General features: G+C 39.4%; 3 protein-coding genes and 1 long non-coding RNA gene across 18 annotated transcripts in view; 2 read left to right on the top strand and 2 right to left on the bottom strand.

Moving 5' to 3' along the window:
- The window catches only part of LOC131136559 (protein tyrosine phosphatase type IVA 3), a 12762-nt gene extending 1808 nt beyond the window's left edge, over window positions 1–10954 (bottom strand). Inside the window, exons 1-6 of one of the 2 annotated variants that reach the window (XM_058083546.1) lie at window positions 10673–10951; window positions 4228–4631; window positions 2364–2511; window positions 2188–2280; window positions 1979–2109; window positions 224–298 (exon numbers count right to left, since the gene is read on the bottom strand). In XM_058083546.1, the coding sequence (XP_057939529.1) occupies window positions 224–298; window positions 1979–2109; window positions 2188–2280; window positions 2364–2459 (395 nt within the window). In that variant the 5' untranslated portion in view covers window positions 2460–2511; window positions 4228–4631; window positions 10673–10951. Of the gene's footprint in view, window positions 1–223; window positions 299–1978; window positions 2110–2187; window positions 2281–2363; window positions 2512–4227; window positions 4632–10672 lie in introns of both variants that reach the window. The other variant, XM_058083547.1, reaches the window with a different exon arrangement.
- A 17282-nt stretch (window positions 10955–28236) lies between these two features.
- Window positions 28237–36464, bottom strand: LOC131136560 (uncharacterized). 2 transcript variants are annotated; one of them, XR_009131755.1, is made up of 3 exons: window positions 36296–36464; window positions 28629–28732; window positions 28237–28460 (listed from the first exon to the last, which is right to left on the bottom strand). It is a non-coding gene; the product is annotated as an uncharacterized LOC131136560 (long non-coding RNA). The 2 variants fall into 2 exon arrangements; XR_009131756.1 differs by having other exon boundaries at window positions 28237–28478.
- Window positions 28577–34564, top strand: LOC131136558 (protein NDRG1-like). Its single transcript, XM_058083545.1, has 12 exons — window positions 28577–28725; window positions 29255–29360; window positions 29471–29591; window positions 29678–29740; window positions 29831–29891; window positions 31126–31212; window positions 31302–31358; window positions 31436–31602; window positions 33533–33632; window positions 33704–33739; window positions 33809–33860; window positions 33953–34564. The coding sequence occupies exons 1-12, from the start codon at window positions 28675–28677 to the stop codon at window positions 34183–34185; spliced, it is 1134 nt and encodes a 377-aa protein (XP_057939528.1). The 5' UTR covers window positions 28577–28674; the 3' UTR covers window positions 34186–34564.
- A 2632-nt stretch (window positions 36465–39096) lies between the features above and the next one.
- LOC131137737 (focal adhesion kinase 1-like) lies at window positions 39097–121440 on the top strand. Of its 13 annotated transcripts, none has more exons than XM_058086004.1 (34): window positions 50494–52344; window positions 64181–64467; window positions 64557–64723; window positions 68749–68836; window positions 70507–70586; window positions 70685–70747; window positions 70832–70886; window positions 71099–71239; window positions 73249–73326; window positions 74423–74530; window positions 75765–75882; window positions 77088–77118; window positions 77998–78068; window positions 79522–79539; window positions 79925–79981; window positions 82568–82588; window positions 83276–83373; window positions 85862–85943; window positions 86051–86151; window positions 86243–86358; window positions 87801–87901; window positions 87965–88054; window positions 88831–89035; window positions 100321–100432; window positions 106327–106404; window positions 107302–107490; window positions 107817–107942; window positions 110662–110724; window positions 116056–116095; window positions 116352–116455; window positions 119291–119446; window positions 119525–119605; window positions 119713–119798; window positions 121179–121440. In XM_058086004.1, the coding sequence occupies exons 1-34, from the start codon at window positions 52272–52274 to the stop codon at window positions 121303–121305; spliced, it is 3411 nt and encodes a 1136-aa protein (XP_057941987.1). In that variant the 5' UTR covers window positions 50494–52271; the 3' UTR covers window positions 121306–121440. The 13 variants fall into 13 exon arrangements, with proteins under 13 accessions (XP_057941994.1, XP_057941993.1, XP_057941997.1 ...); XM_058086003.1 differs by having other exon boundaries at window positions 50512–52344; window positions 85859–85943; XM_058086008.1 differs by lacking the exon at window positions 82568–82588.
- The last annotated feature ends 456 nt before the right edge of the window (window positions 121441–121896 follow it).

Below are 121896 nucleotides of genomic sequence, written 5' to 3' on the forward strand. Positions count from 1 at the left end.
CAAAAACATGCTAGGTTAATTGGCAACTCCAAATTGTCCATAGGTATGAATGTGAGCAAGTCCCCTTTAAGACAATAAATTAAAGACAATTCAGGCAAGTATAAATCTCTATAACTCTTTTTTTCAGATCAATACGGCCCTTTAAACACCAAATATGTTTCCTAATCCTAGTGTTCATGATTACACCTTGTTATTGGTGAAAATAAGGTTGGAGCATACTAACTGTCGGATCAGCTGAATGGCATCTTCATACTTCATTCCGCTCTCTATCAAGGCCAGAGCAACCAGGACAGGAGCCCTGAAGGCACATACAGTATATAGATGCAGGTTATGGGATGTGTGTCAGAGGACAAAACACCTTTCTTTGGTAGTTGTGAGGGTGCTTTCACATTGGTAATGGTAATGCCAATGCTAATGGTAATGGTTTTATTTCATTTAAACATGCATCAGATTACAATTGAGTGCATCCCATAATCAGTTCACAGTTCCACATGTCCAAAAGGAGTAGGAAGAAGCAAAGCTTATTAAATCCTACCCCTCCATCTGGTACTTTTACAATCAGTAACTGTTACATTTGTTCACTTCCTGCTTTCATAATATAGTTTAAGTTTTGTTTTGGGGTTTTTTGTCACGTACCAAAGTACGAGGTGATATGACCATCCAATGACATAATGGTTACCATAGTAAGTGTCAATATAGTGATATGTATAGCACATCATGACTGGTTCAAGACTCTTCATCCTTGTATTTAGCAAACATCAACTGCTTGTATTGTTTCTTGAATTGGCTCATCGTTGTGCATTGTTTGAGGGTCTTACTCAATCCATTCCATAGTTTGATTCCACATACTGAAATGCTATGGCTTTTTAACGTAGTCCTAGCATAGAAGTGTTTCAAATGTACTTCTTCCCTGAGATCATATTTCTCCTCTCTTGTAGAGAAGTATTGGATGACATTTTTAGCTAATTGGTTATTTTTAGCCTTATGCATTATTTTAGCTGTTTGAAGATGAACTATATCAGCAAGTTGAAGTATTAGTGATTTTAGAAATAAGGAGTTAGTATGTTCTCTGTAGGCGGCATTATGAATTATCCTTACTGACCTTTTTTGCAGTACATTTAGCGAGTGAATATTGCTTTTATAGTTATTAGCCCATATTTCCACACAATAAGTAAGATATGGTAGAACCAGAGAGCAATAAAGAGTGTGGAGTGATTTCTGATTGAGAACAAATTTAGCTTTGTTCAATATTGAAATATTTCTGGCCATCTTATGTTGTATATTTGTAATATGAGGTTTCCAGCTCATATTTTCATCTATTGTGATCCCCAGAAATGTATTTTCCTTCACCCTTTCAATGTCTACACCGTCTATTTGTATTTGCTGGTACGTGTCCTTTCTGCTGTTACCAAACAGCATGATTTTAGTTTTACTTAGGTTCAAGGAAAATCTACTATCATCATCCTTTCTAATGATTTAGTCTGTATTCCCTCCAGAACAAAAAGCAATGGTATCATCTGTAAATAATATATAATACCAGCTTCAAGTCTTTTGTGACTTGAGATATCATTGATGTACAAGTTGAACAGTTTTGGTCCCAGTATTGACCCCTGGGGAACTCTTGTGCAATCCACTTGTGCAAAAAGGTCATATAATGTAATTAATGATAACTGCCACCTTGCAGAAGAGAAATAAAGAGAATTACTCAAAATATGTGTCATGAAGTGTTGGCATTGAGCCTGATAAGGTTCAAGTTGTTTGTCAAATCAACAGTACGTATTGCTTCAGTTCTCAAGCTTCGTCATGGAATGAGTCATTGAGCGCTATAGTCAAGTTGTGACCTCTTGCAACACCCAAGACCTTGGTCTTTGTGCTTGGCCTGCAAGGTCCCCAGACTCCATTGTGTGTGTTTTTTTTTCCTAATGAGGATATGAAAAAAATCTCCTTTATGGAAACTGTGAGCATGTTTGTAGCTAACCTTCCGAGGCCCGCTACGCAGTGAACAGCCACACAGCATCCTGGATCTTCCTGAAACCTCCTCTTCAGAAGACTCAACCAATCATCAACTAACTTACTTGGAGGTGGGGCTCCATCATCAAAGGGCCAATCCTACATGGAAAATAGTTCAAAGCATAAAACGATGTTGCCGCCAGCGAAGGTTTAAGCGACGTCTGTGTTTGTCCTCACCACCACGGTAATGCCATCTTTCTCCAGTGGCGTTTTGTCATATGTGATGTCACAGACTCGAACCACTGTTGTGGCCCCGAATCGCTTCAGGTCCTAGAAAGGACAACGCAGTTCAGTTTCAATATCTCAAGGTTGTTTTGCAGAAAGCGTGTATGACTAGACTGGTGTTTTATTACCTCTATGAAGGAGCCGAGTGTGCTGTCTGTTGGGTTATGCGTAATGAGGAACCTCATGTTCTTGTGACAGAGTTCCACAGGAGCTGGACGGTTCATGGTTGACCAATGTAGTTTTTTTTTCCCCAGGAAGACTTCTGTGCTTATTAACCTGTTAGAAGTTAGATTTTCATTCATTCATTTTCTACCGCTTATCCTCACGAGGGTCACAGGGGTGCTGGAGCCTATCCCAGCTGTCTTTGGGCGAGGACTGGACTGGTCGCCAGCCAATCACGGGGCAAGTTAGATTTTCAGAATTGAAAATAAACATACATAAATATTAATTCATTGAGGAAAAATCCCAACATGATATTGCGCCAGGGCTGCACGGCGGTCTAGTGGTTAGCGTGCAAACCCGAGTTCAATCCCACGTGAGATTATTACTTTATTCAAATATTTATATTTTATTCTCATAAAATTGTTTTCATGTTTTAGATTTTTTTGTTTTTTTTAATTTTTATTTTTTTTTGCTGCTGTTATATTTTCCAACTCTTTCAACTTTCTTCTTGTCGATTTTCACGTCATCATTATAACTTTCTGCACTGATTTTCAGAGTTCAATTCCACCCTCAGCCATCTTTGTGTGGAGTTTGCATGTTCTCCCCGTGCATGCGTGGGTTTTCTCCGGGTACTCCGGTTTCCTCCCACATTCCAAAAACATGCTAGGTTAATTGGCGACTCCAAATTGTCCATAGGTATGAATGTGAGTGTGAATGGTTGTTTGTCTATATGTGCCCTGTGATTGGCTGGCCACCAGTCCAGGGTGTACCCCGCCTCTCGTCCGAAGACAGCTGGGATAGGCTCCAGCACCCCCTGCGACCCTCGTGAGGATAAGCGGTAGAAAATGAATGAATATTGCGCCATATATGTCAACCCTCCTGTTTTATGTGGTAAAGTCCCCTTTTTTCCCCAAACCCTCCTATTTCAATAGTTTTCCATATTTTAAAAATATTTAAAAAAAATTATCTCCTGTACTGCTGGAGCACCATAGCTGGTGGGCAACCCCGCAACAATTGTGCAACATCAGCATAAAAAATAAAAACATGGCAATAATATTTTCATTTGAAAATAAGGGACATTTTGGCCACAAGTTACAGTAAATGGCAATGATTGGTGTAACGGTCTATTATTGTTTTAAATTTCACACTGTATGACAATATACAATAGCAATATTGCAATATGCAAAGAAAATCCTTCATGTTTGAGGCAAATCCATCCACTGTGCTTCTCAAATAGTGGAACGGACACTTTAACCTTAACTAACACGTTAGTGCAGACCTGCCAACATGTACAAATTTATCATACCAAATATGCAATTTGATACTTGAATACGGTTTGCTTTATAGCTGTCCATGTTGTTGCATTATGCACAGGACGGATAAATACATCAGTTTCTCAAAAGCAAGCATTACAAAGTTATACTGTGAATTGTTTCCCATAGGGCCTTGACACCACTAGCACTCAGTGCTCGGACCCTGAATGATAAGAATACTAAGAGGTCCCAAGATCCCTGTGGTTAGCATGTCCATGGGTGTGTGAGTATTATAGTATAGTATATGTGAGTATTGACAGGTATGTATCCTGTGATTGACTGGTGACCAGTTCAGGGTGTACCCCAATGGTCACCCAAAGTTAACTGGGATGGGATCGAGTCCGCTAATGCAAAAATGAATGGATGGGTGAATAACAATGTTTTGGACATTTGGACACAAAACTAATATGTCAATAAATACTGATTTTTAGTCATCACAGGCCACAATTCTCTCCCAATACTGCTGAAAATGTGTATGTATGTATGATGCAGCTGCCATTAAATATGACTCTCTCACCTCAGTTTCAGCTGTGGAGTCTTCAAATGACGGCTGGATGGATATAAACGTTTGTAGCTGTGACAAATTCTGTTTTTGTTGTTGTCTTAAGCACAATTTTACCCCATCAGTTTGGTTTATCCCGTCATCCAGGAGCACGAGGCAACAATCTATCAGTATGAGTTCTTTACTTCAGTCCTTTACGTTCAGCAGGAGGAGGACTTCCGATCTTTCTTTGGTTAAGTTTTGAATCTTGAGGCTCCACTTGCTACCCCATCAGATGGCTGCTTTTGCCAGGCGGAATATGGATTTCGGGTTCAGGGTCCCAAGAATGCGTGGTAAAAATACATTATCGATTGGGCTTATTTGTGTTGGGCGTGGCAGTAGTCACCACTTTGTCGCACAAACGCCATCAACCAGTAGTTCTGTAAAGATAAAAATAAAACGACCATTAGTAGCAGAAATAAATTTTAGAGTATTTTAGAGATGAGTTGATGCAAAGCAAGGGATGTGAATCCTCTCAATAGCCACGTTTACATGAGTTTTTCTCTTTCCGAATGGAATCTTTCCGAAAGCAATGGTATACATGTAAAGGAATATTCCAATGGCGTGTCTACATGCGCCGCTTTAATCAACCAGAATAGTCAATGGGGCATGCGCAGTAAAGCGTAAACACCAACATCACGTGATACCGACTTCCTCCAGTTTTTCTTTCACTTGTTGGAATAACTCCGTATTGCCAGTTTTTCCTTCGTCCAGTCTTGAAATTTAGTTTGGATCAAAAACAAACTTTACGCAGCAGTCCAGTGCCGAAAAAAACAAACAAAAAAAACGCATTTATTAAAAACTGAAAAATATACAAACTTTTTCAGTGCTTTGGTTCCGATTTTCTACAAGAAAAGCTCTGATAAGACATTCCACTGTTCTCAAATATCTTAATTTTTATTTTTCTACACAAAATAAGATGAAAAATAAATAAACAAATCAAGAATAAAGAAAATTAATCAATCAGTAATGAATAAATATAATAATAATAAAACGGCAAATAATAAAAACTTAAGAAACCACATATAGTTGGTGGGTAGACAAATTATTTTTTCAGATTAAAATGAACAAAGCATTATTAGAGCCCTGTAGACATGACAAAACACGACTATAGTCACATTTAGACTCTTTTTATTTACAACATATTGCGCAACTGCAGGGTCTTGAGATACATGCTAACTCGCAAACTAGAGAGCTAGCGACCTAAACGGTAGCCTTCAAGTTATTTCCTTTAAACTTAAATAGCCAAAAACTTACCACTTCCACACAGACAGGGAGGATAACTATGAACAGTTACTTAACCTTTAACATGAACATTAATCAAACGTAAGTAACAACAGAAGAAGAAGAACGCAGTCTGACAACTTTCCGATTGAGCGGGTACAAGATACCTCAATCGGATTGGGGAAATGAATATTCCACCCCTGTGAATCCCATTATATATTCATTCGGATTGGCACTTTTCTTTCGGAATGAGGTGTATACAAAGGTTACATTCTTTCCGTTTGAGCAAATAACCCGAATGGAATTGGAATATTTGGGTCCATGTATACGTGGCTATTGATTCACATGACTAAAGCCTCAGACTAACAACCAGGGAGAACCGAACGTAATCTGGGTAATCTGTAGTCACCTCTTCACCCCTGACAACACGTACACACACATGGCCATGTACTCTTGTCACATGGCAAATTACTCACTCGCTGTTCCACAACAGCCTAGTCTATTCCAGGTTGATGATGTCTATATTTAGGAATTATCCCGCGATTATGCAAGTCAGGTTGCAGAGAGATTATTTAGTCTGGTAGCTTTGTTTGCACTCCCAGGATACTGCAGAAAGGAAAGTATAATGTAATGATATAATTGTACCTTTGTTTGTGCTATAGTGGAGATTTTCAAAGTGTGACACATTAACTTCATCCTCGAGAATATACATCAGGGGTGTCAAACTCAATTTACTTGGGGGCCAATGGAGCTAGGGTCTGGGCGAGACTGGGCCGCATCAGGTTTTCCAAAAAAAAAAAAAAAACGCATTTATTAAAAACAGAAAAATGAATAAACTTTGCTTTGGTTTCGATTTTCTACAAGAAAAGCTCTGATAAAACATTCCACTGTTCTCAAATATCTTACTTTTTATTTTTCCACACAAAATAAGATGAACAATAAAAAAACAAATCAAGAATAAAGAAAATCAATCAATCAGTAATAAATAAATAAATAATAATAACAATAAAACGGCAAATAATAAAAACATAAGAAACCACATATAGTTGGTGGGTAGACAAATTATTTTTTTCAGATTAAAATTAACAAAGTATTATTAGAGCCCTGTAGACATGACAAAACACGACTATAGTCACATTTATACTCTTTTTATTTACAACATATTGCGCAACTGCAGGGTCTTGAGACACATGCTAACTCGCAAACTAGAGAGCTAGCGACCTAAACGGTAGCCTTCAAGTTATTTCCTTTAAACTTAAATATCCAAAAACTTACCACTTCCACACGGATAGGGAGGATAACTATTAACAGTTATTTAACCTTTAACATGAACATTAATCAAACGTAATAATTTTTTCTGGGTACATGATACCATACAGCATCCATATCAAACTTGCGCGGGCCGCACTAACATTAAACTTTCATATCAAGGCGGGGGCCTCAAACTAGTGTCCTGCGGGCCACATTTGGCCCGCGGGCCGCGTGCTTGAGACCCCTGATATACATGATTTGCTGGTTTGCTCACTCTTTTTACTCTTTCACCACCTCTTTCAATGACAAACGTGCCTTTAAACATAGACCTGGGTCCATCCATTCATATATTTTCTATGCCGCTTATCCTCACGAGGGTTGCCTCATGTTGCCTATCCCAGCTGTCGTCAGGCGAGAGGCGGGGTACACCCTGGACTGGTAGCCAGCCAATCCCAGGGCACATATAGACAAACAACCATTCACACTCACATTCATACCTATGGACAATTTGGAGTGGAGGCCTGGCTCACACGTTGCAAACCTTGTGCTATGCAATGTTGTAGAACAGCATTGTTCAACCCCACAGATTGTTTGGCGGTCATGAAACAACAAACAACAACAATAAAAATATTCTTCATTTATTAGTGCCTCGCCTGACAGCTGTCAGTTAACATTTTTTTTTGTAATGACAACATATTATTAAATGTTTGATTGTATAATACAGCCCAAAGCAGCCCAGCCAGGATTTCGCAACATTTTCCAAAATGTTACAGCAAAAGTTGTGACATTTTTTCAGTAACATACATGTTTAGGATTTTTGAATTTGTTATAAATATTTGTGTTCTTTGTTCTTTTATTGGTGTTTGTTGCGATAAAATTGTGAGAGATAGTGAGTTAGATTTACTGTTTATTTGATGTGGACATGGGCTGCACGACGGTCGTGTGGTTAGCATGCAGAGCTCACAGCTAGGAGACCAGGGTTCAATTCCACCCTCGGCCATCTCTGTGTGGAGTTTGCATGTTCTCCCTGTGCATGCGTGGGTTTTCTCCGGGTACTCCGGTTTCCTCCCACATTCCAAAAACATGCTAGGTTAATTGGTGACTCCAAATTTTCCATAGGTATGAATGTGAGTGTGAATGGAACGCCTCTCGCCCGAAGACAGCTGGGATAGGCTCCAGCACTCCCCTTGACCCTCGTGAGGATTAGCGGTAAAAAATGAATGAATTTTATGAAAGTCAATTTTTTCCCTCATAGTATTAAATTATTATGCTCATACGTTTTTTGTCATAATGTTCCAATTTTATTCATGTCGAGATTATGACTTTATTCAAAAAAAAAAATTTTATTCTCATAAAATTGTTGCTGTTTTTTCATGTTTTAATTTTTTTTGGTTTTCTTTTTTTTTGCTGCTGTTTTATTTTCCAACTGTTTCAACTTTATTCTTGTTGATTTTCACGTCATCATTATAACTTTCTGCACCGATTTTCAGAGTTCAATTCCACCCTCGGCCATCTCTGGTTGGAGTTTGCATGTTCTCCCCGTGCATGTGTGGGTTTTCTCCGGGTACTCCGGTTTCCTCCCACATTCCAAATACATGCTAGGTTAATTGGCGACTCCAAATTGTCCATAGGTATGAATTTGAGTGTGAATGGTTGTTTGTCTATATGTGCCCTGTGATTGGCTGGCGACCAGTCAAGGGCGTACCCCGCCTCTCGCCTGAAGACAGCTGGGATAGGCTCCCGCCCCCCCCCCCACCCGTAACCCTCGTGAGGAAAAGCGGTAGAAAATGAATGAATGTATTCATAAAGTGTATATTAAGTGTATATTAAGTGTATATTTACCTCCATTTTTTAACCAACTGTTATCTACAGTGTATTCAACCCAGTCAATAGTAGCGATTTTCATTGTTAAAAGACACACAATGATGATTATGATCGCACGTCGACATCTCTGTCAATGTAAACAAGAAAGTGAGTACACGGGTGGCCGATGCAAGGTCGTATTTAATTGGTTTAGGTGTCAAACTCAATCGCACAAGTGGGCCAAACCCCCCCACCTGGCAAATTGTACAGTATATAAAAATCTTAAAAAGCTTCAAACCTTGAACCGATAATTAGAAGCACACCTTCATATGGATCATCGGCGCTCACATACACAGATGCTTGTTTGAAGTTGCCAACATGACAGGACATGCCGCAATCATCCAAGCTGAAAAAATAGTAGATGTTGACAAAATGTCAACTATGCACTGACAAGTAGATAAGTGAGCAGCCTACGCAGGAACATACAAAAAAATCCAGTTTTTACTCTTTTAAACTTATAATACCAGAAGAGTATACGTATATATTGGAGGAATCACGTCATTATGCAGTGATTTTTGATAAAGTCTACGAGGTGGGCCAAGGAAATTGCCTTAGTTTGACTTGCGCATTGGAGTAACAACGGTAACACGTGGGAGGTTGTGATGTTGTGTGTAGTTTGCAGGGATTGGTTGAATTTGTGTGAATTGGTGCGATTGTAAAATCCTGGATGGTCTGATATAAATAGCTACAGTAGAAGATAAGATAAGATAAGATATGTCTTTATTCGTCCCTCAGTGGGGAAATTTGCATTGCACAGCAGCAAGAGTACAGAATCAGTTAAGCAGTACAAAATACACAATATAAAAAAATGAACAATATAAACAACCCAAGTATTAACAAATCAATAATTCTACACAGACCTCACAGCTAGGAGACCAGGGTTTAATTCCACCCTCGGCCATCTCTGTGTGGAGTTTGCATGTTCTCCCCGTGCATGCGCGGGTTTTCTCCGGGTACTCCGGTTTCCTCCCACATTCCAAAAACATGCTAGGTTAATTGGCCACTCCAAATTGTCCATAGGTATGAATGTGAGTGTGAATGGTTGTTTGTCTATATGTGCCCTGTGATTGGCTGGCCACCAGTCAAGGGTGTAATTCGCTTCTCGCCTGAAGACAGCTGGGATAGGCTCCAGCAACCCCCTGCGACCCTCGTGAGGAAAAGCGGTAGAAAATGAGTGAATAATTCTACCCAGATTATATACAAATACAGTTTGCAGATAATATGAAATGAGATGAAATATATGACCAGTCTATACACTATGAGATCTTGCTAGTGAGTTAATATGAGGCATTATAGAAATACTTCAATTAGAACTTCGAGCCTTAATATTGCACGTGGAGCTTAATCAGATATTGCACAGTGAATGGAGTTTGGAGCAACTATACTGAATATAAAAAACAAAGTATTGCACAGATGTACATAGTGGAACACAGAACTGCTTGACAGCGGCAATACTTCTGTTACAACTGTGATCTTTATGTTCCTTTAGACGGCTTTTGTTAAACTAAAACAAGCAAACAAACATCCGCAGTTGTTCTGTCTTCTTTCCTGTCATAAGCTGGGTCAAGACCCATAGAAGTTAAAAATGGATCTGGGTATGGAGCCACGCTATGTTGCCTAACTTCCCGACACAATTTACAGCTGGTGGTATGATATGTTCTGCGGACAAGCCCAAAAAGGCTGGCTTGCTCGTAGCTTCAAATAGGATAAATCCGGTTACAGTACATGCTATACAAATGACACCCAGTTAACACCTGAAGGCAAACATTCCTTTTTCCAGCACCTGTCACAAGTCACTCTGGAAAAAGGTGATTCCAGATAAATACTTGAATTGTATCTGGGATTGTCTCTCTTACCTCAGAGGAATCGACAAACTACTTACAAGCCGCAGCTACGCCACTATCTATCTGTCTGGTAGTAACCTCTGTAGACACTGAATACCTGCAGTAGTATTTATATCCACTTCTACTAGACTACCAGCAACAGCAATTTAACCCTACAACACCCTATAAAGTTAGTTCATGGAAAGACTCCATAAGAAAATAATAAAAGGTGTTTATGCCCTTTTAGAGTTTCTCCTTACCGCTTAGATTTTCTGTGTCATCTCCAAATCGAGACTCACATCCAAAACACCTGCAGCCACCAGTAGATCTCTGCTGGATGACACCGAGGTCTCAGCCTCCACCCCCGCAAAAACCAGATGCACTGTACTACGGAGTCCCGTTTGCAGATCTACCCTTGTTGCAGCAGCAGTGCTGTTGCTGTGCTGAGCCGAGGATCTACCGTGAGCTGGTGTAATCAGGCTGAACGGCCATCTGACCCTGACAGCCCTGTCACCGCCAGAACACTCCACAGTTAATGCTCTTAGAAGAGAGAAGAGCCTCACTCCCCCCCCCCCCCCCCCCTTCTCCTCGCCGCCTCTTCTCCATCCACTTCACCTCTGTCTTCCCTCCCTTTCCAGCAGGTACTTGGTGAGCGACGACAATTAAGGTGATGATACCTCCTCCCTCTGCTGGTTATAAGCCAGAGACAAATAATTCGACTTAAGACATATACATGATCAAATGTAACCCGTCTGCTAAATCTACCCTGAGGTGTGCCGTCTCTTCGTTGTTTTTGTGCTCCACTCCCTGACTGACCTAAAAATAGAAGCCACCAAACAGGTTGGACGAGTCAAACTTAGCATGTACTTAATGGAATTAAACATCTCTTCTCACTGGAAAAGTTGGATCTATCGATAGAAAATGTTATTCATTCATTCATTCATTTTCTACCGCTACCCTGGAGTGGTCGCCAGCCAATCACAGGGCACATATAGACAAACAACCATTCACACTCACATTCATACCTATGGACAATTTGGAGTCACCAATTAATTAACCTAGCATGTTTTTGGAATGTGGGAGGAAACCGGAGTACCCGGAGAAAACCCACGCATGCACGGGGAGAACATGCAAACTCCACACAGAGATGGCCGAGGGTGGAATTGAACTCTGAAAATCGGTGCAGAAAGTTATAATGATGACGTGAAAATCGACAAGAAGAAAGTTGAAACAGTTGGAAAATAAAACAGCAGCAAAAACAATAATTAAGAAAACCAAAAAAATTTTAAACATGAAAACAATTTTATGAGAATAAAATATATTTGAATAAAGTAATAATCTCCACATGAATAAAATTGGAACATTATGACAAAAAACGTATGAGCATAATATTATAATACTCATTCATTCATTCATTTTCTACCGCTTTTCCTCACGAGGGTCGCGGGGGTTGCTGGAGCCTCTCCCAGCTGTCTTTTGGGCGAGACGCGGGGTACACCCTGGACTGGTCGCCAGCCAATCACAGGGCACATATAGACAAACAACCATTCACACTCACATTCATACCTATGGACAATTTGGAGTCGCCAATTAACCTAGCATGTTTTTGGAATGTGGGAGGGAAACGAAGTACCTGGAGAAAACCCATGCATGCACGGAATGCATGGAATCGAACCCTGGTCCTCCTAGCTGTGAGGTCTGCGCGCTAACCACTCGACCGCCGTACCTTCACCTTCATTTTTAAAAATCATACATTTTGGTTGGTAACGTGTCCATTAGAGTGGACAATGTGAAATATAGTTGTAAGTAATCAATAAAAACCAATAAAAACAAAAAAAATTGTAAACAGCATAAAACATGTTTTTGTTTGATCTTTAGCATTTTTAACATATTCCAAAACTGCTAAATGTACTGCAAAAACATTTAACCAAAGAAATTTTTTTTTGAATCAGTTATTACCCGGAGAAAACCCACACATCCACAGGGAGAACATGCAAACTCCACACAGAGATGGTGGAATCGAACTCGGGTGTCCTAGCTGTTTGGCCTGCGTGTAAACCACTCGGACGTGGTGTCAAAGTTGGGAAATAGTATCAGAGGAGTAACAGAGCGTTGGCTGTGTAGTGGAACGGTCCATGCAGGTTCAACTCAACTATTGGCCAGCCATTGGAGCTCTCCAGTGTGCATATAAATGGGAGGGTTGCGTCAGAATGGGTATCCAGTTTAAAAACTATGTCAAACAAATCATGCAAGTGGGACAACCATGAAGAGGCGGGACAGCGGCAGAGTTTTTCCACTACGTCAGGACTGGGGTGTGAAGGTTAATGCAAAATTAACCCCCATCTTGTGTTGGGGGCTGTCCACACGGAAACGTTTTCAGCTTTAAACGGAAATGTATTTTGTAGTTTATGCCTTTCAGTCAGAAGGAAACTGTGTTGTGAAGCCCCTGATGTCTTGGTTGGCTCAGTTTGACAAATGTTGACATAAGTTGTGGCGGCACGGCGTTAGCGTGCAGACCTCACAGGTAGGAGACCAGAGTTCAATTCCACCCTCGGCCATCTCTGTGTGGAGTTTGCATGTTCTCCCCGTGCATGCATGGGTTTTCTCCGGGTACTCCGGTTTCCTCCCACATTCCAAAAACATGCTAGGTTAATTGGCGACTCCAAATTGTCCATAGGTATGAATGTGAGTGTGAATGGTTGTTTGTCTATATGTGCTGGCGACCAGTCCAGGGTGTAATGAATGAATGACATAAGTTGTTGTTGACATAGCCATACCTGTCAACACTTGCATTGTCCACAGGAAAATCCCAATCCCATTTCAAGGTGATAAAGTCATTTCTAAAGCTTTGGGAACAACAATGAGAACCATTATCCAAAAATGGCAAAAACATGGAACAGTGGTGAACCTTCCCAGGAGTGGCCAGCAAACCAAAATCACAGCAAGAGCATAGCAATGACTCATCTAAGAGATCACAAAAGACCCCATAACAACATCCAAACAATTGCTGTCAATGTTCATGACTCCACCATAAGAAAAACACACAGCACAAATGGTCTGCATGGTTTCCAGTTTCAAGACGAAAACCGCTGCTGAACAAAAACAACATTAAGACTCAGGTTTGCTATAAAACATTTTGATGATCCCCAAGACCTTTGGGAAAATATGTCTGATGAGACAAAAGTTGAACTTTTTGGAAGGTGTGTGTCCCATTACATCTGGTGTAAAAGTAACAACACATTTCCAAAAGAAAAACATCATACCAACAGTAAAATATAGTGGTGGTAGTGCAATGGTCTGGGGCTGTTTTGCTGCTTCAGGACCTGGCCTGAACAAGATAAAGAGGATGAACTGATGAGGAACTAATGAGGAACTACAGTTATGACTAAGGCACATATACATGTAGAGCAGGGGTCTCAAACTCAATTTACCTGGGGGCCACTGGAGCTAGAGTCTGGGCAAGGCTGGGATGCATCAGGTTTTCCAAAAAAAAAAAAAACACGTTTATTAAAAACAGAAAAATATACAAACTTTTTCAGTGCTTTGGTTCCAATTTTCTACAATAAAAGCTCTGATAAAACATTCCACTGTTCTCAAATATCTTAATTTTTATTTTTCTGCACAAAATAAGATTAAAAATAAATAAACAAATCAAGAATAAAGAAAATCAATCAATCAGTAATAAATAAATATAATAATAATAATAAAACGGCAAATAATAAAAACTTAAGAAACCACATATTGCGCAACTGCAGTGTCTTGAGACACATGCTAACTCGCAAACTAGAGAGCTATCGACCTAAACGGTAGCCTTCAAGTTATTTCCTTTAAACTTAAATAGCCAAAAACTTACCACTTCCACACGGATAGGGAGGATAACTATTAACAGTTATTTAACCTTTAACATGAACATTAATCAAACGTAATAATTTTTTCTGGGTACATGATACCATACAGCATCCATATCAAACTTGCGCGGGCCGCACTAACATTAAACTTTCATATCAAGCCGGGTGCCTCAAACTAGTGTGGCCCGCGGGCCGCGTGTTTGGGACCCCTGATGTAGAGGATGTAATGACGAACTCATGAGGAACTAATGAGTAGAGTAGTTACAGAGGCACTCAGGCAAATTTCATGTAGTTAGTGAATAATTAATGAAGAACTAATGAGGAACTAATGATTAGTTAGGTAGGTTTGTTGTACCTTATTATATAAAGTGTTATCCTTAACTCATATGTCACCAATAGGGTAAGCCCTTAGCAAACACCACACTTCAAAAGTTTGTGACATTAACCCACGGAATCTGACCTGCAGGTGAACAAAGACACACAGATACGCAAAAGAAACAAACCCATGTCAGCAAAGCTAATAAGCTATTCAACGCAAACCATTCACACTCCTTGGCAGAGGTGGTAAACCAACAGGCTTGAGCGGTTTATGTTGAAAAGAAAGTGTGTAACCTTTCTAAAAGTTTGAGCGAGACCGCACCCTGACACTCAAAGTGTCCTTTGCGCCATTCAAAAATCACAAGACTGCCAGCTGAGGTTTGACCTACAAGGTCTCAGCTCATATTTCCTGTGAACATTGCGACAACGACGTTTAAGCCAACTGTGCTGCTGTTTGTTCCATCAAAACAGATGGGGACACTGTGAACTTTTCTACTACTACTACTACTACTACTACTACTACTACTACGACTACTACTACAAGATGTCACAATTCTATTTATCTAACTATCCATTTATGCCCTTGTTGTCTAACAAGTACTGTATACGTCACACACATTCCTTTTCCTTTCCTGGCTGCTTTGTTTAAATGACACTGAAGTCAAAGTCCACCTAACCCTTTCAATAGGTGCCTTTCACACAGACAGTCAAAGCTGACATAGTCATGGCTGGACAATAACGATGTACCGATGGCCCGGGGCAAGTTAAAACAAAATTGGGGCAAGTAAATCCAATCAGTGATATTCCCGTCGGGCAAGTGTACTTTGGCATGCCATACTGCCAAGAGTTTCTTGTTGGGAAACACGGACTGCGTAATTCCGGTGGTAATTTGCAAACCAATCCTTGCAAATCTTGAAATGGACCAATCAGAATCGTTTATTTAGACCGCGGTCCGTGTTTTACCCACACCCGATCTTGTTCGCGATCAACCAATCAGCGATGGTTTGACTATGAAAACATCTATCATGGCGTCCCTGCCAACATGGTCTAATTCTTCAACAACTTGTGAAGGAAAACAGCAAAAAAGTGATGAAACAGTGCCTCCTAAACAAGTATTTTATTAGCGGCAGCAAATCAAATGATATATCTCATCTCGTTTCATATTATCTACATACTGTATTGTATATAACTCTGGGAAAAACTGTTGATTTTGTTAATACAGTAAACCTCGGATATATCGGACTCGGATGTATCGGAAATTCGCTCACAACGGACAGATAAAAACAGAACCAAATTTTCTGTAATGCATTTCCAATAAAAATTCATTGCATATATCGGATTTTTTATAGCGGATTTCGCCTATTTCGGACAAAATGTCCAGTCCCGTTCCAATGCATTTCCATTAAATTTCCCTCGCATATATTGGATGGCCGCATCGTGGCGCTCCGATTCGCCGAATCGTGACAGGCCGCTATACAACGTCATTTGCAGCGTTTGCAGCGTTGCCTGCGCGTCCAGGTACATTGGAAACATAGTCAAGGAAGTGCCTTTTTATAACGGATAAAATCCGATTTACGCATATACCGGATATAAATCCGATATATGCGTAAAACGGACATTTTCCAGTATACGCATATAACGGATTTCGCTTATATTGGACAAAACCAGTGGGAACAATTGAATCCGATATATCCGAGGTTTACTGTACTTGGGTTGTTTATATTGTTTATTTTTCTATATTGTGTATTTTGTACTGCTTAACTGACTCTGTACTCTTGCTGCTGTGCAATACAAATTTCCCCACTGAGGGACGAATAAAGGCATACCTTAATCTTAATCTTAATCTCTTAAAAACAAAAATGACTTGCCGATGGGGAATCCTTAAGGTGAGAACATCACTTTTTGCTGTTTTCCTTCACAAGTTGTTGAAGAATTAGACCATGTTGGCAGGGACGCCATGATAGATGTTTTCCTAGTCAAAACGATAGCTGATTGGTTGATCGCGAACAAGAACGGGTGTGGGTAAAACGCGGACCGCGGTCTAAATAAACGATTCTGATTGGTCCATTTCAAGATTTGCAAGGATTGGTTTGCAAATTACCACCGGAATTACGCAGTCCGTGTTTTACCAACTCTTGGCAGTATGGCATGCCAAAGTGCACTTGCCCGACGGGAATATCACTGATTGGATTTACTTGCCCCGATTTTGTTTTAACTTGCCCCGGGCCATCGGTATTGTCCAGCCCTGTACCCACACCCGTTCTTGTTCGCAATCAACCAATCAGTGATCGTTTGACTAGGAAAACATCTATCATGGCGTCCCTGCCAACATGGTCTAATTCTTCAACAACTTGTGAAGGAAAACAGCAAAAAGTGATGAACCAGTGCCTCCTAAACAAGTATTTTATTAGCGGCAGCAAATCAAATGATGGCAAAGGTGAGTGAATCACGTTGCTGTGACAATTTGAAGTGGTCACAATGAAACACCACCCATTAGATCCAATACCAAGTGCTGATTTTGCACAAGCTACAAAATCTAGCGCTTCCATTTCTCTGTGTATTTTTCTCACCTTTGCTTCACAAATTATTGTTTGACCATTGAGCATTTTTTTCTGGATTAAAAACACTTTACTAGTACACAAATGTGTCTATTCAATAATGTTTCATTGTGGTGCACAACTTATAAAAGCAAAGTGCCTAGAAGTCTCTTGACAACCACAAGAAATGATAATCATTTAATCATTATTTGAGATTCTCATGTGATGCCACAAAAATTAGATGATATCATTATGGCAGTCTTTTCATTTTTCATGGGGCAAGTTCGGGCAAGTAGTTCTCACCTTAAGGATTCCCCATGGGCAAGTCATTTTTGTTTTTAATGTAGAGCCCTGTGAGCGTGAATGGTTGTTTGTCTATATGTGCCCTGTGATTGGCTGACCACCAGTCCAGGGTGTACCTCGCCTCTCGCCCAAAGACAGCTGGGATAGGCTCCAGCACTCCCTGTGACCCTCGTGAGGATAAGCGGTAAAAAATGAATGAATTTTATGAAAGTAATTTTTTTCCCTCATAGTATTATAATATTATGCTCATACATTTTTTGTCATAATGTTCCAATTTTATTCATGTCGAGATTACAACTTTATTCAAATATTTATATTTTATTCTCATAAAATTGTTGCTGTTTTTTTTTTTTTTACAAAATCTAGCGCTTCCATTTCTCTGTGGATTTTTCTCACCTTTGCTTCACAAATTATTGTTTGACCGTTGAGCATTTTTTTCTGGATTAAAAACACTTTACTAGTACACAAATGTGTCTATTCAATAATGTTTCATTGTGGTGCACAACTTATAAATATCACTGCTTACTACGACTACCATGTGTAAGGTAGTATGGCATGCCATGTTAACATACATCACCACTATTTTTCACACATTCCTCCAAATACAATGCGTCAGTACTATTATCTGATGAATTATCAGCATATATTGATATATGATATCATTATGGCAGTCTTTTCATTTTACATGGGGCAAGTTCGGACAAGTAGTTCTCACCTTAAGGATTCCCCATGGGCAAGTCATTTTTGTTTTTAAGAGATTAAGATTAAGATTAAGGTATGCCTTTATTCGTCCCTCAATGGGGAAATTTGTATTGCACAGCAGCAAGAGTACAGAGTCAGTTAAGCAGGTAGTATGGCATGCCATGTTAACATCTCCACAATTTCCAAATAAATCTCCAAATACAATGCGTCAGTACTATTATCTGATGAATTATCAGCATATATTGATAGATGATATCATTATGGCAGTCTTTTCATTTTACATGGGGCAATTTCGGGCAAGTAGTTCTCACCTTAAAGATTCCCCATAGGCAAGTCATTTTTGTTTTTAATGTAGAGCCCTGATAGTCCTGTCATTTTCCTCTTTTTGACTGCTATGTATAAATAATAGTTGGTGTCGAAGTCAACACGGGGCATTTTCTGGCTTATGAGAGTCATAATGGAGGGAGGAAACCAAGTGTGACGTTAACACCCGAGGCTCACCACTCATCACTCTCACCCTGTTGTGTTGAAAATACACATCTGTGTTTGACTTCGGGATTCTTTGTTGTTCCCTGCTTTGCTGGGTTCTGTATAAAAGACACAGGTCTACAACATCCAGTGAGAGACTCATTAACGATGCACCATAAAGGTATTCGGAGAGAGAGAGAGAACTGTAATACATTCATTCATTCATTTTCTACCACTTTTCCTCACGAGGGTCGTGGGGAGTGCTGGAGCCTATCCCAGCTGTCTTCGGGCGAGAGGCGGGGTACACCCTGGACTGGTGGCCAGCCAATCACAGGGCACATATACGTAGACAAACAACCATTCACACTCACATTCATACCTATGGACAATTTGGAGTGGAGGCCTGGCTCACACGTTGCAAACCTTGTGCTATGCAATGTTGTAGAACAGCATTGTTCAACCCCAGAGATTGTTTGGCGGTCATGAAACAACAAACAACAACAATAAAAATATTCTTCATTTATTAGTGCCTCGCCTGACAGGTGGACTGATGGCCAGCCAATCACAGGGCACATATAGACAAACAACCATTCACACTCACATTCATACCTATGGACAATTTGGAGTCGCCAATTAACCTAGCATGTTTTTGGAATGTGGGAGGAAACCGGAGTACCCGGAGAAAACCCACGCATGCACGGGGAGAACATGCAAACTCCACACAGAGATGGCCGAGGGTGGAATCGATCGAACCCTGGTCCTCCTAGCTGTGAGGTCTGCGCGCTAACCACTAGACCGCCGTGCTGCACTGTAATACATAAGAAATTAATTTTTGAATAGCAGCCTCACACAATAGAGTGAGGCCGCAATGTTCGAACTGCGATGCAGTGAGGGATGACTGTACTCGATAATAATACAAGTCACTAATACGCCTATATATGTCACCTATACAGCAACAGACATGACAGAAATATTAAATATGATATGTGGGTTTTCTCCGGGTACTCTGGTTTCCTCCCACATTCCCAAAACATGCTAGGTTAATTAGCGAATCCAAATTGTCCATAGGTATGAATGTGAGTGTGAATGGTTGTTTGTCTATATGTGCCCTGTGATTGGCTGGCCAACTTTTACACAAGTATATGGGTGATTTTGTAGAACAAATGAATTTAACACAAATATTTCATAATATTATGCAACCAACTTACGTAACGACTACTACTATATTACCCTATCAACACCTCAACGAAGGCCTTCTAATCTTGCTCGGCAGCTTCTTCTCTCACTCTGGTATGTATATTTCTGTCTGATGAGCACAACCACAGCCGAAAACAACCTGATACAACATCACTTGGATTGAATATACTGTTAACTACAAGTGATTCCACTAGAAAAGATATCCGTTGTAAGGCTGACTTATTAATAAGGCCTTCTTTGGATTATGGTAATGCTAATGGTTTTATTTCATTTGAACATGCATCAGATTACAATTGAATGCATCCCATAATCAGTTCACAGTTCCACATGTCCAAAAGGAGTAGGAAGAAGCAAAGCTTATTAAATCCTACCCCTCCATCTGGTACTATTACAATCAGTAACTGTTACATTTGTTCACTTCCTGCTTTCCTAATATAGTTTAAGGTTTTTTTTAAATTATTTTTTGTCCCGTACCGAAGTACGAGGTGATATGACCATTCATATTTCTCCGCTCTTGTAGAGAAGTATTGGATGACATTTTAGCTAATTGGTTATTTTTAGCCTTATGCATTATTTTAGCTGTTTGAAGATGAACTATATCAGCAAGTTTAAGTATTAGTGATTTTAGAAATAAGGAGTTAGTATGTTCTCTGTAGGCGGCATTATGAATTATCCTTACTGACCTTTTTTTGCAGTACATTTAGCGAGTGAAGATTGCTTTTATAGTTATTAGCCCATATTTCCACACAATAAGTAAGATATGGTAGAACCAGAGAGCAATAAAGAGTGTGGAGTGATTTCTGATTGAGAACAAATTTTGCTTTGTTCAATATTGAAATATTTTTTCACCTTATGTTGCATATTTATAATATGAGGTTTCCAGCTCATATTTTCATCTATTGTGATCCCCAGAAATGTATTTTCCTTCACCCTTTCAATGTCTACACCGTCTATTTGTATTTGCTGGTACGTGTCCTCTCTGCTGTTACCAAACAGCATGATTTTAGTTTTACTTAGGTTCAAGGACAATCTATTATCATCATCCTTTCTAATGATTTAGTCTGTATTCCCTCCAGAACAAAAAGCAGTGGTATCATCCGCAAATAATACCAGCTTTAAGTCTTTCGTGACTTTGGAGATATCATTGATGTACAAGTTGAACAGTTTTGGTCCCAGTATTGACCCCTGGGGAACTCAGGCCACCTAGTAACTAGTCAATATAGTGATATGTATAGCACATCATGACTGGTTCAAGACTCTTCATCCTTGTATTTAGCAAACATCAACTGCTTGTATTGTTTCTTGAATTGGCTCATCGTTGTGCATTGTTTGAGGGTCTTACTCAATCCATTCCATAGTTTGATTCCACATACTGAAATGCTATGGCGAGCATAACGTAGTCCTAGCATAGAAGTGTTTTTGATTGACCTGATATCATATTTCTCATATTATTTACTATATTATGATGTTCTTAAGAGCTTCTTGTCATTTAAATACTGGATGTGCACTTTTGATTGGTTGCGGTGCATGTCTGTGTTCACGTAGACGAATGTCTATGAGGCAGGTCGGTTTTGAGAGACAGCGCAACATGATAGATGCCAAGAGATATGTAAGTAGGGGTATCATTTATTGCAGGGTTTCCCATCTTGGGGGTGAGCCCATTCAAGGGGAGATAAAATAAACCTGATGCGTCACAGGGGAATGACCTACTTATGGCATAGGTTGATATTATTATTTTTAAAACATATATGAAACGATGAATTCATATATTATTTTAGCTTTAAACAGTGAATTACATGAATACCACCGCTCACTGGCACTCATACTATAATACTATACTATAAAAAGATTCATGGAAACGTGCATGTCAACATTCACACACACACATTCTCACTTAAAATGTTTTGCACATGCATTTACACAAATCACTTGATCTAATAAACACACAAGTTATACAAACAACAAAAAGCCACAGTCAAGCATGTAGCGCGAAGCAGCAGCTGCTGTGTTATATTTAGAATGTTTTGAAAGCTGAGAGTCAGACACTGGGACTTTCACCTGCACACTAAGTACTTACCATGGCAACCCATTGTCAGCATTAAAAACAAAGTACATCTAAAGAAAAGAGACAGAGAGAAGTTTTAGTTCATTTAGGGGACATCTCCTTTTCCATAAAAATGTCCAAAAAAAACCTTTCCATTTTATGGCAAAATCCTCCAAGATACTTCATAAAACACAAGAGAAAAACCTTGACAAATTATCTTTTAAACGTAATATATATATATATATATATATATATATATATATATATATATATATATATATATATATAATGTAATTTAACATTTTAAATGATCTTTTAAACTTAATAGTATATATAAAATATATATATAAAAATATATATATAAAATTTTAAATTACATTTCTTTTAATTTAAAAGATATATATATATATCTTTTAAATAAAAAAAATGCAATATGCAAATATATGCAATATATATATAATATATATATATATATACATATATACATACATATTTATATACTATTAAGTTTAAAAGATAATTAAAAATTTTAAATTATATATATTATATACATATATACATTATATACATATATACTATAAAGTTAATTTAAAATTTTAAATTAATTTTTTTATTTTTACATTTTAAAAAATGTAATTTAAAATTTTTACATATATATGTACATATATACACACATATATACATATATACACATATATACACATATATATATATACACTAAGTTTAAAAGATAATTAAAAATGTAAAAAATTTAAATTACATTTTTTTAATTTAAAAGATTATATATATATATATATATTTTAAATAAATTTTTTTTTTTAAATTTTAACATTTTAAATCACATTTGTTTTTATTATATATATATATAAATATATATAAATATATATATATATATATATATATATATATATATATATATATATATATATATATATATATATATATATATATATATATATATATATATATATATACACACACTATTAAGTTTAAAAGATAATTTGTCAAGGTTTTTCTCTTGTGTTTTATAAAGTATCTTGGAGGATTTTGCCATAAAATGGAAACTTGGCATAAAATGAAAGATTCATCTTTGGTCATAAAATGTATGAGGAAATGTAATAACATGTCTGCCATGTAAAAGCCAAGCGATGTGATTCAATTCAGAGTTTGGAGCTGTCTGTGTCCAAGGACCAGAAATGCAGCATTGTCACCACCTGGTGGACATACTGGGAAACCGCAGCCTGTATTTTTTTTATATTAGGATTTTGTGCATTAATGTGATGCATCTGTGATTCTCACTTATGGATTTGTACTTATGTATTTCTTTATCAGATATTAACACATGTTGACAGAAACAAGGTAGCTAATGTAGCATTAGTCCTGCAGCCATCCATCCATTTTTTATGCTTATCCTCACCCTGGACTGGTTGTCAGCAAATCGCAGGACACATATAGACAAACATTCACTCACACATATGGACAATTTGGAGTTGCTAATTAACCTAACATGCATGTTTTGGAATGTGGGAGGAAACCGGAGTACCCGGAATACACGCACAGGGATAACATGCAAACTCCACACAGAGATGCCAAGTGGAGATTCAAACCCAGGTCTCCCCGAGACTTGTGTGGCCCGCCAGTTGCTTACAAAATATTGAAACTCTTAACATAAAAGCTAGCAACATGACTTGCAGGTAGTCTGAGACAATCTTTGGATGGTTTACGTAAGTCAGGGGTCTCAAACTCAATTTACCTGGGGGCCACTGGAGCTAGGGTCTGGGCGAGGCTGGGCCGCATCAGGTTTTCCAAAAAAAAAACACACAAAAAACGCATTTATTAAAAACAGAAAAATGAATAAACTTTGCTTTGGTTCCGATTTTCTACAAGAAAAGCTCTGACAAAACATTCCACTGTTGTCAAATACCTTACTTTTTACTTTTCTAAACAAAATAAGATCAAGAATAAAGAAAATCAATCAATCAGTAATAAATAAATATAATCATAATAAAACGGCAAATAATTCAAAATTAAGAACCCACATATAGTTGGTGGGTAGACAAATTATTTTTTTCAGATTAAAATGAACAAAGCATTATTAGAGCCCTGTAGACATGACAAAACACGACTATAGTCACATTTATACTCTTTTTATTGACAACATATTGCGCAACTGCAGGGTTTTGAGACACATGCTAATTCGCAAACTAGAGAGCTAGCAACCTAAACAGTAGCCTCCAAGTTATTTCCTTTAAACTTAAAAATCCAAAAACTTTCCACTTCCACACGGATAGGGAGGATAACTATTAACAGTTATTTAACCTTTAACATGAACATTAATCAAACGTAATCATTTTTTCTGGGTACATGATACCATACAGCATCCATATCAAACTTGTGCGGGCCGCACTAACATTAAACTTTCATATCAAGGCGGGGGCCTCAAACTAGTGTCCTGCGGGCCACATTTGGTCCGCGGGCCACGTGTTTGAGACCCCTGGTTTAAGTAGCTAGCCAAACAAATATGTGGCACACAACTCAACCATACGCACTGTCATGAAGAAAAGGAGGGATGTACACATGCTTTTTAATAGATGTTTAAAGTGCTCATGAAATAAGGTACACAAGAACATCTAGCTGATAATAACTAATAATAAGACTAATAATTAAAGGTTGACTGTTAGAATTACAGCATAAGCGTAAAATAGCGTGTCTGTATGAAATATATAGTCTGGCCCCGCTGGCCAATTTTTGTAACTCAATGTGGCCCGTGAGTCAAAGAGTTTGCCCACCCTGTGCTTACCAACTTTAACTTTAACTAAATAAAACTAAAATAAAGAAAAACTACTCACCATTATTCACGTTAGTAGATTTTGGAGTGATATGCTCACCTGCTTAAGCGGCGCGTGTGCTGCTCGGAGACATTAATGTACAGTATTATGTGTATGGTCGTACCGTGTTATAGATTGTTTTTTTATTATAACTATTTTATTATATAGTTATTATAAATTGACTATGGACTATTAATAGTGCAAAAATATTGAAAAACAAGGCATACCATATTTTCCATACCATATGACACATCGGATTATGAGGCGTAGTCTCAATTATGGGGTCTATTTCTGTACTAAAAAAGGCAACAGAAGTATTACAGTGAGTTTAGTTGAACTTTATTCTACTATTTAACAATACATTCACCATATTTTTCATTTATCTTCTCCCACAAATCAATCAAAGTCCTCATCTTCTGTATCTGCATTGACCAGCTGGGCAATTTCGCCATCAAACATCCCGGTTCCCTCTCATCATTGTCGGAGTCAATCTCATTGTCAGGTGCACCGGCTTAAAAGGCCAGTGTCGATTTTTGAGAAAATTAAAGGCTTTCAAATGGGCCTTGTAGTGCTTAAAATACTGTATGTAGTAGTCTGGCCACTCACGTCAGTACTGTTACAGGACATTCCCCTCACATTCTGTGTGGAAGTGGTAAGGACCTGGCTTCTTACTGCATGCGTGGGTTTTCTCCGGGTACTCCGGTTTCCTCCCACATTCCAAAAACATGCTAGGTTAATTGGCGACTCCAAATTGTCCATAGGTATGAATGTGAGTGTGAATGGTTGTTTGTCTATATTGTCTATATTTGTCGAAGACAGCTGGGATAGGCTCCAGCACCCCCGCGACCCTTGTGAGGAAAAAGCGGTAGAAAATGAATGAATGAATGAATAAGTAAATTAGGGAAGATAAGGTGATTCCAGGGCTGTAATAATCTTAATCTTATAATAATCTTATTTAGAAACCCATAAACATGCCTTCTGTGATTTAACTAAGAAAACATTCTAATGATAAATGTAGAAATTACCTTTATGGTGTTACAGGTAAAGTAAGTTTGCCCTGCTCTGGCATATTAACATGGCCATAAAATGTGGGACAGCAGTCATTGATGAATTAGGCCAGCAGGCCAGTGTTTCGTAAGGGTTAGACTGGTGCTAAAAAGGCTTCACATTGACCCGAGGCCGAGTCTGACCCATCTGCTGTCGTTTGCAGCTAAATGGATTACCTGCTGTACCTACACTTCCCACAACTCTATGTGTGTGTGAGAGAAAGATGGAGCAGTGGTACTATATCTTAAAGACGTGACACAGCACAGTCTGCTATGGTTCCGTTCAACCAGCTGCTACTGTCTGGATTTTACACCTTCGACTTTAGAGCTGAACCAAAAAACAGGGCTATAGAACTTGGGATAGCTGAGTTTTATAGGTCAATGTGACAGAAACTTTACAGAATTAGTATTTGTACAGCAAGGAAGTCAATCACATGACTGATTTGGCTCAGTTTTTTCTTACGCCAGATACAAGACTCCCATTCGTCCCAGTTTAGGACCAGCACATCTCCTGTGGCTGGGGTTTAAACCCACACCATCTGCACAATAGGTTTCATTCACTGCTCATCTTCAACTACAAATCACTACTAGGTCTGCTTCCATGACAGTCCCCAGACTGAGAACCAAACTGGCAAACAGGCCTTTACATTTTCTGGTCCTTCACATTGGAATCAGCTCCAAAGTATGAACTCGGTCAATACCAAAGACCCAAATGCTTGCTCCCAAATAAGTATTTATATGTAAGAGGCAAAATGAGTGTCGCGGGGGTTGCTGGAGCCTATCCCAGCTGTCTTCAGGAGAAAGACTGGTGGCCAGCCAATCACAGGGCACATATAGACAAACAACCATTCACACTCACATTCATACCTATGGACAATTTGGAGTGGCCAATTAACCTAGCATGTTTTTGGAATGTGGGAGGAAACCGGAGTACCCGGAGAAAACCCACGCATGCACGGGGAGAACATGCAAACTCCACACAGAGATGGCTGAGGGTGGAATTGAACTTGGGTCTCCTAGCTGTGCAATCAGCGGCATTTCATTAACAATGAACGAATGTCATTTTTAGAATGTGCAGGCGTGGTGTTTAAGAAACATGGTTAAAGCTCAGTGCAAGAACATGTAAAGCAGGGGTCTCAAACACGCGGCCCGCGGGCCACTAGTTTGAGGCCCCCTCCTTGATATGAAAGTTTAATGTTAGTGCGGCCCGCGCAAGTTTGATATGGATGCTGTATGGTATCATGTACCCAGAAAAAATTATTACGTTTGATTAATGTTCATGTTAAAGGTTAAATAACTGTTAATAGTTATCCTCCCTATCCATGTGGAAGTGGTAAGTTTTTGGCTTTTTTTGGAAATAACTTGAAATAACTTGAAGGCTACCGTTTAGGTCGCTAGATCTCTAGTTTGCGAGTTAGCATGTGTCTCAAGACCCTGCAGTTGCGCAATATGTTGTAAATAAAAAGAGTATAAATGTGACTATAGTCGTGTTTTGTCATGTCTACAGGGCTCTAATAATGCTTTGTTCATTTTAATCTGAAAAAGATAATTTGTCTACCCACCAACTATATGTGGTTTCTTATGTTTTTATTATTTGCCGTTTTATTGTTATTATTATTTATTTATTTATTACTGATTGATTGATTTTCTTTATTCTTGATTTGTTTATTTATTTTTCATCTTATTTTGTGCAGAAAATAAAAAGTAAGATATTTGAGAACAGTGGAATGTTTTATCAGAGCTTTTATTATAGAAAATCGGAACCAAAGCACTGAAAAAGTTTGTATATTTTTCTGTTTTTAATAAATGCGTTTTTTTTGGTGAAAACCTGATGCGGCCCAGCCTTGCCCAGACCCTAGCTCCAGTGGCCCCCAGGTAAATTGAGTTTGAGACCCCTGATGTAAAGAATATAAAGTGCACAGTACAGTAAATTAGCTTTTAGCTCTCCATTTAGCAGTAGAGTATCAAGGTCAGCTCATCGACAGCGAGCCGAATGTTTTCTGTGAGCAACAGATGGCACACTGAGATTAGGGAAATGACCCGTTAAAGGCTTGGCTGAACGTGTGGCTGACGTATTGGGGCTTGTTTACTTTTCTTACCTATTTATAGTAGGCGGTATACAAAACAAACAGGACGAATAGTGACGCATCATTTGGCTTTTGTTTGTATTGTTTGCAAACAAAAGATAGAATAGAAATGGTTAGTTTGACAAAAGGTCAAGTGGTTAGCGTGCAGACCTCACAGCTAGGAGACCAGGGTTCAATTCCACCCTCGGCCATCTCTGTGTGGAGTTTGCATTTTTCTCCCCGTGCATGCGTGGGTTTTCTCCGGGTACTCCGGTTTCCTCCCACATTCCAAAAACATGCTAGGTTAATTGGCGACTCCAAATTGTCCATAGGTATGAATGTGAGTGTGAATGGTTGTTTGTCTATATGTGCCCTGTGATTGGCTGGCGACCAGTCCAGGGTGTACCCCGCCTCTGACCCAAAGACAGCTGGGATAGGCTCCAGCATCCCCCGCGACCCTCGTGAGGAAAAGCGGTAGAAAATGAATGAATGAATGGTTTGACAAAAGTGGTGATGGCCTTGTCATAATTCAAGCAAAACCAGTTGAGAAATGAACTAGTCTTCATTCATGCCTAATTGCGCTCCTATACATGAATCTCTCTATAATCAGATGCATACAGATAAACAGTAAGAACACAGTGTTGTGATCTATGCTGCTTTGTTCATTCTTGGTAGACGTCCAATATTGGCTCTGTAGGACAGAAGCAGCCTGAGGTGAGATTAAAACATGGGCCAGTTGGCCACATGTGAACCAGGTTAGACTTGGAGCTTAGTGGCAGATCAGGACTAGAGCATATATATATAAAGCAGCTCAAAGGAATGCTCTGTCACACATCATCCTGAAGTGGTACCTGCATACCTGTGCACTACAAAGCTTTTGGAAGTCTCCAGCAGCACCGGCAGCCATGGTTCTGGAAGAGAATGAGTCCGACTCTGTCTTTGAGCCCCACATCGCTGTAAGTACTATAACACAGAGAGCACAGTCACATTATATTGATGTGTTGCCTTTTATGAATGTGGAGGAACTTAGTGACTCGGGTTTCTGTTACTACCTCAATCATATTTATTTATTTAACAACCCATTACAATACACTCATATGTGACTTTACTCACCTGTATACACATATACAGTCATATATACAGTCATTATTTGCACTATGACCTATTTACCATTGCACTAAAATTAATATATCTGCTCCTGTATATGCTCCTGTGCAATACTATGTGTATATTTTGGATATTTTGTATATATCTTGTACATATCTTGTTAAATTGTCTTTTTTTTTACTCTACTTTTATATACTTTTTTTTTTTAACTTGACTACTGCACTGAAAGGAAAAGCTCTCCAATCTTGTTGTACATCTTGTATAATGACAATAAAGGCCATTCCATTCCATTCTGCTCTTATGCGGATCGGGAATAACTGGACACAATCTACAACCTGTCTCCATCTAAAAGTGTGAAATATTCTCTGTTTATTTGAGGAGGAGCATGTCGACACTCAGTATGGGAAAGTCCACTGCATCATGACGGGGACACCCAAGGCAAACCGCCCAGTCATCCTGACATTTCATGATGTTGGCCTGAACCGTATGTATTACAACTACTTTGAATATGCCTTGCCAAAGAGTTTTGCATGTTTACATTTGAACAAAGAGTGACTGTGATGCAAATGAATTCATTCTTGTACTCCTCTACAGACAAGTCATGTTTCGAGACTCTGTTCACACATGAGGACATGCAAGAAATTATCAGACATTTCCCGGTTTGTCATGTCGAAGCACCAGGACAACATGAGGGGGCCAAAACCCTCCCAACAACGTAAGAAGTCTTCATTGTTACCGACAGAGCTATACTTATCGGAAAAACTGCATATCATTCCAAATGCTGACTTCTGACCTCCCAAGGTATTCCTACCCGACCATGGACCAGCTGTCCGAAGCGCTGCCTACCGTGCTCAAACACTTTGGGTGAGTCAGACCTGATAATCCTCATGTTTTACCATGATAATCTCCAACTAATACCTTAGATCAGGTCCTGACTCTGAACGTGATTAACAGGTTGCACAGTGTGATTGGACTGGGGGTTGGAGCTGGTGCCTACATTTTGGCTAATTTTGCTGTGAGTCCTCAATTTTTCTTCTTCTATCCTCATTTGAGTCTGCAATATGACAATATTGGTGTAAAAAAATATATCACAACAATACAGTACATGGTATCCATAGTGCATGCAAATCTGTGTAGATCCTCAGTCATTCAAGGTCTTGATAATTTGTACAGTTTTAAGGGAACTGGACTCTTCTTGTTTGTTGACGACCAATCCAAAATCCAAAAGGCTTCTTAAGATCACTTTAAGGACAACAATGACCAAATTCAGGATAGGGATTGAGAGAGGAGCCCTCTCTAAACAAAGGGGGAGGTTTGTTCCGTCGACTATCATCTGCATATAACAATGCCCTGACATACTGTATCTCCCAAATATTATCTCATTCCACGGGGAGAGTGGCCACTTGTTAAGCTATGCCAACCACGCTGGCCAACGAAGAACCCAATTGAGCCCCCAAGGTGTATAGCCCCATAAATAGGAACACTTCACACCTAAGAAATTAAACATTCATTCATTTTCTACCGCTTTTTCGTCACGAGGGTCGCGGGGGTGCTGGAGCCTATCCCAGCTGTCTTCAGGCGAGAGGCGGGGTACACTCTGGACTGGTCGCCAGTCAATCACAGGGCACATATAGACAAACAACCATTCACACTCACATTCATATCTATGGACAATTTGGAGTCGCCAATTAACCTAGCATGTTTTTGGAATGTGGGAGGAAACCGGAGTACCCGGAAAAAAACCCACGCATGCACAGGGAGAACATGCAAACTCCACACAGAGATGGCCGAGGGTGGAATTGAACCATGGTCTCCTAGCTGTGAGGTCTGCGCGCTAACCATTGGACCGCCGTACTGCCAGAAATTAAACAAATATTATGTATTAGATGTAGTTGTTTATCTTCACTAGGGTCACAGGAATGCTGGAGTTTATACCAGCTGTCTTTGAGCGAGAGGCGGGGTACACCCTGGTCACCAGCCAATCGCAGTGCAAATATAGACAAACAACCATTCACACTCACATTCATACCTATGGACAATTTGGAGTCGCCAATTAACCTAGCATGTTTGATAACAAATGAGAAGACTCCAGTTGCCTCAATTTAACCTTTCCAGATGGTGCATTTAGGTTCACCAACAAATACTTGAAAATATAGTAGGAAAATACAATATGACAGATGATTTAGTTGTTATTTATCATTTGTGTGTGGCCTGCTAATTGTGTGTCTTGTGTGCATGTGTGTGTTTAGCTGAATCACCCAGACCTGGTGGACGGATTGGTTCTGATCAACATCAACCCCAATGCCGAAGGATTAATAGATACTGTCGCAAACAAGGTCAGCTCTTTGTGTGTGTGTGTGTGTGTGTGTGTGTGTCATGACTGGCTCAGCTACGAATAAAATATATTTGTCTCTGCCTGTTACAGATTACTGAATGGACTCACGCCCTCCCTGACACAATTATCACTCACTTATTTGGAAAGGTAAGCTGCCCTGATGGGTTGATGAAATAGTGTTTGAACTCCTTTTGCTTTGACTGACTTTGAAACTGACTTTTTAGGATGAGATCCAGTCCAATCATGACCTCATAGCCACATACCGCCACCACATCACCACATCTATGAACCAATCCAATGTGGGTCAGTTCTTCCGTGCCTACAACAGCCGCACTGCTCTTCAGGTGGAGAGGCCTGTTGAAGGAGGCAACGTCAACGTCAGAACCCTCAAGTGAGAACCACTATAGGGACTTGTAGTGGACAAAGGTTGTTGTTTAGCAACGTGTGGAATTACCATTGATATACACATATAGACATACAGTGCTTCATATTCAATATTCCGATTCGCCTAACATGCATCTTTTGGGGATGTGGGAGAACAAGCACAGATGTTGGCCTAATGCTTACTACATGTGCTAATATGCTACGTTACGAGCATTTACAATATAGTCATCCATCCTTTTTCTATAGCGCTTGAACTCATGAGAGTCACAAGTGAGCTGGACCCTGTCCCACCTGGCTTCAGGCAGGCATTAATGCGTATCTTAGCAGAAATACAAATGCCCATCTATAGTCTATGTAGTCTGTAGTATATGTTAAAATGAGAACTTAACCCTTTCATGCACGCATTATGATAACCTGCTTCAAGATTTTTTTCCCCTAAGTGTTTTTGGGACACTTTAGGCATGAAAAAAAATTATCACCTTCATTTTCTACCGCCTTTTCCTCACAAGGGTCGCGGGGGTGCTGGAGCCTATCCCAGCTGTCTTCGGGCGAGAGGCGGGGTACACCCTGGACTGGTCGCCAGCCAATCACAGGGCACATATAGACAAACAACCATTCACACTCACATTCATACCTATGGACAATTTGGAGTCACCAATTAACCTAGCATGTTTTTGGAATGTGGCCAAGGGTGGAATCGAACCCTGGTCCTCCTAGTTGTGAGGTCTGCGTGCTAACCACTCGATCGCCATGCCGCCACCTTCATTTTTAAAAATCATACATTTTTCAAGGAGTTGGTAAAGTGTCCATTAGAGTGGACAACGTGAAATATAGTTGTAAGCAAACCAATAAAAACAAAAGAAAATTGTAAACAGCATTAAACATGTTTTTGTTTGATCTTTAAGATTTTTAACATATTCCAAAACTGCTAAATGTACTGCAAAAACATTTAACCAAAAAGAAATGTACTTTTTTTGATTCAGTTATTACTGTCTACTTAACTCCAACCACAACAATGAGGTCTTCTCATTGATGCCTACTACTACTACTACTACTACTACTACTACTCAATTCATCCAAACTGCTTCATTTTACGGCACGGCGGACAAGTGGTTAGCTGCGCAGACCTCACAGCTAGGAGACCAGGGTTCAATTCCCACCCTCGGCCATCTCTGTGTGGAGTTTGCATGTTCTCCCCGTGCATGCGTGGGTTTTCTCCGGGTACTCCGGTTTCCTCCCACATTCCAAAAACATACTAGGTTAATTGGCGACTCCAAATTGTCCATAGGTATGAATGTGAGTGTGAATGGTTGTTTGTCCAGGGTGTACCCCGCCTCTCGCCCGAAGACAGCTGGGATAGGCTCCAGCATCCCCTGCGACCCTCGTGAGAAAAAGCGATAGAAAATGAATGAATGAATGCTTCATTTTACAATCAGTAATGAATACACGATTTGCAGTGAATAGAGGTTTGATTTGAGCACCATTTCATCAATCACATCTTCTGGAAATATATACAGGAAGAAATCTATTGGATCTGTTCCCTCAATATTCACTTTCCACTCTCCTAAAAAGGAGTCAGGTCTCCCTTTTTGTCTGAGCTTCTTCCGCATCCTCATCTTCTTCACCATCCCCATCTTTCTCAGCATCCTCAACTTCACTGTCACTACTGATGCCAGTTGCTAATTCTCTTTTTTCTGGTAACCATTCATCATCCTTACTTGAGTCAGATGGTATTTGCTGGACTACTCTACTCTACTACTGACTGATGCGCAACTGTGACATTAAGTCTCATTCATATAGGAGAAAACATCTATTGAATAGCTGTCCACTGTAGTGACCACTATCCCTGAAAGGGTTAAACATGGTGGCACATTTTTGCAGGAAAGAACCACTCACAGTGATTGAATGTCGAAATCTTTTTTTGTGATATGTCCCAGATGCTCCACTTTGCTGGTTGTTGGAGACAGTTCTCCAGCTGTGGAGGTCGTAGTGGACTGCAACTCCAAACTCAACCCAACCAAGGCCACGCTGCTCAAGGTAAACACTAATGAGGAAAGCTCTTGTTAAAGATCATCCTGGAACGTAACTCTTATGCTTTGACCCACTAGATGGCTGATTGTGGAGGACTTCCTCAAGTGGCTCAGGTATGCTAGTATATTTAAGGCTCTACTGTAAATTCATGTGACATTTATGCATATTTTGTATCTTAACAGCCAGCCAAAGTGATTGAAGCCTTGAAGTACTTCATCCAGGGCCTGGGATACCGTAAGTCATAACAATTTAACATTACACGTATTCATAACACAGTGCTAAAAAGTATTATCTGCACTTTAATTCCCTTGAAAATCTATCCATAGTGTCCAGTGCCAGTATGACCAGGCTTCGGTCACGAACGACCTCCAGCTCCAGCATCTCGTCCATGGATGGCCCTCGGAGCCGCGCTCACACCAATGAACTGCAACGTGGCCGCATTCACTCACACGGCGCAGAGGAGAAGCGTGGACGCTCCCACACTGACGTCTCCATGGACAGCATCTCAAACAGCAATATGGACCGCATGATTTCAAAGTCCACTGAAGTGGCATGCTAGAGCACACACACACACACACTACACGTATATCATGCATGAGTTAAATTACGTATACCTCAGACCTCTTTTTACCGGGCTCCACCCTCTTTCTACCCGCCACGCCCTTTTATCTGCACTCAAAGGTCACAGTCGTAGCTAAACCACCAGTTTCTCTCATCCTTTGCCACTGATTGCAGACATTCATATAATAATCATTAAAAACAATATTCATTCAAATGTGTTCTTAGTTTAGCTGTACATCTACATTGGTAATTTTTCATTACTTTCTTGTACTTTTGTCAGGAGTTTATTAGAAATGTATATGTATAAGTATATAGAAAAATGTTTGGTCCTGTAGAAGAATAAAATGATGCGATATTTCAATAAATAATAATAAAAATGAACTCCCTATTGTATTTCTTTCTTCGTACCACTAGATGGTGGTCTGCACGCTTGTATTTCATCCCCCACAGTTCATGGAAAGCATCAAACATGAACGCCAGCCATCTGGCACAGCTTCAGAGATGTTTTTAATAACGGCTTATGGTTTTATCTTGAGCTTAGCTCTTACCCAGATGGGCTGCATTAAATAAAATAATGTCATGTTAATTCCTGTTTGTCATCCATCCCCGTACAATTCCCAACACAAAAGTCCTGAGGATAATTTTGTGTCGTGGCAACAGTTCATTGTGGTGACAAATCCCACGCAGGAAAGATATACACACATATAGCATGAAATCAGTAGCACTACATGGTTTATGTGTATGTGTGTACTAGCTGTATGAATGAATGTGCTTTATGTGCAGAAACCGCATGTGTGTATGCATGTGTGAATCAATTAATGATACAAAGCTGGCAGCATTAAAATTCACATTTATTTAAAATTCTTCCAGCTGTGGGTGTGTTGCATCTTGATTACAAACCTTCTAGTTTGCATTATGACGCTTTGATGAATAATTCATGAGAGCAATTTCTTGAGAATTTATTTAAACATGAGACATCCACTGTGGCATGCTTCTACATAGAATATGTTTTGTTGTGTGCTGGGTTGCTTGGTTGTAAAAGGCTACACTGTTGTTTACATTCATTCAAAGCCATGGGCATATACACTCGCCTCCAAATGTGGCCCGCAGGACACTAGTTTGAGGCCCCCGCCTTGATATGAAAGTTTAATGTTAGTGTGGCCCGTGCAAGTTTGATATGGATGCTGTATGGTATCATGTACCCAGAAAAAATTATTACGTTTGATTAATGTTCATGTTAAAGGTTAAATAACTGTTAATAGTTATCCTCCCTATCCGTGTGGAAGTGGTAAGTTTTTGGCTATTTAAGTTTAAAGGAAATAACTTGGAGGCTACCGTTTAGGTCGCTAGCTCTCTAGTTTGAGAGTTAGCAAGAGTCTCAAGACCCTGCAGTTGCGCAATATGTTGTAAATAAAAGGAGTATAAATGTGACTATAGTCGTGTTTTGTCATGTCTACAGGGCTTTAATAATGCTTTGTTAATTTTAATCTGAAAAAAATAATTTGTCTACCCACCACCTATATGTGGTTTCTTAAGTTTTTATTATTTGCCGTTTTATTATTATTATATTTATTTATTACTGATTGATTGATTTTCTTTATTCTTGACCCTAGCTCCAGTGGCCCCCAAGTAAATTGAGTTTGAGACCCCTGCTGTATGGGGGCCAAAGGCAACCCTGGTCATTGGGGCCCTCCATATCCTTGTACTGCACTGACAACAGTTTTTTAAAGGTGACCTATTATGCTTGTTCTACTTTTCTGACCCATAAAAGTAGTTAGAATGTAGTTAGAAACCAACATTTCTGATAATGATGTTTACACATTTGAAAGTGAGCCCTGCAAAAAGTTGGGGATGGCTCAAAACGCTCGGTTTCAGAGGGCGTTGCAAAACTGTAACATATAATATACAATAACGTAACATGACATATCGACATAAACAACACACAACATAGTTGTTTCACATCAAAATAAAATAATAATAACATTATCACATTTTGAACTGAAGTATGTGTGTGCGCATGCGTGCGAGTATGTGGTTTTGTAGGCGTTAAAAGTTCACTACACTGTGTAACCACATGAAGGAACCATTTTTAGCGCTTTAATACACACCTTTTGTAGTTTTGATTTCTTTATTCTTTTAAGTGCTTGTCTTCCTCTTGCCACTCCACTGTCCACTGGGGTAACTCCGTATCAGTTTTCTCCAAACTACGCTACCAAGTTTGTTTCCTCAGGTGTTGTTCAAGAATCAATCTGCACATGCGCAGTAACATGGAATAGTCCATTGCATGGGAGGGGAGGGGGGAGCAGTCGAAGCGGTCATGATCGATTGTGTAGTTAGTTATACCGTGGTTTTATCTACTCTGTTGTTCATTTTAAATTCCATGGTGATGAATTTCCCTAATGAAGTGCAAAAAGTTCACTGTTATTCACGGAGCATCGTGTATTCTTCTGCCGAGACACACTAACTGTAACTAGCTGCATGCTGTAGCGAGCTTTGATGTGTTTACGGCCAAAATTAAGTTTGTAATTAATATTTGGAAAGTTACAATTTAGTGGGAAGTGGTTTTATGTGTTTTAATAATACTGTCAAATGTATATGTGTCAAAACCACAATTGTTTTGAAGGAAATAGTAAATAAAAGAACAAAGTTAGTGCAAGTGTGTTCTGTTAAAGTACCGTGTTTATTCCTTCTCCAAATTGCCCCTGAAGTCCCATGTGATATGCATATCCCATGCAGACCTGTTGAGAAATGCGACATGACAGGAAGAAAGCAGCCTTGAATATTCAGTGCCTGTCCACTTTGAACCCGTGTCGCTTAACTACTAGCATGAGAGGTTTTGTATGTTTTGTCGAATGAAAATTTAATGTTGTACGTACATAGTATGCACATCATGTCATCACTATTCAATTCCATTTATTACTTAAAGCCCCTTTGTCTTATGTTTGTACTGTGTTGCTATCATTTTATTCATACTTTTAGCTTTGTCTGTCTTAACAAGTTAGCACAATATTTGTACAGAGATGTCCAATTCAGGGGCTGCACGGCGGTCAAGTGGTTAGCGCGCAGACCTCACAGCTAGGAGACCTGAGTTCAAAAATTCAAAAACATGCTAGGTTAATTGGCGACTCCAAATTGTCCATAGGTATGAATGTGAGTGTGAATGGTTGTTTGTCTATATGTGCCCTGTGGATGGCTGGCGACCAGTCCAGGGTGTACCCCGCTTCTCTCGCCCGAAGACAGCTGGGATAGGCTCCAGCAAACCACTGCAATCCCAATAGCTTGTTTGCTCCTGTTATCACCTTAATACACTGCTGTATTTTTGCAATTTCCCTAATGTTATGTGTTATTTCCAGTCTTTATGTATTATTCCCAGTCTTCTTTGAGGCTTTCTGGTTATTATTTCTGATGATAAGGTGACAAACCGCTCTACCTCTATGCTTTACAGGCTGTACTTTACTAGATCTTATATTACCTCTACTACAATTTCTATTTTGTGTATATTGTATGTTTTTATGTATGACAATGTAGTTCGGAGCTGTTGGTCTCTGCTGTTGAGTCAAAGACAACTTTCCATCCTGGTGGGGTACCCTCCAACATCAGTGTTATATATGATATGGTGTGTGTGCAGGATACACAGTGTCTGAGGGGGTCCTTCCTGATTATGTTGACTTCTCTGGGCCCCTGTCCTCTGAAAGCTACAGCCATGTTGGAACAGCTATAGTCAGGGGTTGGGCGGGTCAATTGATAGTATCGATAGTATCGATACCGGGGATAGGTTCAGAATTGCAACGAACATTAATTAATTCATTCATTCATTTTCTACTGCTTATCCTCACAAGGGTCATGGGGGGTGCTGGAGCGTATCCCAGCTGTCTTCGGGCGACCGAAGTACAGTACACCGTGGACTGGTCGCCAGCCAATCACAAACAACAAACAACCATTCACACTCACATTCATACCTATGGACAATTTGGAGTGGCCACTTAACCTAGCATGTTTTTGGAATGTGGGAGGAAACCAGAGTACCCGGAGAAAACCCACGCATGCACGGGGAGAACATGCAAACTCCACACAGAGATGGCCGAGGGTAGAATTGAACCCTTGTCTCCTAGCTGTGAGGTCTGCGTGCTAACCACTTGACCGCCGTGCCGCCCTGCAGCCGAGAAAAAACTTGAATAATTCTATAGTAAATAATTTATGAGAAGAAAGTCATGATATAACAAGATTAAAGTTGTAAATGTACGAAAATGAATTTGTAAATTTGTGACAAAAGAAGTCATAATATTACAAGATAATATTACTTATTACGAGATAATATTACGAGAGTTCTAAATTTCTGGGAATAAAGTTGGGTATTTATGAGTAAAAAAGCTGTAATATTACAAGATAAAGTTGCAAATTTCCTAAAATAAAGTCATAATACCACACGTCGTCCTGTCATACATGTCAGAGAGAAATTGTGATTGGCTGGCCACCAGTCCAGGGTGTACCCCGCCTCTCACCTGAAGACAGCTGGGATAGGCTCCAGCACCCCCGCGACCTCGGGTCTCCTCGCTGTGAGGTCTGTGTGCTAACCACTTGACCGCGGTGCAGCCCCTGCAGCGAAGATGTACATGTTTTTTCTGTTGCATTTACTTTCAGGTGTTTTTGGTTTTACTTCACTTAATTTCGCTTAGGCATTAATTTACGACAGTGCAGTTGAAATTGCCTAAAATATCCTGTGTTTCTGATTACAATAAAGAAACATTGAACACAAAAATCATACAATCAAGGACTTTTGACCCAAAAGTATCGGTATCAGCGATCTGCATTTATTGGGTATCGAATTGATACCAAAATTTGCAGTATCGCCCAAGTATCGCCTCCAGATGTAGCATCACAGCGGCAGCCTTGCTAGCTGACGGCTAGCGTCAGTGACACCGGCAAACCGGGCACGGCGCTGTTCAGTCACACAATCAGTCGGAGGGACCCACAGCGGGTAGGCAACAACCTCCAAGTCGGATTTTAATATCACTGGGACTCATGTTTAAAATCCAAGCGGACTGACTGGAAAAAGGTGTCCAGTGACGGGAAATAGGGGCCTGGCTTAAGCGGGTGAGCATTGATCCGTTTTGGGGGCAGATTGGGTGGGAATAGCCCACCACCGTTAGCTGTGCTAGCTTAGCATTAAAGGGCTAACAGACAGACAATGGGGTTTACGTGGATGCTGCATGAGGTTCTATTATTGCTAACACGTATGATTATTTTTTATGACTATTACACATTTCGCGGTAAAGATAGTGTGGTGACGTTTGACACGGTGCAGTAATTTGTATTCCTAGCAGATAGCCAGTGGTGCAGTGGCCGAAACCACCCCTCTGGGTTTCTCTGGTAACTTGGGTGCAAAGGTCCACACAGAGGTGGATTTACGTCATGAACAACAACAATACTGAAGCATGTATTTTATTTCAAGATGATGCATTGTTGCAAGGATGCATGTTTTTTGGGGGGGCGGGGTGACAACCTACATATAATATATCTCAACACTGCACACTATTTGCTGTTTTCATGCTAAGCTTAACACAGTAGCCCCAAATCACCAGTTCAAACTGCCTGATGGGTTAAATGTACATTATATATAGTATGATGTCATTTGTCTTTTGCACACCATCAGCCATAAACTACATCATTGTTATTGGCAATGATCAGCAGTCATTCATGAAGATCATACAGTATCTTAGACCAGTGATTTTCAACCACTGTGCCGCGGCACACTAGTGTACATTGAGAAACCGTCAGGTGTGCCATGAGGAATTATCCAATATCACTTTTTATAATTAACATTATTAATCATCATTTGGGGCGGCACGGTGGTCGAGTGGTTAGCGCGCAGACCTCACAGCTAGGAGACCAGGGTTCAATTCCACCCTCGGCCATCTCTGTGTGGAGTTTGCATGTTCTCCCCGTGCATGCGTGGGTTTTCTCCGGGTACTCCGGTTTCCTCCCACGGTCCTACGTTAATTAGCGACTCCAAATTGTCCATAGGTATGAATGTGAGTGTGAATGGTTGTTTGCCTATATGTGCCCTGTGATTGGCTGGCGACCAGTCCAGGGTGTACCCCGCTTCTCTCGCCCGAAGACAGCTGGGATAGGCTCCCCGCGACCCTTGTGAGGAGAAGCAGTAGAAAATGAATGAATGAATAATTATCATTTGCAAATATAGTAGTATAGTATACAATAGTATACATGGACCCAAATATTCCAATTGCATTTGGTTTATTTGCTCAAATGGAAAGAATTGAACAGGGATGGAATATTCCTTTAACCAATCCGATTGAGGTATCTTGTACCCGCTCAATCGGAAAGTTGCCAGGGTGTGTTCTTCTTCCTGGTGTTTTTCTTCTTCTGTTGTTTATTGGCGGTTGGCAAGCAGCTTTCGTGTGCATTAGCGCCATCTGTGGAACAGACTCTAAAGACTTCTATACGCCATTCACAAGTGCAGTTTTATTAAAAAAGAAAATACATATCTATATAAAACATGTCCCGAGTTTAATCATAAAATATTAGCAAGATTGAACTTTATCTTTTCCTGTTTAAATTTATCCCGGGTGCGTTCTTTCAGCGTATGCTCAGATATGACGTAACACGCAGATCCAGACGTTCTTCAGTTTTGAAAATGGATGGCCAGCAATCGGTATTGGACTGCTAAGCAAAGTTTGTTTTTGATTCAAACTAAATTTCAAGACTGGACGAAGGAAAAACTGGCAATACGGAGTTATTCCAATAAGTGAAAGAAAAACTCGAGGAAGTCGGTATCACGTGATGTTGACGTTTACGTTTAACTGCACATGACCCATTGACTATTCTGGTTGATTTTCACGGTGCATGTAGACAAGAGATTGGAATATTCCTTTCCATTGATACCATTGTTTCCCGAAAGGGTCATTCGGAAAGAGAAAAACTCCTCATGTAAAAACGTGGCTACTGTCGAGTGTCTGTGGTGTAAAGACTGGCAGAGCAATGTAATATTGGTCCGTGTGGCAACACCTACCTTGTTCCTCCTATAGACTTATTGATGCACGTGTGAGGTCGTGGTGACATTTTGTAACATTTTTGGTTAGTGGTGTGCCACAAGATTTTTCCAATGTAAAAAACGTGCCAAGGCTCAAAAAAGGTTGAAAAACACTGTCTTAGTCTATAGTTAGATACATACAAGACTATTATTGGTCTTCCTGGCTTACAGCTACAGCTATTCCTGGACATGTCAGCATTTTATTGTTGCTATGTGAATCATAATCAAATTGCCATCACTGTCATTTTAATGATGTGCTTCTTCCAATGGTCAGGCAGGTTGTCTCATTAGTGTGGGATTCAGGCCTTCACTGATATTGTTCACAAGTGTGCTACCTCATATTATTATGGGTTTTATGGTAATAAGCTGCTTCTACATGTCTAAGTCTTTAAAAGTGCACACATGGACCTTCTTTAAGCCATTATGATTCATCTGACAGCTTTGGGCTTTTCTCCATGTGTCCAAGGGCGTCACACTTCTCTCATTCTGCAACTAATCCAAAGCAACAGGAATGAAGGAAGCGACAGTGAAGATGCTGGATCGATGGTCACACCTGTCTGGCTTCTGTCAAGGAGAAATAAAAAAACGAGGGACAAGCCGGAGCTTGTGGGTGAAATTGAACGCATTGAGGAGCAGGGGTGCACCACGGGAGGAGAAATAAGTGTCAGGTTGGGAGGCAGCTGTTATGAAATGATACTCAAAAGGTGTGTCAATCGGAAACAATAAGTAGGAGGCGGGTGTTCTCCTCCGTGAAGACATACAGCACAAGTAGGAAGTGGAACACATACAAGCTTCTGTGTAGAGCAGAGGTGTAGTCTTCTGCCTAAAAGCTGCCAACATGCACTTTTGGGATTTTCTTGGCTGCACCAATAGAGGTATGTAGCAGCTTGTTGGCTCGGAAGAGTCTTATTTAGGCTGGTGTGTGGGTGCTCGGTGCTCGGCAGGTACAGAGAGGGTCTGACAAGGCTGAGAGGGCTGGAAAGGAATTTGCAATGCTCACCACCATGCAAGCAGTTGCATGTGGAAACCTCACACACTGGCTGAGTGTGCAGCACAAACAATGACACTTCTGATATAGTGTCAGCTTGCTACTGTATGTTTTGCTTTGATAAATGTGCTTGCAACAGAAGGCATAGTTGGACAAACAAACAAACGGACCAGAAAGGAGGAAATATGTTTGGATATTTGCTTAGTGATTTCTGCACTTTGCTACCCAGGATGCACCTTTTATTTGTTCTGCTTGTTTGTTTTGGTGGAGATGGCAACACTAGGGTAAAGAAAACTTAAAACTAGAATAGGATAACTACCCACTACTGTAGTACTGTAACAAACTTGTTTTCACACTTGCTTCAGTAGTTCTCCGCAGCCATGTGGGGCCATTCCACCTCTATAAAGGGTTAAACACAGGATCTCTACTATCAGCTATCAAATGTCAACTTTTTCTTACCCACGAGGCAACATGTTGGCTTGAAGTGAAAAGCAGAGCAGTGAGAGTGTTGCATTCAGTCATATTGCATACCTTCTATTGCTGCACGGAAAAGAGCACTGATTTATTCACATTAGCATGCAATCTCATTTGTAAAGTTCTACCTAAGATTCAAATGTTTGATACTGATTAATCACACTTGTCTGTAGTTAACTCAGAATTAATTGCATTTTTATCTATAATAAGTATGGGAAATGGTGGCACGGCGGTCTAGTGGTTAGCGCGTAGACATCACAGCTAGGAGACCAGGGTTCAATTCCACCCTCGGCCATCTCTGTGTGGAGTTTGCATGTTCTCCCCGTGCATGCGTGGGTTTTCTCCGGGTACTCCGGTTTCCTCCCACAGTCCAAAAACATGCTAGGTTAATTGGCCACTCCAAATTGTCCATAGGTATGAATGTGAGTGTGAATGGTTGTTTGTCTATATGTGCCCTGTGATTGGCTGGCCACCAGTACAGGGTGTACCCCGCCTCTCACCTGAAGACAGCTGGGATAGGCTCCAGCACCCCCCGCGACCCTTGTGAGGAAAAAGCGGTAGAAAATGAATGAATGAATGAAGTATGGGAAATCTCATTTGTGGTAAACCATTCGATGTGCAACTACAACGATAATTACATCATATTTTATGTAAAGGGATATCATTTTGGAACTTACAGATACAAATAACTTTGGTCTTGCTACAAGAGCCATCTGCCAGGGCTGTGAAGCGAACTTTACAAATCTAAATACTCTTTCTTTCCATTTCTGCTCAATATTTGTTCCAGCTTGTGGCTACAGAGTTACCGTGCTTCAATCAAACTACGGTGTGGGCCGGGGCTCAAACATGAGGAGCACACGTTAATCGCATGTCCAAAAAATTGCCGCCGTTAACGTGTCATTAACACGTTAACTATGACCGCCCTAGTAAAAAAAAATATATATATATTTTTAGTATATTTTCCAATTTTACCTAAGAGGTGTGTGGGAGAAGCCATTACATTAATTAATTGACTTGTGTTTATTGCATGCTTTAATTACAAATTAAGGAGTGAAAAATTTAAATTGTCTTTAATATTAACATATGAGAATGCTTCCAGCTAAATATGAAAAAATTGTGTTGTGAAAGTTTTTCATCTTCATCAGAATGAAGTTTTAATAGTGAAGCTGACAGTGTGAGTAACGTCAGCCACCGTATTGTGAGGGATGATGATTGCAGGGCTGCTTCCTTCAATCTGTTTTTGTCACAATGAAAGTTGTGTTGTGCAATGCCCTCAGCATGGCATCAGTTCTGGGTTCGCAGCCAGAGGCAGTCATCCTCCGCTCCGAGCTGGAGAGAGAAGGAAGAAAAATGACAGCATCACGCACGCGTAGGAGTGCAATGTGTTGAAGTGAGTGTTTATATGCGAGAGGAACGCTTTGAAACAGCAGCAGTAGTGACAGATGTTTCAGTGTCGTCTTTGATAACCGGTTGGATTTTATGGTAATTGGAGATGTGAAAAAGTGTAGTGATGGTGCTGTTTTGTGTCTGGAATATGTGGTAGGTAAGTAATAAATAGATAACAGGCAGTTTAATGGAGCCGTGAGCATCTCTTGTGCTGTGTTGTTTATATTTATCCTGTTTATTTGTAACCGTATGTCAACCATTAATCAGCACAATGGTTGGTCAAGGTCAAAAGAAAAGTATGATCATTTGCTGTTAAACATCGTAAACATCAGTCCTTTCCAAACATCGTATCTGACCTCTTATCAGTAGACCCATGATGAAAATGGTAATATTAATGATGATTATAATGATGGTAATAATGATAAAGATTATAACAATAATGATAATGATAATAATAATAATATTACAATGATAATAATAACAGGGGAAAACAAGACAGTGGCATGAACATGATTACGTATATCTTGCAAAAAGGGGTAGGCATTTATAAGCTTTTGCTTCAGCCTAAAAAAGCCTAATAATGGAAAGTTATCAGGGCTCTACGTTAAAAACAAAAATGACTTGCCCATGGGGAATCCTTAAGGTGAGAACTACTTGCCCGAACTTGCCCCATGTAAAATGAAAAGTGCCATAATGATATCATATATCAATATATGCTGATAATTCATCAAATAATAGTACTGATGCATTGTATTTGGAGGAATGTCTAAAAATTTGTGGAGATGTATTTAACATACATCTCCACAAATTTTCAGACATGCTACCTTACACATGGTAGTCGTAGTAAGCAGTGATATTTATAAGTTGTGCACCACAATGAAACATTATTGAATAGACACATTTGTGTACTAGTAAAGTGTTTTTAATCCTGAAAAAAATGCTCAATGGTCAAACAATAATTTGTGAAGCAAAGGTGAGAAAAATACACAGAGAAATTGAACCGCTAGATTTTGCAGCTTGTGCAAAATCAGCACTTGGTATTGGATCTAATGGGTGGTGTTTCATTGTGACCACTTCAAATTGTCACAGCAATGTGATTCACTCACCTGTGCCATCATTTGATTTGCTGCCGCTAATAAAATACTTTTTTAGGAGGCACTGGTTCATCACTTTTTGCTGTTTTCCTTCACAAGTTGTTGAAGAATTAGACGATGTTGGCAGGGACGCCATGATAGATGTTTTCATAGTCAAACCATCGCTGATTGGTTGATCGCGAACAAGAACGGGTGTGGGTAAAACGCGGATTGTGGATTACGGACCGCGGTCTAAATAACCGATTCTGATTGGTCCATTTCAAGATTTGGAAGGATTGGTTTGCAAATTACCATCGGAATTACGCAGTCCGTGTTTTACCAACACCCAACAAGAACCGCTTTAAAAAAAACTCTTGGCAGTACGGCATGCTAAAGTGCACTTGCCCGACGGGAATATTAATGATTGGATTTACTTGCCCGAATTTTGTTTTGACTTGCCCCGGGCCATCGGTACATCGTTATTGTCGAGCACTGGTTATATTTTGATTGATGTAAGAAATGCACTGTAATGTTTCATATATTTGCCCAAATTAAAGGAAAAAAAAATAATAAAAAAATCGCATGAAGTCACAAAACTGACATGCACGCTATGGAGACCAGAGTTTATGCGGAAAAAAATCTTTGAAAGCTCGGCCATTGTCGCTAAAAAAATGAGACAGGGACAAAGATGAAAGATGCAATCATCTTGTGACCAAGGATGTGCTACAACAGATCAGTGTCAACATCCTTGTCAGAAAGGAAGTACTCACACTTCATGGGCCATGGATGCCATTAATATAAATAATGTTTTTTGTTCAGCATATGACGCAAAATCACGAAGGCAAGTCAAGAGTCTTGTCTTCGGGGTTCAGCTTTTTGACGTTCTTATAAACATCGAACATGTCCACTTTCAAAATGACAGTTTTTTTTCTTTGTGTTTCAGATATTTCCGGACAATCACACTATGCCGGTAAGTACAAGATTGTGTTCTTCCCTTATTATTATGTACTTAATGTACTTTCATATTTCATTGGATGTAAGCAACACTTGTTTTGTAAAGCAATTTTTCTGCATGTGCACTAATGGCATCGCTTCAGATTAGCGCTTAGCATTCCCAATTAAGAGTACCACAAGTAGAACGGAGCAGAAAGGAGACAGAGCATGAAGTTATGCATTGCTCTGTGTGCATCTTTTGGACAAATAAAGTTATGTTCATACTGCAGGTCAATTCCGATTTCTTCGACCATATGCGACCTGTATCTGATTTTTTTCATGTCAATAGCCACGTATACATGGACCCAAATATTCCAATTGCATTCGGTTTATTTGCTCAAACGGAAAGAATGTAACCTTTGTATACACCTCATTCCGAAAGAAAAGTGCCAATCCGAATGAATATATAATGGGATTCCCAGGGGTGGAATATTCCTTTCCCCAATCCGATTGAGGTATCTTGTACCCGCTCAATTGGAAAGTTGTCAGACTGCGTTCTTCTTCTTCTGTTGTTTATTGCCAGTTGGCAAGCAGCTTTCATGTGCATTAGCGCCATCTGTGGAACAGAATCTAAACCCTTCTATACGCCATTCACAAGTCCAGTTTTATTAAAAAAGAAAATACATATCTATATAAAACATGTGCCGAGTTTAATTATAAAATATTAGCAAGATTGAACTTTATCTTTTCCTGTTCCCGGGTGCGTTCTTTTAGCGTATGCTGAGATATGATGTAACACGCAGCTCCAGACGTTCTTCAGTTTTAAAAATGGAGGCGAGCAATCGGCACTGGACTGCTGCGGAAAGTTTGTTTTTGATTCAAACAAAATTTCAAGACTGGACGAAGGAAAAACTGGCAATACGGAGTTATTCCAACAAGTGAAAGAAAAACTGGAGGAAGTCGGTATCACGTGATGTTGGTGTTTACGCTTTACTGCGCATGCCCCATTGACTATTCTGGTTGATTATAGCGGCGCATGTAGACACGCCATTGGAATATTCCTTTCCATGTCCTTTCGGAAAGGTCATTCGGAAAGAGAAAAACTATTGTTGGCTATTGTGAACAGCACAATTGCGATTTTTTCAAATGCAACTCATGCCTCATTCGTATGCATATATATATATCCATTCATCTGTTTAGGAAAAGGCCTGTTTTTTCGTGGAATCAATGGTATCGCACATCACTAGTGCTCACACGAAAGTAAGGGAAATGCAAGCATATTAATATTGTGCATATTAACATGTCACATTTGTGTGGTAATGTGAACAACCACACAACAAATTTGACAAAAAATTAAACAAAAAATCTGAATTATGCATCATACCATGCAGTGTGAACGTAGCTCAAGTTAGTTATTTTGTTATTATTTATTATTTATTTTGTTATTATTTAAGTTATTTAAGTTATTTTGTGAGTTAAAGAGTGTTTAATGTTGAATATTTCAGTCATATTGGTTTTTCCAACCCCTGCATGGCGCAGCAGGGAAAACCTGTCACTGTGAGTGTGGATTACCCCCCCTCAAAATGAGGCTTTATCGTTAGTTGTATGTGTTTTTGTACTTCCGATACTGCTACAGTATATTATGATTGCTCAACATTCTCCTCGGTATTATATTAATATGCAGACCATTTGTGTATTTGTTAGTGCTCTTGTGAAGCTTTATCAAAATGTGACCATGCAAAATACATCATTTTCATCTGGAATTACTATAAGATTTATTAACCAATTAATTATGTTGACTATTTGAAGGTCAGTGTGCAGGAGTAGGGGTCGATTAGGGTCTGAAGGAGTATGCGACTGTAAAAAGCCACTAAGCCACTGGTCTAATGTAACCTCTATACAGCGAAACCAGGCATTGCAGTGATCTGCTGTAATGTGATAACCAGCTTTATAGTCCTCACTTCATTTCTTTCTATTTAATTCTGTCTTGGCCAGCATCTCCCTGGAACAGCAATTTCTTGCTCTTTGAAAGATTTCCCTGGCGTTAATGTGTCGTATGATGGAATTAGGTTTGGAGGTGCAGATCGAGATGTTATGGCTTGTAAGCTTATCTTGGCTGTTGCTAAGTAACAATTGTGTTCCAGTAGGGTGTTGTATATTTAGAGCTACAAGTATGTGTTGCTCGAGAAGGTTTTCAAACATAAATCAAATTTCTCTAACGTTAACTTGGCAAGTCTCAGTGGGATGCGTGTCCCAGAGCTGACGTCAAGGTTGAGGCCTGAAACTTGATGAGATGATGTTGTCTCGCTGCTCTTGGAGCACAATGGCAATGACATATTCATCCTTGGGAACAGTGTGCATAATAAACATAGCATTTAATCACAATGACACTCTTGCACTCAGTTAACTGGGGAAAAAAATGTAAATATGATTTTCATTGAATTGTCTTGTTAGAGGGGCTGCACGGCGGTCGAGTGGTTAGCGCGCAGACCTCACAGCTAGGAGACCCGAGTTCAATTCCAGCCTCGGCCATCTCTGTGTGGAGTACTCCGGTTTCCTCCCACATTCCAAAAACATGCTAGGTTAATTAGCGACTCCAAATTGGTATAGGTATGAATGTTTGAATGAATATGGTATGAATGAATGGTATGAATAGGTATGAATGTGAGTGTGAATGGTTGTTTGTCTGTATGTGCCCTGTGATCGGCTGGCCACCAGTCCAGGGTGTACCCCGCCTCTCGCCCGAAGACAGCTGGGATAGGCTCCAGCACCCCCGTGAGGATAAGCGGTAGAAAATGAATGAATTGTCTTGTTTGATATTTTATAGTGATTTCTATGAGAAAGATATTATTCATTAATTTCCCATGTATTAGTAGTATTTAAAAACAGGCATTCAATTACACAAATACAAGCAAAAACCCCCAAAACAGGCGGGTTGGTTGGCCCTCCCAACAAAGCATCCCTTGTGAAAGTTTACTTTGCAAGTCCATTTCGGTGTGTGTTCCTACAATTTAAAGATGAAAAAAAGTAAAAAAAAAAAAAAGTTACCATAATTTCCAGTGTATAAACTATAAACTGTGCAGCTAATTTCTGACCATGTTCTAATCTCTTATACTTCAGAACTATTACTAACCGTTTAAATACTGTGCCAATTTTGGTAGGTTTAGTAAGCTTGTCATCCATCAGAAATCTCAGGAGGTCATTACTTAAATAACAGTCTGACTCACGGTGTCATCTTACCAAGAAGGCTAAAATCAAAGGTAAACTAAACTAAACTCAAACTCTAAGCTTGTTAGTCCGGCCAATAATCTCCAATAATCTCCTCTGCTGGCAATAATGTATTATGGACAGAAGTTAAAATGGTTTTAATGTCTTGTCTCCTTTTTTGAATGTTAAGTTGCTGTGTGATGATTTTAGCCCATGTAAGGTGACATTTTCTGGATCCTATTTTCTGCTTTCCCAGATTGCCGTTTCTTTCACTGTGGGAACTCAAACTGTGTAGAACTATATTTAGTATCGCAGGTCTTTGCCATAGCTGTTGGTGTTTAAACATGGTAAACTGTAGTTAGTCGGTCCACCGTCACGATTTGTGTATGTAGGCTATTCTACTGACAGTGAGCGTTTAACATTTGTCTCTTTACACCAGGGGTCTCAAACAGTGGTAAGTTTTTGGCAATTTAAGTTTAAAGGAAATAACTTGAAGGCTACCGTTTAGGTCGCTAGCTCTCTAGTTTGCGAGTTAGCATGTGTCTCAAGACCCTGCAGTTGTGCAATATGTTGTAAATAAAAAGAGTATAAATGTGACTATAGTCGTGTTTTGTCATGTCTACAGGGCTCTAATAATGCTTTGTTAATTTTAATCTGAAAACAATAATTTGTCTACCCACCAACTATATGTGGTTTCTTAAGTTTTTATTATTTGCCGTTTTATTATTATTATTATATTTATTTATTTACTACTGATTGATTGATGTTTTTTATTCTTGATTTATTTATTTTTCATCTTATTTTGTGTAGAAAAATAAAAAGTAAGATATTTGAGAACAGTGGAATGTTTTATCAGAGCTTTTCTTGTAGAAAATCGGAACCAAAGTAAAGTTTATTCATTTTTCTGTTTTTAATAAATGCGTTTTTTGTTTTTTTTGTGGAAAACCTGATGCGGCCCAGTCTCACCCAGACCCTAACTCCAGTGGGCCCCCAAGTAAATTGAGTTTGAGACCCATGTCGTAAACTGTAGTTAGTTGGTCCACCGTCACAATTTGTGTATGTAGGCTATTCTATTGACAGTGAGCGTTTAACATATGTCTCCTTACACACAAAAAAAACAAAAAAACAAACAAACACTGGAACTGGATTGTTTATCTTAATAGGAACCTCACCATAACCTCACCATAAGCCATTCTTAGCCAGACGTTTTTTTTTTCAATGTTGCTGCTTGGGTAGATGGTAAGTTAACCATGAAAACTGCAATTAAATCTTAAAAGTACAGCATGTGAAATGACTGCAGGAGAACGCAGGCATTAAGGGGGTCAATGCTTAAAAGGCTGAATCAAACGGCATGCAAAGAAGAGCGTGTATGATAAAAAGGGGAAAAAAGAGAATTGCATGATTTACAGATGACTGATATAAAGTAAGAAAATAGGAAACCAAAGTAAATGAAACAGACAAATGTATGTTTGCAGTGTCTAATATGTCAGCCCGTTTTTATACAAGTTAGTTGGTGACCTTATTTACATTTTACCATCTATTTTTGTTCTCTCTTCCTCCAACGCCATCCCCTCCCAACACCACACAAACACACACTCGTCTCCGCCCGGGACTACCTTTTTTATACTGCAGCCTTCACTTAAGACATAGAAGAGTGTCTTCTGTTTGGGCTTCTTGTCGACACACACACACACACACACACACATTGTTTAGTTTCATATAGCTCACTTGCTGTCACCTACATGTTTATCTGGAGGCGCACACTCACGCTTTTGCATATGTAAACCCCCTTTCCTCGAGCTTAAATAAACACACACACACACACACACACACACTCCATGGTGCACTGCATGCACAGCGCACTCGTGATCGGCTGCGGCAGCCTGTGAGGGAAAGCGATGTTGGGATCCGTTTGCTCCACCGCTGTTACAGAAGAGCGCCTGACTCGGAAAACGGATCTCTCGCGTCATTTGCTCTCAGTTGTTTTTCCTGCAACATGATTTAGCCTTCATGGTCTCGCTTTCGTTCTGCTTGGGTTCACATCACTGACTTGGATGCTCCCGCTTTTGAATGCGCTTCACTTCATCCTCCAGGTCTGTGTCGCTTGGTGTCATTCTGTGACATCAAGACACCTGCTTGACCTGTTTAAGTCCTGCAGACCCGGGAAGCTTTGCATGATGTAAAGCCGAGCGCTTTTTTGCCATCTCTCTTTTCTTGCAAAACCACTTTTAATCCTTGTTTTTTTTTTTATTCAGTTTCTTTGCTCACCTCAGTCACTCCCACCTACCTCTGCTTCACTGCGCTCCACTTTTATCTGCCCTTCTTTGCCCTACATTCGCTTTCTTCTCTGATGCCAGCTTCTCCGCCTCATTCACTCAACTGTCCTGCTGTCTCCTCTGGATCCTGGATACGATCAGGGAAGGACCAGAAAAAGGTGGATGCTATGATCCTGCAACCCTGACATTTGGGCTGCTGGGAACCTGTTCTCTATGGATTTTACATCATTGATTATATTTGGATAAGCTGCTGCTGCTTGAAAACACAAAATTTTGATATTTTTTGAGGATTTGTTTCACCGCTGGATGGTCTGAAGTGGAACAAAGTTCTTTGCATGAAGGGAGTTGCCTTGAAGATATCATTTGGTGATGGCGTTTTCCTGGTTAAAGGTCATGCAATGCTGCACCAGCTGCTAGCTAGCCGTGTCGTGTCGTGTCTCAAGGAGTGAGCATCAGTATGGTACTGGCTTAATTTTTCTGGATATTTTACTACCCTTTGGATGACATACATTTTTGGATACATCTCAAGTTCTTTTTCCTCTGTTCATTCATGTCAATTATTGATATGAATACTTGTTCGGTAGCTGCCAAACGCGTTGGACACAACAGCGCCTGAGGCTGTATGCAGATTTTGGTACCCTGCTATTTAGTTTGGGTGCTGTGGCCAGGATTGGAACACCACCCTTTGCAGAACACATGGAGGACAGTGGATGCATCCCACTCTGCTGGAGCAAAGGAGCCTGCATCTATGCACAGCATCCTTTACCAAGTACGTATTCATGCGTGGCTCTTATAAAGTTGATTACCAAAACGTAGAACATTTGGGAATTATATATGTATATACTGAACACTGCAGAACAGCATACATCATGAATTATGGTCTCGATATGCTACATCTGAAGTGCATAGTAGTAATGTTGAGGATACCTGCATTTAAACCTCAGTCCAATGGTATGGCATGTTGTGTTGCCATCCAATGTTCACATTTACAGGATGTTTTTAATCATAGTTTGTAGTTGTTTCTTATTACTTACTCACTCTGATTTACTTATTTTGCAGCATAAATGCATGTTGTTTCAGGTTTTGAATAAATGTAAACATATCAGATATGAGCAACGTATACATGGACCCAAATATTCCAATTCCATTCGGGTTATTTGCTCAAACGGAAAGAATGTAACCTTTGTATACACCTCATTCCGAAAGAAAAGTGCCAATCCAAATGAATATATAATGGGACTAACAGGGGTGGAATATTTCTTTCCCCAATCCGATTGAGGTATCTTGTACCCGCTCAATTGGAAAGTTGTCCGACTGCGTTCTTCTTCGTGGTGTTTTTCTTCTTCTGTTGTTTATTGGCGTTTGGCAAGCAGCTTTCATGTGCATTAGCGCCATCTGTGGAACAGAATCTAAACCCTTCTATACGCCATTCACAAGTCCAGTTTTATTAAAAAAGAAAATACATATCTATATAAAACATGTGCCGAGTTTAATTATAAAATATTAGCAAGATTGAACTTTATCTTTTCCTGTTCCCGGGTGCGTTCTTTCAGCGAATGCTGAGATATGATGTAACACGCAGCTCCAGACGTTCTTCGATTAAAAAAAAAAAAATGGAGGCGAGCAATCGGCACTGGGTTGCTTGGGAAAGTTAGTTTTTGATTCAAACTAAATTTCAAGACTGGACGAAGGAAAAACTGGCAATACGGAGTTATTCCAACAAGTGAAAGAAAAACTGGAGGAAGTCGGTATCACGTGATGTTGGTGTTTACGCTTTACTGCGCATGCCCCATTGACTATTCTGGTTGATTATAGCGGCGCATGTAGACACGCCATTGGAATATTCCTTTCCATGTATACCATTGCTTTCGGAAAGATTCCATTCAGAAAGAGAAAAACTCCTCATGTAAACGTGGCTAGTGATACATGTGAATAATTTAGGAATTGTGCACTTTGACCTGAAGCATAAATCCAGCCTTAGATGCATAGGAGTGTAAAAGTATGAATCCATAGCAGTCTCCTTTATTTCAGATTGAAGCTTAATAAAGTTGGACTGAATTTTCATTCTTATGGAATCATGTTTACTTGACATACTGTATATGCCTGTGAGATCATTAGTGCCCATTCTCTTTTTATGATCATATTTGGTCATATGGTCATATTTAACAACAGCTAAAATGATGTCCTGCGGTGATGTGGCAGTCATTTGGTTGGAAGATTGTGTTTAGCTGCTTTGGTGACAATCATTTCCTAGATGTGTTTGAAAGGCTATTATGCATTACAGGGTTTTGGCTCTGATTTTTTTTTTTCAAGCTGTGGTGGTGGGCTGCTGCCGCTGTGCAATTTGTTAAATCACAAATAGCAATTTTCATTCGGGTCGCAGGGGTGCTGGAGCCTATCCCAGCTGTCTTTGGGCGAGAAGCGGGGTACACCCTGGACTGGTGGCCAGCCAGGGCACATATAGACAAACAACCATTCACACTCACATTCATACCACATTGGAGTCACCAATTAACCTAGCATGTTTTTGGAATGTGGGAGGAAACCGGAGTACCCGGAGAAAACCCACATGCAACATGCAAATTCCACACAGAGATGGCCAAGGGTGGAATTGAACCCTGGTCTCCTAGCTGTGAGGTCTGCATGCTAACCACTAGACCACCGTGCTGCCCCAAATCAAAACATTGATCACACATGCTGGCATAGATTGGCTTAGCATGTGACAAGCTGTCGTCAATTGACTACACATTTTACGGGCTTTTCTTCATTCTTCTGATAATAAGAAACAAAGAAAATCTGGTCAGACATATGGAAGTTCCAGCAAGACAGACAGGCGATTCCCATATGTGCTTATCAAAATAAAGGTCAGTGAAACATTTTAAATAGTTTTCAAACTAATAGTGGTCAATATATGCGTGAAAAATAATCTATATATGTATCTCTAGTGCATATTTATCAGTTCTTACAATATATTACTTAAAATTGGTGTGGCCGCTTTTATTTTGTAGAGACACGCCGCCATGTTAGATAGATAGATAGATAGATAGATAGATAGATAGATAGATAGATAGATTAATAATAATAATGTGGAGAATAAATAGATGACATCAAATATGAACAACAATGTACAGCGTAAACAGTAAATTGCACAAATAATTTAAATAATTTTGAATAAATAATAATAATTTCAAGTTTTGCGTGTGGGCAGGTAGAGGGGCTTATTTGACATTCTTCAATTACATGAATGAAAAAATGAATAAACCCCACATTAACATGCAAACAAAAATGTTAAGAATTATATACACGTCATTATTGTTTAATATGTATTTAACAATATAGATATATTTAATTTGAATCTTTATCTTGTGTGGACAGAGACGATCATCCTTAGAACGGAGAACCGAGAGGCTTGAGGGGAAGGGGAGAGGAAATTGTGTGAGGATGAGAGAAAGATGAGAGGGAGGAAGGAAGCGAGGTGGTTCAATACGACCGGAGGATCAAATTTAGATGTAAAGGAAGGAACTAAAAGGTCTGTGAGTGACAGGAGGAGATTAGTCGGGGCATTGGGGAGCTACGGTTAAAAGGGGAAGTCTTGCATATGAGGAGTAAAAAGGGAGCTCACGGGCTGCAGGATTTAGTCAGAAAGACATGAAGATGGATGGAGCAACTGCAACAATTAGAAAATACGTCAAGGCCAAGGAAAGGCTCCCCCAGGATTGTGCCAGTAACCCAGATAGTAATTAGATAAGAAGAGAGACCATCTCACTGCTACTGTTACGGGGCCAAAGCTGAACTCCAGCCCTCTGTGGAAAACCAGGTTCATTGTCAGTCAGTGGAACCCCACAGAGACTAAGGGGCAGTGGGACTGGCAGGCGCTCGCCCCCATCTTGGCTGACTGTGTGGCCTAGTTGATTTGATTCTTTCATTTTCTCAGCAAGTACTGTATGTGACTGCATATAATGGTTTGGTGCACTTGTGGAGAACTGTTTACTCCAGGGGTCTCAAACATGCGGCCCGCGGGCCAAATGTGGCCCGCAGGACACTAGTTTGCGGCCCCCGCCTTGATATGAAAGTTTAATGTTAAGTTTGATATGGATGCTGTATGGTATCATGTACCCAGAAAAAATTATTCCGTTTGATTAATGTTCATGTTAAAGGTTAAATAACTGTTAATAGTTATCCTCCCTAGCTCTCTAGTTTGCGAGTTAGCATGTGTCTCAAGACCCTGCAGTTGCGCAATATGTAAGCACAAGCATATGTAAGTACATAAGCACACTATAACACACCTCATTATGTACCTGGACTCCCACAGAAGAAGAAGATGTTGCAGAAAGGATCAGTACATTTTGTGAGTAATCAGACCCCCTCTAGACTACGGGTGTAAGAAAATATAGTTTCAGTGATATATCGCGATACTTTGTTCTACGATACTGTATCGATATTAAAAAGTATGATATGGATATTTTTAGGCATTTATCAGACTGTATATGGTATTTATTCAAGTGCAGACACGGCAAAGGTTCATTTCTGATTTGAATTTAAACCTCCGATCGTTAGGTGGCAGCACTTACGTAGTCAATTAGGCAAGGACGTTGAACGAGATTCACAAATGTATACTACAAAAGTAGTACTGTGATATTGCAGGTATTTTGTTTTTCAAATTGATATCACTATTTTGTTAAATAATGGTTATTTCAAGCATCCTAAAAGGACTTTTTACTGATGTTAGTTACTTTGTTCCACAAAAATACTGTTCTGATGGTGGATAAGTCAGGGACTGTATACTCTGCATTTTTTCCACAGCTAATAGAATGTGAACATTTGAGCAGGATCATGAGACATCATTTACTTCATTTGTTTTTTATATATATTTTTTTTTTGTGTAAATTTAGCTTTATTTATCCAAATGCTACACTTTAAGTTTTTACAGAGCAAAGTTTGTGATACAGCATAACATACTGTTCTAATTGAATAAAAATGTGTTTAGTAAGTGCATATTGCTGGTGTAATTCAGTTATTCCAGGAAATAATCCTTAACTACAAGAAAAACAATCACCTTGCTAACAGTATCGTGATATATCGTGATATATCGTATCATGAGCCTAGTATGGTGATACGTATTGTATCGCCAGATTCTTGCCAATACACACCCCTACTCTAGACACTCTCTCAAAAAAGCAACAAATATAGTGAATAGAAAGGGTGAGATGTCTCATGGAATTTAAATGTCTTTGAGTGGCTTGGGTCTGTTGACATAAAAGAAAACAACAGTTGTCTGTTTGGTCGATTTTATAAGCTGTGGCAGTGTTGGAGAAAGTTACGTATAGGTTCCACTTTAGCGTCAATTAGCACATAACTCTGGTGCCTTCAAAAACCAGTAAAAAAAAGTGCAAAATTGTAATACTTGATGAAAAATAAAATGAAACAAAGACATAAACATGTAAAAAAAAAAAAAAAGTGGGCTTTCTAACAGATACTCTGACATGAAAACACCTATTGCTCTTCTCAACGAGCAGCAGGTGCTGTGCATCAAAAATCACTCACAAGAAACAATACCCAAATGCTAAACATATTTGTTGTGCTTTTCATGTTTTTTACTGTGTTTTTGTCTCCCACAATGTTATTCCTAAAACACTGATAATCCTAACCTCTGTACTGTAGTACCCAGCTTATTAAAATCCTATTGGGGACATTGGCATAGAGACATTGGTGCATTTATTGAGTTACTTTGTGTAGTAAATGTTACATCATACTTTATGTATAGGCTCTGGGTAAGTAGCAGTCATCAAAAGAGGTATTGTTTAATTTTCCATTGGTGCCATATCGGCAGGGCAGTCAACCCTAAGCTTAAGTGGGTTAGGCTTTAAGTATTTGTCAGACTTATGGGGTTGTTTTTCTTCCCAACACAGTTATATTAGATAGCATTGATTGAGACAATGGACAACAACTGCTCTCAGACAGAGGTGGAAGCTCCAAAGGCTCAACTTTATTTAGCTGATCATTAGCTTGCAAAATCGGATGTCGTGAACAATGGTATGGATCTGTCGTAAAATGTTAAACTAGACAGAGTAAATCAGGGGTCTCAAACTCAATTTACCTGGGGGCCACTGGAGCTAGGGTCTGGGTGAGGCTGGGCTGCATCAGGTTTTCAAAAAAAAAACAAAAAAAAAACGCATTTATTAAAAACAGAAAAATGAATAAACTTTGCTTTGGTTCCGATTTTCTACAAGAAAAGCTCTGATAAAACATTCCACTGTTCTCAAATATCTTCATTTTTATTTTTCTACACAAAATAAGATCAAGAATAAAGAAAATCTATCAATCAGTGATAATATAATAATAATAATAAAACGGCAAATAATAAAAACTTAAGAAACCACATATAGTTGGTGGGTAGACATTATTTTTTTTTCAGAATAAAATTAACAAAGCATTATTAGAGCCCCGTAGACATGACAAAACACGACTATAGTCACATTTATACTCTTTTTATTTACAACATATTGCGCAACTGCAGGGTCTTGAGACACATGCTAACTCGCAAACTAGAGAGCTGGCGACCTAAACAGTAGCCTCCAAGTTATTTCCTTTAAACTTAAAAAGCCAAAAACTTACCACTTCCACACGGATAGGGAGGATAACTATTAACAGTTATTTAACCTTTAACATGAACATTAATCAAACGTAATAATTTTTTCTGGGTACATGATACCATACAGCATCCATATCAAACTTGCGCGGGCCGCACTAACATTTAACTTTCATATCAAGGCGGGGGCCTCAAAGTAGTGTCCTGCGGGCCACATTTGGCAGGACACTAACTTGCTAACTTGGTTTGTTTCTCTCTAAATTTCACTACTTTAAAATACAAAGGAACCTCTAAGTTTGGCATATGACAGGAGACCTTCATGTTCCTCAACATACTGTACCTGCCAACAATGGCATTTGAAAATATTTTTGCGCACCACATTACACAAAATTATGGCTACTTACAAAAAATACTTGTACATTAAGTTTCTATAAGGCTAACATTTTGATGCTCCGACATTATTTCCTATGGGGAAAAAATGTTCGATCGAGCAGCATCCCAGACTTTTTGACTTCCGTGATTCCACTGTAATGTCTCCTATGCATGTTTAAAGAGACATGCCATTAAAAATGAATGCTCGTCTGGCTGTTATGGCATAGGGGGGGCTTGTTGTGTAACCGTTCATAATGCACAGACAATGTCGAAAGAATTTCCAGAAGCGTGTTTCAATTATATAAATAGATGGATATGAGCCACTGCAAGCACATGACTTTGTGGTTTTGCTGCTCTTTAGAACCACAATCGAAACAGAATATGGCCAACCATTTTTGCTTTTTGCGACAAATATCTAAACAACAAAAAACCACGCTCTCACTTCTTTCTTCCTGTCATGTGTGATTTCTCAGTTCGGGATTGTAAAAATGTGTAAATACGTCTTTGGTATTGAATGAGTTAGGTACGATACTGTGTTTAGAGTCCTGACCAACAGAAAACAGGCAGTGACGTGTTCTGTAGAGTTCTTGCCTCAGTAAGTGTATCAAACTCTCCTGTGAAAATGATTAGATTGTTGGTCTCAAAGTAAACGAACAGGTCATCATGCAGATCATTTTCAAGCACATGCTGTGAAAATGTCATTTGATGGATTATGTTTACAGTTGACAAGATAAGCCATGAAATGAATGTGATCGATTCAGTTTGACTGCATCGCTTATGTTCCCTGAGGATGGCCAGTTTATTGCTCTATTGCAACATGAGTGATGATTGACTGAGGGTCTGCTGGGATGTCCCGGAAGCGCACAGTAAAGGTGGAAAAAGATATCTCTAGCTGTCCATTGTCTGTACTGCTTGTAATCTAGGTCTTACGGATGAATCTTGGCTGATTTAGGGCGAGAGACGGAGTACATCCTGAGCTGGTCACTAGTCAATCACAGGGCAACACATCACCGTAAGCTGAACATCTTTTTGGGATGTCGTCAGAAGTACCCATAAATTGTAATTTAGTAAGTTGGAAGTTGATGGTGTGTGAATTAGGGCTGTGTTAAACGATTATTTCTGTAATCGATTAATCTAGAAAATGTTTTTTTGATGCATCGATTAATCCCTGAAAGTCTCTGATTAGTCCCTGAAAACATAAACCACAATCACATGCACAGGTTAATAAAAATATATATTTCTAAATGATCTGCCCATATCAATAAAGATGAATAATACTACTACTAATAATAGAAATAAAACTAACTATAGTGTGTATTTGAGGAGTGTGTGTCTGTGTCAGCAAGACGCGAGTGTGCGATGCTGGTGCATCGCAGTCGTGCTTTTGTGATATGCCATCTCAATTTTGCATAAGTCACAAACCACCGCATTATTACCGTTTGGCGTGAAGTATTCCCATACTTTGGATACTCTGTTGCAAGATCTTTTCTTCTGGTCGGACTCAGTGAAACTTGTTGCCGCGGCCGCCGCCATGTTTTTATTCTGAATAGTAGTGTGGTGTTCGTGAACGAACGGGTCAAAAGAACTAGTTATCTTTTGCGAACGAATGAACCGCCCATAAAATACCCGTTCAGTCCGCCAGGCTGTTTTGTTTATGACCGACACAGCACTAGTTGGTGAGCTGTTGAGTCGGAACGAACGTGGACTGACTCGACACGACTGACCGGGTCTATGCACAGGGGGATCACAGGCTAACCACCAATTGACAGAAATGAACGGCTATTTTTACTGAAGCGGAATGATCCTGTTCACTGAAATGAACAGTTTTGCCCACCACTAATTCTGAGTGAAGGCGCATCGACATGCAGTTCTTGTGTCGACGTATTTTTTGTGTCGATGTCATCGATGACGTCGACACGTCGTCCCAGCCCTCGTGTGAATGTTCTTTAAATTACAAAGTTTTGTGAAACTACACTATATTTTTCTGCTTCACTGACAAGTCAAAGAAGCTTGTAAAGGTCAGTGAACATCAGAATGTGCCCAACATTTTTATAATGCCTTCTAAGCCCCGCTTCAGGCTGTCAGAGCCAGATTGAAAGTGCCACCTAACCGTCCTATCAGTGAGAGGCGAGGAAAAACACAGCGCAGCCCTCAGTCACGCATACTCACTTCCTGACTTGGACCGCAGACTTTCCTACTGCTTGAGAATTCATTTATTTAAAATCACCTGATTTATGTTGAACTGTTGGTCTATTAGGTCCTTCTAAAAGGACCCTGTGTCAGTGTTTTTTCCGGACTGAGATTGACTCATTTGCTGACCGGCCAGCTTGTTGGCTGTATGAAACACACACACGCACACACACACACTCAGACACAGAGTCATGCAGTGTGTGTTCAATGTGTTTTGCTTATGCAAAAACACATTTCCATACTGCCAGTACTATGCCTGTAATGAATAAGGATATTCACATTTGGTAAACTGTCAGCACTCCAAGTCTATTGCCTTTGATTACAGGACTTCCACTAGCCAATCACAATGCAGACGACACACCGCACTTAATGTCTTATAACATGAACATTCATTCATTCATTTTCTACCACTTTTCCTCACGAGGGTCGTGGGGGGTGCTGGAGCCTATCCCAGCTGTCTTTGGGCAAGAGGCGGGGTACACCCTGGACTGGTCGCCAGCCAATCACAGGGCACATATAGACAAACAACCATTCACACTCACATTCATACCTATGGACAATTTGGAGTTGCTAATTAGCCTAGCATGTTTTTGGAATGTGGGAGGAAACCGGAGTACCCGGAGAAAACCCACGCATGCACGGGGAGAACATGCAAACTCCACACAGAGATGGCCGAGGGTGGGATTGAACTTGGGTCTCCTAGCTGTGAGGCCTGCACGCTAATCACTCGACCACCGTGCAGCCCAAAATACACTAATATCGCATTGTAAAACCATATGAAAACATTGTACTCACGTTAAAGAAGGTATTGTCATCATTCCACCGGTATGGCGGCGCTGTTGTCATCGTTGACGGGGGCGACATATTACTAACGTTGCGGGACATTCATACCTACGGACAATTTGGAGTCGCCAATTAACCTAGCATGTTTTTGGGATGTGGGAGGAAACCGGAGTACCCGGAGAAAACCCACGCATGCACAGGGAGAACATGCAAACTCCACACAGAGATGGCTGAGGGTGGAATTGAACCCTGGTCTCCTAGCTGTGAGGTCTGCGCGCTAACCACTAGACCGCCGTGCCGCCTATAACATGAACAATGTTTCATAATAATGGGCCAATGAAAGTTGTTTTTGGAGCATTTTGGACTTGTGCAACCTATATTGTGTTGTATATATTCAAATAAATTAGGTTTATTATCAAACATATTATTTAATAAAACATGATTTCATTGGTCGTCTAAATATGCAGTGTTGACAGCAGAGGAGAACGCCTTAGAGAATCGCATCAGAGTAAAAAATTCCACCACATCAGCAATATACCATGATATATTGAATTATCGACATTCTGTCCCACCCCTAGTCAGCAGTGGCATTACCCTGCTTTGCTTTTTGCACAATAGTGCAGCAAGTGAAAGAAATGATTGGACTCAGGGGGAGGGATGGTCTTCTCTGCTCTGGATTTGAGTCATCGATGCAGGGACCTTGTCACTACTCTCTGCGATGCACCACTGTCGCACATTAATTATCTGCTTATCACTCTGATTTCTTCTGTGTTATATGCTTCATTGATTGACTGTCTTGTGTTATTTCCATGAGCCAGTGTTGAACATTAGAGAGACCATATTTACTTATTACCTCTGCGAAGCACAAGCACGGTGCTAAGGTTATGTTTTGTCTGCATCTGGAAAAGTTGAAAAGAACTTGAAAAGTTCTAATTGGATTGGATGAAACTGTCAGAAATGGGAAATTAAAGAACTGATTAAGTTTGGGGGGTGATCCCGAAAATGCAGATCCCCGTCAAGTTCTACAAACTCACCATATTGGGGGGTACTGTGGCGCTTGGCGGAGGTCTGCACTCTCCAAGGGCTTTTCTACTTATCTGTAAAATAGACTGGATTTACCTGGCATTAGTATTGATGACAACAATGCACACAAGCCAGTGTGACCAACAGTGACATAACCATGGTAATGGTAATGGTTTTATTTCATTTGAACATGCATCAGATTACAATTGAATGCATCCCATAATCAGTTCACAGTTCCACATGTCCAAAAGGAGTAGGAAGAAGCAAAGCTTATTAAATCCTACCCCTCCATTTGGTACTTTTACAATCACTAACTGTTACATTTGTTCACTTCCTGCTTTCCTAATATAGTTTAAGTTAAAAAAAAATGTTTAATTGTATTTTTGTCCCGTACCGAAGTACGAGGTGATATGAGCATCCAATGACATAATGGTTACCATAGTAAGTGTCAATATAGTGATATGTATAGCACATCATGACTGGTTCAAGACTCTTCATCCTTGTATTTAGCAAACATCAACTGCTTGTATTGTTTCTTGAATTGGCTCATCGTTGTGCATTGTTTGAGGGTCTTACTCAATCCATTCCATAGTTTGATTCCACATACTGAAATGCTATGGCTAGCATAACGTAGTCCTAGCATAGAAGTGTTTCAAATGTACTTCTTCCCTGAGATCATATTTTCCAGTATTGGATGACATTTTTAGCTAATTGGTAATTTTTAGCCTTGTTACAGCCGCAAATGTAATAAATTTCCCACAAACGTAATAAATAATTTGCCCACTGCAAGCGTAATACTGACTTTCCTGCAAATGTAATAACTATTACTTTTGCATATTGCATATGTGGGAAAGTGAAAATCTGTAAATGAAACAAGTTCCCACAAATGTAATATGAGACTTATGCATTATTTTAGCTGTTTGAAGATGAACTATATCAGCAAGTTTAAGTATTAGTGATTTTAGAAATAAGGAGTTAGTATGTTCTCTGTAGGCGGCATTATGAATTATCCTTACTGACCTTTTTTGCAGTACATTTAGCGAGTGAAGATTGCTTTTATAGTTATTAGCCCATATTTCCACACAGTAAGATATGGTAGAACCAGAGAGCAATAAAGAGTGTGGAGTGATTTCTGATTGAGAACAAAGTGGGGGAAGCAATGATAACAACATTCCTATTATTTAAGTTCCCTGCCAAAGATGCTTTGTGGGAGCTTGTCATTTTTTTTTTTTAAATCCCATTTTCTTTAATGTATGAGGAGTGGGGAATGTACTATATGCCGGATTTACATGAAGTGATAACATTTCAATCAATCTCCAGTGCTTTGGTTAATGAGTTTTTTATGTTAATTTGTTGTTGTTTTTGTAGCTTTTTTTTCAGTTTGTTATATGTTTTGCACTTTGCACCGGCTACTGTAAATTCTAAAGAAATTATGAAAGGTTACTTCTTTTGAGCTATTGTAATCCTACATGTGATCACACACCCGATGAGATTTTATTAAAATATAAGCATCAGGATATTTTCCAATTGACTATTTCAGGTTTAAATCTCAAATTTTCTCCATCGGCTCCTGTACTGAACAAAAAGGGTTTCTTTCATAGTGCAATTGAATGTCTCATTTTAACCTCTGCCCTCTGCTTCTCCACAGAATATGACGGCCAGTTAGCCCCACTAAGAACATCCGAGTCAGGCATGGCAACGTCTTCCTACTTGGAGCCCAACCTCAATCACTCTGGAGCAGGTGGGTGCGGAGTTAAATCCCGGTCCGGGGTGGCCGGGGGTACTGGTGTTGGTAGCAGCGGCTCTGCTGGTGGCCTCGAGAGGACGCCAGGTTCTATGGATCGGGTTCTGAAGATCTTCCACTACTTTGAGACAAATAGCGAACCAAGCACCTGGGCGAGTAATATAAGACATGGAGATGCTACTGATGTCAGGGTATGTTATACCTTTGAATTATACCTTTATACCCTTATACCCTTCTGCTCTTCATATTTGTCTTTATCCACCCTCCTTTGTTGCTCCAGGGAGTCATCCAGAAGATAGCGGAAATCCACAAATTGCGTTGTGTCACTTCGCTTGGCCTCCGTTTAACTCATTTGCACACGGACGCACGTCATTGGTTACATCCTGACCTGGGGGTCTCTCATGTCAGGGAGAAATATGAGAAACAGCACCCACAGGAGGAGTGGAGGTAATATTGCAACACAATGTTGCCCTTTGTTGATTCAACCCAGGTCATGCTGGTCCAAATAGAGAGTTCTAATGTATAGAATCGTGGTAGTTAGCCGTGTTTTGTTTTTCATTTAAGCCACATACACTCTTGATGAAAATGTTCAGACCTGTTGAAAAATTGATTTTGATAGATTTTCCTTTTTTGCACTGTTGGATATTAAGGAGGTTCTACGTAATGCTTCAAAATGCAAAAATAGATAAAAAAAAAATGTAAGCAATTTATTTTGCACAACCATTAAACTGAAATATCAGCTGATCAAAAGTTTAACACTATCATTACTCACCTCAAAAATTGGTTTGGGCATGTTTGATGCCAGCGTTTGCAGACTCCAGGTGATGATGGCTTCACAATGGGCATACACTGTCTGCCATCCATCCATCCCCAAGTGTTTTCATTGGATTTAAATAAGGGAAACATGCAAGATGGTCCAAAAGACTGACGTTATTTCGAGGGCCGAGGAATGCCCACTGCAACATCTCCACATAGCCAGTTTGACACCACTGCGCAACCTGAAATAAGCACCCCAGATCATGATGTTGCCCCCTCCACTGTACTGTGATGTGGAAAACATCTCAGGTGGGATCTCCTTGTCAGGGCAGTAACGTTGGAAGCCATCAAGGCTGTTAAGGTTAGGTGTCTTTTTTTAAAAACACTTCTTTCGCCGATGCCGTCTAATGGTTATTGGACTGCTGATTATTATGAGTATTGACAAAAATACAGAAAAAGGTATAAACAAACTTTTTTCAATTTTTCTTTTGGTAGAACACAACACATCCAATATCCTCTGAGCTTTGAAAGATCAGACTGAAGGGGTTGTCTTTTGAAAAATGGCTGGGATTGAATGAGTTAAGATCCAACCATGCAAAATATAAATTCTTGCAATTTTTTTCATTGTTCTTAAAATTGAGATTAGTAGTGTATTTGTAAACATAAAAAAAGTTGGAAGAAGAATGGGAAGTGGGATCCAGCACATGGGAAGAACTGCATTATGTGCATTGTGCATTAACTGCATTGTGTTATATTGATATTTTTCCCCCTTTAATCTGTAGCCAAGTTTACATGAGGAGTTTTTCTCTTTCCAAATGGAATCTTTCCGAATGACCTTTCTGAAAGCAATGGTATACATGGAAAGGAATATTCCAATGGCGTGTCTACATGTGCCGCTATAATCAACCAGAATAGTCAATGGGGCATGCGCAGTAAAGCGTAAACACCAACATCACGTGATACCGACTTCCTCCAGTTTTTCTTTCACTTGTTGGAATAACTCCGTATTGCCAGTTTTTCCTTCGTCCAGTCTTCAAATTTAGTTTGAATCAAAAACAAACTTTCTGCAGCAGTCCAGTGCCGTTTGCTCGCCTCCATTTTTTTAAATCGAAGAACATCTTGAGCTGCGTGTTACGTCATATCTCAGCATTCGCTGAAAGAACGCACCCGGGAACAGGAAAAGATAAAGTTCAATCTTGCTAATATTTTATAATTAAGCTCGGCACATGTTTTATATAGATATGTATTTTCTTTTTTAATAAAACTGGACTTGTGAATGGCGTATAGAAGGGTTTAGATTCTGTTCCACAGATGGCGCTAATGCACACGAAAGCTGCTTGCCAACCGCCAATAAACAACAGAAGAAGAAAGAACGCAGTCTGACAACTTTCCGATTGAGCGGGTACAAGATACCTCAATCGGATTGGGGAAAGGAATATTCCACCCCTGTGAATCCGATTGTATATTCATTCGGATTGGCACTTTTCTTTCGGAATGAGGTGTATACAAAGGTTACATTCTTTCCGTTTGAGCAAATAACCCGAATGGAATTGGAATATTTGGGTCCATGTATACGTGGCTTTTGTTTACTCTGGAGATTATTACCTGTATTGAGTCCTTGATGGAGTGAGTCATTATTTTAATGATGTTCTTGCAGTGTTTTGAGGTGTTGCTACTTGTTTTATTTGCCTCATGTTTGCACATAGAACCACGTTCAAACGACACTCTTCATTTGACTCCCTCATAATACGGCACACGGTGAAATGCACTCAAATCTTGAAAGTAAAAAAATGAATTTACAATGAAAAAGTTGTTAACACGAAGCAGAAGAGCAGCGCCTCAGAGGGCGGCAAAGCCGCGAGCCCACAAGAGCCCGAGCTATTGTTAGAACAGCAGCAGCCGCAGCCCAAGGGACCAACTGACTCTATCACACTCCTCTCTATCTCCCTTTGCTTGCTTTCCCTCCATCTGTCTCATGTGGCCACACTTTGCATTTTCCACTTTGATCTCCTCCTGCATCCTTGTTTCTCTCTTTGGATCTCAGCTTTTCAACATGTCTCATTTTTTCCTTTTCTCTCTTCCACCTTTTTGCTCCATTCATTATTGAACACGCTTCTTTTATTCATTTTGTTCTCAGGCCTTGATTTTCTTTGTTATCTGTTTGTAGGGCTTGTAGCATCCCCACTCACCCAACTCTCCTGACCCAGTTCCTTCCATTGCATCCACCGTTAAGTGTCACTGAATTATGCTTCATAGATTAAAATTGAGGCGTTTACTGTCAACAAAATATGAAACATGCTGTGTTGATATGAGAGGGTTCTGCCATTTTTTGTATTTATTCTCACTTGCTTTCCTTCCCTCCTACTGAGATTATGGTCAAAAATGCCCTTAAATGAGTCATATTGTTCATAATACATGAAGATTTTCACTGCCATTGAATATCCTCTTAGAATCAGAATCAGAAAAGGGTTTATTGCCAGGTATGATCAAACACATACAGTAAACCTCGGATATATCGGATTCAATTGTTCCCACTGGTTTTGTCCGATATAAGCGAAATCCGTTATATGCGTATACCGGAAAATGTCCGTTTTACGCATATATCGGATTTTATTCGTTATAAAAAGGCACTTCCTTGACTATGTTTCCAATGTACCTGGACTGGGCAATGAAAAGAGACGTAAGGTAATGAGAATTTAACTTTATTGGACTCTGAGCATAACAAATTGTTAATTAAGCTAGGCCCTGTTACGCCCGTCAGGCCTACGTTATTTCCAATAGTGAGGTTAAGATCTCATTCACTGCTGTGCTAGTATTATTGACGTCACTCACTTTTATATTTGTCCTAAATCTGAATAATAAACGTGAATATAAATCGCGCAGGCAATGCTGCAAATGACGTCGTATAGCGGCCTGTCACGATTCGGCGAATCGGAGCGCCACAATGCGGCCATCCGATATATGCGAGGGAAATTTCATGGAAATGCATTGGAACGGGACTGGAGATTTTGTCCGAAATAGGCGAAATCCGTTATAAAAAATCCGATATATGCAATGAATTTTTATTGGAAATGCATTACAGAAAAATTGGTTCTTTTTTATCTGTCCGTTGTGAGCGAATTTCTGATATATCCGAGTCCGATATATCCAAGGTTTACTGTACTAGGAATTTGTTTTGGTATAGTAAGTGCAGGCACATCTATTAAAAAAGAATGAAAAATACAAAATATACAGAATAAACAGTATAAATATATGTACACAGTCTGTTTTTTGTTTGTTATTCCGGAAGTGCAGTCTGATTGTTTTTCCTAGAAGTCCAATTATTAGTATTTAGAAATATTAATGCAGCCATGTAAGAAAAAAAGGGACGTTTGCGGTGCCCCTTAAATGCTTTGTAAAACATGGCACCATACATAAGACACATGATCATTGGATGAATGGTCAGTGACTTCAATTAGTTGCTAAGTGGCCACATTTTCAACCAATTTTGCTCAAGTTTTAAATAAATGCGCTCATCAGTTCCCCATTTCACCTTTTTGTGAAAAGCTGATATTAAAAAAAATACAGTACATAGTAATATTTTTCACCACTGTATGCAACCGTGAACGTGAAGTGTAATCACTCTGTAAACATGAGTCTGCAGTTGTATTCATTCTGCCTATGTGAAGATATTTAAAGTTTGCACTGTAATTGACTTTTATATCTGCCATTTTCAGGTATGAACTGCGGCTGCGCTACTTTCCTAAAGGTTACCTCAGTCATTTCTCGGAAGACAAACCCTCGCTCAACTACCTCTATCATCAGGTGCAACATCACACACAAGAAAACAAGAGACAAATACTACATCAACAAAAACTGATATGGAACTTTTGGGGGCAGATTCCTCTATGAGAAAATAAAAAAAAAAAGATAATCAATATATTGGCAAATTAAATGTTTCTATCTTTAGGTACTTTTCATTTATTAGAACTCTTACAAGAAATGAATGTGAGAAGAAAGTGTATTGTGTAATCTAAAACAAACAAACAAACAAAATATTTTACTTTTTTTATTAATAAGTCTGACTTAAGCCTTTACATTTTTTCTTGCTTGATTTGTTCCATGAATTATTAGCAAAAGTTAACATAAAAACATGAAAATTTAATACAAATCTTTGTGATAATCACATTTTTATCATGTCATGTTATTATTCAGAGGCTGCACGGCCGTCAAGTGGTTAGCGCCTCACAGCTAGGAGACCAGGGTTCAATTCCACCCTTGACCATCTCTATGTGGAGTTTGCATGTTCTCCCCGTGCATGCGTGGGTTTTCTCCGGGTACTCCGGTTTCCTCCCACATTCCAAAAACATACTAGGTTAATTGGTGACTCCAAATTGTCCATAGGTATGAATGTGAGTGTGAATGGTTGTTTGTCTATATGTGCCCTGTGATTGGCTGGCAACAAGTCCAGGGTGTACCCCGCCTCTCGCCCCAAGACAGCTGGGATAGGCTCCAGCATCCCCGTGACCCTCAAGAGGATAAGCGGTCGAAAATGAATGAATGAATGTTATTATTCATTAAACTTTATTCAGGTTTTAGCTTGTTGAACTGTGAGTGGATTTGATTTATTATTGAAAACAAATCAATACAGTGTTAATATGTAATGGGCCCCCGGTATGTTTTTGGCTTCTTACTCCGTTTGAAACCCTGTCTTAAGTTTAGAATAAACACTTTGGATGCTAACTAGGTAGCTCTGTAGTATGTTATGTTAAAAGCATTACAGTTGAGCAATGTGTGGTAAATAAAGAATAATCTGAGTGTAAAGGTGACTATAGGGGTTGGGCTGTAATAACGGTACAATTTTTAAGGTAATAAACAGGTTTTCTATGCTGTCGTTACGAAAATATTATGTTTTTTTAATTTTGAATTCTATTTTGCGTGAATTCACTTATCGTGTTCAAGTCTAGAACCAACTACATATCCCATGATCTTTTAGGTAACAGAAAAAAAACAGAAAAGTCAGTAATATTGTAGGTTCGACACAGACACCATTCAACACAACACAGCCTGTAACCTTTTTTGTAATCAAGTGTAGAAATCTAATCTGGATCAGACAACTTTTAGCCGATTGTCTATTGGCTTTGATTAATCCATCAGGCAAAAGGAACTATAGTAAAAAAAAAAAAAAATGATGCCACAATAACTTCTATTATGCCACTTTTCAGAATCAGAAAAGAGTTTATTGCCAGGTATGATCAAACACATACTAGGAATTTGTTTTGGTGAAGTAGGTGCAGATCTATTAAAATCTATTAAAAAAGAATGAAAAATACAGAATAAACAGTATAAATATATGTACTGTTTTTTGTTTGTTATTCCGGAAGTGCAGTCTGATTGTTTGATTGTTTCTCCTAAGAGTAGGAGCATCAATCTACTTTTATGATGACCTATGACATTTGTATGACGAGCTGTGCCGTTCCGTTTTATTTCACCAGGTAAAGAGCGACTACATGCAACATATCGCAGATCAGGTGGATCAAGATATTGCTTTAAAACTGGGCTGTTTAGAAATAAGGTGAGAAGAGGCAGTGTGTACTCATTAGTAGTACCTGCTACCTTGTACTTCAGAGCATTTCCTGTTTGTTCTAACCGCCGTAACCATCTATTACGCAGGCGTTTCTTCAGAGAGATGCCAGGAAATGCCCTTGACAAGAAATCTAACTACGAACTGCTAGAGTAACATTGATTTCTTCAATGATTATATATATTTTTTTGCTGATGAATATACAACATATGTTATGATTTTTTTGTGTGTTTTAGGAAAGATGTTGGTTTGAGAAGGTTCTTCCCTAAAAGCCTGCTGGACTCTTTAAAGGTGAGCAGCAAAATGTCAGTGAAGTGAGATTAACTTTTAGCTGGAATGAATGTTGACACAAAGGATATTTGACTTGGTGTTTGAGTACCTGACTAAACAGAATCAAGTTGAACATAATGTTGTCAGTATGCACCATGGTCGCCATGGCCCTGGGCGACTGTTGAGGAAAAGCAAATCAGATTTTTTTTTGTCTCTCTTCCACCTTTTCTCAGGCAAAGACTCTTCGTAAGCATATCCAGCAGACGTTCAAGCAGTTTGCAAACCTCAACGATGAGCAGAGCATCCATAAGTTCTTTGAGATAATCTCTCCTATCTACCATTTCGACAAGGAGTGCTTCAAATGTGCTTTAGGGGTAAGGCAGTATTCAGGTATTCAGTCCATAGAGACAAATGTTTCGTGTTTAGAGGAACAGTTGAAGGACGTTCACACGCTTATCATGTCATTCTGGTGGAAGTTGGGAATTTATTTAGCAGTCTTGTGTGGAATGTCAACATGTTAATGGCTTACCAGACCTACACAAGGCCAGAACGTTTCCCATGTGTCCACGAGCCATGCTTTCACAGCAGTCTGACACATTAGACCAGGGGTGTCGAATGTTCAGCCAAAAGCTTGTTTGTTAGTGGCTTTTGGTACCAAAGCAAACACGGGGAAGATAGAGCAAAACAGAAACATGTCAAGAGAGGCTCAAATGGATTGAGTAAGACCCTCAAACAATGCACAACGATGAGCCAATTCAAGAAACAATACAAGCAGTTGATGTTTGCTAAATACAAGGATGAAGAGTCTTGAACCAGTCATGATGTGCTATACATATCACTATATTGACACTTACTATGGTACCCATTATGTCATTGGATGCTCATATCACCTTGTACTTCGGTACGTGATAAAAAAAAATAAAATAAAAATAAAATAATTTAAGAAACTAAAAAAAAAAAAATACTTAAACTATATTAGGAAAGCAGGAAGTGAACAAATGTAACAGTTACTGATTGTAAAAGTACCAGATGGAGGGGTAGGATTTAATAAGCTTTGCTTCTTCCTACTCCTTTTGGACATGTGGAACTGTGAACTGATTATGGGATGCACTCAATTGTAATCTGATGCATGTTCAAATGAAATAATACCATTACCATTACCAAATGTGGATACCAATAACTAATCAGAAAACAAATCTTATTACAAAAAAGTGGACCCTGCGTCCTTTGATTTTTCTTTTGGGGGGGGCACTCTTACATTAGACAAATTTACTTTCAAAATATATTTATTACAGTGATGCCCAAGTTCACGTCATTATACCAGGGGCTGTTTCTTTTTTTTTTCTTTTTTTTGTCCCATCCAGCCATTGGGGCAGATAGTATTGTTGATCTAAATGCCCTTACATGCTAAACAGATTTGCTCTGTGTCAGGAAAGGTGGCTACAACTTCCCTGTACTATGACATTTTATTTGCCGTTATTTGATGTTTTTGTTATGCGCATTTGGAGCGACCGGATCGGAGCAAGAAGAAACACAGAAAAGAAGAAGAGAAAGGTGGGGTGGGGGGGCAGTAGAGAGAGAGACAAAAACAGCAGCAACAAGAATTCCCATAACAATAACAGTGACAAACAGAACAGTTAAATGTCAAGGATGGCTAAGGGTCACACTGGAGATGATATCAGTGGAATGAAACAGTCCAACTTACCAGTAGCAATAGTAACAATGAGGACATGAACCATGATAGTAAACACAATTACAGCCATACAGTTACAGTAATTAAAATGTCACTGCTTGACATCATTTTTACTGTAATAATAGCATACCAATAGCATAAAGACATCAGGGATAAGATGGTAGATTGTGTAGAGAAGCACCCATGTGCTGTGAGTGTCCATATGGAGGTGTATACCAGGGGTGTTGGTCATGTATTAAAATTATTCATTAATTCATTTTCTACCGCTTATCCTCACGAGGGTCGTGGGGGGTGCTGGAGCCTATCCCAGCTGTCTTGGGGCAAGAGGCGGGGTACACCCTGGACTGGTGGCCAGCCAATCACAGGGCACATATAGACAAACAACCATTCACGCTCACATTCATACCTATGGACAATTTGGAGTGGCCAATTTTTTTGGAATGTGGAAACCGGAGTACTCGGAGAAAGCCCACGCATGCACGGGGAGAACATGCAAACTCCGCACACAGAGATGGCCGAGGGTGGAATTGAACCCTGGTCTCCTAGCTGTGAGGTCTGCGCGCTAACCACTCGACTACCGTGCAGCACAAACACCAACACCAAGTTTTTTCCATTTGATTAAAGAGGTATGGTGCAGTAATATGACAAAATGCACACAATAATTATTGTATGTTTTCTTTGTCTTTCCAGTCTAGTTGGGTAATATCAGTAGAGTTGGCAATCGGACCAGAGGAAGGAATCAGCTACCTCACAGATAAGGGCTCAGCGGTGAGTATTATCGTTAAATTTAACACGCCTGCTAATTCTGGGTCAATACCATTTGGATATTTTTCCTTGTCTTTTTTTTGTATATTGACTTACACGAGAGCAAAAGCTGCCATGTTCATCGCTTCGTGATCTTAATTCTTTTAGCGCCAAAGTGGCAAAATTGCAACAAGCAAAATTGCTGAATATAACAAGCCATTTCACCTTACACCAGGTGATGACGGGCATCTGTAACATCAATCCGAGCAAAATTTGTGGTCATTTCTATGCAAAGTTTATAAGATTATAGACTATGTGAAGCCCCTTGCATGTGCAGCAGTGCGGCTGCTTGCCATGGCAGCCCACATGCAGCCTACTTGTGCTTATTCTTTGCTAAACTGTGTTCGGGGTAGCAGGAGGGGACCTGGTTGGTTGTCAAAACCCTGCGAGGTAGCGGGAATGTACTAAGAACGTGAAAATAGCATCATAAGCAGTACCATCTGCGGGAGACCCCTCTGCAGAAAGGACTTTTTACTTTAAACTTTACTTCATGTATATATACTTTATATCAATTTATATAATAATGGCAGTGCAGGCATCAGTGATGTTCAAGATCCTGCTGTGAATGACAATGATGATGGCTGGGTTTGCTTGAGTGATGAGGAAGTCACAAGTGGATCAGACATTTTGATGAGCGTGTATTGTGTATTGAGACAGGGATCTGACAAATTCAGAGCCTGGTGACATCATTCTATGCAAATTAGATGAGTACTCCCACTCATACTGATGATTTTTCTAATTTAGAGTATGTCTTTATCTCTTACCATTTTCAAGCTACAGCCTTTTGAATTATTAATAATTAATGAATCAATATTTAATATAATTAAAAATAAATTTAATAATTTATTATTTAATTTATTTAATTAATACACACACATATATATATATATATATATATATATATATATATATATATATATATATAATTAATTAATAATAAAAAAAAAGTGTTACTAGCCATATACCACACTGCCCTCTTCTGGTTAATCTTGCCTGTGCAGCTGTTGAGTCTGTTTAATCACCATTTGACGTGTAGTCTTAATCCATATCTTGTCTCCAGCCTACCCACTTAGCTAACTTCAACCAGGTTCAGTCCATCCAGTATTCCGCTTTGGAGGAGAAGGACAGGAAAGGCATGCTGCAGCTCAACGTAGCAGGAGCTCCGGAGGTAACAAACACTGCATTTCTCATGTTATCTTCTGGTTTCCACCCAGCAAGCTGAGCTCACTCAAATTATTGATTTACCGTAATTTCCGGACTTTCGAGCGCACCTGGTTATAAGCCTCACCCACTATATTTTTAGAGGAAAAACGATTTTGTACATACACAAGCCGCACCTGTATATAAGCCGCATGTGCCCACATTAAAACATGTAAACATGTTTACAAAGAAAGACGGTACACAGAGAGAGTTTTCATTCATTCATTCATTAATTTTCTACCGCTTTTTCATCACGAGGGTCGCGGAGGTGCTGGAGCCTATCCCAGCTGTCTTTGGGCAAGAGGCGGGGTACACCCTGGACTGGTCGCCAGCCAATCACAGGGCACATATAGACAAACAACCATTCACACTCACATTAGAGAGTTTTAATAATATAACTTAACAATAATAATAATATAACTTTCTTCACAAACGGTGCCTGTGACGCGGCAGTAAAACGGTAGCAACATGGTAACAAGACGCTAGCAACACAATAGCAACACAATATAGAATGTTTTCCAGTTCGGGCCACCTGCTTTTATTACCTCTGAAAGCTTTTTTCGTCTTTTTACATTGCTGCAGTTCTTCCCGCTGCCGTTTCCGGCGTCTCACCTTTGATTCGTTTATGCCAGGTTTACGTGCAGCAGCTCTGTTTCCTTCTTTATCGGACAGCTCGATTGCTTTTAGCTTGAAAGCTGCGTCATAATGCCTTTCTTTTTGCATTTTTGCACAAGACAAGAAGTTGCAGTCTTCCTCGACACATATATTCCACCGGTCTTACCTTTTCTACTCGAGAGCCCCTGGCGGCCGTTAGAAAAATTACATAAATTGGCCGCATCACTGAATAAGCCACAGGGTTGAAAGTTTGGGAAAAAAGTAGCGGCTTATAGTCCGGGATTTACGGTATGTGGAGTCTATTCACAATTAGTTCATCCTTGTGCTTATTAATCATTGTAGAATGACTTGTAGTCCCCTGGTAAAGATGAATGCAGTGTCAGCATGTGTATGTGAAGAAATGGGCGTAGAACGTGCGAGTGGAAAAAAGATGTCAGCATCATGTCTTGAGTATCGTTTTCTGTGCGGGTGTGAACAACTTAATACGCTGGGATGTGTGCACTCGGAAGATGTTGCTCATTAAAAAGTCATATCACGCTACTCAGCCTAAATTTACCCGAGTAATCCTTCCGTGTGTTCATGCGCAGCCTCTCACAGTCACCACGGCATCGCTGACGACAGCAGAAAACATGGCCGACTTGATTGACGGTTACTGCCGACTCTTTTCCTTAGCTACTCACTCCTTCATCGTCAGAATCCACAAAGGTAGGAGACCGTTCTCGTTCTACTGTATGTATTTTAGGGTAGCTGCACTGCAGTGGTTGTCTTGAAGATAAATCAGGAATCAGGGGAGCAAAACTGTCAATATGATACAGACACAGGCAGTCAACCAGACAATTCATTCTGCTTCTGACTGGAGATGCTTGTCACTGTTTGTTTCTTGGAGTAACCGTCCTGTGTTTTTTTTTTCTAAAAAAAATAACTGTGTGTGAAGAACATGGTAATGGTTTTATTTCATTTGAACATGCATCAGATTACAATGGAGTGCATCCCATAATCAGTTCACAGTTCCACATGTCCAAAAGGAGTAGGAAGAAGCAAAGCTTATTAAATCGTACCCCTCCATCTGGTACTTTTACAATCAGTAACTGTTACATTTGTTCACTTCCTGCTTTCCTAAAAAAAAAAATTTATTTTTTATTTTTTGTCACATACCAAAGTACGAGGTGATATGAGCATCCAATGACATAATGTGTACCATAGTAAGTGTCAATATAGTGATATGTATAGCACATCATGACTGGTTCAAGACTCTTCATCCTTGTATTTAGCAAACATCAACTGCTTGTATTGTTTCTTGAATTGGCTCATCGTTGTGCATTGTTTGAGGGTCTTACTCAATCCATTCCATAGTTTGATTCCACATACTGAAATGCTATGGCTAGCATAACGTAGTCCTAGCATAGAAGTGTTTCAAATGTACTTCTTCCCTGAGATCATATTTCTCCTCTCTTGTAGAGAAGTATTGGATGACATTTTTAGCTAATTGGTTATTTTTAGCCTTATGCATTATTTTAGCTGTTTGAAGATGAACTATATCAGCAAGTTTAAGTATTAGTGATTTTAGAAATAAGTTTTAGTATGTTCTCTGTAGGCGGCATTATGAAGTATCCTTACTGACCTTTTTTGCAGTACATTTAGCGAGTGAAGATTGCTTTTATAGTTATTATCCCATATTTCCACACAATAAGTAAGATATGGTAGAACCAGAGAGCAATAAAGAGTGTGGAGTGATTTCTGATTGAGAACAAATTTAGCTTTGTTCTCAATATTGAAATATTTCTGGCCACCTTATGTTGTATATTTGTAATATGAGGTTTCCAGCTCATATTTTCATCTATTGTGATCCCCATAGAAAGATAGTGATGTGTTGGCTCTCGTTGCAGTAACTGATTTATTTTGTCTTGCAGACGGGGACAGAGCGCTACCATCCCTTCCAAAGTAAGTGTTATTATTTATTGGAAATAAATGGCATGCTCCTTTTTTGTCCTCATTGCACATGGGGATCAATTGTTACATTTTACAAATGCAAGTCATGGCCGAAAATACTGGCATGCCAAAAATGCCAGCCTAATGTATACAGTCATGGCCAAAAACATTGACATCTTTGCTATGACAATATTTGTCGCCATGACCATAATAACACCATTTCTTGTATATAGAGAATATAAAAGTATATATATATATATATAAAACTATAAAAGTATGCTCTAATCAGTGATTTATGCTGCTGATTCCGATACCCATCATCTATTTGTGAAATTGGCTGTTGTACATTTTTAAATGATATGAAATCAGCTTCATTCAGACAAAAGCAGATTTGACTATTTCAAGAGAACATATATCCGTGATGAAACTTGTAGAGGATGAGATGCCTCGGGTGCGATTTCTATGCACAGAGGGGCGAGTGTCCAACGTTTGGTCACATTAGCTGTCGCCTGAACAACAATCACATTGCGCGCCTCGAAAACTCACCATTAATCAAACGTAATAATTTTTTCTGGGTACATGATACCATACAGCATCCATATCAAACTTGCGTGGGCCGCACTAACATTAAACTTTCATATCAAGGCGGGGGCCTCAAACTAGTGTTCTGTGGGCCACATTTGGCCCGCGGGCCGCGTGTTTGAGACCACTGTACATGATTCTTTTGGCTTTGGCACACCTGCCACAGGAGACCGCTCGCTACAGGCTACATGCTACATGCTACCACAGCTTTTGTGATCGGCGTTGAAAGGCCTCAAATTAAAAACCCTATAGTGCTGGACATAACATGGATGTGTTAACCCCAAATCATTTTTATTTTGTCTGATGCAGAGTGTCAAATCACGAGAGACGGATGGAAAAACGGATGGAGGGAGTGCGAAGCAGAGCAGTTTGCGTGTCAGGTAGAAGATTTGCTGTGGCCTTCATTATCTGTCTCTTTCTCGTGCTTTTAACCTTCCTCTTGTGTTAGATTTCTGGTATCACCTCTTATGATAACGGGTCGGTTTTGACCCATGTATTAAATCAGCTATAAAATACACTAAAAACAATAAGTTACCATCAAATTTGCTTCTCATCTCTTGGTTACCTTCTTTGGCTTCCTCATTCATGAAAATGTTGGTTTTAATACTTTTGGTGTGGGCATTTTTTGTCACTATACCCCTCGATTTCAATTTCCAAAAATGGTAAAGTGAACCTCAAAAGAATTATATTAATAAATTGAAGGTTCTTTTGTTACCTGGCTATTACTGAGGGATATAGAACAGCTTCACCACCAGCATCTGACTGGCATCATCTGTGTCTTCTGGATCATACTCCACGTTGTCCTCCTGCTCATCTCAACGGCTATGCTGGTCTGTCCTCTCCCTCATTGTCACCAAAAATTTGGTCCAGATCTTGGTTCACTGTACTTCTTGCCATTCTTTCCATGATTTAAATTGTAAATGTGAAATCAGCCAATCAAATGAGTGAATTCATCTCACATATCTGGACATTGTTTTTATGCTGGTATACTGGAAAAGCGGTCAAAAAGAGAATCCCTTGAAGCTTCCATGATGAGAAGAGGAGCTGGTTGTCATTGTGTTGGCTTATCGTACACTTATGATTTCAGTTTTGGCTCAAAATATTGCTTTTTAATCATATTATTATTATTACCGGGTTGAAACCGACCCTAACAATACAGTGGTCATAATTTCAACCAGACCATTTTAATGGTAATGGTAATGTTAACGGTTTTATTTCATTTGAACATGCATCAGATTACAATTGAGTGCATCCCATAATCAGTTCACAGTTCCACATGTCCAAAAGGAGTAGGAAGAAGCAAAGCTTATTAAATCCTACCCCTCCATCTGGTACTTTTACAATTTAGTAAAACATTAGTAAAAATTATTTTTTGAGTTTTATTGAATTTTATTATTTTATTGAATTTTATTTTTTATTGTTGAAATACAGTTTCCTGACAAAGTCAAAAGGCCTTCATGCAATAAATAAATGTTATGTGATTTTTTTTCTACATTAAAATGTACATAAAACGTGTCGGTGCCAACCCTAACACAAGAGGACGGTTAATGTTGTGACTGACGGCTTTGTAGACAACTCTGTGCCCTGAAAGCGCCCTCTGTTTGCAGTGAAGAGTCTCTCTCAGATCAGATGTTTGCATGGAGAGCTGTAGTCACTGCCACTTTGTCTCTGCGTTGACTCTTTCCTAACCTCTGACTAACCCCCGGTTCGGGCAGGATGCCATTAAAATGACCATAAGCATAAAATGGATGATCGATGGTTCCTGCATACTAACCTTTAAAACTCTCTCCTCCCTTCTCTGTATGCATCCCATGGTGCATGTGGCTTCTGCAGGGCACACTAGTGGCGATGGTAAACAATATCATGTATTACATCCCTGTTTAATTTGACTGCAATGCATGCCAGAGTCGAGTTTATCTGTGTGCGTCTGCAAATGATGACAATCTCTCCATGACTCAACCTGTTTTTTTTTGTGACACATTCTGTTTCCATCCCTCCCCTTTCCTCTTTGTGTCGGCCTCCATTGCACATCACTCTGTGTTGTTCTTGTCACTTGTGTGAACATTTGATGTAATTGTTGTGCATGTATTCCGCATTGGATATGGTGACATTCTTTTTGAAAGGTAATTCGTTCCAATAATGTTTTCCTGCTACATCTTTTAGCATTTGAGTTTTTTTTTTTTCATGATTTTGTCGCCAATTGAGTTTTAATATCGTGTCTTTTTGTCTCTTATAGAAACGGATGATTATGCTGAGATCATAGATGAGGAGGACACCTATACAATGCCTTCAAGTAAGTGGGCAGGAATCCACCCGCTGACACACGCATTGCAAGTGGTTAATGTATAGAGTCACTTATAGTGCTTCCGATCACACTTGTCACTTGGTGGACTGCATGCCAGGGTTAGTTTAGATCTCCGTGTGATTTAGAGAGTAGCCGGTCCACAGGAGCTCATATGTGTGTGCATGTGTGTGTCATTTGGTCTTTACCCTGTTCCTCGCTCGTCATGCTTGTAAGTGAAGTGGGATTCAGGTCCGAGTGATGACTTTACTTCTTTAAAAGCTGTCAAATTTCATAAAAAAAAAAAAATGTTTTGCTTCCATCACTTTTAGCCATGTGTTATCCTCTGAGTATTTCAGATAAATTGGTCTTATTTGGTCAAACACACACTTTGATGTGAATGTCACTTGTACGTTAAAATAAGACTTAACTTGTAGGCCTAACATGTTTATGATGGATTAGCATTATTATTGTATTCCTCTTAACTGAATCAGAATCAGAATGCCCTTTATTGTCATTTTACATATAGTAGAATGAAATTGCAGCAGCTCCATTTTCAGTGCGAGACAGTATGACAGTACAAAATATAGAAATTAGAAGTATAAATAAAGAATAAATAGAAGAATTAGAAGAATAAATAATAAATAACGAAGGGTCTACATTGTAGAGGATGAGATTGGTTGCCTTGATTACATTGTTACATCTTGTTGAGGGAGAGGATGGCTTGAGGAAAGAAACTGTTTTTTATATAATATAATATATACAGTAAACCTCGGATATATCGGATTCAATTGTTCCCACTGGTTTTGTCCGATATAAGCGAAATCCGTTATATGCGTATACCGGAAAATGTCTGTTTTACGCATATATCAGATTTATATCCAGTATATGCGTAAATCGGATTTTATCCGTTATAAAAAGGCACTTCCTTGACTATGTTTCCAATGTACCTGGACTGGGCAATGAAAAGAGACGTAAGGTAATGAGAATTTAACTTTATTGGACTCTGAGCATAACAAATTGTTAATTAAGCTAGGCCCTGTTAGCCCGTCAGGCCTACGTTATTTCCAATAGTGAGGTTAAGATCTCATTCACTGCTGTGCTAGTATTATTGACGTCACTCACTTTTATATTTGTCCTAAATCTGGAGCCAGGAGAAAGACAATAGCCAGTGACATCAACAAGATTAGCATAACGATGCGGCCATCCGATATATGCGAGGGAAATTTCATGGAAATGCATTGGAACAGGACTGGAGATTTTGTCCGAAATAGGCGAAATCCGTTATAAAAAATCAGATATATGCAATGAATTTTTATTGGAAATGCATTACAGAAAAATTGGTTCTTTTTTATCTGTCCGTTGTGAGCGAATTTCCGATATATCCGAGGTTTACTGTATATATGTATATATAATACTGTACTAACAAAAGTTCCATGGTCACACAGAGTAATCCTAGCCAAAAAGGGGAAACACTCAAATCTCATGTCGTCCCTTATATTTATAGGCCTGTATTATATTTTTGGAGTGTTTGGGTGTCACAGGATCAAGATGAATTGACCTACTGTGCATGTGATGGACATCAGGATATATCAGGATATTAGTGTGCATCTTGGTTTTGTTCTGTATAAAGAGGTCTACAGACTCTACACTACCAAAATATTTCTATTTCTCCACAAAATACAACTCACTTTAAAAGTTACGGGACAACTTGGGTCTGTAATCCATCTCTCTAAAGCAGGGGTCTCAAACACGCGGCCCGCGGGCCAAATGTGGCCCACAGGACACTAGTTTGAGGCCCCCGCCTTGATATGAAAGTTTAATGTTAGTGCGGCCCGCGCAAGATTGATATGGATGCTGTATGGTATCATGTACCCAGAAAAAATTATTACGTTTGATTAATGTTCATGTTAAAGGTTAAATAACTGTTAATAGTTATCCTCCCTATCCGTGTGGAAGTGGTACGTTTTTGGCTATTTAAGTTTAAAGGAAATAACTTGAAGGCTACCGTTTAGGTCGCGAGCGCTCTAGTTTGCGAGTTAGCATGTGTCTCAAGACCCTGCAGTTGCGCAATATGTTGTAAATAGAAAGAGTATAAATGTGACTATAGTCGTGTTTTGTCATGTCTACAGGGCTCTAATAATGTTTTGCTAATTCTAATAAAAAAAAAATAATTTGTTGACCCACCAACTATAGTATGTGGTTTCTTAAGTTTTTATTATTTGCGGTTTTATTATTATTATTATATTTATTTATTTATTACTGATTGATTGATTTTCTTTATTCTTGATTTGTTTATTTATTTTTCATCTTATTTTGTGTAGAAAAATAAAAAGTAAGATATTTGAGAACAGTGGAATGTTTTATCAGAGCTTTTCTTGTAGAAAATCGGAACCAAAGCCCAGTTTATTAATTTTTCTGTTTTTAATTGAAAACCTTTTTTGAAAACCTGATGCAGCCCAGTCTCACCCAGACCCTAGCTCCCAAGTAAATTGAATTTGAGACCCCTGCTCTAAAGTATTCTAAATGTGGTTTGCTAACTTGCTACTGTACTCACAGTTAGTTATTTTGTCTCCTATCAATAACCAATTTTCCCAGAATACTATGGACTAGATCAAGGTAATGATTTGAACACACCATAAGTCTGGTTGTATAGTGGTGGTACTTTGATTTGGTGGTGGTTGTCATCCTTTTATGTTTGCTTGCAACTGTAAATGAACCTGAATGTGTCCCCTCCCCTTCTTTGTGTTTGTATTGTCAGTTTGGATCATATTGGTCTGATTTGAGCGATGGCGAAATAGCGAGAAAAATGTAGCAAAAGAGAACAAAAACTAATATTGCAAAAGTATTATGCGTTAAGGAAATACTGCTGACAATGTCTCATGTTTATGCCATCAACTTTTTTCTTATTATTACATTTAAATGTCTATACCACCTCATGCTCATCGAGAATAATTGAAACTGGCTGTTGTCTTCGTTATGTGGCATGCTCGGCTTCAGTTGCACGCTGGCTGCTACCAAGCTTGTCAGAGCAGTAGGATAAATTAATAATTTCACACATATTATTACACACATCACTAGCTTGTACAATTTTTTTCCGCCCCTCAAAATGTAATCGTTTGTGAGAATGTCGCCGCACACACGCAAACGATCTCAAATCCTGCACACAATGCTCTGACAAGCTTGGTAAATGCAAATGTATACATTAAGTATGTGTGTATTGTATGTGTATGTTTTGTCTTTTTGTCCTCAACAGCGTGTTTTTCTGTCTGATTGTGTTCATGTCCACGTATGTTATGTATTCAGCACAGGATTATGAGATTCAGAGGGATCGCATTGAACTGGGCCGCTGCATAGGTGAAGGTCAGTTTGGGGACGTCCACCAAGGAGTTTACATCAGTCCGGTAAACACACACACACACACACACACACACACAAACACATTCATCATTGTGCCATAAATTGTAGGCTTTTATTGCTCCACTGCTACACTTGCTAAGATTGGATTTCACTTGTGAAGTTTTATTATGAACAATGTACATCACACATGCATATATGCAATGCTGCATTCATGGCCCCGCAAATTTGCTGATTTTTGCTCCAAAATGCATTTTTCCACAGAAAACACATGTGAAAATAGAAGTATTTTTACATGTTCTTCACTGATAATGTTTCCTTCCTCAAGTGTTGAGGTTTTGCACTTTGTTTGACCTTCAAAACACACAATAGTTGTGTGCCATGTCACAGAAAAGAGAAGTACTAGCTTTGATGGTTACTCAAAACTTCAAAAGCGAGGTGAACACACATTACAGTAATTCCTCATTTATCGCGGCTAATTGGTTCTAGACTTACCTCGATGTGTGAATTTCCACTAAACAGGATTCAATCCTAATTAACTGATTTATTTTTCATAATTCGAGCATAGAAAAACAGTACTAATGAAGTAAATATTTTCAGATTAGAGCTATCAGAGCCCTCTAGACAAGAAATAACACCCCTACAGGCACCTTTACACTCATACTACCCAAAATAAACCGAGAAAATAAACCATTTACTACATCAGGCTCACCAGTACAACAGTAGCTCATGTTATTATGATGATAATGATTCTTTCATTCGTTCATTTTTTACCGCTTATCCTCATGAGGGTCGCGGGGGGTGCTGGAGCCTATCCCAGCTGTCTTCGGGCGAGAGGCGGGGTACACCCTGGACTGGTGGCCAGCCAATCACAGGGCACATATAGACAAACAACCATTCACACTCACATTCATACCTATGGACAATTTGGAGTCGCCAATTAACCTAGCATGTTTTTGGAATGTGGGAGGAAACCGGAGTACCCGGAGAAAACCCACGCATGCACGGGGAGAACATGTTAACCCCACACAGAGATGGCCGAGGGTGGAATTGAACCCTGGTCTCCTAGCTGTGAGGTCTGCGCGCTAACCACTCGACCGCTGTGCAGCCTAATGATGACTATTATTATTATTATTATTATGTGATTATTGTGCCTGTACTGAGTAATTTAAACAACTATGATAAAAAAGTAATTATACACTAAGACTGAAAGTTAGTCATTGGCGATCAAGTCGGGTGTGTATTACTAGTGCCACCTAGTGGCCAGTGTAGAACTGCCTACATCAGGGGTCTCAAACTCAATTTACCTGGAGGCCACTGGAACTAGGGTCTGGGCAAGGCTGGGCCGCATCAGGTTTTCCAAAAACAAAACAAAACAACGCATTTATTAAAAACAGAAAAATATACAAACTTTTTCAGTGCTTTGGTTCCGATTTTCTACCATAAAAGCTCTGATAAAACATTCCACTGTTCTCAAATATCTTAATTCTTATTTTTCTGCACAAAATAAGATGAAAAATAAATAAATCAAGCATAAAGAAAATCAATCAATCAGTAATAAATATAATAATAATAATAAAACGGCAAATAATAAAAACTTAAGAAACCACATATAGTTGGTGGGTAGACAAATTATTTTTTTCAGATTAAAATGAACAAAGCATTATTAAAGCCCTGTAGACATGACAAAACACGACTATAGTCACATTTATACTTTTTTTATTTACAACATATTGCGCAACTGCAGGGTCTTGAGACACATGCTAACTCGCAAACTAGCGAGCTAGCGACCTAAACGGTAGCCTTCAAGTTATTTTCTTTAAACTTAAATAGCCAAAAACTTACCACTTCCACACGGATAGGGAGGATAACTATTAAGTTATTTAACCTTTAACATGAACATTAATCAAACGTAATATTTTTTTCTGGGTACATGATACCATACAGCATCCATATCAAACTTGCGCGGGCCACACTAACATTAAACTTTCATATCAAGGTGGGGGCCTCAAACTCGTTTCCTGCGGGCCACATGTGGCCCGCGGGCCGCGTGTTTGAGACCCCTGGCCTACATCAACGTCTTAAACTGTATTTTGATTTTAGCTCATTTAGAAAAAACCTTATTGTGATTTAATAATGATTTAATAGTGATAATGATGGTCACTTTTAATGCAAATGTTAATCTGAAATGGTAAGACAATGGCAAATGCATACAGGGAAGAACAAAGGGACATTAATTGTTCGTGTGACATAATATGCAACAGCTTGTCAACACATGGTAGCTTTTAAGAAGCTTAAATCTACATCTTATTTAAATGAAGTCCCTTCTAATTGGTCCCCTGGCTACAGTTATATGCTTTAATGTAAGAATAAAATCCAAATCCCTATAACATTGTAATTAATATTCAGCCACATTAGTTATTGATACGCTTCCATTTAGTTGCTAAAATTACACATTTTTTCAAATATTAGAAATGGCTTCTATGTGAAACATGCATCCAGTGTACTAAGTGTGACAATGTTTTGGTTTAGGAGAACCCGGCACTGTCAGTGGCTGTGAAGACGTGTAAGAATTCAACGTCGGACAGTGTGAGGGAGAAATTTCTCCAAGAAGCACGTAAGCTCTTCATGTGTGTTTGTGCTATAAAAAAAAAATCACAATCAGAAGCTTGACAGGCGAGTATTAATGAGAATGCGTTCCCTCACTCCTGTCCCCCTCCCAAGTAACCATGCGTCAGTTTGACCATCCTCACATTGTGAAGCTGATGGGCGTCATTACAGAGAATCCAGTCTGGATCATCATGGAGCTTTGCACACTGGGAGAGGTAAGATACCCATTGCTCGTGATGATGTACGGTATTTTACTCCTCGGTGACTCTACCATCCCTCTCGCTTTATGTCATGTGCTTTCCATAGTTACGCTCCTTCTTGCAAGTGAGAAAGTACAGTCTAGACCTGGCCACCCTCATCTTGTACTCCTACCAGCTCAGCACGGCATTGGCCTACCTGGAGAGCAAACGCTTTGTACACAGGTATGTTGTAATCAGAGTACCCGGAGAAAACCCACGCATGCACGCACGCCACACAGAGATGGCCGAGGATGGAATTGAACCCTGGTCTCCTTAGCTGTGAGGTCTGCGTGGTAGCCACTCCACCGCCGTGCAGCCAGTTAATAATTCATTCATTCATTCATTTTCTACCGCTTTTTCCTCACGAGGGTTGTGGGGGATGCTGGAGCCTATCCCAGCTGTCTTTGGGCGAGAGGCGGGGTACACCCTGGACTGGTGGCCAGCCAATCACAGGGCACATATAGACAAACAACCATTCACACTCACATTCATACCTATGGACAATTTGGAGTCGCCAATTAACCTAGCATGTTTTTGGAATGTGGGAGGAAACCGGTGTACCCGGAGAAAACCCACGCATGCACGGGGAGAACATGCAAACTCCACACAGAGATGGCCGAGGGTGGAATTGAACCCTGGTCTCCTAGCTGTGAGGTCTGCATGCTAGCCACTCGCCCGCCGTGCAGCCGGTTAATAATTCATTTTGGTAATAAAAAAGGGTTTTCACATTTTTTGAACTACTTAGTCCCATTTATTAATTATTTTATCAACTGAAAACCATTGGCGTTCTTATATATATGAAGTCCATGCACACAGGAAAAGTTCTAATACTTTATTGTAAAATCTAATCACCTCCTGGTGAGCTTGGATACGTAATCCTCCATCATCAGTCAAACTCATTCATTCAGTAGAACTAACTCGCAAACTAGAGAGCTAGCGACCTAAACGGTAGCCTTCAAGTTATTTCCTTTAAACTTAAACGAACCACTTCCACATGGATAGGGAGGATAACTATTAACAGTTATTTAACCTTTAACATGAACATTAATCAAATGTAATAATTTTTTCTGGGTACATGATACCATACAGCATCCATATCAAACTTGCGCGGGCCGCACTAACATTAAACTTTCATATCAAGGTGGGGGCCTCAAACTTGTGTCCTGCGGGCCATATTTGGCCCGCGGGCCGCGTGTTTGAGACCCCTGATCTATGATGATCTATGTAGGAAAACAACCACAAGAAATGATAATCATTATTTGAGATTCTCATGTGATGTCAAAGCTGTCCAGCTTTTCCTCTCTATGGAAGGACGGCAGTGACAAGGACACTCAAGCCCACGTATGCTCACACCCCTTCAGGATTAGGAATGTATTGCAAGTGCCACCAGTATGATATTTGTTGTCCGATTAGCAAGGGTAATGATGTCACACACTGACCCTGACAGCCTTACCTTGGGTTTCTGCCTTGTATTTCACCAGGAAATGTGCTAATTGTGTGTGAAAGTACACACAGTTTTGGTTTTGCTGTTTTTTTACGTAAAAGGCCGAGGCGAATAAAGCCTGCTTTTTACCATTTCTCGCTCTGATGTCTGTGTGAAAGAGGCTTATGTGTTTCTTCTTCAGGGACATAGCAGCACGCAACGTCCTGGTATCCACCGTGGATTGTGTGAAGCTGGGTGACTTTGGTCTGTCACGGTACATGGAAGACAGTTCTTACTACAAAGGTAAGAAGAGCTCCTCCATGCATTCAGTCACATGTAACAAATCCTCTCTTTTCTGTCTCCCAGCCTCTAAAGGGAAGCTGCCCATTAAATGGATGGCTCCTGAGTCAATCAATTTTAGAAGATTTACCACAGCCAGTGATGTCTGGATGTTTGGTAAGTTATATTATACTATCTTCTAATATAATAAACAGCTAAAAATAATGCATAAGGCTAAAAATAACCAATTACCTTAAAAATCATCCAATACTTCTCTACAAGAGAGGAGAAATATGATCTCAGGGAAGAAGTACATTTGAAACACTTCTATGCTAGGACTACGTTAAAAAGCCATAGCATTTCAGTATGTGGAATCAAACTATGGAATGGATTGAGTAAGACCCTCAAACAATGCACAACGATGAGCCATTTCAAGAAACAATACAAGCAGTTGATGTTTGCTAAATACAAGGATGAAGAGTCTTGAACCAGTCATGATGTGCTATACATATCACTATATTGACACTTACTATGGTACCCGTTATGTCATTGGATGCTCATATCACCTCGTACATCAGTATGTGCCAAAAAAAAAATATTAAACATTTTTAAATTTTAAAATATATTTATTTATTTATTTATTTTTTAATTTATTTTTTTTTAATTTAAAAATTATTTAAAAAAAATAAATATATATTATGAAAGCAGGAAGTGAACAAATGCAACAGTAACTGATTGTAAAAGTACCAGATGGTGGGGTAGGATTTAATAAGCTTTGCTTCTTCCTACTCCTTTTGGACATGTGGAACTGTGAACTGATTATGGGATGCATTCAATTGTAATCTGATGCATGTTCAAATGAAATAATACCATTACCATTACCGTAATCATTTGTTTCTGTTCACCCTTTACTCACTGATATTTAAATCTGTTTATTTTTTGGCTTTACACAGGTGTCTGTATGTGGGAGATTTTGATGTATGGCATCAAGCCTTTCCAAGGTGTCAAAAACAACGACGTCATTGGCAGGATAGAAAATGGAGAACGACTGGCCATGCCCCCTCAGTGCCCTCCAACCCTGTACAGCTTGATGACCAAGTGCTGGTCGTATGACCCCAGCAAGAGGCCACGCTTCAATGAACTGAAAACCCAGCTCAGGTATTTCATTGAAATTGCAGTTTAAAAGCAGATCTTCTTCAGATATATTGTATTGAAGTATATTCTTTGAATAAACTTTTTCACAAGAATCATTTTCACATAAAGAACAGGAATTAGTCATATGGAGATTTGAAGCATTCACTAAATGGACAAAAAAATGCAAATGCACTCGACTATAACAATTCAGCCTTGGTGGAGTTTTGAGCTCTACAATGTAAACCAAGTTAGTAAAATATTGCTAGAACAAAATCCTCAACATTATCTCATGGGTTTTGGAAGTGGCACAGCGAGCCTCTCCTCAGAGAATATAATACGGCGAGGTTTCTTTCTACTCAAACTCTGTTTGCTGGCTATTTGTAGGAAGTAAAAATCAGTTAATTTTATATTTGATAGGATTTTTTGGCTTAACAGGTTTGAAAGACATTGGTGCACCTCTTCTGAAGTCTTCTGGTGCATCAACCTCTGACATACCGTGTTCTCCAGATGTATTGGAACAATAAGGTTCATTTATTTGTTTTTTGCTGTAGACCGAAAACATTTGAGTTTGACATCAAACCACAAATACCAGACCAGAGCACAACATTTTCAGCTTTTATTTCTCGGTGTTTACATCAGGATTGGATGCACAACGTAAAAGTATTGAAAAGGTGTGTTTTGTTGACCATGTTGCATATTCAATCAATAAATATGAGCTGGAAACCTCATATTACAAATATACAACATAAGGTGGCCAGAAATATTTCAATATTGAACAAAGCTAAATTTGTTCTCAATCAGAAATCACTCCACACTCTTTATTGCTCTCTGGTTCTACCATATCTTACTTATTGTGTGGAAATATGGGCTAATAACTATAAAAGCAATCTTCACTCGCTAAATGTACTGCAAAAAAAGTCAGTAAGGATAATTCATAATGCCGCCTACAGAGAACATACTAACTCCTTATTTCTAAAATCACTAATACTTAAACTTGCTGATATAGTTCATCTTCAAACAGCTAAAATAATGCATAAGGCTAAAAATAACCAATTAGCTAAAAATGTGAAATGTGCACCCCCAGGATCCCGGTACTGCTCACACTCTCCATGGTCTTAATGGTCAGTAGGGGGTAATGTGGGGGTGTTGTTCTAAAGTCAATCTCTTTGGTCTTCCACATATTGTGGAATAGATTGTTGTCCTTGCACTTCTGAGCCAGTTGGTCCACCTCGCTCCTGCACTTCAGTTGGCCTCATCGTTATTGGAGATGAGGCTCACCACAGTTGTGGTGCAGAGGCCTGTGCACACACCTGTGCTCCGTGTGTTGGTCTTGAAAGTTGATGATGCCGACTCCCACGTTTTGTGGCCTCCCTGTGAGAAAATCCAGCACCCAATTGCAGAGAGAAATTTGAAGTCCCAAGTGTCCCAGGTTTTTCTGTGAGTTTCTGGTGGATTGTCAAATGGTGAACTGAGATCCAGGAACAGGATTCTCACATATGATTTTCCATCTTCTCTCAGATTCGCAACTGCTTGATTTTCTACCCATAGAGAGTTCTTGGATTTTCATGTTCTCTAAATGCAGTTTTACACAGGCTAAACCTATCCTACTTAATCTCAAACTGAGCGTTGATATTCAGTGTTATTTTTGGGAATGGTAATGGTTTTATTTCATTTGAACATGCATCAGATTACATTTGAGTGCATCCCATAATCAGTTCACAGTTCCACATGTCCAAAAGGAGTAGGAAGAAGCAAAGCTTATTAAATCCTACCCCTCCATCTGGTACTTTTACAATCACTAACTGTTACATTTGTTCACTTCCTGCTTTCCTAATATAGTTTTAAGTTTTTTGGGTGTTTTTTTCTGTCACATACCAAAGTAGGAGGTGATATGAGCATCCAATGACATAATGGGTACCATAGTAAGTGTCAATATAGTGATATGTATAGCACATCATGACTGGTTCAAGACTCTTCATCCTTGTATTTAGCAAACATCAACTGCTTGTATTGTTTCTTGAATTGGCTCATCGTTGTGCATTGTTTGAGGGTCTTACTCAATCCATTCCATAGTTTGATTCCACATACTGAAATGCTATGGCTAGCATAACGTAGTCCTAGCATAGAAGTGTTTGAAATGTACTTCTTCCCTGAGATCATATTTCTCCTCTCTTGTAGAGAAGTATTGGATGACATTTTTAGCTAATTGCTTATTTTTAGCCTTATGCATTATTTTAGCTGTTTGAAGATGAACTATATCAGCAAGTTGAAGTATTAGTGATTTTAGAAATAAGGAGTTAGTATGTTCTCTGTAGGCTGCATTATGAATTATCCTTACTGACCTTTTTTGCAGTACATTTAGCGAGTGAAGATTGCTTTTATAGTTATTAGCCCATATTTCCACACAATAAGTAAGATATGGTAGAACCAGAGAGCAATAAAGAGTGTGGAGTGATTTCTGATTGAGAACAAATTTAGCTTTGTTCAATATTGAAATATTTCTGGCCACCTTATGTTGTATATTTGTAATATGAGGTTTCCAGCTCATATTTTCATCTATTGTGATCCCCAGAAATGTATTTTCCTTCACCCTTTCTATTTGTTTGTCCTTTTTGCTGTTACCAAACAGCATAATTTTAGTGTTACTTAGGTTCAAAGACAATCTATTATCATCAAATTTGTCTTAAGGTGTCAGTCTACAGCAAAAACTGTTCCAACACATCTGAAGTGTACTATGTCTATTTTCACATCTTGAGAGTTGAAACCGCAATGTTGACATATTAAGTTTCCAACGTTTGTGTTCCAAAACCGGAATGCATAACTAAATCTGCCATTTGACGTCACCAGGTCTGGTCATATTTCCTTTTATGCTTCTCCTCACGTCTCCTCCCCTTGCCTTGGTTCTCTTTTCTCAGTAATACATTGTGAATATGTGTAGTCGCTCTTGTGAAAGAGGCTTAAAAAAGATTTTTTTCCGCCTGTGAAAATGCAACTGTGACATATTTTCCACCCATGCTTTTAAAGCCTACCTTGTTTTAAAAGTTCGCCTGGAGGTCTTCCCGCACCCACGGTCCAATTTGAATACTGTATATATTATTTGTGTACTGTTTGAACAGCAGGTGTCACTGTGAGTACTGTGATGCTGTATTCACATTTCTTTTCCAGTGTAACTGATCCTTGTCATGATTATAGTTGCTGCGGATCAACTTGTGGTCACGTCGCTGTTAGGGTTTTTTCACATTTACATAGAAAAAGAAGTGTGACATGAAGAGGTTCTTTTCGAAACACATTCACATTTTCTGTCTCGCTCCGTCTTTGAAATGCTAAAATGGGAAAATAAGAGTGTGTATTTAACCGCTGCGGTTTTATGAGTTTTCTCTAAACCAGTATGACTCACACCTTACATTCTTCCATGATAGCTTCTGTTTTATTTGTCAGCTTTTCTTCCTGTAGTTCCATTCTACTACTCTCTCTACGCCCATATCCTTTTGTGTGGCGTATACTTTCATTCAAATATTTCACACCAGCTCCAATTCATGCACGTCAGCATATCAGTCTCACACCGTACGCCGTGCTTGGTGGTCAATGCGAAACTGAAGTATTTGGTTATTATGCCCTTATGGAAAAAAAAAATATTGCAGTATATTGGCAAATATAATGCTATGTATTAGGAAATATATTTCCATATATGGGATCTTATGTTTATATTTTCCAATATATTGCAATATATGCATAGATCATATATGTGTATATATTGATACATAGTATACAAAATATCTTGCGATTATATATTTTTACATATATAAAATTGCATATAATTTGGGATTTATAAACTCCTATATTATATATTTGGATTTAATATATTTCAATATATTGAAAGCGGCAATCATTTGTATATTCTGCAATATATTGCCATATATTGCATGAATATATAATATATTGTATAATATATGTACAAAAATATATGATTCCATGTATTTATAATATATAATGTATTGGAAAATATAATGGAAAAATAATATATTATAATATAATGCAATATATTTAAAGTAATATATTGGCAAATATAATTATATATATATAAATAAATAAATATATTTCCATATATGGGATATTATGTTTATATTTTCCAATATATTGCAATATATGCATAGATCATATATGTGTATATATCGATACATATAAAAAATATCTTGCGATCAAGACCAAAAAAGGACTATATTTTTACATATATAAAATTGCATATAATTTGGGATATATAAACTCCTATATTATATATTTGGATTTAATATATTTGAATATATTGAAAGCGGCAATCATTTGTATATTCTGCAACATATTGCCATATATTACATGAATATATAATATATGTACAAAAATATATGATTCCATGTATTTATAATATATAATGTATTGGAAAATATAATGGAAAAATAATATATTATAATATAATGCAATATATTTAAAGTAAAATATTGATAAATACATTTTCTTTTCGTAAGGGTGGAATCATTACTAATTCTAAATTCTTACTAAAGACTAAGTAGTGCTTATAAAGGGAATCGGGTTCTCTCTTGGTCTGGAAAATGTTTCTATCATAATATCAATTATAGGTCTTGCTTGCCAAATATGCAGCTCGCAGCTTCCCTTCCAGTTTTCCTAGACAGAGAACCAACGTGTCTTGTGTGGTTGTGTGCGTGTGTATTTACACAGTGGGCAGCTGCCAGAAGCTTCAGCTTGCCAACAGACACAGAGAAAGACGGAATAGTGAGAGAGAGAATGAGTATAGGAAAGAAAGGAGCAAGCTTCAGAAGAGCTCCACTGCAAAGCTTGGTGACTTTTTTTTTTCTCACACACAATGCTGATCTCTTTGCTGCTTCATAGCGCGCTATGAGTTGCAGTTATTTATTTTTGGTTCTGCAGAGCACCTCATTAGTGGATTTTAATTGGCTGTCAAAGTAGATGTTGAGTGGTTACACTGCTGCTATTACAGGGTCCTGGTCTTAAGGTGAGGTATTTCCTTTTTTGAGTTTCTATATTTGTAAGACATATGTTGCACCGACATACTCGGTGTAATTTGCATCCAATGGCATCTTGTTGATGACTAGTCTTTATCGCCTTTCATATTGTTGAACTGTTGAGCTACAATGTGTATGAGCCAAGTTGGGGATTTGTGTCCTGCTTCCAAAGAAGCACAGAATGAAACATCGAAAAAACTCACTTTATAGTTTAAGACGGTAAAACATTCAAGATATGTTCAGCAGTAATGATTTTTCCACCTTTTAAGCCTCCAGTGACTATATGTAACAAGAGGAAGCATTCACAAAGAGCATTTGGCCAAGTGTTATGTCTCTAAATGTGCAATTTTATCCAAATCTGATAAGATTTCAATTATGGATTATCTTGGAATATGAATGGAAATGTACTTTAAAGAATATGTACCTAAAAAAAATACAGGTTGACATATCAAAATCTGTTTAGAACACCCCATGAGGGGACCACAGATGTCATGGGGTACGCCATCTTGTCTTCCATTTTTATAGGGGCAGTGACCACATGGTCACATACAGTGGGGCAAAAAAGTATTTAGTCAGCCACCAATTGTGCAAGTTCTCCCACTTAAAAAGATGAGAGAGGCCTGTAATTTTCATCATAGGTACGCTTCAACTATGAGAGACAAAATGAGAAAAAAAAATCCAGATAATCACATTGTTTGATTTTTAAAGAATTTATTTGCAAATCATGGTGGAAAATAAGTATTTGGTCACCTACAAACAAGCAAGATTTGTGGCTCTCACAGACCTGTAAGTTCTTCTTTAAGAAGCTCCTCTGTCCTCCACTCGTTACCTGTATTGATGGCACCTGTTTGAACTGGTTATCAGTATAAAAGACACCTGTCCACAACCTCAGACAGTCACACTCCAAACTCCACTATGGCCAAGACCAAAGAGCTGTCAAAGGACATCAGAAACAAAATTGTAGACCTGCACCAGGCTGGGAAGACTGAATCTGCAATAGTTAAGCAGCTTGGTGTGAAGAAATCAACTGTGGGAGCAATTGTGAGAAAATGGAAGACCTACAAGACCACCGATAATCTCCCTCGATCTGGGGCTCCACGCAAGATCTCACCCCGTGGGGTCAAAATGATAACAAGAACGGTGAGCAAAAATCCCAGAACCACACGGGGGGACCTAGTGAAAGACCTGCAGAGAGCTGGGACCATATTAACGAAGGCTACCATAAGTAACACACTCCGCCGCCAGGGACTCAAATCCTGCAGTGCCAGACGTGTCCCCCTGCTGAAGCCAGTACATGTCCAAGCCCGTCTGAAGTTTGCTAGAGAGCATTTGGATGATCCAGAAGAGGATTGGGAGAATGTAATATGGTCAGATGAAACCAAAATAGAACTTTTTGGTATCAACTCAACTCGTCGTGTTTGGAGGAGAAAGAATGCTGAGTTGCATCCAAACAACACCACACCTACTGTGAAGCATGGGGGTGGAAACATCATGCTCTGGGGCTGTTTTTCTGCAAAGGGACCAGGACAACTGATCCGTGTAAATGGGAGAATGAATGGGGCCATGTATCGTGAGATTCTGAATGAAAACCTTCTTCCATCAGCAAGGGCACTGAAGATGAAACGTGGCTGGGTCTTTCAGCATGACAACGATCCCAAACACACCGCCCGGGCAACGAAGGAGTGGCTTCATAAGAAGCATTTCAAGGTCCTGGAGTGGCCTAGCCAGTCTCCAGATCTCAACCCCATAGAAAATCTTTGGAGGGAGTTGAAAATCCGTGTTGCCCAGCGACAGCCCCTAAACATCACTGCTCTAGAGGCGATCTGCATGGAGGAATGGGCCAAAATACCTACAACAGTGTGTGAAAATCTTGTGAAGAGTTACAGAAAACGTTTGATCTCTGTCATTGCCAACAAAGGGTATATCACAAAGTATTGAGATGAACTTTTGTTTTTGACCAAATACTTATTTTCCACCATGATTTGCAAATAAATTCTTTAAAAATCAAACAATATGATTATCTGGATTTTTTTTTCTCATTTTGTCTCTCATAGTTGAAGCGTACCTATGATGAAAATTACAGGCCTCTCTCATCTTTTTAAGTGGGAGAACTTGCACAATTGGTGGCTGACTAAATACTTTTTTGCCCCACTGTAACTAGTCCATAGTGGACTACACAGTACAGTCGCCCTTCAATACTGGTATGTTCGGCATTCGATTGTCATCTGCCTCAGGGGTCTCAAACTTGCGGCCCACGAGACGCTAGTTCGAGGCCCCCACCTTGATACCAAAGTTTAATGTTGAAATGACAGCTTAAAGCTGTGTGCACACCGGACACAATTAACATGATTTTGCCCCGCCCCATACTGTTACCCTACCCTGTTACCCCGCCCTGTTTTGCTTTGGATTAGCAATGAAGCTAAAGGCTTATGACGCTGGGTACAAATAAATGCAGGAAATGATTTGGAATAAAAGGGAAAATACACGTCAAGATAAAGCATCTCATCAAACATGTTGTTAAAGTTACCACGCTGCTCCCAGATGGAACTGAGTACGATGCTAACTTGCTAATTGGGTCAAATTATTAAGTTTCATTAATGTTCACGTTAAAGGTTAAATAACTGTTAATACTGTACATTTGAATCTGAAAAAAATAATTTCTCTACCACCTATATGTGGTTTCTTACGATTTTCTTATTTGCTGTTTTATTATTATTTTACTTATTTATTACTGATTGATTGATTTATTGTCTTTATTCTTAATTTGTTTATTTATTTTTTGTTATCTAATTTTGTGTATAGAAAAATAAAAATTAAGATAATTGAGAACAGTGGAATGTTTTATCAGATATTTTGGTATGGAAAACCGAAACCAAAGTACTGAAAAAGTGTAGGGTATAGCAAAAGCAAAAGCGTTGAAGATAGTTTTTTTTATTGATTTTTTTCCAGTTTTTAATAAATGCGTTTTGGGTTTTTTTTTTTTTTTAAACCTGATGCGGCCCAGCTTCACCCAGAACCTAGCTCCGGTGGCCCCCAGGTAAATTGAGTTTGAGACCCCTGTGTTAGAGTGACGAAAAGTATAAGTTACATCATCAATTCTTTTTCTAAAGCCTCTTAGAATGTTCCACTTATATACTTGTAGCTATATAGCTGTATGCTAATAGTCTACACTAGCATAAGCCGGTTACTGGTTTCAAAATAGTTTGTTGTACCATCGTGCGGTGTGAGAAAAAGTGGATGTCCAGCACGACCATTATGTGGAAATAATTGGTCGTGGCCTGGATCCCTCGCAGTTGGACCTGGGTGCTGAAACCACAGGCATGAAATAGCAAAATACACCAATATTCATTCATTCATTCATTTTCTACCGCTTATCCTCACGAGGGTCGCGGGGGTTGCTGGAGCCTATCCCAGCTGTCTTTGGGCGAGAGGCGGGGTACACCCTTGACTGGTCGCCAGCCAATCACAGGGCACATATAGACAAACAACCATTCACACTCACATTCATACCTATGGACAATTTGGAGTCTCCAATTAACCTAGCATGTTTTTGGAATGTGGGAGGAAACCGGAGTACCCGGAGAAAACCCACGCATACACGGGGAGAACATGCAAACTCCACACAGAGATGGCCAAGGGTGGAATTGAACCCTGGTCTCCTAGCTGGAAGGTCTGCGCGCTAATCACTCGCCCACCGTGCAGCCCAATACACAAATATTGCATTGTAAAACCATATGAAAACATTGTACTCATGTTAAAGAAGGTATTGTCATCATTCCACCGGTACTGCGGCGCTGTTGTCATCATTGACGGGGGCGACATATTACTCACGTTGCGGGTCACCAAATATGGATTCAGAACAAGACCGAACCTAAATGATATAACTCATTCACTCCCCACTGAACAACAAGCAGCAACAATAGTTGACAACAATCACATGACCTAGAAACGGATGTGAAACTTTGTGACGCAAGAATAAAAAGTTAGAAAATCCGCAATTCCAACAATTCCCAAAACACTTGTGGACGGGTTGTGACCTGCATATTCACCACACTATGAACTAATAACGTATGATTACGTAAAGCTCTGCATTTTTGACAAAATCCAAGACTCAGCCTTCTCAGTCTGTGTAAATAAACAAAGTCCCTGTTGTTACAGATGGTGGTGTTGGTAGGGGAGGAGCGTTAACATTACCAGGAGGGGGGGAGGGGTTATCATCATTACGCCTCTTGAATCAAGTCAGTTAATTAATGTGACCACATTCACCATATGAGATGGTGAATGACAGCCAGCGACTTTCGGCCATCAGCGGTTACAACCAGGTCAGTGGAGGTTTTCTGTTGACGAGGAGAGTAAGAAGGACTTGAGTCTTTTGAGTACAGTGGCAACCTCATAACAGTCAATCTTTACCTTAAACCAGGGGTCTCAAACTCAATTTACCTGGGGGCCACTGGAGCTAGGCTCTGGGCAAGGCTGGGCCGCATCAGGTTTTCCCAAAAAAAAAAAAACTTTTTCAGTGCTTTGGTTCGGATTTTCTACAATAAAAGCTCTGATAAAACATTCCACTGTTCTCAAATATCTTAATTTGTATTTTTCTGCACAAAATAAGATGAAAAATAAATAAACAAATCAAGAATAAAGAAAATCAATCAATCAGTAATAAATAAATAATAATAATAAAACAGCAAATAAAAACTTAAGAAACCACATATAGTTGGTGGGTAGACAAATTATTTTTTTCAGATTAAAATTAACGTATTTAAGTATTATTAGAGCCCTGTAGACATGACAAAACACGACTATAGTCACATTTATACTTTTTTTATTTACAACATATTGCGCAACTGCAGGGTCTTGAGACACATGCTAACTCGCAAACTAGAGAGATAGCGACCTAAACGGTAGCCTTCAAGTTATTTCCTTTAAACTTAAATAGCCAAAAACTTACCACTTCCACACGGATAGGGAGGATAACTATTAACAGTTATTTAACCTTTAACATGAACATTAATCAAATGTAATAATTTTTTCTGGGTACATGATACCATACAGCATCCATATCGAACTTGCGCGGGCCACACTAACTAAACTAGTGTCCCGCGGGCCGCGTGTTTGAGACCCCCGCCTTAAACTGATGAAATCCTATAAGTCATGAGTAAAGGAATAACTATCCCAACCGGGATCCAATAATGCAAGTGACAGTTGGACATTTCCTGCAAATTTCAATCTTGATACGTGTTCACTATATCACAAACTATTTCAGCGGGAAACTTAACTGGGAATGTTGCCACTGACACTGTCATTCAAATGTTCTAACGGGGCTAAAGGACAAGATTGGACAGGTGCAAGGACACACACACACACACACACAGACAGACGCACATGGTGGGAGACAACAGAACAGGGGGGTAATGATGTTTCTGAAAATAGCATTTAGTCTTGTTGAGGACAGGAGAGTAGAAAGAGTGTGTGTGTGTGTTCGATTCTCCGATCCTCTGAACAACTTCACTCTTGTGGAAATATCCGCTGAATCCTTTGACAAGCTTAACTGTTTGGATTATCAGGTTTTCCTCCACAGGGAATAGGTTAGTAAGAACCTAAATAGCTTTTTACACACGGTATATTTGTGAAGCTGGAATCAATTGCTTTTCATGTACTCATTACAGTGTGAAGGCACTGGTTGGTTATTAGTGTAATGTAATGACACTAGCATTTCTCAGAGACCATTTTTACTGCCGCGTCGTCATGTAATCATGAAAACGGTCTGTTAAAGAAGTGTTGGAGCATATCTTCAAGTAATTTACAAAATACGAGTAATAAGGTAGTCCGAGTGCTTTAAAAGTCCTGATTAATTGAGATGCCATTATGCTTTTCATTGTTTTGGAGGGATTGAATTACACCTGGGCGGCACGGCGGTCTAGAGGTTAGCGCGCAGACCTCACAGCTAGGAGACCAGGGTTCAATTCCACCCTCGGCCATCTCTGTGTGCGGAGTTTGCATGTTCTCCCCGTGCATGCGTGGGTTTTCTCCAAATTGTCCATAGGTATGAATGTGAGTGTGAATGGTTGTTTGTCTATATGTGCCCTGTGATTGGCTGGCCACCAGTCCAGGGTGTACCTCTCGCCCAAAGACAGCTGGGATAGGCTCCAGCACCCCCGCGACCCTTGTGAGGAAAAAGCGGTAGAAAATGAATGAATGAATGAATGAATTACACCTGAGCTACAATATACAAGCTGCTCTTATCATGCAGTAGAAAGCCTATAATACTTGTGTTTTTACCTCCTTTTGCAGTACCATACTAGAGGAAGAGAAGGTCCAGCAGAAGGAGAGGAACAGGATGGAGATGAGGAGGCAGGTCACCGTTTCTTGGGACTCGGGCGGGTCTGATGAAGCACCACCAAAAGTAAGACCACTTTACTATTCTTTACGTTGACTCAATATTTTATGTTGGTATATTTTGCATGGTTCCCCATGTGCCCATCGTTCACCGTAAATATTGTTATTCAGCTTTAATACTATAATGCCCTACTTACATGCTTTCTATGAGTCAGAAAGTCCCACCCACCCCCCCACTGCTTGTTTCCCCAGCTGCTGGCTACTTTATCCCTGCTTACAGCCATCGTCCCCCTCCTGTTAACATCTGTTACGTCGCTCCCCCTCATTGCTACTTAATACAAAGACCTGCAGTATGTCATGGAAAACATGACATTTAATGTTTGTTTGTCAAAGGTCCCATAGAATACTTTTTCAACAAGTAGTGCATTGAAAGTGTGTTGGCCAGAATGCTTTTTTTTTTTTTATTTATTCTTCTTTTTTAAGCTTTTAAAGTTCACGCTGATAAAGGTTCACGCTATTCATAGAATTATGCACCGACTCTCACAGTGGGGATGGCTAAAGTCAAATGAGGTGAATCTCTTTTTACACTTGGATGGCGGTTTTTACCACCTTTAAACGAAAAGATCATCATGTCTTTTTGTGTTTTTGTTTTTACTTTTTACAGAGGTTAGCTTCTTTTTACTCTTGCACAACTGTGAATCGGCACATTTGAATGACAGCTGCGTGACGATATATAGTGTTGAATATGTTTTTAATACTATTGGAGCCCTCTTTATATGAAATAACACCCCTATAGTCTATAATATTGTAGCCATATTAAGACAAGAGTGGGCAACCTGTAACCTGTGGGCCACATCAGCCTGGCCAACCTTCTTTTTTTTTTTTTTTTGCTGGAATTTAAACAGTTTAAAAGTGCTTTGAGCAAGCCTTCTGGCAAGCCGTTTTGTGTATCTGTAGCTTTAATGCTAATGAGCTGCCCAGGCCTGTCTCTGATCCAAGAGGCATTATTATGCGACTTTATCCACTACGTAAACATTGTAACGCAGCACTTGTCAAACGTAATATATACGTACACATATATCAGATACAACAATGTAACAGTAAGCAGTGGGGACACACATTAGCAACACTAACATGAGCTACAGTGCTACCTTCATTTTAGCAGCAACGCCATGCTTGGAAGTCATGATGTCTTTAAAAACCGAAGATGATTAATTAATCAAATTAATCTCTTTTAAAAGAGAGGTCCAGTGAGCTCCGGTTATAGCAGCACAGTTGGGTGAATCCTCCAACAAAATCATTCATTCATTTTCTGCCGCTTATCCTTATGGCGGTCGTGGGGGGTGCTGGAGCCTATCCCAGTTATCTTTGGTACACCCTGGACTGGTGGCCAGCCAATCACAGGGCACATATAGACAAACAACCATTCACACTCACATTCATACCTATGGACAATTTGGAGTCGCTAATTAACCTAGCATGTTTTTGGAATGTGGGAGGAAACCGGAGTACCCGGAGGAAAACCCACGCATGCACGGGGAGAACATGGAATTGAACCCTGGTCTCCTGGCTGTGAGGTCTGCCTGCTAACCACTCCTTCACCGTGTAGCCCCCATGTTTGTTTTTCTTTTCCCCCCCTTGTACATCATGCTGCTTTGATCGCAACTGTAGTCCTGCACGGTGGCTTGTATGATGAGTCACTGGACGCAGTCTGCAATACTACTGTTAATCCCTGGTCTTCCGCTGTGTTTATTGGCCTGAAATTGATCGTAATTCATTTGGCGAGAGCATTTGTCAACCTCTCCGTCGCAGACTCGCGCATACGTGGCTTGTTCTCATTGAGCTATTTGGTTTTGCGACTGTATGGTTTCATAAATAGCTAATGTGTATGCTGCTAATGTTAGCTGTGACTGCACTCACGACTGGTTGCTTTGATGTCATGGGCTAAACTTAGCAAACTCCTTACAAAGAAGGCATACTGTATACTGTAGCTCTTCCTTTATCAAAGGTCCCTTTGGGGCGTTGTTGGGTTCCTCCATTTTCATGTCTCCTCTCCGCTACTCGCCTTGCCCTCCCAACTACAAAGGGAGCCTATCAGCTTATACTAAACAAGCTCAAACACAATGACCAATGTATTTCACCCCCTGCAACTCAAACACACGAAATCCAATGCATAAAAACAGATTTTACAAAAAGGCAATTTGCATACAGAAACAGTGAAATTAGGGAATAAGAATTACCAGTAGATAAACTGTTTTTTTGTGGAACTTCAACAGGCCTGTGATTGTATTATTAGTATTAGAGAATCCTACACTGGCGCAGTTCTGTTAAAAGTTGCCTATTCCGAGATGTTGGAAATAGTTAAAAAGTCTCCAATAACTATATAATTTCTGTATATGGCATGTAACCTCCTTTCCAAATTCCTTATTATTTGCATTTTCTACCGTTTTTCTTTCTATTGTGTTTGCAGCCCAGTCGCCGTCCCTCCCTGCAGCCCACCGTCAGTCTGGACTGTCTGTCCGCTTCCTCTCCTCACCATTGCCATCAAAACCAGCGTATTGCCTCACAGCTTTCCCTCTGCATAGGAAACCCTCCTCCTTCATCTCCTTGCACACTTTCTCCCATGTCATCTTCTCTCCTTTATTCCCCTCATTGTTCCCCTTTTCCCTCTCACTCACCTCTTTTTCAGAGCAAAACTTATCACAGTTGCTATTTCTCTCAGCACCACACAAACCCAAAGTCCAGCTTCCACCTCCAGTGTCATGCTGACTTTTGTTCTGACAGCTGTGCCCTTAAAACCAATCCCCCTACTGACGACCACCTACAATGTTTGGCCCAGTCCAAACCAAATAGCCCACTTTCTTTACTTAGACACATAAATCCCCTCCCTTCCCAACCCAGTCCGAATTCTCCGAGTTGCATCCTGTCCGATACCTGTGACCTCACCTTCCAGAACGGCAATGTTGAGACAAATTCCAAACTTCAAGCCTCTCTGTTGTCCAGCTGCCAAGCTAATCCCTCAAGGACATTGCCACCCCCTCATGCTCTTTCACGCTCCGACCAGCTATTCCCGATGCCCTCTGGTTATACTCGGCCGACAATCCCTCCCTTTCCACCCAATCAAAGCACTGACCTCCCTTTAACCGTCTACATGCCTTGTCCCAGCTCCTGCACTCATTCCCCTCACAGACCGTTAAAGGCAGGTGACATCATTTTTCAGTAACGTGCATTTAATAACTACTTACTTACTTACTAATAAGAATGCATTACATCGTGTTGCAACATTCTTTTTTCTGCTCCTCTTTTGTCAGTTATACTCGAAATTAGCCTCTGAACCAATCCTTAAACTGAGTTAAAAATGACAACATTTTCTTATCGTTTTTCCCCAAAGAGACATCACAATACATAAACATATAACATTGGAGCCATAATTACTTTAACCTTTCACAACTTCCATAACCCAATATTGTCTGTGTTGCTATGGTAATTACTATGCAACACTTGTATAAATATATACAAGTAAATTTTTTTTTTCATATTAAAATTAACAAAGCATTATTAGAGCCCTGTAGACATGACAAAACACTATATATATAGACTATAGTCACATTTATACTCTTTATAGACCAGGGGGTCTCAAACTCAATTTACTTGGGGGCCACTGGAGCTCGGGTCTGGGTGAGACTGGGCCACATAAAAAAAAAACAAAAAAAACGCATTTATTAAAAACGGAAAAATATACAAACTTTTTCAGTGCTTTGGTTCCGATTTTCTACAATAAAAGCTCTGATAAATCATTCCACTGTTCTCAAATGTCTTAATTTTTATTTTTCTGCACAAAATAAGATGAAAAATAAATGAACAAATCAAGAATAAAGAAAATCAATGAATCAGTAATAAATAAATATAATAATAATAATAATAATAATAAAACGGTAAATAATAAAAACTTAAGAAACCACATATAGTTGGTGGGTAGACAAATTATTTTTTCAGATTAAAATGAACAAAGCATTATTAGAGCCCTGTAGACATGACAAAACACGACTATAGTCACATTTATACTCTTTTATTTACAACATATTGCGCAACTGCAGGGTCTTGAGACACATGCTAACTCGCAAACTAGATATCTAGCGACCTAAACGGTAGCCTCCAAGTTATTTCCTTTAAACTTAAATCGCCAAAAACGTACCACTTCCACACGGATAGGGAGGATAACTATTAACAGTTATTTAACCTTTAACATGAACATTAATCAAACGTAATAATTTTTTCTGGGTACATGATACCATACAGCATCCATATCAAACTTGCGCGGGCCGCACTAACATTAAACGGGCCTCAAACTAGTGTCCTGCGGGCCACATTTGGCCTGCGGGCTGCGTGTTTGAGACCCCTGATGTAGACATTGTACCTGTAAAATGGACCTCCAAAACCCAAGGTTTAAGATGAAACAGATTCTGTAATTGATTTATTTATTTTGGTTATGTCGGAATATCCACATTTAAGGGAGCCCGACCAAGAATGTTGCAACTTTGTTTCCTCGTGGAGTAACTTTGAAAGATTTCTTGCCCACACCAGCATGACTGTACAGTCAGCTTTACCAGCATGTTGTTGACTGACCTTCGTTGTGTTTCATGTCATGTCGGCTATTTTCTTTTGTCTGCGTCAGGATTTGTGTTGATGTGTCCTTAGATTATCACAGCCTATGTTTAGCTTGGTCAGGACGCCTGTCCAAACCCTTATTCCACTGGCCTTACAAACATAGAACCATGCGCTATGTTTTATGACTGAACCACAAAACAAGCAAGCAACTACGACTCCCTTAACATTTCCTGGGAAATTTCTCTTTAGTATTATATCAGCAATAAAAACAAATAATTTCAAGGTACTTATGTGTACCACTTAAAGCACATTCATTCATTCATTTTCTACCTCTTTTTCCTCACGTCGCGGGGGTGCTGGAGCCTATCCCAGCTGTCTTCGGGCGAGAGGCGGGGTACACCCTGGACTGGTGGCCAGCCAATCACAGGGCACATATAGACAAACAACCATTCACACTCACATTCATACCTATGGACAATTTGGAGTCGCCAATTAACCTAGCATGTTTTTGGAATGTGGGAGGAAACCGGAGTACCCGGAGAAAACCCACCCAACATGCAAACTCCACACAGAGATGGCCGAGGGTGGAATCGAACCCTGGTCTCCTAGCTGTGAGGTCTGCGCGCCAACCACTCGACTGCCGTGCCGCCCACTTAAAGCACATATTCAGTTTTGGCTATCGTTAATCACATCACATTTCAAAAATATTTTTACAGCCACAATCCAGACTGGTTCTAAGTCTCTATGACATGTTTTTGTGGCGGTACTGTTTTTCCATGTCAGCACTGCACTTTCAACTTTATGGTGATGGATTGTGTCTGTGTGCGAGGCAATGAATTGTCCTACAGATCTTATGATTTCTAAAGTCATGGCATGGAAGGGGTCGGAATGGGGACACAGAGACTGTAATGCATCCAAAAGTGATTGGGGTGAGGTTTTTGATGCATGGAAAAGCATTTAATAAAGGCACATTCGATTAAGTATATTAAGGTATATCATTTAAATGTCTCTTGTAAGGGAGGCGTCCAGCAAAACATCTTCTGGTTTCAGGCACTCATACCACCAGAAGATGGTGCACTTTAGCAAATCTAACATTTTAGGATCCTGTATCATATCATCTTTTCACACTGTGACTTGCTTCACTCACACTGCAACTTTGAATCACGATATCAAACCTAACCAGTAATCCTATCGCTAAGTCGTTAATGGTTTTTATTTGTTGTTTGTCTCAGTTTTACAGCTAACAGCCACACAAACTGGGAGCAAGTTGTGTCGTGGTCTATAGTGAGACAATAGATCAAAAATAATTGTAACATTGATGTTGTCTCCTTTTGTCTCTTTCTCTGGCTACAGCCGAGCAGACCAGGTTACCCCAGTCCGCGCTCCAGTGAAGGGTATTACCCCAGTCCCCAGCACCCCGGACACTACCAGGTATGTTTCCACAATAGCCAAGTTTTTCTCTTTCCGAATGGAATCTTTGCGAATGACCTTTCCGAAAGCAATGGTATACATGTAAAGGAATATTCCAATGGCGTGTCTACATGCGCCGCTATAATCAACCAGAATAGTCAATGGGGCATGCGCAGTAAAGCGTAAACACCAACATCACGTGATACCGACTTCCTCCAGTTTTTCTTTCACTTGTTGGAATAACTCCGTATTGCCAGTTTTTCCTTCGTCCAGTCTTGAAATTTAGTTTGAATCAAAAACAAACTTTCCGCAGCAGTCCAGTGCCGATTGCTCGCCTCCATTTTTAAGACCGAAGAACGTCTGGAGCTGCGTGTTACGTCATATCTCATCATTCGCTGAAAGAACGCACCCGGGAACAGGAAAAGATAAAGTTCAATCTTGCTAATATTTTATAATTAAGCTCGGCACATGTTTTATATAGATATGTATTTTCTTTTTTAATAAAACTGGACTTGTGAATGGCGTATAGAAGGGTTTAGATTCTGTTCCACAGATGGCGCTAATGCACACGAAAGCTGCTTGCCAACCGCCAATAAACAACAGAAGAAGAAAGAACGCAGTCTGACAACTTTCCGTTTGAGCGGGTACAAGATACCTCAATCGGATTGGGGAAAGGAATATTCCACCCCTGTGAATCCCATTATATATTCATTCGGATTAGCACTTTTCTTTCGGAATGAGGTGTATACAAAGGTTACATTCTTTCTGTTTGAAAATCATCCAAAATCATCCAAAATGGGTGGTGCCGAGAGGGACAGCTTTTGAAAAACGATGACCATGGATTAATCCGGATTAACACATACAATGCAGTACAATGTGTATTTTGAGTTGTCCAATATCCTTGTCCTTTTGTGTCAGATGGCAGGCTACCCCGGCCCTCACACCCTCCCCTCGGTGCCCAGCGCCCTCTACCCAGCGCCGGCCGCAATGCTGGACACCCATCACGCGCACACACATCCCCGCCACCACGTCCACGCGCACTCACACGTACAGCACCTCCCCCAGCCGCACGGACAGGACATGGCACACTGGGGATCGGCCATGGAGGTAGGAGACCAATTTCATCACGTTACTTCCACACCCTAGTGTAGTTTCTGGAGGTCCATCAAGCGAGAAAACAGAGCAATCTAAGCACTGATTCCCACAATCCATTGACATCCATGATTTTTTTCAGTGTGTCTGCCCATTTTGTTGCTCCTGCTTCTCATAAGTTGCTATCTGTGTTTGTGTCTCTTTGTGCATATTTGTTTTCTTCCATGTGTTGCTTTGTTGCATGTTTGGTGTTGTGCATCGTCTTTTGTTTGTGTGTTCGTGTTTTACGTTGGCTTTTTGTCTGTGCGTGCGCATGTGTGTGTGCGTGTATGTGTGTGTAGGACAGGGCAATAGACATGCAGCAGTGTGTAGGCCAACAGTGCCTGTTAATGGAGGAACAGCTGATGCTCCAACAGCAGCAGATGGAGGAGGATCAGAGGTGGCTGGAGCAGGAAGAAAGGCTGCTGGTAACACACTCAGCACACAGTATATATGATATTGCTTTTTGAAGCATTTTAATCATCTACTGTAACCTGATCTCATCATCTTTAACATATCCTGAGTGTGAGTGTGAACTTGACATATGTTATTGTCTGCATGGAATTTTTATTTTGCATTTTAGTTGTTCATTTTTATTTGATGCATGTTGTCATATCACAGACATTTTTTTCAATATAGTACCATTAACACACAGTTAAATTTGACATTTTTAATAGATACTAGAGATGACTATTCACTTAGAGATTTGTTCTGTTAAACTGTTATTTTCATTCCCATTTCAATATGAAACACGTGATGCCTTATTATTACAATTATTATACGGTATTGTTTTGTTAAATACTCTTAGGGATGCTGTGATTGTGATGAAGGGATAGATAGACTTTCATGTAATAATATCTATATTATTATAATTATTAGTATTATATATAATTATAATAGTTATATTAGAATAACTATTAAATATAATAAAAATACATTATAATATAATTATATTATTATTGTTATATTATAATATAAGTATATTATACTTATTATTATAATATATAATTATAATAATTATAATATAATTATGACCAGTCCAGGGTGTACCCCGCCGCTCAGACAGCTGGGATAGGCTCCAGCACCCCCCGCGACCCTCGTGCGGAAAAAGTGGTAGAAAATGAATAAATGAATGAATATTATAATAATTATTATATATAATAAAAAATACATTATAATACAATTATATTATTATTATATTATAATACAATTATATTATAATTATTATTATAATATATAATTATAAAAATTATAATATAATTATGACCAGTCCAGGGTGTACACCCCGTTCAGACAGCTGGGATAGGGTCCAGCACCCCCCGCGACCCTCGAGAGGATAAGCGGTAAAAAAATGAATGAATAATATAATAATATTATAATTATTTGTATTATAATAATCATTATATTATAATATAATTATAATATATAATTATAATATAATTATATTGTAATATATAATAATAATAATAGCAATAATAATAATGTTTATATCCGGCTGCTCATATACAGATAGCCACTCTTCCATGTCATGTTCTGTTGACAGTATTTTGGTGCAATTATTAAATGAATAAGCCCTTAGTTTTTTTGTTACCTAGCTGCAGTTAACATCTGTTACGTTCTGCTCACATCGGCCCCTCTTGTTTCGTTTAACAGCTCCAAATTGCTTCTAATTTGAGGCATTAAACGTTCACGAAACAAGACCATTGTTCACAAAGAACTACTTCACTAAATACATTAAAAGACACTAAACTCCTTGCCTTTTTCAGTATAGAACCTGCTGCACGCTGAAATATATATAATATGTTAGGCTGTTTTTTGTAGTTGTAGTTGAAATATGCATATTTAAGCAAATGTAAGATGTTTTTGCTTGAATTAAGCATTTTCAATCATAGATATGGCTAAATGAAAAAAAATAAGCATTGAAAAAATGCATTCAAAGACATTGGTGAATCGGTGTCAGTAATGTTGCTGTAATGATCAATGACACACACACCAGACTTGATCGCTGGAACAACAGGCTAGCTGAAACTCAACTCTGAACCCCTGACCGGGAACACGTTTATCGGAACCTAGACGATTTAAATGTCATTTTAAATGTCATATTTACTCGTATTATGTCTGCTACATTGGGTAATATGAGTGGAAAGGTGACTATAGGGTTGTTATTTCATATCTAGAGGGCTCTAATAATGTTAAAAATCACATTTAGTTCATAAACTGTTTTTCTATGCTTTACCTATGAAAATATCTCTTTTTTTTTTTAGAAGGAAAATTTAATTACAGTCTAACTGTCAGTCCTGAATCCTATTAATCGAGATAAACAGATTACTATGCATATGAGAACGATTTCCTGTGGGATGCAGAGTGTTTGCAGGCAGGTGTGGCCTGCGGGGAACACTAATGATAGTCCTCTACGATCTGACAGACCAGTCAACACACACAACCACTAACTGACAACTTGACTGAAACGTTGGGGAGGCAAATGTGTGTAGTTGGCAGGCTGCTTTCACAATGCAATACCTTCAAGGGAGGGGGTGAGAAAGAGAAGGAGGAGAAAGATTTCGGGGGGTAGAAAAGTGGTCGGCGTGACAGCTCATTGGCAGAATGCTCCATCTCTCCTCCCCTCTATGGGTCTCCTTCCCGTTCTCCGGGCTTTGGAGTCATGTGTACGGTTGCTGGAGGCAGCAGGGAAGATTTGGAGGAGTTGTCATCCGTGTGAATGAACTGGAATAAACTAAAACTGATCAAGCAACATAGATGAACTCAGTGGCAATGCTGGTCTTCAAGTCCTGCCTTGGACAGCTGGTAGGAAAACAGCGACTGATGGTGATGGGATCCTATATGTCTTTGTTGTTGTTGCAGTTGGGATTCAATCTGAGAAGTTGCAGGAAAAACTTTTGTGTGTATGTAGCATCTAAATTGGCATCCCTCTGCTTCCTACTGTGTGCGCTCCGCTTTGTTTTAAAGTCTGGTGCAAGTACTGTTTGCTTTGCAAGCTTCTCTATATTGTCTAAATTTCAGGTGAAACATGGTTAGACTGTCATTTACTATGAGTAACACTGTTTTAATTAATTGCACGACTGCTAATTTGGCGATGTGAATGATTTTTTTTCACATTTTTGTCATTTTTTTAATGTGTCTGTTTAGAAACCAGACACCAGAAGCTCTCGGGGGAGTCTGGACCGAGATGATGGAGGACTCCAGCCACCAGTAAGTCAGTCATGCTTTTGTTTTCTGTATCCATCATTATGTGGTGACGGCAACATGACAGCAGCAGGAAATAAGTCAATTGTGATAAGAGTTAGACAAGAGTCTTTAATGGATTGATGTAGTTTGAACTATACCTGCACACCAGTGTGAGTTCTTTCCATTGCTCTGCACACATTTTACATCCTTTTTGTAGGGAGAATATTGCTTTTTGTTATTATTTTTGTATTATTGTTAGTGTTATTGTGTTGCACTGATTTTGATCCCTAAGGGGACATTAGACTTTCTTTGCTGTATATTTATTCTAGCCTACTAACTGGAGTCGTTCGTTCAGGTTGGTCTCACTGCAAATTGGCCGCAGCGTGTGTTTATTTTGATTACAGCAAATGGGGGGGAGGGGTAATCCAGGAGGAGGAAGTGACCTGTTTGTGCTGGATTCAGCAATGAGGGGTCACTGGATTCCCACATCACCGCTGGTTATAAATAGAAAAGCATTGCACAAACCCTAAACAGCCATCCTTATGCTCCTCTCTTTCCCTTTCTGTGTAGCTGCCAGAAAAATATGCACTCTCATAAAGCGAACTTTACTGGGTTCTGCCCAAAACTGGCCACCTGTAATTACAAAAAGCAGTTAAAATACTTAGACTGTGAAGGATGGCGTCACAGGAAAATCCCATGTGGCGTTGCCTCACAGTGAAGCCATGTTCAAACCTGGAATTAATGTGCTCCTTGGGTGATGAGATCACGAGTAGACACAGTGGGAGATTCTACCTTTTTTTAATAAGCCTTTTAGCTGAGTGAATGTAAATTCAACTAGGTTTATTTTTATATAACTGGACAAAACACAACAAGAAAGTTAAAGTTCTTAACTTACTACCTTTATATTACATACAGTACAAGTTAGCATGGCATATTACTACTGTATTTTCTGGACTATAAGTCGCTCCGGAGTATAAGTCGCACAAGGCCAAAAATGCATAATTAGGTAGAAAAAAAACATACATAAGTCGCATTTTTTGCAGGTCATTTATTTTACAAACTACCATATTTTCCGGACTATAAGTCGCACTTTTTTTCATTGGTTGGCTGTTCCTGTGACTTATACTCCAGAGCGACTTATAAATGAAAAAAACTGTTTATGTTACATAAACACTGGACACCTTTTCTGTTCATGTTTATTTTTATATAACTGGACAAAACACAACAAGAAAGTTAAAGTTCTTAACTTACTGCCTTTATATTACATACAGTACAAGTTATCATGGCATATTACTACTGTATTTTCTGGTCTATAAGTCGCTCCGGAGTATAAGTTGCACAAGGTCAAAAATGCATAATTAGGTAGAAAAAAACATACATAAGTCGCATTTTTTGCAGGTCATTTATTTTGCAAAATGACCCTATTTTCCGGACTATAAGTCGCACTTGTTTTCATAGGTTGGCTGTTCCTGCGACTTATACTCCAGAGCGACTTATAAATGAAAAAACTGTTTATGTTACATAAACACTGGACACCTTTTCTGTTCATGTTTATTTTTTGTGTAGCTGAATAAGCATTGTGTTAGCATATCTTACACCTATTCAGCCTGTTCTCGATTCTTTTATTAATGTTAGAACTTGCCTTCCAAGAGGATGAAATGTCTGTTTTGGTCAAGTACCATATTTTCTGGACTATAAGTCACTCCGGAGTATAAGTCGCAAAAATGCATAATTAGGTAGAAAAAAACACAAGTTGCACTGGAGTATAAGTCGCATTTTTTGCGATTAATTTATTTTCCAAAATACTTGACCAAAACAGACATTACGTCCTCTTGGAAGGCAAGTTCTAACATTAATAAAAGAGTAGAGAACAGGCTGAATAGGTGTAAGATATGCTAACACAATGCTTATTCAGCTACACAAAAAATAAACATGAACAGAAAAGGTGTCCAGTGTTTATGTTACATAAACACTTTTTTCATTTATAAGTCGCTCTGGAGTATAAGTCACAGGAACAGCCAACCTATGAAAACAAGTGCGACTTATAGTCCGGAAAATATGGTAGTTTCTAAAATAAATGACCCGCAAAAAATGCTACTCCAGTGCGACTTATGTATGTTTTTTTTCTACGTAATTACAGTGAAGAAAATAAGTATTTGAACACCCTGCTATTTTGCTATTTCTCCCACTTAGAAATCATGGAGGGGTCTGAAATTTTCATCGTAGGTGCATGTCCACTGTGAGAGAGATAAACTAAAAAGAAAAATCCAGAAATCACAATGCATGATTTTTTAACAATTTATTTGTGTGATACAGCTGCAAATAAGTATTTGAACACCTGAGAAAATGAATGTTAATATTTGGTACAGTAGCCTTTGTTTGCTATTACAGAGGTCAAACGTTTCCTGTAGTTTTTCACCAGGTTTGCACACACTGCAGGAGGGATCTTGGCCCACTCCTCCACACAGATCTTCTCTAGATCAGTCAGGTTTCTGGGCTGTCGCTGAGAAACACGGAGTTTGAGCTCCCTCCAAAGATTTTCGATTGGGTTCAGGTCTGGAGACTGGCTGGGCCATGCTAGAACCTTGATATGCTTCTTACGGAGCCACTCCTTGGTTTTCCTGGCTGTGTGCTTCGGGTCGTTGTCGTGTTGGAAGACCCAGCCACGACCCATCTTCAATGCTCTGACAGAGGGAAGGAGGTTGTTCCCCAAAATCTCACAATACACGGCCCCAGTCATCCTCTCTTTAATGCAGTGCACTCGTCCTGTCCCATGTGCAGAAAAACACCCCCAAAGCATGATGCTACCACCCCCATGCTTCACAGTAGGGATGGTGTTCTTCGGATTGTACTCTTCATTCTTCTTCCTCCAAACACGCTTATTGGAATTATGACCAAAAAGTTCTATTTTGGTCTCATCTGACCATAAAACTTTCTCCCATGACTCCTCTGTATCATCCAAATGGTCATATGCAAACTTAAGACGGGCCTTGACATGTGCTGGTTTAAGCAGGGGAACCTTTCGTGCCATGCATGATTTCACATCATGACGTCTTAGTGTATTACCTACAGTAACCTTGGAAACGGTGGTCCCAGCTCTTTTCAGTCCTGTCGTGTAGTTCTGGGCTGATTCCTCACCTTTCTTAGAATCATTGAGACCCCACGAGGTGATATCTTGCATGGGGCTCCACTCCGATTGAGATTGACCGTCATGTTTAGCTTCTTCCATTTTCTAATGATAGCTCCAACAGTGGACCTTTTTTCACCAAGCTGCTTGGTAATTGCTCCGTAGCCCTTTCCAGCCTTGTGGAGGTGTACAATTTTGTCTCTGGTGTCTTTGGACAGCTCTTTGGTCTTCGCCATGTTACAAGTTAAAGTCTTACTGATTGTATGGGGTGGACAGGTGTCTTTATGCAGCTAACGACCTCAAACAGGTGCATCTGATTCAGGATGATACATGGAGTGCAGGTGGACTTCTAATGGGCAGACTAACAGGTCTTTCAGGGTCAGAATTCTAGATGATACACAGGTGTTCAAATACTTATTTGCAGCTGTATCACACAAATAAATTGTTAAAAAATCATGCATTGTGATTTCTGGATTTTTCTTTTTAGTTTATCTCTCTCACAGTGGACATGCACCTACGATGAAAATTTCAGACCCCTCCATGATTTCTAAGTGGGAGAAATAGCAAAATAGCAGGGTGTTCAAATACTTATTTTCTTCACTGTATGTATTTATGGCCTTGTACGACTTATACTCCGGAGCGGCTTATAGTCCAGAAAATACGGTAGTAATATGCCATGCTAACTTGTACTGTATGTAATATAAAGGCAGTAAGTTAAGAACTTTAACTTTCTTGTTGTGTTTGTCCAGTTGGTAACTGTTACATTTGTTCACTTCCTGCTTTCCGTAATACAGTTTATTGTTTTATTAAGAGCAGTAAGCTAGCGTACGTAAGAACTCAACATGGGCAAAATATCATTTTTTTCTTTAATTTCGAAGATTTATGTCTTTTTTTTTGTTCTATTGAACAAAAAAAGTCTGTACCAACTTCCGAACTGTTGCCGAATGTAGGACGACCCTGAATATGAGACTTCAAATCCTTTTTAAATCAGTGAAATAACTTCATTCATTCATTAATTATCATCACGAGTGTCGCGGCCATGCTGGAGCCCATCCCAGCTGTTTTCGGGGGGGATACGCAATAAAGTAGCTCAATTCAATTTCATTGCATTTTATTTATGTAATGCCAAATCACAACAAACGTGACCCATGACAGTACAAAAAAAGTGATGCTCTTTGGCTTGGTTTCGTAGACCCAGATGGCCCCTGTGCCACACTTGGGACACCTGTGCATGTTTTTGTCAGGAAGCCTAGTGTGTCCAAGCTCTGCCTTGTTGGCAGTGTTGGTCGAGGGCTGGGTTGCATTGGCGAGGGGTTTTTACGTCTTTCAGACATGCATTGTATGCCGTTATGGAGGTGAAGAGAGTTGGCCTAACAACACAGATATTTCTGTCTGTCTAATTCATCACACAGCCTGACGTCCTCCTCCTCCTCCTCCTCCTCTCATAGAATGTGATTTGTGGTGGGAAAAATCTCCCTCCCATATATGTGTGTCAGTGTGGGGTGGTGCGTACAATGCAGTTCAATATTTTGGGGTGCCTGTGGTTTGTCAACCACACGAGACTCCCACTGCAGCCACACTTTGTGAACTATTCTTCTGTTGTCTCACATGACAAAATTAAAACAAATTAACATTATAACACGCGGCCCGCGGGCCACATGTGGCCCGCAGGACACTAGTTTGATGCCCCCGCCTTGTTAGTGCGGCCCGCACAAGTTTGATATGGATGCTGTATGGTATCATGTACCCAGAAAAAATTATTACGTTTGATTAATGTTCATGTTAAAGGTTAAATAACTGTTAATAGTTATCCTCCCTATCCGTGTGGAAGTGGTAAGTTTTTGGCTATTTAAGTTTAAAGGAAACAACTTGAAGGCTACCGTTTAGGTCGCTTTTTAGCTGTGAGGTCTGCACACAAACCACTCCCCCACCGTGCAGCCCAGCTGGCAGCATGAGGAAATTAAATTTGCACCATGTTTGCCTTGCAAGAAATTTAGTTTCCAGGGTTCTCTGCTGTGTTTTGCTGCATGAGTCACAACAGAATAGACCACACATACTGCTGCAACTAGAAGACAGCGTGCCGTGTGATTTGAACATGAAGTGGAATTCTCTCCTTTTCTTAGAAGCATCGTCTCGCCTGTAAAAAAAAAAAAAAAAATGTTTAATTTCCTCTCAAGCTTCTACTTATGTGCTAACCCAAAGTATTGTTGATGTGTTTGTTTGTGCAGACGGGAAACCAACACATATACCAGCCCGTTGGCAAAGCAGGTAATAGCCAGGCCCTAACCTTGAAATTACAGTCCCACCAACCACAGTTTTTTTCCTCTTTCCATTTCAACTCCAAAGTCTGTATTTAAGTGCATAACTCTTTAAGTTGCTTTATACAGATATAGATTATGTCTTCATGCAGCAGGCAATGTTTTTATCATGCATCTTTCCTAAACGCTGTTACCTTATTATTGCAATCTGATTTTATTTTTAAATGACCTCCCGATTTTATATAACTAACGAGATGTTCCTGCAGAGCTTGTGGCCCCACCAAAGAAACCCCCTCGGCCCGGGGCCCAGAGCCAAGGGAGCAGTCTGGCCGGTCTGAACACTGCAGACAGTTACAATGATGGACTGAAGGTACACACAAATGTATAGAAACGCCATGACGATTACAGCCCATCCATCACTTGGACATCACCTGCTAACAGCAGCAACCATGTCTCAATAATTTACACACACAGTGCATGTTTTTCAAGTTTGAGCAATAATAATGTCCTGTTTTGGTTTGGCTGCTCCCCCCCCTTTCTCCCTCTTTTTCCTCCTCCTTCTCCTGCACTCTGCCTTACTGTTTGACCCCCCCAGCCCTGGCGGGTAAGCAGCACACTAAGTCTTCATTTTTGCACTCCTCTTCCATGAGTTCCTTTTTTTTTTCTCACCCGCGCTTCCCTGTTAATACCACATTTCCCCCCCTAAAGCGAACATTTCCTAACCAATATTAACTTTTGCCATCAATATGCAATTCTAATTACACAGCTGTCTATGTTGCTTTGTAAAATATTAGTCACAGTCCAACATAGTATATGCCCACATTCTGTCTCCTTTTACAAGGTGGAATTTAATAGCATATCTGTTTTCTATTTTTGAACATATTTCAGGGAACAGGATGCATAATAAAGAGGGTATATTGCATTACAGGACAGTATATTAGTACAGCAAGATACTCACACCAACATTATGAATACATTAAAACACCATAGAGTACAATATTGCATATAAGTGTTAAAAGAGCACATGTAATGCAGACAACAGCAGGTTTGTTGGTGAAATATTTACATTTGGAGGACATTTCCAGTAGAAGTAGCAATTACTTTATATACAGTATATCTCTGGCAGTGTCGTAGAGCCATCTAGTGGCTGTAGGAAATGTCTGCATTTACTAATATAAGGGGATGCAGTACTGGGGACTGACAAGTCATCAACACTAACAATTATCATTTCCATTAATTTCATCTCTTCCTCATCAATTACCTCCACCAAGGGTTAATTACGTTGTGATTTGTTGTGTCCTACTTGTTGTTTTTGGGTTGACAGGATTACCAAAAACTACACACTGCTGTGTTGCAATCCATGATGCCAACTTTTCAGCATGAGAAGATGCTACTGGCTGTTCTAGAAGTCGCTCAGCGACAGTCAAAGTGCTCCCTTCATATTGTTAGCTATTGAGGACCTTTTTAAAGGAGCGCAATTGAGTGACGGATAACAGATGATGTTGTTTATCCTATGGTTCTTTTGGTGAATAGATGTAATAGTAACTGCTTTAGCAACTACTTACATTTAGCCAAAGAATTGTAAGATAATCCGCTTCATATTACAAATAAAAAGTAGCAACAGACCACCCCCGTGGCATCCCGGCTCGCATTTTCATTTTCGATGCACAGAGCTCCACATCATGCTTTCAGTGTGCTGCGGAAGCTGACTGGACACTGCCTGATTGTGACTGCAGTTGGGCAGGGTGGACCAGTGAGAACACAAAATGCTGTACAATAGCAGAAAAAAACTCCAATGATGCCAGAAAAACACTCGTCCCTTTTGAGAAAATATATCACATGGCAGGTTGGAATGTCGCCATATTTCGTGACAAAATGGCCAAGTTGGCAAAACCAACAGGACGGATATCGCCTCTTCAGTCATTCGAAATCATTAGAGAGGTGGTTTGATGATAATAGATTGTCCTTGAACCTAAGTAAAACTAAAATCATGCTGTTTGGTAACAGCAGAAAGGACACGTACAAGCAAATACAAATAGACGGTGTAGACATTGAAAGGGTGAAGGAAAATACATTTCTGGGGATCACAATAGATGAAAATATGAGCTGGAAACCTCATATTACAAATATACAACATAAGGTGGCCAGAAATATTTCAATATTGAACAAAGCTAAATTTGTTCTCAATCAGAAATCACTCCACACTCTTTATTGCTCTCTGGTTCTACCATATCTTACTTATTGTGTGGAAATATGGGCTAATAACTATAAAAGCAATCTTCACTCGCTAAATGTACTGCAAAAAAAAAGTCAGTAAGGATAATTCATAATGCCGCCTACAGAGAACATACTAACTCCTTATTTCTAAAATCACTAATACTTCAACTTGCTGATATAGTTCATCTTCAAACAGCTAAAATAATGCATAAGGCTAAAAATAACCAATTAGCTAAAAATGTCATCCAATACTTCTCTACAAGAGAGGAGAAATATGATCTCAGGGAAGAAGTACATTTGAAACACTTCTATGCTAGGACTACGTTATGCTCGCCATAGCATTTCAGTATGTGGAATCAAACTATGGAATGGATTGAGTAAGACCCTCAAACAATGCACAACGATGAGCCAATTCAAGAAACAATACAAGCAGTTGATGTTTGCTAAATACAAGGATGAAGAGTCTTGAACCAGTCATGATGTGCTATACATATCACTATATTGACACTTACTATGGTAACCATTATTATTATATTATTATTGGATGGTCATATCACCTCATATGTACTTCGATAAAATGACAAAAAATTACAAAAAAAACCCTTCAACTATATTAGGAAAGCAGGAAGTGAACAAATGTAACAGTTACTGATTGTAAAAGTACCAGATGGAGGGGTAGGATTTAATAAGCTTTGCTTCTTCCTACTCCTTTTGGACATGTGGAACTGTGAACTGATTATGGGATGCATTCAATTGTAATCTGAAATAAAACCATTACCATTACCATTCTTTTAATCCAACAAGTCAGATGGACAAATTGTTCAGCCTTGGTGGAGGTCTGCAGGTCTTCTAGTTTTCATCCCATATTTTTACCATTGTAGTTTCTTGTATAGTTTAGTACTTTTAGTACTGAATCATTTATTCACGTACGTCTCATCACTATTATGACTTTCTTTCCTCATCGATGTTTGTACTTGACTTCACTCAGCTGCAGCCCCAAGAGATCAGCCCGCCTCCCACCGCCAACCTGGACCGCTCCAACGACAAGGTGTATGAGAACGTAACAGGATTAGTTAAAGCTGTGATTGAGATGTCGAGTAAGATTCAGCCAGCTCCTCCAGAGGAGTACGTTCCCATGGTCAAGGTAAGAAAGTCTTTTTTTTTTTTTTTTTTAAATCCCGGTTTATTCTCTTTGTCGTGACAATTATCCCGTTTTTTTCAGGATGTGGGCCTTGCATTGAGGACTTTGTTGGCCACCGTAGACGAGACGCTACCGCAACTTCCTGCCAGCACACACAGAGAGGTGACTCACACACTCACACTTAGCACGTACAGTACATGCAGCGACACAACCCTCATATCATTCTTATAATGGGAATGATAATCGATTATTTTTCCTTTTTTTTGCAGATTGAAATGGCGCAAAAGCTTTTGAATTCTGACTTGGCAGAACTCATTGGAAAAATGAAGTTAGCGCAGCAGTATGTCATGACCAGGTAGGGCCTACACCAGTGTAGCACGCCATGACACCTCCTCCAAATGCACCACGCTCCACACAGCGACAAAGTTTGCTAGCTCAATGTGTCTCAGGTCTGGAATGATTAGCATAGCATTTAGCCAAATGTCTTGAAATGTCCCACACAGTCGCCATGTTTGTTTACAAGTGAGCTCAGGTGTAGTTGCCAAAAAGGAGCACTTGATTTGCTCGTGCTAACCCACCTACGGCACTGTATGGGTCATCTTGCCTCTTTGACACTTTTTTTTTTATAGGTTATCGGAACTAATTAATTGATTTATATGGTAATGTAATGGTTTTATTTCATTTGAACATGCATCAGATTACAATTGAATGCATCCCATAATCAGTTCACAGTTCCACATGTCCAAAAGGAGTAGGAAGAAGCAAAGCTTATTAAATCCTACCCCTCCATCTGGTACTTTTACAATCAGTAACTGTTACATTTGTTCACTTCCTGATTTCATAATATATAATTATTTATTTATTTTTAAAATTTTTAAATTTTTAAAAAAAAAATTATTTTTTGTCACATACCGAAGTAGGAGGTGATATGAGCATCCAATGACATAATGGGTACCATAGTAAGTGTCAATATAGTGATATGTATAGCACATCATGACTGGTTCAAGACTCTTCATCCTTGTATTTAGCAAACATCAACTGCTTGTATTGTTTCTTGAATTGGCTCATCGTTGTGCATTGTTTGAGGGTCTTACTCAATCCATTCCATAGTTTGATTCCACATACTGAAATGCTATGGCTAGCATAACGTAGTCCTAGCATAGAAGTGTTTCAAATGTACTTCTTCCCTGAGATCATATTTCTCCTCTCTTGTAGAGAAGTATTGGATGACATTTTTAGCTAATTGGTTATTTTTAGCCTTTATTATTTTACTTTATTATTTTGCATTATTTTAGCTGTTTGAAGATGAACTATATCAGCAAGTTGAAGTCTTAGTGATATTAGAAATAAGGAGTTAGTATGTTCTCTGTAGGCGGCATTATGAATTATCCTTACTGACCTTTTTTTGCAGTACATTTAGCGAGTGAAGATTGCTTTTATAGTTATTAGCCCATATTTCCACACAATAAGTAAGATATGGTAGAACCAGAGAGCAATAAAGAGTGTGGAGTGATTTCTGATTGAGAACAAATTTAGCTTTGTTCAATATTGAAATATTTCTGGCCACCTTATGTTGTATATTTGTAATATGAGGTTACCAGCTCATATTTTCATCTATTGTGATCCCCAGAAATGTATTTTCCTTCACTCTTTCAATGTCTACATTGATGGGTATGATGTCATAATTCTTCATTATCATGCATTTCTAATCTTTTTTTCAATCTATTGTGTCCAGTCTTCAACAGGACTATAAAAAACAGATGTTAACTGCGGCTCATGCCCTCGCCGTGGATGCTAAGAATCTGCTGGATGTCATCGACCAATCCCGGCTCAAGATGATGGCCCAGTCCCGCCCACATTAGCCATCAAGTCAGAGGGGGACACACATACAAGTGCTGATCATGGACTCTAGTGGGAGATCTTGGAGGCCTGATATCCTGAGATGATCCCTCATTTCTTTCTGCACCACTGTGATGTTTTGTTTTTTTTTTTTTTTTTTAAAGAACAGAGCAAAAACAGTTCCTGAATCAGGGATTTGGCAGCTTTGCTCTCTTGTGGACTAGACTGATGATGAGGAAGCCCCGTGCCGTTGCAAAAGTGGCGGAATAAGCCAAGCCATGTGACTCTTTCAGTTGCGTCGTGTCTGCACGAATCAGGACCGCACACACAAAGGAGAGACTCCGGCATGACAGAGGACTTGGTACCTCACCCCCCCCCCCCCCCCCCCCGCCCCCCTCAAGCGGGTTTTATTTATAGCATCCAGAAACTCCACACAATGAGACACACGAAGGAGAGACACGAAAAAGAAAAAAAAAACTGTCTTCCTTTTTCATTTGATTTCATTGTCACCACTTCCTGTCGTCTTCCTCTCTCAGCTCCTTTCTGAGCGGGCTTCAAAGACTCGAAATATGAAGAATCCACCTCGTGAGGGGTTTTTGTTGTCACACAGTCTT

This window comes from Doryrhamphus excisus, chromosome 10 (assembly GCF_030265055.1).
Source record: "Doryrhamphus excisus isolate RoL2022-K1 chromosome 10, RoL_Dexc_1.0, whole genome shotgun sequence".
Lineage (NCBI taxonomy): Eukaryota > Metazoa > Chordata > Actinopteri > Syngnathiformes > Syngnathidae > Doryrhamphus > Doryrhamphus excisus.

Excerpts from the sequence above, each read along its gene's own strand:
- LOC131136558 (XM_058083545.1), top strand. The coding sequence starts at position 28,675 with ATGGTTCTGGAAGAGAATGAGTCCGACTCTGTCTTTGAGCCCCACATC. Across the intron at positions 29,741-29,830 it reads ACCGTGCTCAAACACTTTGG|GTTGCACAGTGTGATTGGAC; the intron begins GTGAGTCAGACC and ends CGTGATTAACAG. Across the intron at positions 31,359-31,435 it reads TCACTCACTTATTTGGAAAG|GATGAGATCCAGTCCAATCA; the intron begins GTAAGCTGCCCT and ends CTGACTTTTTAG.
- LOC131137737 (XM_058086002.1), top strand. The coding sequence starts at position 52,272 with ATGGAGGACAGTGGATGCATCCCACTCTGCTGGAGCAAAGGAGCCTGC. Across the intron at positions 79,982-83,275 it reads CACCTATACAATGCCTTCAA|CACAGGATTATGAGATTCAG; the intron begins GTAAGTGGGCAG and ends TTATGTATTCAG. Across the intron at positions 89,036-100,320 it reads GAACTGAAAACCCAGCTCAG|TACCATACTAGAGGAAGAGA; the intron begins GTATTTCATTGA and ends CTCCTTTTGCAG.